This window comes from Lucilia cuprina, chromosome 6, assembly GCF_022045245.1.
Source record: "Lucilia cuprina isolate Lc7/37 chromosome 6, ASM2204524v1, whole genome shotgun sequence".
NCBI lineage: Eukaryota > Metazoa > Arthropoda > Insecta > Diptera > Calliphoridae > Lucilia > Lucilia cuprina.
The window spans coordinates 19,535,811-19,679,989 of NC_060954.1; the positions used below are offsets into that span (position 1 = coordinate 19,535,811).

Genomic DNA, 144,179 nt, shown 5'->3' on the forward strand with positions numbered 1-144,179 from the left:
TTAAAACTTCACCTATTTAATATCAAACATTGTGATTTCACAAAGCTACATTACAATTAAGATAATCTTCGATTATGAATCTATTCGAAATTTTGAAGCTCAGAGTCTGACTTAACGTTTAATAAACAATTAGGAGCTTTTGACTTAAAATTATTACGAGCTACATCAGTAACAACTAAATTTCAAAACGATGTATAACGCTAAACAACACTGACTACGTAATTGCTATGTATTTCTAACCGCTGTTCTCAAAAATTGTTATGAAAATTTTCGATTAGCTATAGCTTTTGAGATATTTTGATTTTTGTAAAAAACGTTATTTATGACATTTTTAGTTAATTTCTCAAAACCGCATCAAAATTTATAGAGTTATTAACCAACATGATAATCTACATAAAATTATCTATCATTAGATTATAATCATGCTGACAGTTATTACAGGATACCTTGGATGTCCTGTAGCGAAGTTAAAAATTGTACTTTTTTCTTTTATCCTTATATCATTAATTTAAGGTAAACGAGTTGGATTTCTTTTTACAAAATAGTACCAACACATATCAATAACAGCAATTTCAATTGACAATTGGAAATTAGTTAAAAAATAGTGAAATATTTTGAAAAAAATCATAATTTTTGGTTAATGTGTTTTTTTTTAATTTCAACAATATTTGTTCTTCATATATCATAAATAAAAATATGAAACTTTGGAAGCAATAAGATCCTCACAAACATCATGACAAGCCCTAACAAACATCATATTTTATAAAAGAAAGGATATCGTATCATATGTCATAAATATTTCGCAGACAAAGAATTTTGATACAAAACCAAAAAATTGTGAAAACTTATGACATACAACGTTACCGCATCGATTGTGAATTGCGTAATATTTTGAATCCATGAGTACCTATGTAAAAATACCAAACAAATGAATTCAATTAGAAATATTTCACTTAGTTTTTAAAGAATTTACAATTTTAACCGAAAAATGGTATTACTTGTTAGAGTTGGTTGTACTTTCTGAAAAAACTCAAATGAATTTATCCGAAAGTAGTGTTATATTGCTAATTATACTGCAATAACTGTCATCATGATTATATTCTTTGAAAAGATAATTTTGTATAGATTTCCATGTTATTAAAAAAAAACTTTGCAATTTAGTTCCAGTTCTGCAAAATTAAGTAAAAGCTATAAAAAGTTACGTAAACAATATCTGTACAAAAATCGCAATATCTCAAAAACTAGAGCTAAATTTAAACACGATATTTGAACTCAGCGCATAAAAATACATAGGAATTATAAACTTTTATTTAAATATAGTCTTATTTTCCTATCTATCCAACTACGACTTCAAACTTCGCCCTTAAGAATTAAGGGCTAAGTTTGAAGTCGTATATCCAGCATTGATAGCTCTTAAATCGGCTTAAATTGACTGTCAGTATGTATTTCAATATGTAGCCCGTTTTATATCCTATAACTCTGTCTGCAGAATAATGAAGTGCAAATTTTGGATAATCAATCTCAGAGGCCGCCTCCTGACATGTTTCCTTTATGCTAAATCCAATCTTGGTGTATTGCAATCCAGGCGTAAAGAGGTGCTACCAATACCTCTATAAAGAAGAAGAGACGGATATGTGGTGCATGGTCGTAACTGCCCTATCTTTAATTTATCAGCGATTATACTACATGACAGTGCGTTTACTCTAGAACATGGTTCATTGGTATGATCCGTGTTTCGAACTACCAATCACATCACTCTATGTGCTGTTGCCGAAACCACAGAGCCATCTCAGTTGTGTGGTTGATCGACTTTATTAACGGGGTTAGATTGAGTTTGCTCGTGACACCTGTTCATCCCCAACGGGCCTACTATGGCAAGATAGTTCGAGTACTTCAGCAAAGTGCTTGTACATGGACCAGTTCATCTATATACAAAAATTACAACCTTCGTGTGCGTGAGATACACAAAGGGGCAGTGGTGAGTTGTTATTTTTTCTCACCTAGTGGATGAAAAAGACCACCGTGAAAAAGGCGTCAAGGCAGGTGTTCACGTAAAGCACTTCGACTTCAATCTATTACACAGGTTTAGTTCTGTCTCAGTTTAGGAGGGTGCCCCAAAAAAATTCGACATCGATTTCTTAAAATCACCACAATGTGAATATTACAACACTTTCATGCATTGTACAACTTTAAAAAATCATTGAAGTTTGACAACCCTATTTGGTTTCCTATTTAGTTTTGACAAAATACAGTGTCGGGTGATAGTCTTTACTAAGCATAGACACTTCTTACTAACAGCATGTTTCAACAAAAACTTTAAACTCAAAACACAAAAACATACACATAAAGAAATTTTCGATTATAAATATACATAGTTTATTTAAAACATTTAAAAACAATTTAATAAAAAGACTTGACAAAATTAAAAACAATATAAACAGAAAGTTTAATTACATTTAAATTAAGCAAACATAAACAATTATTGAGAGTTTTGACAAGATTTTAAAATTATGTATTTGTAAATTTTACAAAATTAATTTTTCTTTGTATTAACTTTACGAATTGCTTAAAATTTTCTATGAAAATTTTGTTGTTCTTTTTTTGGAGATGCATTTTTTTTATTAAGAATTTAATTTAATTTTTTTTTTTTTTGGTAAACCAATTTGTTTTATTATTTTTCATTAAATAACATTCATTTAAATAATTAAATACATAAAAAAACATAAATAATTTTACTATTGACTAGGGTTTTGTTTTTCGTTATATATTTTCATGTGATTACTTATTGTTTTTTTTTTTTTTTATTTTAATAAATTGTGAAATTGTATTAATTATTGGTTTCATTATATTCACTAGAAGATTTGTATAAAATGTTTAACATGCAAAATTTGTATAAATTAATTTTCTAACCAGAAAGAAATTTTATATTTGTTAGACAAATAATTTCTTAAGACTGCACACTGGTTTCTTTTTCTTTTTTTCTTCACTTCGTTAAATGGTTGGTGAAAATTGCATAAATATTAATTAATTTAGTTAATTTAAGAAGCGAAGTTTAGTTTCTGGCTAATTTGTTAGAATAATATATATTTTTTTAATTAACTAATTGTTTTTCGCTATTTTCTTCAGTATTTCAATATCATAATTTTTGTTTAAATTTAATTTATAAACATAGAAAAAAAACTTTAACTAAAAATACTCGCATTTGTTGTTTAAAGGATCAAACAACAAAACGAGTTTGAAATGAGGACACAATGAATGTTTTTTAATTTAATTTAAAGGAGCCGTTTTGTAAGCATTCGAGATTCGTTTGGTTTGAAAAAATTTATTCTAGACTAAAAGGTTTGTAACTTGGCTTAAACTTTGAGTTTGTGCAACAACCACATGCAAGGTGATTTAAATTATTAGAATAAATAATAGATGGGCCATCTATTGGCAAGATTAGGAATTGTGGTTTGATTTGATTTGTTTAATAAATAAAATAAAATTCTTTTTTTAATAGAAATCTCAATTATTTTTGTTGTAGTTGTTTGTGATTATAAAGTAGCACTTCTTTTTTGTTTTTGTATTAGAAATAGTTAAAGCTTGTAATGCTTTTAGTATTTTCTATGATGTATACAATTCCACACAGTGATTTGTGACTATAGCAGTTGTACCATTCATAGCAGCAGTGGATGTATTTGAAGATGAAGTAGAGGTGGTGGCATCTGTAGCTGCTACAACCGCCTTAGCAGTTACAGCCGGCGGCACTGCTGCAGCTATCGAGGATGAATTTTTCAGTTTCGCATTAGTTTTTAAAGCATTACGTTCTACTGTATGACTGGTATCGATGGCAAGCAATGGCTGTTCAATTGGAGACGTTTTTAAGACGCCAACTGGTGGTGTATTTACAATTGCTGTTGCTGGATTAGGCGGTGCCGCCAAAACTACGGCAGTTTGCATAGGCGGTGGCGAACTATAGTGATGATAGATGTTTGTGTGAGTATGTCGTGTTGGTGGTGGATGTGGTGGCGGTAAAGCCATTTTACTGTGATAGGTGGGTGTGATGGGTGTTATAGTTGGTGATTGTGTTGGTGGTCCAGCTCCAACTGCTGGATATTGCTTAGGATTTGGCACTATGGCCATAGTTGGTGTCTTATTTGGTGAGAGTATTAGGCCACTAGTATTTGTGGGAATTCCCACTGTAGGAGGACTTAGTGGTGATGTTGGATTAGCGTAATTTGTTGGTTGTACAGCGGGTATATAATCGAGAGAATACTGAAAAATATATTGAAAAGAATACAAATCAATTAGTTACAAATATTATATAGAGATAAGGCAGTATATACAGTCATTACTAGTGGTAATAACTTCATCTATAGTTTAGTCCGTTATTTGGTCTAGTCTATAACCTATTGTTTGGTCTATACTATAGTTAAGTCAATAGTTTATCCTATAGTTTTGACCAAAGTGTGGACTACAGTAATGTCAGTAATTGTGTACAGTAATTGTTTGGACTCAAGTCTATAGTCTGATATATAGTGTGAACTATAGTCTGGTCTATAGTATGCACTTTAGTCTATAGTATGCACTTTAGTCTATAGTATGTACTATAGTCTATAGTATGAACTTTATCGACTATAGTCTATAGTTTGGACTAAGTGTATATACCGTAGTATGCTAATGTCTATAATCTGATCTAGTATACAGTCTGTACTATGGTTTGGTGTATATTAACACTACGGACTAGTCTATTAATGAAATAGTCATTTGATTAATCTATTGATCAATCCCTGGACTAGTCTTTTAACTACTCTATTGGGTAGACTTTTATATAGTACATTGGTAAGTCTGTTCACTACCCTATGGACTAGTCTTTTGACTACTCTACGGATAGTCTATATGTATTTTGGACTATGATCATGTCTAAATCTAGTCTATACTCTGGATTATAGTGTAGTCTATAGTAGAACAGTAACTATAGTGAGCTTTATGTCTTTGCAGCATTGTCTGATGAGGTAGTGAAATTATAATAATGTTCTTATTGAAGAAGTCTTATTCACATACTTAAGTAATTTTGAAATTGGAATACAAAGCAATATTTACCTACCATAGGTGGTCCATGACTACCAGGCACATGAGTAGGCGAATGTGTAGGCTGATTAAAGTAAGTAGTTGGCGATACTGGAGGACTTGGATATGGCCAATAAACTAAAGGATGTGGATAAAATGCCGCTGGATGTGGCGGTGGATGTGTAGGACCATGCGGATGATGAGGAGCACGATGAGGTGAAGCCAAAATAGGGCCTGGCGGAGGAAATGGACCAAAATGACCAAAAGGTGGACCAAGCACAGAGGCACCTAAATAAGAAATGTAAAATTCTTTAATAAAAATCACTCTTAAAATAAAACACAAAATCACTAATTATTAATTTAATTTTCATAATAATTTTTAATATAAAAGTAACAATAATAGGGGTATTCAATTAAACTCGTTTACTATTGATTATTTTGTAATGCATAATTGAGAAATTTGTAAGCTTAGCAAACAGTAGACGAGTGTAAATTAAAATTTACAATAAAAATCCAAAATTATTAAAAAAAAAAACTTAAATGTTGTAAGAACAAAATTCAAAACAAACTCAAAATTATTTATTAATTAAGTTATTATAAGTTAAAAAAGAGAACAACACAAGTGATAGAATTAATACAGTGTTTTTTGTTTGAAAAAAAAAGATTTTTTTTGTTAAAAAGTGTTAAAAGGAATTAGAAAAGGAAAAGGTGTGAATAATATTAAATTAAAATTAAAAGCACTCACCGTAGCAAAATTTATTAAATTAAAACATTTATTTAAAAAAATTAATAATTACCAGTGACCCATCATGAATAAGAAGACTGTTTTTTGCAATTCAGTATTTTTTTTTTTTTGTTTTTTTTTTAATTTTTATGCCACCAGCACCACCAATAAGAGTAGAATACAACTGACACTCTGGACCAAAAAAGTACGTACGATGATGAATATTATAGTTTTTTTTTTTTTTTGTGTAAAAATAGTAAATGTATAAAAATTAAACGAAACACACATATTTTAATGTAACTATATGTAAAATAAACAATCACTTTTAATTAAAGGAAATTATGTATAAAAATAAACTAAAACTAAAATATATATTTTTTTAAAAAAAGAAGCTCCAGTGCTAAAAAGTAAAATGTCGTTACAATAAATTAATCGAAAGAATTATACCATAACGTTATATACGACTAAAAGGGAGTATGAAAATCCAAATGCTAAACAAATGTCAAATGTATGGCTGCATATTAGGCTGCCCCCGAATGAAAACATTAAACGTTAAACATGGCGAAGTTAGAAAGAGATTTAGATATATATTTGTCGGAACAAGAATTAGAAAATTGCATTAGTCTGAACCAAGCATGGAAATGTGTAAATATTTACCGGAAGTGTATTATTTAGGGTCAAAAGTACTACCAAAAGTATTCTAATAGTCTTCTGAATATACAATGTGTATTGAAAATTTTATCGGGTATTTTAGTCCCTAGATTTCTCTATTTACTACTCTACGGACTAGTGTATTAATCCACCCAAGAGCAAGTCTATTTACTAAGCTGTTGAGAAGTCTATAGACTAATCTAGAGAATAGTCTTTAGACTCTCTGGATTAGACTATTAACTAGACTCTACATTCTATAGACAAACCTATAGAATAGTCTATGGACTCTCTGGACTACGCTATTCAATTCCATAGACTCTACTACTATATTAACTAAGGACTAGTTTAGTATCTAGTGTATGAACGAGTCTATGAACTAGTATATTGACTAGTCTATGGACGAGTCTGATGATGAGCGAATGGAATACTCTATTAAAAAGAGTATAATCAGATCTATTTGCTAACTAGTCTAATGTCTAGTCTATTTACTAGTCTCTTTACTATTCTTTTAACTACTCTATTGGCTAGTCAATAATATAGTACATTGGCAAGTTCGTCCACTACCCAATGGTCTATTAACTAGTATTTTAACTACTCAACTGATTAGTCTATGGCACGTCGACTATCCCATGAATTCGTCCGTTGACTATCATATGGCTACAGTGCTACATTTTGTATACCCTTTCGTCTATGACTGTTCAATAGCTTTAAATATCTAGTACACTTCGTAGTAGTTCAGACTATATAGTCTGTTGTTGTTGTTGAAGCAGCGACACGTGTAAAGTCGGTATGGTTGGGTTGACAATCCTTGGTCGTTGTTCGTTGAACTCCGAGTCGATCCGGTGCGAAGAACCGATTGTCGTGGGAACGATATAGTCTGTATAGTCTAGTGTCTCATCGAAGTTTCCCTCCCTAATTCGATTGACTACTTGGTTCTTGTAATGAAACCTATCACGTTTATTAGTGACGTCCAGATGATGGAAAAGAGCTCCACCAAGAAGCATTAAAAACTACTAAGAAAGTCAGATACGTTTCTAAGATAACAGACATCGACAGAGAGCATTTTAAAAATGCATATGTATGAACTTACAAATGTCTGAAATCACGAGGACCGTTAACATGATCTTTGAAGTTTTAAAAATAACACAGACCAAAAAATTTTTAGCCCAGAGACAATGTACTCTAAAGAATTGTGCTGCGCTGAATCTAAATCTGCCCTCAAGATTTCTACATCACTTCAGAGATTCGAGACTTAGATTTTGAAAACAAAAAACTTCAGTTTCAGGCCTTTTTGAGACGTTCTAACAGCACCAAGACAAATTTATTCTTTCTTCGAGATATCAGCACCCTAAAAAGGGCTTTTTTCAAACGATATCTAAAATCCCAGATATGATGGAGAAAATCTGTCAAATTCAGATTCAGCGCGGATTATTTCTTTTAAAAAGTACAACTTGGTCTCAAGTGTTCGACTTGTTTCAATATTTGTCGGCCTGTGTAACAGAAAAATTTAAAAATTGTTTTAATCTAAAAAATGTAAAATGTTAGAAGATGTTCCATGTAACGTTTAATGTTATAGACATTTTCTACGATATACTAAACGATATTATAAAAATTACTTACAGCTTCAAAATAAACGCAGTTATACTTTATGTATTTGTTAACACCATCCACAAAAACACATACAAATAGTTATAGATAAATTAAAATAAAATTAATAAATAAAAAAATAAGAAAATAAGTTGTATGCGCAGTTTTGCACGGCAGCACCTTGAACCCAAGATTATAAATCCAAAGAATCTGTTTTTAATTGAAGAAATATGGGGCGGACATTACAAGACACACACGTAGTTACATATGTATGTTGGTATGTAGTAGAGATTTTTTTTTAATTTTTAATTAAATACAATTAAAAACTAAACTATAAACTAAAATAAATATAAATATTAAAGCCACCTTTAAGACCACTTTGTTTGTTTTTATGATTGATTCATTTAATTAACAATTGGTTTTATTTTGTTGCAGGAAACCACCAAAAAATTTTGTTAATTTTTAAGAAACCAAATTAAATGGAAAAAATTGTACACACTTTTCTAAAGTAAAATGAATGCAAAATTCAACCATTAAAATAAATCCAGAGTAATAGAGAAAAAAAATTATTAAAAATAGGAAAAATACACACACATACATATATATATAAAAATGCTAAATAAATGAATGACACCCTACAAGGAGAAATTAAATAAATTATGCAAGTTAAAAACACTAGAGAAATTTACACACACACACACACATACAAAAACTAAATTTTGAAGAAATGTTTTAAATTTGTTTTCGTTTGTTTTTAATTAAATGAATATATTATATATTTGTTGTTGTAATTGTATATAAACATTATATTAAGTAGATAATATGTTTTTTTTTAATTTTTTAAATATTTATTTAAGTAAATAATTCAAAATTAAGAAAATGGAAATATATTTTAAATTGTTTTTATGTTAAGTAAAAAATAATTAATTAATTAATTAAAATTATTTAATATCAAAACAAAATTAAAATATCTTTTTTTAGTTAAATTAATTTATGTTTTTTTTTTCTTTTTCTTCTAATTCTATAACATTTCAATATTTTTAATTTAACATAAAAAAGCATTTTGTTTTGATTCCATGTAAAATCCCAGGTTAGATTTAATAAGGCACTTTATTTCAAAACCCAAAACACTTCTTTATGCTAAATATTGAAATGTTTTTTTTTTTTTTTTTTGTTTTCAGAAATTAATCATGCATTTTTTTCTTTTAAACTTAAAAATATAAATGTATTTTTTAATAGTTTACTCTATTGAAAGCAATTCCTTTTTGAGCAACAATTTGTTAAAGTCGATTATTAAATTGTTTTTGCTACATTTTTGCTGTACTTAAAGTACAAAGTTTATAAAAAAAATATTGTAAATTTAAACTAATTTTCTTTTATATAAAAAAATTTTATAGTGCCAAAGGATTTACTCGAAATATTTGCTGTGAGTTACAAAATCATTATCTGTAAATTTATGCATGTTTTTGGAAAACTACAAAAAAGGTCCTTCGAAAAAATGGCTTATCATGTACACTGTGCCAAAAATCTTATGAAATTTAAATATTCAAAACAATTGTCAAAATCTGCCCAAGCTAGTCCATAAACGAGTAATCATACTTTAAGCTAATGGAAAAAAACTGGTCTTTTGATAGAATAGACCAGCTTCGAGTAAGAAGAACTTACTCGGTGGAGACAATAGACCAAAATTTTTAAGTCTCGTTGTTGTATCGTATCTAGTCTAATCTAAAGAAACCAGTCAATAGACTACTTTTGGGACTACTCATTTGACTAGTCAATAGACTTTTATGAAAAAATCAGTACTATTTCAGTCTTTGTATCAAAATAAAGGCAAGTTTACTCTCTATCTCTTTCTCTATTACAAACTCAAACATTCGGCAAGAATCGTATAATATTCTGTCTCTCTGTGTAGACTACAGACGATCTGGGATAATAACAGAAACCAGGCTTGGGGATAATGATTACATAAAGTAATTCGATGTTCGTGAGCTAGACTATTATAAAAACTATTATGGAAAAATTAAGACAAGTTTGCTCTCAATCTCTCTCTCCCTCTTTCTATCGCTCCCTCTCTCTTTTAAAAACTTAAACATTCGGGATGAAAAAATTAACAATCTCAAACATATACCGACAAATTTACTCTCTGACGTGTTATAATATTCGCTCTAGAATACTTGGATAGAACGTGGAAAGTATTTTAATCCGGGCTTTGGAATAATGATTACATAAAGTTTTTCATGCCATGACCATAGTAATTGGTTATTTTTCTTTTATTTAATTGAAGTTTTATCAATTACAATCTACACAGTGATTGAGCAATAATTAATTACAATTACTTGTAATTGAAGATTTTTCAGTTACATTTATTAGTAATTGTATTGAAGTTTACCGTATATCAATCAGTTAAGCGTTATTAAATATTAAGTGTTTATATGTTATTATAAGGAATAAAATTCACAGTTAAAAGTAATTGTAATTGGAACATTTTCAATTACATTAACAAGTAGTTCCTATTGACAAAACTTCAATTACGATTACAATTACAAGTATTTTTAATAGGTTATTGCTATTACACATTACAAATAGGTAAAACTTGAATTGTAATTGAAGCTGTAATCAGTTTCAGAATACAATCTATATTGTATTTCTTGTTACACAACATAACAAAATATACGAAGTCCGCAGACGTTTCTAGAAAATAGAGTTGTACTCGAATCTGTTATCAGAAATTTAGGTTTAAAATATTTTGAAAAAGTAAGCAGATATAACGAAAAGATGTCTTAGCGCTACTACAACATCTCAGCTATGAGCGGGTTTCAATGTACAAAATTCGAATCTGTCATAAAAACTTCTCCATATCATCAGGTGTCCTAATAAAATTCTTGAAATTTAATTCTTATTTATTAAGTTTTACGTTAAAATATTTTGAAAAAGTAAACATATATAAAAAGGTTCAAGGTTTATTGTTAAGACGATAGAATAAGTTTTCTGATCAAAAAAAGTCTCAGTTATGGGGTTTTTTCATTAAAACCTGATGTGATTGCGAAATTCTGTGATTAATATTAGGAGCAGCTTTATCCTTTAGTGTTGGTTTATACTTGTCTATTCCAAATTTTGTACTTTTGGAAATTCCAACTTTTAATGGGGTTTAAAATCTTTCAAAAAGTCAGCAGAAAAAGATACCAAATCCAGGAAAATAAGTGCTATTCAAACTTATCGAAATTTAAAAAAATCTAAAAAATGTTGTTGATTAAGTCCTTCTACTACATATAGTAAGTTATTGGGAATTTGGGTACTGAATGTATATTTGTCCTTTATACTGGATCAAATTAGTGTAGTCAATAATTATGCCTTCTAAAACTAGTTGCTGTTATACAATTTTTCCTGGACATTTACTGTTTGTAACTTAATGGTCTTTTGTATTTCAGACTATTCTTATTTATAGAGGCTCTCATTGCTGAACACGAATCTCATTTCCTGAGTACTCACTCTTATACATCTATTTTTTTAATAAAAGAAAATGAAATTTCAATTATTAATTACAACTAAAAGTTCACTTTCTAATTTTAGAAAATTAAAACAAGAAAAAACATGAATGCATGAAATACACAACCCAACAAAGTAAATTTTATGAATTTCATATACGAGTACTATGAAAAGATATTAAACCCAGCAAACATATTAAAGATAGAGCGCAAAAAGTTTTGACATAAAAGCAAAAAAAAATTAAGAGATAGAATACAAACAAAAATTATATTGAAACTGTTGTCTAGTGTACATGGATTAGTGATGACAATAACAAAACATACATTTAAATTTAAGAAGAAAAAAAATTACAGAAATAAATAAATACGAGTAATTAAATAAAAATCTATACAACATAATGATTTTGTAACTAACACCAACAAATTTCTTAGTTTACCCTTTTTTTTAAACTCACGCACAATAATTAATATATATTTTCTTTTAATATATAATTATATGTATAAATAATGTTTTAATGTAAAAAAATATGTTATTAAATTATATTAATAATTAATATTATTTTTTTAAATTTAAAAAAAAGTGAAAATTGATAAAATGTAAGTAAATAATTTAAGTACGAATTAAAAAGAAATTAGAAAAAAGAAAAGTTTTTTTTAAGAAAATTAATATAGACAATTTTCAGATTGAAAGCAAAGTATAAAAGGTTATTGTTTAAAAGCCTTATTCATGACAATATATCATGGGTTTATAAGACAAATTTTCATACAAAATTTGTTCCACAAACCTTTGGTAAATTGCATGGCAATTAATATACAAATTTAAAACTTTTGGTTTCGATAAAAAGTGCTTTTTTGGATTTGATCATAACAATTACAACTGTGCAGCGGCACGACTGGAGTCTTACACGATCAAAGTTCGTCCCTATACAACAACAGCTATATTTCTAAAAAAAAATATATCTTTAGAGAAAAACTCCCCTTAATGATCAGTATTAATCGACTGAAGTTTTTCAAGTTAATATGTATATATATGGACCCCTATGATATCATGGGATTGTTAGTAGTTTTATATACATTGAAATCTCTTTTAAAATTTGAACCTCAAGTAGAGATAATAATCGATTTTAATAAGTTTAAAATACCACAGTAATAGCCAAAGAAATATTGAAATCCCCTTTGCAATTCAAACCAAAAACAGAGAAGAACTCATGATAATGATTTGTTTTGAATCTTTTCCAAGTCTCATGTTTTTATCTGATATTTGAGGATTCACAAGACATCGTGACGTTGAGAGTATATTCAGTTTTTATTTGGCTAAAGATATATTGAAATATCTTTTAAAAATCAAAACAATAGCAGAAAAACTTACGTTAATGATCGTTTTTAATCAATTTAAAGTTTTCATGTGTATAGCTGATATATATGGGTCCATAGGACATCGTGGTACTCTAAGTAAATCCATGTTTGATTTAGCTATTGATATATTGAAATATCTTTTAAAATCCAAAACAAAATCAAAGAACAACCTGACTTCTTGATCGTTTTTAAACGATCTTAAGTTATCAAGTTTATATCTGATATACATATATGGATGGGTGGATATTTTAGGGATGTGAGTATCGCCAGTTTGATTTAGCTGTAGATATAGTGAAATATCTTTAAGAACCTAAACAAAATGCCGAAGTCAAGTTAATTATAGGTTTGAATATATTTAAATTTTTTAAGTTTATATCTGATATATAGTATGGGATCATAGGACAGCATGGGATCTGATATATATGGGTCTATAGGATATCCTAGGGTTTTCGGTTTGATTTAGCTGCAGATATATGAAAATATACTTTAAAATCCAAAACAAAGGCAGTAAAGAAATCATGTCAATTATCGCTTTATTCAATAAAAAAGTTGTCAGGTTTATATCTGATATATATAGATCTATAGGTCATCGTGGGGTTCTGAGTATATCCAGTTTGATTTAGCTGTATGTATATTAAAATATCTTTTAAAATCCAAAACAAAAATAGAAAAGAAATTACAATAATGATAGTTTTTTATCTATTAAAAGATCTCATATTGATCTCAAGGATATTTTAGGCTTGTACGTATCCATTGTGGTAGAAGTATATGAAGCTCTCTAAAAATCGAAACCAAAAGTATGAAATTAGTTGCAATGACCCAATTTAAATTTCTGAAATTGTCTATTAATTAAAACTTTGAAAATATTTAGGAAAAGTTTTCAATAACGAGTAATAACTTATTTCAAATGATTATTTCAAAATTATGTTTTAAAAAATTTTGAAATTTACTTAAAGATGACAAAAAGACCAAAAAAAAAAACAAAATGTCACAAATGAGCCAACCAGAAACTAAAGTGATAAATTTTGATTTGATTTTGTTTGCGAATAAAAATAGTTTTTACAATAAACTTAAAGCCTGAAAAACACAGTTATTTAAATTAATTTATAATTATATTTAATAAAAAAACAAACTGCAAATGCCCAAATATGTAATAAATAAATGTCAGACCATTTAATATAAAAAAATATATATAGAATATATTTTTTTTTTTTTTGATTTTATGACAATTTTTTTATGTTTTCATAATCCAAATTGTATGCAAAAGCCAACACCAGACATTAATCAAACACGGTTGAACTTAATTATTTAAATAATTATATTAAATACTTAAAATGTTAAGATAAAATAAAATTTTATTTTTTAAAAATAAATTGCACTTAGTAAAAGAAGTTGGTTTTTAAAGAAATAGTTTTTTTTTAAGTTTTTTTTTTTAATTCCGTTAAACAGTGTTTGATTAATGTTAGCCTCTTAATGTCTTTTTTTAATTGATTTTTTTTTTAACCAAATCTCAAAGCCCAATTAATGATTTAAGAGATAGTTTTTTAAGTTTAAAGCTGCCAAATATTGTTTGTTTGTTTTTTAGATTTTTTTTAAAGGAAATAATTTTGTTTAACTTTAAATCCTTTTTTGTTTAATTAAAATTAAATTAAAGTTTTTATGTTTTAAGTATAAATTATAAATTTGTGCAAATGCTTCAGTTTTTTCTAAAAGAAAAGTTTTAGACTTAAAGCTATATTTTTGTTTTTTCAAAATATTAAACTTAATTTTAAACGAAAAAAATTCCAAAATTAAACTTAATTTTAAGTTAAAAGTAAAAAAATATTAAACAAATAAAATTAAAAAAATTGTAAATTGTTAAACCCATGATAAATTGTAAATTTCAAAGAATTCAATCAATTATTGTATGAATGTAAAATGATGAAAATTAGAAAATAGATTTTTCTTTTTTTTAAATGATAATTAAATTAAATTATTATTTTGTTTAAAAAGTTTTATTTTTTAAATATTGCAATCGTACCGCCCTTGTTTTGTGCAAGTTAGCAGTTTGTTTTCAGCTGGGGAAGGCCTTAATGGAAGCACTTAATAAATTTTATAAAACTATTTATAAATTGGAATGTCTTGAGCAAAGTAATGGAGTTTATTTTGTTGCAAAATCGTTTTAAACAAATATATATGTTTATTATAACTACTGCTTTGCAGTCATTTTCATATTCGATTTATAAATCTCATTAAAACAAAGATCTCTTTCATTTAAATGCCGGGATTGTAAAATTGATAGAAATTTCCCGGTGGACGGGTCAAAACACGTTTGGCTGCACTAGCAGCGGCATTGGCTTCCTGTTGGAAGGCGTTCTCATATGAACGTTTCATGGAATGTGGCAAAGAAGCAGCGGCTGCCACATTAGCAGCATTAACAGCAGCTGCTGCAGCGGCAGCATGCATGCCGCTTGTTGCAGTGGCAGCAGGTGGTTGATGCATAACCCCCGCAAACTGATAGCTCTGCTGAGCGGGCATGTAGCCTAAGGGAAAAGGTTGGAAATAGGGGCGTGGCATAAAGACAAATTGAGGCTGACCAGCAGCTGAGGCACTGGCCTGTCCCATAGCTGCAGCAGCGGCAGCAGCATTTTGCTGTTGCATAAACAAATGATTAACATTTGTATACATTTGTTGCTGCTCAGCTACAGAAGCGGCAGCAGCTGCCTGTTGGCGTGCCAACAAATTGTGTTGAGCAATAAATTGAGCCTGTTGTTGGGCTATCAAAGCCGAATTAGCGGCAGCTGTGGCCGCTGTAGGGGGAGGGGGTAATGAAAGATTAAAGGGAAATGTCATGGCTGCCTGAGGACTAACCGCTGATGCTGAGGCAGTATGCACAGGCAATTGATTTGAGTGATTGGTTAGAGAACCTGCCACAGCTGCTGCTGCATTTTGAGCAGCCGCTGCTGCAGTTTGAGCCAAGGACGGATGTGGTACAGCGGCCGGTGGAGCGGTAGCTGCCATATAGGGCGATAGACCACCGGCAGCTACCGAGACCGTTTGAGCTGTGGCCGGCACAGCTAATTGGGGTGGCTGTGAGAGTGCCGCAACGGCTGCCGCAACAGAGGGCGGTGATTGCAAAGCATGAGCATGGGCATGAGTGTGAGCATGCGTATGAGGACTAATAGTTTGTGCGTTGGCCGGCGGCTGTTGTGCTAACATACCCGGTGATAAAAGTGATGGTTGTTTGCCAGCCCCCAAATGGGGGTGTGCATGAGCAGCTGGTACTGGTGATTGTAAGCCTCCGTTCAAGACCATATTCATGTCGTCGCCTGAACATTGGAAAACTTCAATATAACGATACTTCTTGCCAAACACCATGAATTGATGGTGTTTGCGTTGGGCACACAAGCGAGCTGATTCCTCGGAATCCATCTGTATAAAGGCCTCACCGCTGGGTTGACCCTGCAAATAATGAATTAAAACAAATTTAGAACATTTAATTTGGGAAACGCTTTTTTAAAATTGTATTTTTGAAGGGTTATATTTAAAAAATGAAGAGAATTAAAACTTCTCAGAGATAGAAGCCTTTCTCTAGTGCTTATTATCTTCATTACAAATGACATGATTTATATGTTAAAATACAGAAACTTTTACTGCTCATCTTTAAAGTTTGTTTGAGAGGGAGGAAAATGTTCTATTTTCTCTCCCATAAACTTTTGAGCGAAACTTTTGCTTCATTTTAGTAACATAAAGATTTGTACGCATTTCACTTATACTATATAGACAACTATTCATTACCTGTGCATTGATGACCATATGTACACCTTGGAATATAATATGTTTTGCAAAATCATCTAGGAAATGCAAAATGTGTTCGACGAGAGCTTCATAAGGCAAACCTCTTAAGCGTATACAATTTTTAGTAGTACCCGATGTTATAAGATGCTACAAAAGAAGAAATTTTAAAAAAATAAAATTTAAGTATAAAAATCATTCCACTAAAATATAGAAAAACTAATTTTACTTGTGGCAACAAAGACAATTGCATTGTAGGCAATTGAGCTATCAAAGGTGGCTGATGATTTGGTTCATAGGTCTTGGGATCCAAAGAACGATTCAAAACCTGTTGCACTTCGGCTGTGGTTGATCTAAACAACTCAATATAACGTTGACCAATCGATTCTCGATGACGAGCCAAAGCCTTGGGAGCATCACTTTCATTGGCAAATAAAACAAAAGCATCACCAGTAGCCCGACCATCGGGTTTCTTAACGAAGAGAACACCTTCAGTGTTATCCAGCACATTGCAAGGGTTTTCGCCATTTGTGAAAAAGTCCAACTATTAGATTATTAGAAAATAAAGATAAATGTTATTTTACAAATGATCAAATAGATTTCCAAGTGATTCACATTACACTCACCACTTGTTTAGCTGTGCAATCATAGGGCAAGCCACGCATACGTATTATAACTTGGGCACCTTTAGAGAGAAATGCCTGAGCTTCATTGGAAGCTCCACCAGCTACGGATAGGAAATCATCACCGGTGGCACGATAAACTTCTATATAACGATTACCAATATGATGTTTGTGTCGTTTTAAAGCCATGTCGCGATGTTCCTGGGAAATAAAACGTATTAGGGCTTCACCGTTACGACGACCCAAAGGTGAAAGACACAATGCTACGCCGCCTCTGCAAAAATAGAAATATTAAACTCAATTAGACTTTAAAATATATATATTTTTTTGAAATCGGTTTACAATTTGTTTTAATCATTTAATATTTCCACCAATATTATTCTCAGTAAACTATTATTAAAACTATATATTACGTATTTAATATAGAAGAATTTTAATTACAAAAAAAAATTAATTAAAATTCACACAAAAGATTATAAGAGATTAAACTCTAACAATAATTATATGAATTAAAATAATTGGAAAATATTTATAAAGTATTTAGTAATAAATATATTGGATTTTGATATTTTTAAATAAATTAATATCAAAACAGATAAAAATGCATTTTAGTAGTTCCAAGAACAAACACCATTATTAGCAGAAAAATTATTAAAATCAGGCAATTTTCCTGATTTCAATTATATGTACATATATACCTCTTTATAAAATTATGATCAAAGTTCTAAATAATGAAAATATGCATTAATTCAAATTACATTTATCATTTAAAAAGTCTTAAAGTAAATTTACTTGTAAACCTTAAAAGATCTGTTATCAGTGCGTGTTTGACCTACAGTATACAATACTGCTCAAATCATAATACAGATCAGTGGAAAGAGTACAAAACTGAGAGAGATGAGTGATTCAGCATCAAATATTTTATATTATATAGTAATAAATTGTTTATCAGTTCAATATTTATGTATAAATATATTTACTAAAACGTAACTGAATATAGACAAGATTTCATAAAATTACAAATGAATAAGTTTCAATTCTTTTTAAAAAAATATAAATTAAATTCATTGACAAGTTATTATTTTCCATTTTCTAATGTTAGAATGTCAAGGACTTGAATTGACAAAGATTTTTTTAATGAATGGGGAGTTTAGACGTGAACTTCTTTTGCTTTAAGAATGAACTCGTTTGCTATAAGCGAGTTGATCCTCGCTAAAATGTTCACATCGGTGGGACTGTATTCTGGAATTTGAAATAATTGATTTAAACAAGCTATTTGATCTAGGACTCCTAAAATATATGTAATTTTGCTTTATCTGAAATCATGAAATCGGAATCTCTGCGAACATATGATTAGGCTGTGCAGTAGTCAATATAAGATACATATCTTTAAACACGAATAGATCCAAAATCGAGGAAAGAATAGAATGAGGAGTTTAAATCATAAAAATTTTAGATTCAGGAAAGCGACAAACTTGTTATTGTATTATAGAATTTAAATAAGAATATTTAAATATTAACCGACAGCCAAGCTATAATCGAACTACCAACAGGTATTTATACTACAACGATATCAGTCAAGGAATCAAACTATGATTCCGAAGAAATCCTGAAAATTGGTGTTAACTTCAGGCTAATATTTACGCTATAGCAGCGATAAACATTTCGAGACTATAAATATCTACGTAGATATCTTTTGGATCATACCTCGAACGACACATGTTTGACGGAATATAAACCAATCTCTACAACACTCAAATCACAAAGGCATTTGAAGAATAAAGAATGTAGAATTAACGGAAGGTAGTTCATATTTGCCTTACTCTTATACAGAATACTATCGATAAATAGGCGTCTAAAAAATTCGGAACTCAAGTCATCCACTGCTACTGTTTGCACAGCATTTAAAATGCTCTAAAACTCTCTTCCAAGGGAATATTATCTAGGCCCTTGATGGAAATTTGTTATATGTTTTTCGTGATTAGGGTTGTCTTAAATTCTTCAGAAATACCTCATAGTTCTCTCTGCTCTCCAAAGTTAGGGAGGCTACAAAAGGTGCTAACATATATTATGACAATTGTAAGGCAATTAGGTCGATATCAGCTGATAAAGTTAAATCCAAAAACGTATTGGATTATATAAAAGCTTTAATAAAAATTTGATATAAAGAGGGCAGAATTAAAAATAGGGTTGGTAGATTCCATTAAAGTGTCTTAGAATAATAAAATGGTGAAAATGGTAGAAATGGTAGAGCCACAAAGATCCTATGAAGCGTTCCTAACGAGAGCAGGATGAGAAACCAACTCAAAACGAGCAGGTTTAGGGTGTATGGTACGTATACTCAGTAGACGCACAGAAAATTGCACGCTTGGATTTAGACGAATGTCAAATATGTAGAGAGGGAACTATGTAGCACTATCTTTGCCATTATCAGGCTTTTGTCGAGATTAGATCCATATATTTTGGGATATCTGATTGGGAAATTCTTAAGGAATTACTTCCAGGAAAGTGAGTTCAAATACTCATGGGACGAAAGGTATACTTGTTAGACTCAGCAAAAGTACTTTTCATTTGCAATATAGAATTCATTAACTTTCAAGTCTCTCCTCCTCTATAGTAATTTCCATTTAGGCCTCGTTTTTACTTATTCATAAGTTTTTATTAAACGTTTATAAATAACATATTGATACAAAATTTGTTCTATAAACCTTTAATAAATGTTTATGAATAAGACAGTTTTAACTTAAGTTTAATGATAATGAATTTAAGAAAATATGGTTGCGTCAACTAGAATACAGTGATCATTATATTCTTGAATATTTTATAATAGTGTCAGTTTCATTGCGTTTACAGACAGCCATATTTTTCCAATGTTTCAGGTATGGTTGCCATGATCATTTAGTCCTCCTAACAGAAATATTCGAACCTGATTGTATTTATTTATTCATATAAATAATTCAAAATCTCCAAACAATTAATTCAATTTTTATTTCTAATACTTTAAATAGTCTGTATAATCTAGTTTTTTTTAGAATACAGACATTAGACAGAAATACGCAAACATTAAAACTAGATAACTATATGCAAAGACATAGAGCAGATATCGATATTTTTAAATTTCCAGAACCAAAATTGTAAAGAAACCGCTTTAAAATTTCAAATAACAATTGAAAAGGAAATCATTTATACATCATACCTAAAAGATTTACATACAGATATGTAAATAATGAAATATTTGCATATTATTTTACTTACTTGGCGACGTTGAGACCACGAAAGAATTTAGCTATATCCTGATCACTACTTTGCCAAGGTAGACCACGAGCTCTTACAATACAATTTCCATCAATTTCATCATCAATTGAACTGAAAAGATATCAAAGAGAAATAAATTAAATTTAAATAAAGTAGAATAGTGAAACAAAAAACACACAAATACGAAAAATAGATTTTAACTTTATACAGTGTAGTGAGTAATTTATTATTTAATATAATTTTGAATTGGTTCTAAAAAAATATTACATATTCATATGTATACATAATAAGTTAATAAATGATTACTTTGTTTTAATATTTATTTTTTTATTTATTACAAATTTTATTTGCCAGCTATTTTTTGCTTAAAAATCACGTTTTCTGTAAAATCAATTTTGCACTACACAGTCAGCCAAATAACTCGGAATTGGAAAAAATAAAACTGCTGACTTTAGCTGAAAATTTACCAAACACTTTGCTTGCTAACTTAATCTACATATAGAACTTTAATAAAATATTTTAGTATTTTTTTTTTATTCTTTTTTTATATTTTGTATTATTTTGTTAGCATTTCTGATTGTATAATTACTAATTGCAATCAATCACTCACTTTATCACTCGCTTTTCAAAGAAAATTTCCTTTTGACTTTAGTTATGTTTTCTATGTGGAATTTTTTGTCATAAAATTTAGGATTTATGTTCCTTTTTCAGTTCCAACACTTGGTAATTATTTAAATTAAATATATAACATTTGCTAGATAATTTTGTTTATTATTTTTTTCTTTTTCTTTAAACTAAGAGTAAACGTTACGATAACAATCGTATATTTGATTATTTTCTTTTGTTTTTTTTTAACTTAAAATCAATGCGTTTTAATCCGTAAGATTTAAATTAATATTTCAAATCTTCTGGTTGTTGAATCCCGTCAGTTGTATTTAGAGTGTAAATAGCTACTGTTGATTTCATGATCTTTTTACACTTTTAAGCCAGAGAGCACGTTTCAAATAGATTTGACGGAAAGTAAAGTGTCATTCTTTAAAATGAACAACAAAAACACAAGTTCGATTTTCGAAATTTATTCCAATAAGTATGCAAGAGTATTTTGAACTATAAAAAAAAACACACATAAACAAAAGAATAGAGTAAAAATTAAGGTACATTTGCTCAAACATAAGAGAACAGTGATGGTACGGGGATAGCAAAAGTACTTGGGTACTTTTTCTTTGAAAAATTGTGTATTCAAGAAAATTTTTCTACTGAAAAATCGCTGAACTAATGTTTGGACAAGTTATTCGACTAGTTTATAGACTAATCTATGGCGTAGTTCATACGCTAGCTAATAAACTCGTCTACGGAATAGTCAATGGACTACACAATCGGCTAGAATATAGACTAGTTTATAGTCTAATTTATGGAATAATCTTTGGACTAAACTATGGATTGGTTAATGGATAAATCTGTTAACCAATTATAGGCCTTTGGACTAGAATATGTACTAGGCTATGGACTAAACATTTCGACTAGTCTATGAAGTTCATGAACTATGATCTATGGACTGACCCATGGTCTAGTCTATGAAATAAACTATTGTTTAGTTTATGGACTAATCTATAATCTAATATATGGACTAGCCTCTAGTCTATGGTCTAGTGACTACATATTGGACTAGTCCGTAATCTATGGGCAAGACTAGTCCATAAACTAGCAATTGCAATACTGTATTCACTAGACTTTGAAATAGTTTATGGACTAGTCGGTGATTTATTGAAAGGGTCATAAAAATAGACTAAGACTTTGGACAAGTCCAAAGCCTAAGCTTGAACTTCTATGTACTAGCCTATAGTCTAGTCTTTGCACTATACTATGAACTAGTTTGTGCACTAATCTATAGAATGATATAAAATCTAGTACATGGACTAGTTTGACTAGTCTGTGATATATGAACAAATCTATGCACTAGTCCATATTGACTAAACTTAGGAATAGTATATGTACATCATTAACTAGTCTATGGACTAGTATACAGAATAATCAATGATCCAGTTCATACACTATGGACTAGTCTACGATCTAGTCTATTGTCTGGATTTTTTCCCAATCTTTGAGAAAAAGTACAAATTTTTTCAATAACAATTCTCATCACTGATATCTACACTGACTATGGATTTTAAAAACTCCAAACCAAAACACTTTATTCTTTCTCTCTCTCTCTCTCTCTTTCTACCAAAACCTACAAATAATACTTTTTAAGGAGAATATCACTTAACAATTTTTTATGGACTAGTCTGTGATCTATTAAAAGGACTAGATTCTGGTCTATGAACTTTTCTATTAAAAGGTCTCTGATCAAGTGATATAAACCACCCCCATTCAACAAAGTATTCAACGTATTAATTTAAAGAAATTCGGTAGATAACCCAATTTCATCTTTATATAACAGTGGGAAAACTAAGATCATTGAAGATCCAATGGCACCACATTTTAAACATTAAATGCCATCTATATTTTTCCCAATACTTGAGAAAAGGTACTAAATTTTTCAATAACAACACCCATCACTGATATCTGCACAGAATATGAATTTTAAAACATCAAGACAAAACACCTAACTCTCTCTCTCTTTATCTCTCTCTCTCTCTCTCTGTCTACCAAAACCTACAATTATTACTCTTTAAAGAGAATATCACTCAACAATTGTTTATGTTTTAAAGAAACAAAAACTAAGTAATCTTCGATGCGATATGACTGCAAGTGTCATATTCTAGTCCGTTCCACATACATGTGTGAGTTTATATTTTGTATATATAAGATCTTAACATGCTCTACTGATAATTATCAAGTGGTTGTTTGTTGTTGTTTATTTGAATTATATTTGAAAATGTTTATTATTGAGTTGAAATTTCTAATGCATATCCTAAGAGAAAAACTCTTTAACGAAGTCATAAATACATAAACTGTATCGATTATTAAAAAAGATTATCTTTTGGGAAAATTCATAAATAATTCTTATCTTAAGAAACTGAATTTGACACTTTTTTCTTCATAAAAACTGTTATGTATGTATGTACTATTACTTAGTCAATTGTTGTACAAACACAAATTTAAGAATAGTTGTAAATTTTTCTAGTACAAGGGAATATTTGGTAGGGGAGTGAAGTATGATTTCCAATTAGAATTGTTAAGTACATTTTCAATAATATTTAGTTTAAGATATTAGCATGATAATGACAGTAGTTTCTTTTAAAAGTAACTTTCTATTTAATACATTTTATATTAAATTCTGCCATTAAGTACCTACGTGTGTAACTCATTGAACTATTTTTATCTATTTGATCGATTAAAATGAATATTAGGTCCTTAAAAGGATATAAATATCAAGTTCAATCTAGGAACATAATATGTTTATGACTCTCTCTTTTGTGCGAAGAAAAAGTCAATATAATAAAATTTTCCTAAAAAATCTCTTTTTGTCAGTATTGTTTATCAAAAAATGTCCTTAATGGGACATGATTCTACATTTTTAATTAGAATTTGTACTCGGATGCAAACCCACTTCGTTTTCTAGAAACGCCTATAACTTCTTTTTAATATATTTGCTAGTCCGAAATACTGAACCAATAGATCAGAATCCATCTGTATGTAGAGATAATGTGACTAAAGCTGGCTTTACACGATCACACAAGTAATATGATCTGTCAAAATTTTGTGTAGAATAGAACGGATGGGATCGTCTAAACGCAATATGTAATGAAGCTATCACACATTGAGAGAGAATACAGATGGAAAATTTTAAAGGGAGCTTAAGGATGTAGGATTTTCCAAAGTCAAACGAACCCAATAATAGCGCCGATAAGTTGTGTAGTGGGCATCAATCGTTAGTCGCGTAGCATTTTATAATATACATTCTGTTAGAATGGCAATATCAAATTTCCATCAATTCCATTCACAGATTATAAAAAACGATATGTGGAATGACAGGCAACTTTCAAATATCGCCCCATCCAATAATGGCGCCCTACGACACAAAGAGTAAGGTTCAGAAATCCAGCATATGTTACTCTGACACATCCACCATCTGTTTAAATGGCTACAGCACCGGAGAGAAAATCCAGCCAACCATATATGGCATTTGAATATATCATTCCTTAAACCAACATTCTTTCTCTGTGAATTTAAGTATTAACCACAGCCACTAGTTGGATTCCGAAGAAACCACAACCAACTGTACAGATAGGACAAAATTTTGTAGGCAACTGGCCAGCCGTAGAACCAGATTATCTGGGACTTGGGTTTGACCACCTATCAAATCATTCTAAGGAATGGGCGTGAATATATTTAATCATTACCAGTTTATAGTCCTGGCAGTCAAGAGATAAGGGATTCTGAGCCGATTTGTCTAATATAAGGTGGGTGGGACGCATAATATCTTGGGATCAAGTGGTTAGGGATAACAACGGAGGGAGAAGAACTAAGAGACGGACATAGCTTAATCGACTTAGAAAGGCATTCTGAGCCAATTTGTTTACCTTAAGTTGGGTTGAACGCATATTATTTCAAAGCAAGAGGTTAGAATTAACCTTAAATGGTAGGTTATATACATCTGAAGGTTGTTTGGAACTGAAGAAATATTTTTTCGTGCAAGGGATTGTGTACATATCCTGTGCTTAAATATCGACATGGTTTTACGGTTTTAAAAAAGTGGGTTATTATCAAGATAGTATGAAAGTGTGGCATGTTCTTCAGTCCACATTTTATTCTTAAATACATATTTATTATAATATTAAAATTAAATCATAAAAACACTTACCAAATTCCTGGTTCTAACACTAAACTAACAGTTTCATTTGCGGTAAATTTATGACCTGCAATAACAAATATAAAGTTTATTTTTATTTCTTAATAAATAAATAGCTACATAAATATTAAATAAGCAAATAATAAAACCCATAAGGCAAACATAAATAAAATACAATTTCAATATTGATTATTACCTGCTTTAAGTAAATGTTGTATTGCCGAGACCATATCACGAGATTCGCGAATATAAAATTCATTATCGTCCACACTAGTGATGTTCAGTTCTAAATAAAACAATATTTATTTAAATGTAATTAAAATTTATTTAAATAAAATATTTAAGATTTCAATTTATTTACCTTTCATTATTTCCCCGATACTTTGTGGTACCGTTGTAGCGGGCATTTGTAATATTCTTTTAATATCTTTAACTGGCACCAGGGCTCTGGACAAATCACCGGATTTGTATATGGAAAATTCTTTACGTAAATCCGAAAATCTATTATAGTATGAAGGCAGTGTGATTTCTTTGACACAGGCCTCGCGATGTAAACACTGACGCAGGGGCAATTGACCATCGGTTATGATTTTGAAATCAGTATCGTACAACGATAATGAACGTAAATAATCATCGAACTATGAAAAGAAAAAAAATAATTAAAATTTTTTTTAAATTTTTTTAATCATTTATTTATTTAAATGTTTAAAGTTATTATTTAGTTAACTGGTCTCGGGGTTATTAATAAATTTTAAAATGAAAAATATTTATGGGCTTATAAATTACATACGCAAATAAACGTTTAATTGTATATATATACAAATTAGATTTTTAATTATTACTTTTTATTTATATGTAAAATTCTAAAAATATTGAATTCCAAGATTTTTGAAATTAAATGAATATGCAATGCTGAAGAAACATAGTCACTACATTGAGTTAATCAAAAATGTATTATTTTATAGATCTGTCAATTAAGAACTTGATCCGGACCTTGTGTAAGGTCTTTCTCCACAAGAGAGAGAGAGAGAGAGACTGAGCAAGAAAGGACATTAAACTGTAATTAGATTCACTTCGATATTGATGTAATATATCAAAATTATACTATTTTACCCATAATCAATACAATTTCAAAACTTAAGAGACAGTCCCCATGATAACATATTTCTAATAAAAAAAAAATATATCTAAAAATAACGGTGAATTTCACTTTCATTTTGTTCCTCCTTTAAAATCACATTAAATAATTAACAATTATTTTCAAATGACAATTTGAGTTTACATGAAAATACGTTTATTTTTGCGTAATTATTTTTCAACAATAAAATAAAATTTAAGAATATTAACAAGAAAAAAAAAACAAAAACAATGACTATAAAAAATAATACAATATATTGCACATCCATAGAAAAAAACGTTAGCTACACGTAGCCATTAATGCATTCTCAAGATTTTAGCAGCGTCATTTAACAATTTCAACGCACGCACACAAAAACTTATTTGTTTGAACAACACAAGTGCTTACGTAGTAATGGACGTTTGCATGCATGTATGTGAAAATGTACTTGTAAGATAATCAACTGTCAAACTCAAATTAAAAAAAAAATCAAAACAAAGAAACTCTATCGCTAGAAACTTCGAAACATCAATCGTTCTTGCAAAATTTGCGAAAACATATTACACCGTAAAAAATCCGATTTTAATGCTATATAATATTGTGAAAAAAAGTTTTTTTAAAAATGTAACATTTAATTACTTTTTTGTAATCAGTTTCAAATAGGATTTTTCAATTTCGAATAACCTGTTTTGAAGTGAAGCATATCTCAGAGGCAGAGAGGGGGCAACTACGTTTTCATGTCTGACCACATATTTTGGTTTTATTCAGCAAATGCTCTCTTCAAACGAATCTGTTGCATTCGGTACTGCTACCGGACAATGGCCCGGCTAGATTTAAGCAGCTCATAATAAATAGGACACTTAAGAAACTACGAAATACTGAGCATTATCTTCGTGCTATATATCCATACTTCTCATACTATTTCTAATGCTTTGTGTTATCTCCACAGATCTATTTGTCATCGCAAGTTCTAGTTCAGTTCTATAATTCGTATGTTATTTATTTTCACAACTTTTGGATAAATGCCCGCCAGCTATGAAGAAGTAATGCTAACACAAAGTAATTCATTACATGGTTAATTACAATTATATGTAATGTCTAACTGAGCAATACCCAATTACAATTTTATTTGTAATTGTCATAATTGAAGTTTTGCCCATTATAATAACTTGTAACGTGTAATTGAGCACAATTGAAGTTTTGTCCATTGAAATAACTTGTAATTGAAGTTTACAAATTACAATTACGTGTAATTGTAATTAAGGTATTACTACTTACAACCTTTATGTAATTATAAGGAACAAAATTCACTCTTACAAGGAAACAGTATTTGACAAAACTTCAATTACATGTTATTGTAATTGGCATAACATCAATTACAATTGCAAATTATTGTAATTGGTTAAACATCCAATTGCATTTGAAGTAAATGTAATCATTACCCTCCAAGCCCGATGCCCGCTAACTATGGGCTAATGAGTACAATTTCTGCTAAATCAGCTCTACAATTTTAACAAACGGACTGAAGCATGATCGTATTGGTCACTGCACTACCCTACAAAAGGTTGGCAGTACAATCATTAGGGCAGAAATCAAACTACATAGTAGCTTCACGGAATTTTAAAAGCTTATTTTAGACCAGAATGCCGAAAATGGACGACTCCACCGCGAACACTGTCCCAAGGGTTGACATCATCTCAATCTACACTGATGGTTCGCAGACAAAAAGAATCACGGTTTTGGGAATTTTCTTCAAAAATTTTGATATTCTATTGTCTCAGACAGAGATATATGACATCGATACAGTCGCGAAAAGAATCCGGGAACTGAATTTCGAAAATTCGACTATACATATCTACTTGAACAGCTTTGCAATTATCAAGTCTCTTAACACCATGGTTATTAAGTCGATATACCAACTCATTTCCAACAGAGTCAATCCTCTGTTCGGAATCTGCACCGAACCTACCCCGAAGTATAGTGTTCATCAGTCTTTTAATCACAATCCACTTTTTCCGCAAATTTAGGTTTAATCTACAGTCACTAGGTGGATCCCGAACGAACCTAAATCAACTGCATCTCGAAAGATATAATAATAACTCAATTAGGCTTCTCATGGGTATAATTACTATGATTGGACATATGTCGGAACGAATAGGCTACTGTAGAAGTTGTTTAAATGAGAATGAACAGATATCGTTTCTACAGAGAATGAACAGATATCGTTTCTACTGTTACTTGGTAGAGGTTTTTCCATGATCTGGACTGTCGAGCATGTGAGTCGCATTAGTGGTAACACTAGTGTATGTGTGTGGCTAGAAATTCTAATCGCATGATCGAATTACTTACATACCCAGTAAAAACTTTAATTGCCATGTAAGGGGTTAAAATGCGGTGATGTCATTGGAGGCAAGTCTTACCACAAACGATTACAAGTAATTAGAAAAAGTTGTCATTGTAAATCGCATGAAAAAAGTGTACATCTTATATATCTTTACTGACAAGATTACTAATGAATTAGAAAGTATTTATATAATACATTATTAGTAAGACCTTATCAGACTACATCTATGTAATCCAGGCGATATCTTGTAGTCATTGCAAGGTATGCTGTTACGTAAGTAATTACAATTGAAAGTCATTACCCAGTTTTCGCTGGGTACGTATTTATACAATTTAAACTGACATGAAAATTCCCCAAATAACTATTTAATTTTGAAATTTACACTATTTGCCACTTTTTTCCATGTCGTCACTATTAGTTTTTCAACACACGAGTAATATTTGTATTTGGTATTTATTTTTTTCTTTTCTATACATTTTTTTTTGCTAAATGTACAAATATTTATACAGACCATATTGTTATTAAATTTAAATAAAACAAAATATATTTACGTAGATTTTCTAATATTTGTTTGTTAAATCAATTAGAAAATCACTACAAAATAACGTGTTAAATAATAAAACAAAAATGTTGCCCGAGATGGATGGTTGTGGTTGGTTGTGTCAACGTTAATGATGATAATGCACTTGCAACGTTAGACGGCAAATGTGCAACAATTTTGTTTTTACAAATTAGATACTTAAGGATAAATATAGAGTTTCTTAGATTGTTTAATGAAAACTTGAACTGTTTTGTTTTATTAAGACAAATAGCAACAAATTAAAATTTTGTTTTTCAGACTTATTTTTATTATTATTTTTACTAAATATTTGTTTATTTATCTAAGTTTTAAAATAGCTGTTAGTAACTTATTTAAATGCACTTTATAGGTGATGAATTTGTGTCAGCAACACTTCAATTTGATGTATTTGCATATAAAATTCATAATATTTGAAATATTCATACTCGTGTATGTATTTAGTCAATTTGACGTTCTCTTTGTATGTCTGTCTGTCTGTCTATTTAAATGGTTGTTGTAATGTTTGTTATTTAATTATTATGTCAAGGTTTTTTTGTTTTAACTTTCAGAGAATCTATTCTCTTTTGAAAGTTATTAACATGTCATCTTTTGTTTTAATATCATCATCATTATTATTTACAAAAAAAGCATTTTTTCAAAAAATAAACACATAAAAATCTATAAAACCGTATGTGTACATACATATTTCAAAGATACACGAAAAAAAACATTAATAAAAAAATATTTAATCGGATAATAATCAGCATTAAGAAATCTGCAACATTCATTGCCAATTTGTATTACTTCAACAACATGTACGAGTAAATATGTTTTTTACTTGTTTCTTAAAATTTTTATTAAAAATGTTTACATGACACCTGTTACTCATACATAAAGTAAAACTCACTCCCCTTTTAATCTGATAACTACTGTGATATAATGAAGGACTTATAATAGGAAGTTAAAATGAAACAAATTGTTAAAAATTGTTCAGATTTATCAATTTTGTATTAAACATGTTCAGCTTTTGCCTAAAACCTTTTAATATTTTAGATATTTCTGTAAGAAATCAAAGAAATTATGAAATAGTACCGGCAATTAGCCAATTTCATTATTCGTAATTTTTGCTAAGGGCACTCAATTAATACTACTTCAAGCTGTCAAAGAGTTGAAAAAAAACATATGAATATACCAAAAATAATGAGTTTTTAAGCTTCTGAAAGAAGAAAGAAGACATGTCAGATGTTAAGCCTTATTTTATAGCTAATAGGATAGACTTTCTCAAATTTCATGATAACTAAACTCCCAGATATGATGGAGAAATTCTAATCTCAGATATGGATTTAATGGGAGTCAGTTCTTTATAAAAGTATAACTTGGTCTCTTTGTCGGTCTGTGTTATCTTAAGAAAATAACTTTAATGTTAACAACACAGACCTTCATAAGATCATAATTTGAACAGAAGGCAAAACAGAGGGACTAATTATAATTTATGTTGAATCTGTTTCGTAATTCTGTGTTTTTAACCCAACAACCGATATTATAAAGGAATGACAAATATCTGTTGCATTAATGAAGAAGAAAATCCGTCTTCAAATTCAGCACTGCTTAAGTCTTTAGAAACGTCTAACTTGGTCTCATGCTTTCGACTTTTTTAAATTTTGTCAGCATTTGTAATCAAGGGACAAAATGAAAACATGCAGATTCAGTATCAGGGTATCATTTAGATACTATATCTCGAAGACTTAAAGAATCATTCGTGATGTATAAATCCGAGCAAAACTGAACTTGTACTTTCCTCTAGAAAGCCGATATTTTTACAATCTCGCATTTTGGATAGTGGGAAATGCTCGTTTTATGAAGAGGATAAAAATGTACGCTTACAAATGTCTATTTCTATGGAGACATTGTATGGCGGAATGCTCTTGACCGGAACTCAAACAAACATACTTCTGGACAAAGCTTTTAGTAGAATATCAATCACTTATATGATCACATAGAACAACATCACAAAATTTCTATTCCACTTTTTTAAACTGGACTTAATTGAATTGGAAAATAGAAATAACCACTGCTTTAAGATTTACTGTAAACAAAACCTTAGGGACACTCGAGTATATATATGTATGTAGTCTCCAAGGTAATATCGCTTTTTGAATTCCTAAAATTATATTTTAGAAGATATTTAATTTAAATATCTCAATCTTTTATTTTAATAAAGTGAGCTTTGCTATTTTTATCAGAAAAACGTGAATGTCCAACATAGTTAAACAGCTTAGACTGGAATTCAACTGGCAAATGTGTAGAGAAAATTTGTTTCGGATAAATAAAATGTTATAGAGCTTTCTCAAACAAAGTGAAATAATTAACAAACATGACAAATATGACCAATGCTTTATTTAAAAGATCTCCTAAAATTATATTGCCTCCAATGTTGTTATCCTCACAACGACTTCAGTGTTTGACATGATGAGGGAAGGAGGAGTCTAAAGACTAGACTATAGACTAGTGTACATACTAATATCTATCCTAAAGTGATATTTGTGTCAAGTGTAGAATTTTAAACCAATAAGTATTTCAATAAGGAAATAAATTTAATATTGTAAAAAAAGGGTCATTGGTGTTCTTTGAGGTGCTACTTTTGAGGATCGAATTGCAAAAAGAAAAGTAAACTGTAGCAATTACAAATAATGTGTTATTGTTCAAAAACATATTACAAATAATTGTAATTGGAAAAAACTATTACAAAACTTCAATTACAATTAAAAGTAATTGTAATTGGACTGTATTTTAGACAATATATAGGACATATGGTGCTTGAATTAATAGTTATATTTTCAACTATAAAAATTACTACTACTAAATAGGTACATATATTTTTATTGCCCTTAATCAAATCAAAGTAACAGCAATTTAATGTCCGTTTGAAGTATATAGGGTTAGGTTAGGTTGATAGGAGGATGTATACTACATCAAATCGAAAGAAATACACCTAGGCCACAATCGGGCCTGTTGTGCGGTCCTTATCATGAAAAAAAGGGAACTGAATAAATTATTTTCAGTGTTCAGAAACTCCGTTTCCTAAACGTAATTCCTAAAAATCTTCCAATCAGTGTTAGTCAGGAATGTTATTTCCGGAACAACATCACTTCCAAGATACTTGGACATAATTTCGACGAATGCCTGGCAGTGGCAAAAAAGTGCTCCAAAGTTTCACTGTACACTCCACATGCTCTACATACGTCTAAATCCGCACGTCCAATTTTGCATAGATGTGTTCGTAATCCTGTGTGTTTACTCAAAATACATACTATCATACTAACGTCAGACTTGCTCATTTTGAGGAGTTTTTCCGTCTTACTCTCATCAGGGTCACCTCATAAGATCTTCGTGGTTCTACCCACTGTTTCATTATTCCAAGGGACCTTATGGGATTCTCTTACCTATATTTTTAGTTCAGCTTTTGTGGCGTCGATGGGTTCAGCGTTTGCCTCGAGCACCCTCCCCTTTAAAGCTATTACATTCGCTCTTTCGTTTTTTCGTTGAAATATATAAGAATTGTTAAAAATAAATATGTACGTAAGTTAGTAGAGTAGAAGGGGGATCATTCGCCATAGGGGCACATCTGTCAATGAGAATAACTTGAAAGTTATAAATAATGCGATTTTATCGCATTATTAAATTTTGTTTTAGTTTATCGATTATCTATCATCCCTGAAAATTTGAAACATTAACATTACATATGATGGGAGGCTGCCATGATTAATTGTTTTTCAAAGGGCTGTGAAAATATTTCACTGTGTGAACTTTTTGTGTTAACTTTTTTAGTTTTTGTGATAGAAAAAATATATTGGACAGTATTAGAATGTCAATAATAGTGAACAATAAGACATAATAAAATTTTCGATAATATAATTTGAAGCCCGAAAAAAATTGAAACTAAACCCCAGAACTGTCCGTGGGGCACATGCGCCAAATATATGTTATGCTTGTGATGTAGAAGAAAATTTGGTTAAAATATAGAAAAAATCAGTAATAATTTGTTTTATTTTTTTTTATTTTTTTTTTTATTTTTTTTTTTTTTTTGTTAAGTTTTGTGAAATAAACAATAAATATCTGATTTATTATACTTTGTTTAATCAATTAAGGTATAAAACAGCGAAATAAGTTTTTATTTTTGTATTTTTTCTTTTATTTTACTAATGACAAATCTGCCCCATCCCCTTGGCGTATTTACCCCATGGATGGGGTGGTATCGCCGTTTTTGGTCAGTGCGGAAAAGTTAAAAAAATATGTACATGAGGATAACTTAAGAAAAATTAAAAGAAATAAAACTAAAGCCAACATATCTAAGTATCCGAACCAAGAAAAAAATTAAGAATATGTACTGTGGTTTTAATTTGAGGCCGCCTCAAAAAAAGTGGCGTATGGTCCCCTTTCTACTCTATTTGTTTTTATTTGATGAAAATTTAAAAATCACAATGTGCTTGCACTTTTTCTTACTAGAATTGATCGATAATTTTATATACAAATTTGAAGTTGTTAAAAATAAATACTTTGATATTTACAAAACTGTGGTATAAATACTACATACGCAATCCCTATGAATGAGCTAATTTTAACAATAAATAATAACATATCAAGTTTTCAACCAACCTATTAAAAACTAAACAAATAGGATCTTGTTTTTTATATAAATTTTTTACAATTCTCTTTAGTTGTTGCAAGTAATTTTCTTACAACTATTTTCCTATAAATCACATTCGCTTAATTATAATTTACATTAAAGATTTTTAATTAAAATTAGTTTTATAGCTACTTTTAGCAACATCTTTCATCATTTCCAAAGTCCAATGTTTAAAGTTCAGCAATAAGTGATACAATAAGTTAAGAAATGAACAAAATATATTAATATAACGATATTTAAACAAATACTCTATACTCGTAATCGCACAATAAAATAAAATTAAAAAAAAAAAAAAACAAAAAAAAAAGTAAAAACTTGTTAATTGTGTATTTGCACTCGTTATGAATGTTTGAAAGAATTAAACAAAAAAAAAATTAAGTGTAAAAAACAAACATCATCATCCAGTGGGGCTTTTTTAATCTAATCTTAATGATAAGAATTCAGTTTATATAGACGACGAATTTGCTTATTAACATTAACAAATAATAATTTATTTTTAAGTGATTAAACTTTAAAGAAGTTGCATTTAGAAAAATGTTATTAATAGAACTAAAAGTAGGTTTGTGTGATGGAGAAGGATTTTTAATAATTAGAATAAAATAGTTCTAAGAAAAACTTGTAATCATGTAAGATGAAAATACAACTGAAACATGATAAATGACACGTTTTTGAGCCGCTTTAGAAGGGTCTATAGTATCATTAACGCATCGACAAGTTCATAATTAAAACCAGCTCCCTAATAAGATCCCATTCAAAAACAAATTAACTTTTAAAAAGAGTTCAATCTATAATTACCCTAGGACCCCAAAGAGGATTTCTTTCAATATTGGAGCTGATCCAAATAGTTCCATTTTATGACTGCTATTGTTATGAAACTTATATCTCGAGAGAAATTCATAAATCGGCAGACCTAGAGTCCGTTTTAAACAAATCCTCGTAAAATTTAATATAATATATATAAACTTTTATTCATAAACTCATATATTTCAAATTTCTATTGAAAACGCGATAGGATCCGAAAAATTATAAGATTCGTTCCCAACAATACAGTTAAAACTGTCATAAATCTGTTCTTCATATATCAATGGCTATAAAATTTTTCCAAGCTAATGTTGTAGAGTAAGTCCAGAATAAGCCAAATTGGACATAAACCCTCAAAAATAACTTTAACGAACATCATCATAGGTCATGCTGTAGAGTCTCTATCGGAGGGTAAAAAAGAAGTTTTCTTACTGGTTTTTACCGTTTTTTATACATGCTTCTGAAATTAGGAATCCAAAAAAGCTCTTTGCCGTAGATTATGGCCGATATGGGCCATATTGGACCCAAGCTCTCATAAAATAACTTTAATAATCATCATTTTCTTAAAGTTTTATAAAAGCTCTAAAATCTCTTTAGCTCTATCTTTCATAAGGTTACATAGTTAACGCTATCCTTCATAAAACCCTTTTAAGAATCAGTTTATCATTTATAAATCATTCAAAAATTATAGTTATTATATAAACGGAACTGATTAAAGTGACAATTACAGTGGTAGTCCGGAAAGTTCTTTAAATGTACGAGATACTATTATACCTATTATGCAAACTCAACTTACGGACTAGAGGAAAAGGAGCAGCAAAATTTATAGACATTGACTATATTGGAATATAAATAAGAAAAGGGGTCCGTAAAGCAAAGAACGATGGTAATATCTGCTGCAGGATGCGGGCCATTATTCTAAATGAAAAAAGGTATGAATTAAAAACAAGTCCAAAATCAGCTTTTGATTCTCGGCACCTGCTTTGATGTTGAGTATTTAAGAAATAAATCTTATATAAGTAGTATGAGTAGATCGTTAAAGTTCCGAGAGTAATTTCCTAATTACACTATTCAAGGAAGAATTATCTTAATCTGAAATTTCTTTTATAAAAAATTCTCCATGGCTCTTAATTCTAACTAGACAAGATGCTTATGTATCTATTCAAAAATAAAGTTTTATAAAAACTCACCTCCTCGATAGCTTCCTGTAGTGGCTTTCCAGCAGCCTGAGCAACAGCAATTGGAAGTTCGATAATATCGACGGATGCCAACGATGTTGGTCCATTTGTGATAATATTATTATTATTAACAATTGTATTGTTATTATTGATGGTTGTAGCCGATGTCGGTGTTGATGGAATGCTGGTATTAGAGGCGTTAATGTTATTATTGTTGTTGCTGTTGTTAATGGTCGTGGGTGAAGTTGGCGTTGAACTATTATTTGTGATGTTTAAGGAATTTATACTGTTATTTGTTGAATTTAAATTATTACTACTGCTACAACTGCTATTATTAACAGAATCGACATATGTGATGGCCAGTGGTGGTGATGAGGCGGTATTTGAGGCATCCGATGATGTAGATGTTGTACGATCCTTAACAAAGGTACCCTCGGGGCGTACTAAAATTTGTTTGGTACCAATTATCTGGAAAAGAAATAAATTGTTAATAAAACATTTTATTAATTTTTATAATACGAATAACATTAAAGTTGAATAAAATCCGTTATAATATATTGTTTATCTATAAAATAAGCATAAGTAGCTTGACCTAATTATCTTTTCAAAGTAACTAGTTGTTTTTTTTAGTATGTGGGCTTCAGTTATTGTTTAAGTATTATGGGTTTTTTAGAGTCATAATTCTAATAGTTAATAGTTTAAGATAATTTTTTTTTTGTTTGCGAATTTTATAAATATATTAATGAATATTTTATAAACAGTATTAATTTGTTTAAAATTCATTTATTTAAATTTAAGCTTATTTGATCATTTTTAATGTTTACGATAATAGTTTTCGTTTAAGCTTCTGTTTGGGAATATTAGAGATTTTTTGTTTGAAGTTTAATTATAATAGGGAAGAAGGGGGATCATGCGCCATAGGGGCACATCTGTCAATGCGAATAACTTGAAAATTGAGTAATCGATTTTATCGCATTATTAAATTTTGTTTTCGTTTATCGATTATCTATCATCCCTGAAAATTTGAAACAATAACTTTACATATGATGGGAGGCACCCATGATTAATTGTTTTTCAAAGGGCAGTGAAAATATTTCACTGTGTGAACTTTTTGTGCTAACTTTTTTAGTTTTTGTGATAGAAAAAATATATTGGTCAGTATCAGAATGTCAATAATAGTGAACAATAAGACATAATAAAATTTTCGATAATATAATTTGAAGCCCAAACAAATTGAAACTAAACCCCAGAACTGTCCGTGGGGCACATGCCCCAAATATATGTAATGCTTGTGATGTAGAACAAAATTTGGTTAAAATATAGAAAAAATCAGTAATAATTTGTTTTAATTTTTTTGTTAAGTTTTGTGAAATAAACAATAAATATCTGATTTATTATACTTTGTTTAATGAATTAAAGTATAAAACAGCAAAATAAGTTTTTATTTTTGTAATTTTTTCTTTTATTTTACTAATGACAAATCTGCCCAATCCCCTTGGCGCATTTACCCCATGGATGGGACGGTATCGCCGTTTTTAGTCAGTGCGGAAAAGTTAAAAAATATGTACATGAGGATGACTTAAGAAAAATTAAAAGGAATAAAACTAAAGCCTACATATCTAAGTATCCAAACCAAGAAAAAAATTAAGAATATGTATTGTGGTTTTAATTTGAGGCCGTCTCAAAAAAAAAAAAAAAAAACAAGTGGCTTATGGTCCCCCTTCTACCCTAATTGTGATAAAATGTAAATTTGCAAAATTGTTATAAGTTAAGTTAAGACTATTAACTAAAATATAATAATAAATAACTCGTGTCCCACTTTCATGCTGTTATTCCTTTGTCCAGAATGCAATTTACGGGTCTGCTCAGATCAGATGCCTTTAATGGCCTACTACTCGACATCAAGAATTACCTGATCCCTCTGATATGAATGAAGGCCTCAAGAATTGATGGGGGCATTACACTGTACTATAATGATAAACGCTAAAAGACTAAATCTTTGGACAAGATCGATCTATAATAAATTAAGACCATAGAACCAACAACTGAAATTGATTTTAAATTTACGACTCGGCATGGATGAATATAACACTTTTACTTGTATAAATCATTACATATATAGAAATGTAATGTTATAATTTCCATTTCCGTTAATACCCAGCAAACACACAGGTTTCAAAACTACGGTACAACTTTACATAATTAAATAACAATTGCAAAAAGAGAAAAAAATTGAAAGTTAATTTAACTGAATTTTTCTATTAAAGAAAAATTTAAATTTTCCTAAATATTTAAGTTTGCTTGGTAAGTCCATGAATAAAATTGTTTAGCAAGTATCAAGTGTTTTATTTAAAATTATATATATTTTGATTGTACATATGTATGTGTATTTTAAAACTTATTACATACACACAAATAAAATAAATTACGTTGAATTGTATTCAAAAAAAAAAACGACAAGACAATTTAAATTCAATTTGGTATGAAATTTATACAGAAACCAACTGGACTTGTTTGATCCAAGGGGACGACATGCAAATAGCTGAGGTGTTTTCTTTTTTTTTTTTTCTTCTTCGTTTCTTTTCTTTTTATACCGTATAATAATTTTGTACAGGTTTAACCCCAAAATCGAAACGACAATAAGCGTCTAAAATAGAATTCTTTTTTACATTCAGAACAAATTGAAACTTTTTTAGTTTTTTTTTATTTAATTGAAAATCACACTTAAAAAAAACAACCATCGCAAAAGTCATAAATATTTCATTATTTAATGCAAACATTACATTTGAAAAATATTCTTATATATAGATATATATTTCAGAATATATGTATAAAGGTATTATAACAGCTCTTTCGATTTCAATTTGGAATTTAAATAGAAATATTTGCTGTACATTGACGTTGACAAAAATATTCCTTAACGAAATGTAAAGTGACGTAAAAGAAATATACATATACTTATACAAAAACAATTCATTTTTTATATAATAATTTTAAATTTAAACAATAGAAACTTGTGTATCCTGATATGAAACCGCAATTATTTATTTTTAAACTTTGTATAAATTAATATAAACATTTTGTCTGTTTTAAGTCATTTATAATTTAATATAAATAAAATATCTTATTAGTCCTGGTTAACTAATGGTTAGATCATGAATGGCTCTATGGATTATTTGACATTAACATAGGCAAATATACTTGCCATACAATTTTTAGTATATGTATCTGTTTAAGTGACAATTAGGGCAAATCTGTCAACTGATCTTGAAAACACAAAGGGATCTATTTCCTCTTCACTTAATTTTAAGAGGTTAAGAAAGGGACTGATTTATCACTGAAGTTTTTTGATTTAATATGATTTTCTACAAATCTTCTTCAACTTTTTCCTCTGTGCCCAGATAACTCGACCTTGCTGTTGCTGATCTTATCGACAGCTCTTTCCCTATATAAACACAAAATTATATTCTGTAACATTCTCTTTTATTTCCAGCTCTGTCCCTCAAATTACCGATATTTTGGTGGTCGGTAACAGTTGCCTATTTTTTGCCCATTCTCCTTACTTTTGCTTTGTTAAAATTATGTTTTAAGGCTGACGTGACTTGAAACAACCCTCGAGTACATTATTCACCAATACTATGTAAGACTTATATATACAAAAGTTGTATTCGGAAGGGGGCCTTCGATATTTTCTTGAATCAGTTATTATTTTTATAATGCTTATTTTAATAAAAACTACTTAATCTATGAACGAGTAAATTTGTTATTCTATAAACTAGTCTATTCTATAGCTGAGCTATAATCGAATCCATTGACTAGCCTACGGACTAGCACATGGACAAGTCACTGAATAAGTTTATGATCTAGTATATGGACTAGTCTATTGATAGTTTTATGGACTATTCTCAGATTTGGTGTCAAACCACATTCCTAGAGAATATTATTACTTGGATACAGGGTTTCGACTTTTTTTTTGAAATTTTGACGACCTTTGTTATGGGCCTAGTCTAATAATGGCTTCTGATAATCTGTAGCTTATTTGCACATTCTTTTATCACGAAAGAAATCATGTAACCGATATCATTTTTTAATAATACACAAGATCTTTATAATTGCTAGGCCTATTATGGTAAGTGTTATGTTAATGGTGCAGCAGTATAAAAATCTAATTTTGACATCAAATATAATTCAGCTATCGCAGCAAATCTATTTTCGCATCTAGTTATTTTAATAGAAATCGATGCACAATCTCATACACAAACACTTTTACAATTCTAAATATAAAAAAATCATGTTTTAAATTTTTATTAACAAATTGACGTTAATTTTTCATGAGAATTTTGTTGTAAAACGGATAAGTCTTGAATAAAACATTAACAAGTTAATTTAACTATAAATGTATTAAGTGTTTTCTTTGTTATTAGTTTTTTTTTTTTAATAAAAAAAAATTGTACAAATTTTAACGTTTTCATTGTAATATTTTGAAAAAATAAATTGCATTTGAATATATATGTATTACATTTTCCAGAATGTATGCACTGCTTACTATCTAGAGATTAAGATAATGTCTTTCTTATCAGGCGTTAACATATTTTGGATTAGATAATAGTATAGTTTTTTAGTTTAATACTTCAATAAACTATTAAAAGTGTCAAATGAAGTATATTTTTTTCCAAAAAAAAATATATATATACTTAACACGTTGGGCGTTATTTAAGTGTTTCGGTAAATTTTCAAATCTTCGGTTATTTCAAATCCGATATACACAAAGAGTTTGGTTAACAACTCCACCAATTCCGCATGTGACGTATTAATAAAATTTGTGTAGAAAATTTTCGAAAGAGGGAAAAACATAGACCTATAATCAATAACAATGTCTCAAACAATATACACGGATCTAGTAACAATATTTCTTTGTATTGAATAAAATAAATACAATATTTTTTCTAAGTATTGGTTACTAAAACTAAAATCTCAATACAAATTGTATTTTTCTAAATGTTATAAACAAAAAAAAAATATTAATTATCTTTGAATGTTGTTAACTGCAGTAGCTAAAATTTTGTATCTTAAAAATATTTATCCAATATCTGTTGTATATATACATACGAGCGAGTGTTCAAAGTAGTTGCAATCAACCACACGCAATTTCTTAATATTATTTTTTTATTATTATTTCAGAGAGAGGGGTAATGATCTTACTTTTAATTTGTAAGTTTTAAAATATTTGTAGGTTTTAAAATGCAAGCGCAAAAAAATATATAAATGATTTTTATCATTCTAAACATTTTATTTTTTAAATTTTTTATTTAACAAAAAATGCAAATAAGTAATTTGCAAGTTTTATATTTTGTTGCTAAAAGTTTCTACACCCAACAGTTTTATTAGAAGTTAGAACACTCTTTTTTAGAGAGAATTCTTCTCAAATGTCTTCATATTACTTAAGGTATTTGTTTACCTTACATTACCCCAGTATTCAAGCGAGTAGTCAATCACTACTTTATTGACTCAAAGTAATATACAATGTAATCAAATCTATTTGAAGTAAAGCGTGATCGTTCACTTCAAATAGAGTTCAAATTGAGTTTAACTCATTCGTTTTGTCACCCTGCACTGCAGGATAATATTTAACGGCTTAAACGTCGATGATGCTTAACATTATGTATGAATGGAATTGTGTGATCTTTAAGTTATGAGTCTGACTAATTTAAATAATTTCAGTTTTTTTATTTTAACTTGTTGTTTTTATTATTTTAATATTAATTCTAAAGATAATCAACACTTTGTGATTTTTTATCATACATAATTGAAATGTACATATTTTTGCATTTTTATGATTATTTTGTTGGTTGAGTAGTCGTATAATGCAGAGACGCCTAAACGTCCCGACTTTTTAATTTTATATATAAAGTAGGCAAAGAGCCACGCCTACATACCAAGTATGTATAAAAAGTTTTTTTATTACAAAGTCCTAATATTTTGTATAAAAAAGTTTAGTATGCATAAGAACAATGGTGATATATTTTTCATAATAAAGCATTTATCTGGAATATTACCTTGATTCCGATTTATTTGAGCAATTTATTGACGAAAAACTAATTTTCTGAAAGAGGCTTTATATGGGGGATAGGAGCAAATCTGAACCAATCCCTGGATAAATTTATATTTATATAATAATTGTCTGTGATAAATTTCATTGCAATAACAGTGTTAATAAATGAATTGCGTATATTCAAGTCATTTTCCGAAAGGGGGCTTTGTATGGGAACTAGGGTCAAATGAAGTCCGATTATTTAGGAATTCGGCAATGTCATCAAGGCTTGTATAAAACTTAGTTGTGCAAACTTTTATTGAGATACATTCATATTATACAGAATTATGTGCTCAAAAGCCCTTTTCGGGGGGTTCAGTTGTATGGGGGCTAGGTGAAATAATGGACCGATTTTAACCATTTTCTTCCTTGGACCAAAATAATTTTATCAAATTTTATCAAATTATCTTGAAAATTGCGACTGTGATGTGCTTCTGAGTCGATCGGTATACTTAAAGGTGGGTGTAGTACTAATAGTTTAGTGCGTTACAAACATCAGTACAAACGCATAATACCCTTTCCTATATAGTGGTGTAGGGTATAAAAAGAGGCGTGGCAACTCCCATATAAATTAAATATAAAATTTCGAATATCTAGGATACTGTTAAAGGTAGAATTCTCAAATTATATAGAAACAACTTTGCATATATGTGAATATTAAAGGGAAAATTGGCTGAACTAACAAGGAGCGTCGTGGAACCTCCCATATGACACCCCATATCAGTTAAGAACAAAAATTCAATATCAAGTATCAAAAAATTCAATAGCAAATGGAGCGAAAAGAGAGGTAACTGCTTTTTCTTTTTCTTACGATTCCATTGCTTGTTGGAATACTAACTGAATGTGAAAACGTAATCGAAAATATTTTATCGAAATAATTTAGATTATTCTGAATAAAACTGAACTCCCTTACCGGCGGTCATCTCCGAAATAGCTAAATTTTATAATAAGGTTTTAACACTTTGTATAAAAGCTTTAATAGATATTATCTTAATATTTCATCATATATTGATAATTATAAATTGCATTTAGACAGAGAAAAATGTTAAGTCATTTTATTAAGAGTGCACACATAAACTAACATAACTTTTCAAACTTAACAAGTAAACTTTCTTATTTTTTTTTACAAATCAAAAAACTATGTTTTATTTACTTTACTCTCACTCCTGTTTTTGTTTAATTCTCAATAACATTTTATTATCATTATTTTTGCAATTATTTGAATTACTTATTTTTCACTTTATTACACCCTCTATTAAGTATACATATTCTAGATACTTATACATAGAAGAGACGATTAAGCAATGTCCGTCTGTCTGTCTGTTTGTTTGATCGTTTTTTTAAAACTTACATACTTAGTAAAGGGTCTATAAGATTCGGCACGTCCGAATATAGAACTCCGACTTGTTTAGTTTTATACTTATTTTTATTATAATCATTTTTTTAAAAAAACCTTTTTAAAACAAAGTTTATGGCGTCATTTAAAATTACTTAATGGCACAAATTTGCCACTAATTCCTATTGAACTTTAGCCTATTTTATATATTTATAATAGAATAAATTCCATTGGTTATGCAAATTATTGGTAATTTTTTTTTAACTAAATAATTTTCAAAGTGGACTTCGTAATTTAGCTACGTTGGCAAAGAGATTTTTATGGTAACGAAGAAAACGTGGTATGCAATTGTAAATTTTTTGTAACATTATAATGGATTTTTTGAGAAAGACATCATATAAGGAATTGGGTTTAATTATGGATCTATCCTATCCTAATTATATTGCGAGTTTAATAATTATATCACAATTATAAACTATGTGTTTAAGTTATTTCCTTAAGAGGCATATTATAGGGTCTATAGATAACTGTGAACCCCATTCCTCATAGTTAATGTAAATACTGCATCAGCGTTTTAAAACGATTACTGTATAAAAAACATATTTTTGAGAGTCTAAGCAACATTCGGAGGTGAAGGACTTTTGCTCGGGCTAAGGTGAAATTGAAATTAATACCAAACAAACGAAGCCTATTGAAAATGGTTTAAATTGATCTATCATTTTTGAAGAGAGCTCTTTTTAGCTCTCTTCAAAAATCTATTCACCTAAGCATATATTAAAGGTAACCCTGCACAAAGAAATATTCACCTTACACCAGTGATCTATCGTTTGTTAACATGGTCGGTTTTATTAGAAATACCGGCTGGTTTTCATTGAGAGAGAGAGTCAATTAAATTAAGAAGAAAACACATTCTCTCAACATAAGAAAATGGTGATTTAAGGGGAATAACGATGGGACACAAGGCCTCCAAGTGAACTCGCTAACTAGCGAGCAACCCGCGTAACCTAAGCCTAAGCGTTTATGACAATTATAAATTGTGCATTGATCAGCTATCATTTGACTCTAGCCCTTATACAAACTCATCTTTAAAAATGCCTTAAATATCCATAATTGACTTATAACATTTAGTAAAGTAACACCATGAAATTCAGTTGCGTATTACCATTATTAAATATACCTTATCAATAAGGATCCTATTGGAGTTTTTGTCTTAAAATCATACAGAATCTCGGAATATGTATATGTCTATATATCGTTATACCTCTTAATAAGACTATTACTTGAGTGTTTGTTATTTGAGTGAATAAGTACTTATTTAACTCCCTACTTGTAAGCGAGCATAATAAGTACTTGCATCCAATGACATCTCCTTGTTAAAAAAATGTGTTAAAATACCTATTAATAACTTGAGAAAATAATCAAGAAAAGCCATGATCTTAATCACCGGTTATCGTTCAATATATCGTTTCGATAAAAAATAACAAGACATTGAAAATATAGGGGTTATTCTAAAATCTATATTCTTACAAACAAAGAAAATAATTAAAAGTGTTTAACAAACATTTAGCAAAACCAATCAAATAAAAACATAAAGTGTTGCTAATTCAAATCTTTTTCAATACAATTTTCACACGTTAAGATTTTTTTTTGGTTGTCATAATTACAATATTCAAAAGAAGCAGTTTTTTGCTGGTTGTCCAAATAACAAAGCATATGACTGAATAAATATTCAGTAAAAATTTCAGGTAAAAAGTACAATAGGGAGGCTCGAATTATAAGCAATAGAAACAAAATAGCAAAGAATTTCTTTTAAAGTGAATTTTGAAATGTTAATAGCAAATTTTAATATTTTCTATAAACATTTGTTAAATTTTGGATCATACTAATGTATCCATGTACAATATGCATCCAAACATTTATAAAATAAATATACATATGTGTATATGTGTTACTGTTATTATAGTATTTGTGTCATTTTTCGAATTGATATGAAAATGGCCAATAATTGGTAGTTAATTATTATATAGTTATGACTTCAATCATGACAATTAAAAGTAATTATCATAAGTGTTGTTTGTTATACTTTTACACTAAAATAAACTAATACCAAAACATTTACATACATCTACAAATACATAGAAGTTTTATATTTATATATAAATATAATTTTAATATATTTCTTTATTTATTTACTTTTACGTTTGTTGTCTTTTGTTTTAAAAATAAAAATGTTTAACTGCATTTAATTTTTTTTTTGTTTCTTATTTTTAATTAATTTTTAAACAACATTGCAGTATTAATCATAAGTGATAAAAACAAATCATATCATATTATTTCGGTTAAGTAAACAAATACTCGGTTGCGTACGTGGGACTTTAAAAATCAAATTTAGTTAAATTTGTTCAATAGAAATGTTATAAATAATAAACAATTAATCAACTCTATTGTGAGTTTACAAACTTGTTTTATTAAATTTTTATATAGTTTTTACTATTTTTTTCATCTTAACTTATTCCTCTAATTTGACAAATAAATGTCAAATGCTATGGAATTTTATAAAGAGTGATGCACACACTAAAAAGCACTAATTTGCATAATTAATAGCAAACAATTATTGTAATGTGCTTTTTTGGTATGAAATAAAATACGAGTCAATACCCACGGATTGAAAGTTTAAGGAAAATTGTGTTAAAACTATTATAATTAACTGTGTTTTAATAATAATTATATTCGTATGTGATGTTGTGAAAACAGAATGTTTTTAAATAATTTCTTACTTTACAGTTTTTTTTAATATTATATTTAAAAAGTATTCTATAGTTGAATTTAATGGTATTTTACAAATTTTATATTGTTGGACAGTTTGGCACAAATTTCATAACGCATAAAATTTACTCTGCCGCCTAGTCTATAGTCTAGTCTATAGTCTAGTCTATAGTCTAGTCTATAGTCTAGTCTATAGTCTAGTCTATAGTCTAGTCTATAGTCTAGTCTATAGTCTAGTCTATAGTCTAGTCTATAGTCTAGTCTATAGTCTAGTCTATAGTCTAGTCTTTAGTCTAGTCTATTGTCTAGTCTATAGTCTAGTCTATAGTGTAGCCTATAGTCTAGTCTATAGTCTAGTCTTTAGTCTAGTCTATAGTCTAGTCTATAGTCTAGCCTATAGTCTAGTCTATAGTCTAGTCTATAGTCTAGTCTATAGTCTAGTCTATAGTCTAGTCTTTAGTCTAGTCTATAGTCTAGTCTTTAGTCTAGTCTATAGTCTAGTCTATAGTCTAGTCTATAGTCTAGTCTATAGTCTAGTCTATAGTCTAGTCTATAGTCTAGTCTATAGTCTAGTCTATAGTCTAGTCTATAGTCTAGTCTATAGTCTAGTCTATAGTCTAGTCTATAGTCTAGTCTTTAGTCTAGTCTATAGTCTAGTCTAGTCTATAGTGTAGCCTATAGTCTAGTCTATAGTCTAGTCTATAGTCTTTGGTCTATAGTCTTAGGCTATATCGTGTAGCCTATAGTGTAGTCCTTAGTCTAGTCTTAAATCTACACCAATTTCTTTAGCTTAGTTGTGAAGTAACAACACAGCATTTTCTTTTACACCACTGATTTTATAGTCACTACATGGGCCCTCTTCCGATGCCGATATAAATATCGATACAAATTTTCTGTATAATTCAAACAAGTTAATAGCAGTAATAAATGCCGAAAATATCGATCCATAAATTTACGGTACATGCTTCAATTGTTTTTAGAAAAAAAAACATTGAAATCTGAAGTTAGCTTTATTTGAAACTAATGAATTAAAACCGCTTTATTTATATCATTGAGTGTAAAATGTATTAAACAGTTGATAAAGAAATATTTTTTTTTCCTAAAATCAACAATAAAAATATTACATGTTAAGTATAATTTAAAGACATTTAAAAACATAACAAGTTTTTTTTTAAATATATGAAAATTCGTTTAAATTCTAACGACTTTTGAATTCTCAACAGTTTTCATATATATTTCTTACTTTTCTGTAATAAATGTGTAGCAAATATTTCATATTGGATCAAATGCATTTAATGAATAAATAGTCAATAAGTATTTTGTTGGTATTTATAGTACGAATACTAATAATGATTAATATCTCTATTGTTATTATTATTTTTTTGTTTTAAACTTTAACTAAACTAGTTTAAAATAAACTGATTTTTTTAAAACAATTTTTTTCTCTTAAATTGTTTTTAATTGTTGTGGCACAATTATGTATTATAAAACAATAAACTAAAAACAACAACAACAACTTAAAACCTAATGGCAGTGATCTTTTGATTACAAACAACATTTTTTTATTTTTTTTAATGAAAAAAAAATGTTGTAAGTTTTAAAACAATACAAAAAAAGTGAAACCTATTTTCCTGTCCAATGCAGTTATAATTATAAAATAATAATAAATATAAAGATGATATTTAATGTTGGAAACAAAACAAAAATTATACAAAAAATATTTTGGTAAAAACCAAAAAATTTAATGAACTTAAAATAACAACAAATATTTGAAAACAAACGGTATGTGAATATTAAGCAAAAGCCATTATTAACTCATTTAATGAAGCGATTTAAGATAAAAAATTATTAAAAAAAAAGGGTTTTAAAAAAGTTATAATTACATAGACAAAAATTGTATTTAAATATATTTTGTACAATAAATAAATTTATATAGACAACAGAAGATTGCAATTGAAACTAAATAATTATTTTATTTTTTTAAAGAAATTACAAAATAAAATTGGATGGCATTGAAAATAAAAGTCTGTATTGAGAGGTGAAATAAAAAAATAAATGAGACTGTGAGAATTTCAAATGTATGTCATTATAAAAAATAATGTATTTTGCCAAAAAGCCACTGAAATCCATAAATTTCTTGAAATATTTAAATTTTTAAACAGGTTTAATAAAAATGTGTCTGATGATAGCAGACTTTATGTGAAATTTATAAACAAAATGTCAGTAAACATTTCTTAAGTATTATGTCCTGACACCGAATTCCTTAAAACACCCAGTTTACCTTCCCCTTCCTCCATGTCAAATCCCTTTTCGTATAAAATGTATGAACTATGTAGAACTGAACCCTTGAAACACCCAAAAATCGATCAATACAAACATAATAAAACTTTCCCAACTCTCTCCCTCTCTCTCTCTCTCTCTCTTTTGATTTGTTTGAATGTGAGTTTTTTTATTAATTATTTAAATTTGTGCAAAAATTAATTAACGAAAAATTAACCAAAATTTTGAAAGTAGCAAATGTAGATATAATTTGAAGGAAAAGACAGTTATTAATTACAAATCTTATTTAAATATATGATCATAAATTAGTTTCTTAACAAAAATCATCAAATTTTATTTTCTCTTCCTTTTTTAACTAAAGTATTAGGTGGGTTTATAGTTTTCATCAAAATCTACTTTTTAATAAATTCTTTTTGAAAAAATTAATTTGAAAATGATGTTCGTCACATGGCTACCGCAGCTTTTCTTGACAAAGTTTCTTCTGGATTTTAAACCTTTGAAGTATTGCTGACCGTATGTCACGAAAAATACGTTTAATATTTCTATAGACAAGACTATAGACTAGAATATTCACTTGACTATAGATTAGACTATAGACTACACTATAGACTAGATTATATACTAGACTATAGACTAGACTATATACTAGACTATAGACTAGACTATAGACTAGACTATAGACTAGACTATAGACTAGACTATAGACTAGACTATAGACTAGTCTACAGACTAGACTATAGACTAGACTATAGACTAGACTATAGACTAGACTATAGACTAGACTATAGACTAGACTAGACTATAGACAAGACTATATACTAGACTATAGACTAGACTATCATCTAGACTAAAGACAAGACTACAGATTAGAATGTGGACTAGACTAGACTATAGACTAGACTATACACTAGACTATACACTAGACTATAGACTAGACTATAGACTAGACTATAGACTAGACTATAGACTAGACTATAGACTAAACTATAGACTAGACTATAGACTAGACTATAGACTAGACTATAGGATAGACTATAGACTAGACTATAGACTAGACTATAAACTAGACTATAGACTAGACTATAGACTAGACTATAGACTAGACTATAGGCTGGACTATTGACTAGACTATAGGCTAGACTATAGACTAGCTACAGTCTAGACTATAATCTAGACTACAGATTAAACTTTAGACTAGACTTTAGACTGGCCTATAGATTAGACTATAGAGCGAATTCAGAAATTTGCTTTAAATTACTACGATGTTCTCATGTATTTGCAAAGATCTACCATTCCATTCACCCTAATATTCATACGTAACCAAAAAATAAGAGTTTGAAGATGAAATCAAATAATGACTTTTCAAACAAAACGAAGTTTGAAACAAACAAATAAAAAAATTGGAAAAAACAAGAAATAAAATGTAATAAATTATTTAAAAAAAGTTTATGCAGATTTAATAATTAAAAAAAATAATCTGTAGGGGATTCACATTTCCGTGTAGGGAATATGGGACATTCCACGATGTTTAAAAAAAATAAAAAGTAGAAACTGACAATTTTAGATTCATTAGTTTTAAACAAAATTCTGTTCAATGAATCATATTTTAAAGAGAAAATTTTCCATTCCCAAAGGATCTTCTGACAAAAAGTTTTTTTTTATGAAACATTTTAATAGTAAACATTTAAGTTTCATTTGAAAATTTGCACTTCACAATGGAATAGCCTATATGTCAAACAAAATAGAAACATACATTATAAATCGAAAGACTTATTGAAAGCAAAGTTTTATCGGTGATTTGTTTGTTAATTTGAAATTTAGTTTTGTTCATAAATACATATTTTTAAGTCGTTGACCTTTGGGTCACATTTCACAATCCCCCTCTAGATGAAGTGAAGAAAACCAGCATAAAGATAAAATAAAATAGAAAGAAAGATAGACAGACAGACAATAATGGTTAATTTTGTAGTTTTTGTTATTTTATAAAGATGCCGAGCAACGTTTTATAAATATGCGGAATTTGTGGAAAATTTCACAAAAATCTAATCATTATAATTTTTTATCATGTGTGTGGCGGCGACGATTTCTTCGCAAAAATGTATGCAAAATCTATATATTTTGCAGTAATAAAACCAAAAAAAAGAAACAGAAACAAAATGTTTCAACAAATTTGTGTTTATGTATTTATTATAAAATTCATTTAAATAATATTTTATAGATTTGTATTGATGTTAGCATTTTATTGTTATTGTTTCAAGCTAAAAAATACAATATCAGTTATTAAACTACTGCATATTTTTATAATTTGTTTAAATCTTTTTTTATTAATAGATACAAAGTCTATTTTTGTCAGTAGTTTAAGATTAAATATGAATCTAAGAATTAAAATTGTGTTATATAAATTTGGGTGTTAATGTGTCTGACTGCCAAAAATGGTATTATCCATCATCTCAACACGTGTTGAAAACATATTAATCTTCGGCCATATATCATTCATCCACTCTCAAGGTCAGTTTTTGCACAAAATTTTTTTTATATAACAAATCCTATATGGAAACATAAATTATCTCTGTGAATGGGTCTTTGGCGTTAGGAACCGGATCTAGATCTAACACATTTTATAAATATTACAACATGTCACTTTGACATACCTTTTGGTCTTCCAGCTATGTAAACACGGTTGTCACATCTTACAACCTTGTCAAATCTGACAATGTTATGATAATGTTTTGACAATAAAAAGTTAGCAACAGGTAAGTTGTCAGTTCAGATGGCTGTAGGTTCAGTTGTTTTTTCTTTGCAGACAAAACATTTATCTGCCAACAAAATAAAACGATTGTTAGATGCCTGACAAACTTTTTGACAAAGTTGCAAGACAAAAATTTTAAGTTCACACGGTTGTTAGACATTTTCCGAACTTTTTTGCCAACGTTGTAAGATCTAACAACCATTTATAATTGCTTCAGTGATATGATTCGTCTGTCACTTTGGCATAATAATGTCAATCTTTTTTATGACAATTCTTGTAATTTCACAATGTTGTTAGACATTTTAAGAACATTTTTTCTACCAACGATGTAAGATCTGACAACCATGTATATATTGCTTCAATATGATTCGTGTTGTCATAATATTGTTCGTCTTCATATTACACATTATATGAAGATTTTGACATAACAATGTCAAGATCCTCTGTATCCTCAGCAATATGATAACATTCGTCATAATATTGGCATAAAATTAAAAGTGTTTTCTACTACTACTTGGGAGCAGTTATCAAAAAACATCTATAAATATGTATATAAAAGCACAGGTCCAATCAATGTCATTAAGAAAAAATAGTAAAAAAAGCAAATGGCTAATAGATAATTTTATTTAACCTATTTTTTGTGTTTTTTAAAACACGTTTTTAAAATTTGCAGATTTTTATAATATTGCAAAAAAAAAAAAAAAACAAAAACTATGAATACAAAAATGTATGTAAAGACATATCTATATATGATTTTGTTTGTTAAATATGTATTAATATTATTTATGTCTTATTAAATTTATGACTTATGTTGAAAACAAATAAATTCAGATTTAATACCGGATTCTATAGATTTGCTAGTTGGAACTATAATTTCGGTAACTTAAAAATGTATGTGTAAACAAGGAAGTTGGTGAGATATAAAATATTTATTATCTGCTTAGATAAGATTCTCTAATTATAATCGAGTTAATTGCAGACTCGATTATAAATAATACCAATATTGTAAAACTTGTCATAATAAGTATGAAAATTGTAGCAGAATCGGTTAATTTGAACCAGATTAGCAAGGAGAATCATGAAAGCAGTCCCTAACTGGCCGATCACTCAGTTAAGGAGCTATTTCAACATGTGATTGTTCTAGGAGGAAGTCAATCGCCACGCTATAAATTACTAAGAGATAGTCAGAAAGCTAGTTCAAAAGAGTCAACACATGGCAATAAATCGAAGAATTTTGATATGTCCCGTTCACAGCGAAAGTCTGTAGTATCATTTAGACTTGTAAGAAACTATGTTGTGTCGAGCACATTAAACATAGGTATGAGCTTCAATGCCCTATTTGGGGAGAACGGTTGTGTGAAATTAAAGATCGATTTCAATCCTTTTTAAAAGACGTGGCCCTTTAAATATAAAGACCTTTAGTGTGTGCACAAGATTGTCAAAGATACACAGTCGAGCGGACAAACAGTCAGACATAATTCTCAAAAAGTTATTCTGAGCCAATTGGTTTACTTTAATGTGGATGTGGGTCTTAGAAACATCAGCTGAAACACATGGTAACCCCAACCCCCTATATTGGTGTTTGGGTATAATGATGTCGAAGCCAGGAATGAATATGATATTAAAATGTACTTATGGACCTATAACAACTTTAATAATACTGGTTTAAAATGCTATGGAAAAATATCCAGATAACTGAATTTCACTATATTCTAATTGTAATACAAATCCTCCTTGGAACCAAACCTAACATACAGCCCTATTAGTTTATTTCCTTGTTTGCCAAAACTATTCTAGAAAGTAGGTATTCCGAAGTAAAATTTCAAAATTGTTTATTTAAAAAAGCAGTCTATTTACTAATGATCTAGTTCAGCTTTATTTCGGGATGTTGCTCAGAGATCTAAATAGAACATATAAATAATAAGACTCTTACCTATCGCATCGTTTACTTAGGAGAAAGAGCAGCTCTGTTAAAGTTACTAGAACTGCAAATTAAGTATTGATCTGTAATGTCATGCTTTATTAGACTTCAATAGATACTAGTACGGATCTGACACTGAAGCCACAAACCAGGACCAAAATTCTAACTGGGCCATAGCCAAACACAATATAGGTATTACAGTTTATACCAATTCGTCAAGAAAAGTTTATGCCGTTAAAACTGTAAATGTTATAACCTCATAAATATGCCAATGTTTTTCTCCAGTATCTTAAAAACGAATTTTATTAATCCTCTACTCTTTATAATCAAAAGATCAGTAGCATTTCTTTTTAAACAATTTTGGTAGCAAAATGTTTATAATACCTCTGCATAGTTTTAACTAAGGAATATCTAATTTAAATTAACAAACAAAAATCATACACAATAAAATGTGAAATTTGCATTAATTTATTTCTTTTTCAAAAAATTAAAAAGTCTTTATGCAAAACATTTAAACTCATAAATATGTATAACAAAACGCTAAATGGAAAATTTGTCAAACAAGAGAAAAAAATTAAATGCATTTTGAATAAAGTCATTCAAATGAAATAGGTCTTTTATAATTTAAACTTTGGAAATCATAAAACGAATGGAAAAACAAAAGAAAAATGTATGTACATATGTGAAAGGGACGTCCTAGTAACTAATAGTTAAATATTTATAATTTTGTTGCTGCAAATAAATAATTAAAATTATAAAGAATAAAACAATGGCGTTAAATACAAAAGAAGGCGGACCTAAGCAAACTAAATTATAACAATAAAAACAACACTTTACAACAACTTAAAGCTATAATTAAGTTTATATAGAAAATTGTAATATAATTTAGTTGAGACAACTATAACTTACCTGTCCAGTTGCTGCCTCTAATATCACATAGACCAGCAATATGATTTCTTTTTCGTCTGAACCCAAACCGGGTCCATTTTGTCCACACGTTGCCACATAAAATGACACCACATGTTCGGGAACCTGCATTTTGTCGTTTTTATATTGGATTTCTTTTGTGGCAAAAACTTAATTTTGTTTAGTTTTTTTAATTTTTATTAATCAAGCTGCTAACTAAATCCTAAATTATATTTTCAAGTTGTAAATGTACAATTTGTCAGTAAGTTGTATGGAATTTTCTGGTCAGGCATAAATTTTACAATTTTAAATTTGTTGATCCATTTAAAGATTTGTTATTTATTTTATAAGTTTTCTTGATATAAATTTTGCGGTTAAAAATTTTCCGTTATTTTGTACTAAGCTGTACCAATTGAAAATTTGGTACGTGTAGTAATATTGGCATTATCTAAAAGAAACAAAAAGAAAAAATCTTTGATTAATGAATGAATAATATATAAATTTTGCAAAGAAATTAAGAAAGTACAGTTAGTCAAGACGGACTTATTACCCTACACCGATGTGAAATTAATATGTAAACAGTTATCTCCTGAAACATAGAGACACTGCTGTGAATTAGAAAACTGCGTCCAATTGTAAAACAAATCAATGCTCTTAAAGCTGTTGTCAGATCTTACAACGTTGTCAGAAAATGTCAAACAATCGTGTAAACTTACAATTTTTGTTTTCAAACTTTGTCAGAAAAATCAAAGACAAAAATTGTAAATTGACACGGTAGTTAGACATTTTTTTAACATTTTTCTGTCAACATTGTAAGATCTAACTAACAATAGTGTATACATAGCATTACAAATATCAATTTCCATAAACTGTTTAAGTACTTTTCCTTCAACTTTAACATAATTACTTAATATTAACCATATTATTTCTAAGATTTTTATAAACACCGATAAATATTTAAATTTATAAGCAAAAAAAACTATATTAAGTTATTTTCTAATTAAAAAAATAATATACACAAAAAATATCCACTGGAATAATATATACATTTCAATGACGTTCAACGATCAAGGGTCAAGCTCAAAAAGCGCATAGGTTAATCGGGCAAGTCAGACAACCGAATGGCTTAGTCTATCTATATGAAAATTATGAAATTATTTAGTTGTTGTAACTCTACAAATAAATAGTACGTAATTTAGACGACATGTTTAAATAAATGTATATTTTACAAAAAATTATTTATTGCATTTGTTTCTTTATATTGTTGTCGTGTTAGTGTCGATTACTTGTTTAATTATAACGTCAATACTTTAAATTAAAGTAGAATGAAGTATAAACTTACAACCAACTACCCAGCAGTTTTTGATCGAAAAATGTATATCTTTAGGTCAGTTTTGTTAGTCAACTATAATTTGAAAATATATAGTTTTGATGGATCTATTTACCTACTAGTGTCTAGACTAATATATGCCAATATATATTAACTACTCTTTGAACTAGTCTTTTAAATATACTATGTGTTAATCTCTGAACCAGTCAATTTAATGGTCTATGGACTAGTCTATTAGACTAATCTATTTCTGTGGACCAATCTATGAAATACTCTTTTGACAAGTCTATTAAAAAGACAAGACTATTGAATATCGACTAGACTATTGATTGATCTATGGACTATATTATAGACTGGTCCATGTACTGGACTATTAACTTGTCTAGTATTAGTCTATCGACTACTTAATTGTCTGATCTATTGACTACACCATGGACTAGTCTATTAAATAGTCTCTGAACTAGGGTATCAACTAGTCTTGAATCAGTCTATTGACTAGTCTATGGAATTAATATATAGATTGGTCTATGAACTAATCTACACATTGGTCTATTGACTATTCAGTAGACAGGTCTATTAACTAGTCAGTAAACTCGTCTATTGATAAGTCTATTCACTAGTCTTTATAGTGTTTTATGATTAGTCTAATGACTAGTATATAGACTGGTCTATTGATTACTGACTAGTCTTTTACTATTCTATTGATTAGTCTATCAACTGGTATATCGACTAGTCTATGGAATAGTCTATTGTCTAGTATATGGACTAGTCTAATAACTGGTCTTTTACTAATCTATTTATAAGTCTATAGATATATACGAATCCTGGTATATCGACTAGTCTTTGTCTAGTGTATAGGCTAGTCTATTAACTTGTCTATTAAGTAGTCTTAGAACAACTCTATTGAGTAGTCTATGGAATAATTGTCTATCGACTGGTCTATTAACAAGTCTATTGAGTAATCTACGATTTCGTTTATTAAATTGTCTATAAACTAGTATATTGATTAGCCTACGGACTGGTCTATTGAATAATTTATGAACTGTTCTATTGCCTAGTCTATGGATTAGTTTATTGGCTAGTATATTGACTAGTCTATTAACAGGTACATTGATTAGTTTAAGGAATACTCTATTGACTGATATATCGACTAATCTATCACCTAGTCTATGGACTAATCTATTGACTGGTATGTGGACTGTTGACTAATCTATGGTAGTATATCGAGTACTACATGGACTAATCTATTGACATGTCTATGGACTGGTCTGAAGAGTACTCTTTTGACCAATCTATGGAATTATGAAGTAGTTTATTAAATAGTTTACTTACTAGTCTATGGAGTACTCTTTTGACTATGGAGTAGTTTATTAACTAGTATACTGACTAGTCTATGTATTTAACTTTTGACTAATATGTTGATTAGTCAATATACTATAGACTAGTCCATTGTGCTGTTTTTTGATTCGTCTATGAGATAGTCTATTGAAAAGCCTATGAACTATTATACTAACTACTGTACTAACTTTCTATTATGGTCTAATGAATTAGTTCTAGCAGTATTTGTTTACTTTATTAACACAGGTAATCTAGCAGGAGGTTAGTTAACACTTTAGTGTCTATAAGTAATCTAAAAACCTTAAACATTTTTTACTTGGACCATAGAAAGTTCTTTAACTTTTTTGTACAATTGTAATGTAATCATAACTGGAACCATAAATTTACAAATATAAATATTAGAATAAAATCATCACTGCAATAGACTCCGCAAACTGCAGGGACGAGTTTAAAAAACACTGCAACAGGTACATTAAAACTCTTATACAAAGACTCTTCTATAATAAAAGAAAAAAGCCACAGACACCAAAAAATACCTGATTAATGTTCATTCCCAAAAAATACATAAAACTAAAAGAGTAAAGTAAATTAATGACATTTTTTCAAAAGTTTATAGCGGTAACGGAATGATTACTATGAACGTTAAAAAAAGAAAGAAAGAAATGCTTTTTTCCACTTCCATTTTATTTAGACCGAAATCTTTCATGCTTTTTGACTTTATGATTTCTATATTTTGTTCGTTTTTTTTCTGGGGGGATTTTTGCATGTTTAAGAAAATAAAAACAAACACTTCATTTTTTTTAGTTTCAGTTAATGATATAAAATACTAAAAACAAAAACAATTTCATTTTAACAATTAAATTACGAGTACTTGTGTGTGTGTGTAGTATGTTAAAATTTAAGTTAAAATTTTTATTATTTTCATTATTTTGTAATAATTTTATCATTAAGAAACAAACACATGTGTTTGTGTTTAAATTACGAAAATTTCATTTAAGAAAAGAAAACCGCCACTGCTACTGTCGTTTCAGTTAGTTAGTCCGGATGTTACCGTTCAATGGTCATAGGGTAAAAGTTAAGAAAACCATTAAAATTACCAAAAAAAAAAAACAAAATTTTTAAACTAAAAGAAAATCTTTATATGTGAATTACTTATTTTTATATTTTAAAGTGAATAAATGAATACTAAAAATAAAAATAAAAGTGCATTTGTTGGTTTTAACATTTTTGATCTTATTTAAACTCAAAAGACCCTAATTAAACCTTTTTGTACATTGACAAAATAATAATAAAGGTTTTGCTGCGAGATCTTATGTATTTTGGGATTTACAACAAACTAAATTGTTGAAAACATTTTGAGTATTTCCGGCAACATGGACATTATGTTGTTTAAGAACTTCCTAGTTTTTGAATTTATGTTAGTTTTAGGGAATTATTTTTAATTCCCATATGAAAAGTTAACGAGATACCAGTACAGTTTTTAAATCATCCCTGAATTATACCTTTTTATATAAACATTTCATTTTAATCAGAAAGTTAAGATTGAAATAATAAGGCTGTATCAGAATCTTAATACAGATGGTTTTACGATTTAAGTTTCGAACAAAAGTACCATCTCCCATATGAACCGACGGTGTAAAGTTTTCTCTAGAGGTTAAGAAGTCGTTTTTGAAATGCACCTCCGAGTTATACATTTTTATATAAAAATGTTCACTTAAGATATTTGTTCTAAGATTCCAAAGATAGGATTGAAAAACCGTAAATTTCAGAAGCCATTTTGCACAAAAATCCAAAACTTGGCATTTGGGTTGAAATTGAATGGTCTTTCTCTGAAAGCCCTTTCCAAATTATACCTTTTTGGAATAAAGATGTTCGTTAAAGGTATTTTTAAGATGGTATCGAAAAGTCGGAGGTTTCAGAAACATTATTGGGCAAACATCTAAAATTAAGTTCAATCGGAATAGTTTCTAAACCTCTAAAAGCCTTAAAATTTGGCATTTAAGTTAAATCAAAACTTTTTCTTATCCTCTGAGAGCCCAACCCAACCTTTTTTATATAAAAATGTTCACTTAAGTTATTTGTTTTAAGATTCTTAAGATAGGATTGAAAAGTCGGAAATTTCAGAAGCCATATTGCACAAAAATCCAAAACTTGGCATTTTGGTTAAATTAAAACGGTTTCTAAAGCTCTGAAAGCTCTATTCAAATTAGACCTTTAATGATTCTTAAGATAGGATTAAAAAATCGTAGATTTCGAAAACCTTGTTGGGTAAGAATCTAAAAATTGGCATTTAAGTTCAATTGAAACGGTTTCTAAACCTCTAAAAGCTTTAAAAATTTGCAATTAAATTGAATTAAAACACTTTCTTAATCTCTAAGAGCCCTTCCTTAAAACCTTTTTATATAAAAATGTTCACTTAAGATACTTGTTCTAAGATTTTTAAGATAGTATTAAAAAGTCGGAAATTTCAAATGCCTTATTGGGCAAAAATCTAAAACTTGACATTAAGGTTGAATTGGAACCTTTATATAAGGTTCAAAGAAACTTTATAACAGCACAAATTCGACCAAAATGTATAATGTAGTAAGAAGGCTGGTAGAACCTTGACTTTTTACTAAAAGTTTAACCTCTGTCATATCATATTAATTCTTTGACTGATGGGACCTTGACTTTTTTGAAAAAGTTTAAACTTTGTCGTATTATGTTAATTCTAGGAGATCTTTTAAAGATTTATTAGATTCTAGTAGACTTTTATAAAATTTATAACATATACAGAAGGCAGACTTTTTCAAAATGTATAATTAAAAGGCTGATAGGACCTTGACTTTAGTTTAACCTCTTTCATATCATGTTAATTCTTTGAGATCTCTTAAAGATTTTTGCATAATGCGTTTATATTGCTTAGATATATCTTCTATTTCCTGGGGTATCGTCTCTCCTAACATGAGACGAAAATTTTACCTCATTTGTGTTTTCTTCAAAACGTCAAAGTAAAGCGAAAATTCATCACTAAAATCACTTAAAATAATCTCCCATAGTAGAGACTGTTTACAAATTTTCCACAACACCTGTAAATCCTAAAGTCAGTCTGATGATTTTACAAGAAACATATTTTAAACACTTATTGCAATTTGCTCATAAGAATATAAATTTTTATCTTTGCAACAATTAATTTTTTACATCTAATTGTCTCACCAATAAAACAATGGACTTAAAAACAACAGCCTCGTTAGAATTTTTTTCTAGAGAAAAAATTGAGTAGATAATTTGAAGACCAGCGCATTCATAATGAATTAATTGTAATTATTTCATTAACTTTTTTTCAATAACTAAGATAAATTTAAAAATAATTAAAATACTTTGTCCTAAGTTCACTGTAAATAAGTATTTATTTTTAATAAAATAAAAAAAACAATAAATCTTTTAAAAAAATAACACTACACTCCGGGAATTAATTGAGTAAATTTTGCAATAAACGGGGAAAAAAATTTCTCAGAGAAAATTTAACAACTTATTAAATTTGTTTATTTTACTTTAAATATTAAGAATAAAGAAACAAGTTTGTCAAAATAAAACAGATAATCTGACAGCGAGGAAAGTGGACGGACTAATCAGAGTTGATATTTTTGGTATATAGTTTTTAAAACAGTGATGAGCATAATTATTAAGGATTTTTTAGGTTTAAATCTAATAATATATTATAAATATAACAAACATTTTTTTACTAATATTTTATTTATGAGTGTATGCTAAAGATTTAATTTTAGTTGGAATAGCAATTTATGTTATAATTTGATTCATTATTATTATGATTTACTAGTGAAGGGAATAAATTTAATATCTATAAGTAGTAATAATTGTTATTTATGAAATTACAGATTTAATAAGACTAAATATGAAATGATAATTTGATATAACATTAAAATAAATTTTATATAAAATCAAATTAAAATTGTGTAATAAAATGGATAATCTATTGAAAAACATATAAGTAATTATATGAAACTCTAGAGGGGTCTAGGTCCCATAAAACGATTCAGTATTTTTTTTAAGATTAATTTTATTATAAAACGTAAAAGTCGTTAGAGAAGAACCTTACATCTATTATAAATCTACAATTGTAATTCAGGTCTGAGTAAGGGAACCTCTCTGGCGTCTTCGTTTTTATTTCTTAAGGACAGTCAGACTTATGCTCCAGGACTTATTTAATGCATTACTCTTCATTAAACGCGTGCTTTCGTTTTACCTCAGATTGAGGTTATTTTTTTTACTGGTGGAGACCATTTAAAATCAAATATATACTGGTGGAGACCATTAAAACTCTAAAACTTATTTCTGGTGGAGACCAACAAAACTTTTGATGAAATTAAGTCTGGATGCTCCAACTTTCTATATGAAAGTAGGGGGTTTCTCTGGGCAAACGTGTGATAACCTGACAATATGAGTGCTCAACGCACCGCCATCCTAATTAAAACGCAAAAAAAATATAAATCTAAGACCAAGTTTACACGAAGAGTGGAATTACTTAATTCGGCTTCTGAATGACAATAGGCAATTAACACGTTTCCACGACACTTTCATTTGACAGTTCACCGCCATGATGTTTCTTTTTTCATTAATTTTTGGTTTTTTTTTTTTTTTGATACATATGTTTGCTTGATACAAAAATACATTTGTACCATTATTTCAACAAAATAATTTATAAACATATTTTCCATTCTTTATTTGTCTCCAACAAACAAAAAACAAACTGTCGATGATGACAAATAAACGATAAGAATTAGACATGACATTCATTCATTCGTAATTCGGAGCTGATATTTTATATGGCAAATCATGTAAATCAATTCGTAATTGGGGGTTGAATTAAGAATAAGAGAGTTAATGACGAAAAATATCATCGTGTGAACGAAGTATAACTCTTCAAATTTTCATAAGAATTGTTTCATTCCAATAAACTGCAGCAAATTATTTTAATGTTTCTAGTTTTTTTGTTTCAATTAAAAAAAATACCTGTTATACACCATATATCTGACATTAACAAAGGTGAAATACTATGTAAACCCTAATTAAAATAATTCTTATTAATCACTTAAACTAAAAACTGTAAAATCTTTAAACAAGTTTTTGTTTTAAACAATTTGAAAATATTACACAGATTTTAAAATAAAAATCCAAGGACAAGTGGAACCATAGGCAAAATATTTACTATATTTTAATGTTTACAGCAGGTAGTTTAACTATTTTATGATCTAATATGTATACTAATATATATTTAGTTTTAATATACCATTTCTTAGTAATACACAATAATATTTGTGTTCAGTTGTCAAAATTTTAAAACAATTATATATGAATTAGTAAAACTACAGAATATTAATAAACTGGTTTCATTTCGGCATAACCATATAAATTGGATTTTAGAAAAAAAGAAACGAAATACAGTTTTGACCATAAAAGTAAGTATAATGAGTTCTTGTGAGCAAGTATATGTTAAAAATATTTAAAAAAGTATGATCTTAGATTAGTCTTTCTCATAGGCAAATTTCTTTGTGTAATATTAGGAAAACAATAAATATCTGAAGTAAGTTGATCCAAAGGTTCTTAAGCTATGTATACACGGCGCTACTAAGTAAAAATTCACTCTAAACTTTCAGATGAAAACTTACGCCGTCTTTTTATGCTCTAGAGAATGCGTAATTTCTACAGGTCATGCTACCTTGATAATGCAAACTCGGCCTTTCATTTGAAGGATTTGAGCTGGGTTCGAAACTGATACCCCACAGATGATTTAGTATGAGTTGGTATCAAGTGTATGAATGAATGAATGAATATAGGTCTCTCTAGAGTAAAAGTGTCGAATGGTTTTTTTCTCAATAAATCTGTTGGATATCGGAAAAGTGTGCTAGGTTGAGTGATAATGTACGTAAGATATCTCATAAAAGGCAGTTCCTTGACAACGTATGTTCAGGGATTACTGTGTTCATCCCAGACTTTTCACAGAACTTGGTTTATATGGCGGGCTTGTATTTCGCTTGCGTCTCAAGGTGTAATCACCGAAAGATATCATCCTATCTGTGTGGTTGTAAACAGAAGTGATGTTTTTTAAGCTACGGGCAGCTATATCTAGAGATTATATTGCTTAAGCAATGTGCTTGTGGATACAACATGTACAAATATTGTCGTCTGCGTGCTCTTTGTGTGACACAAAGTAGAGGTGGTATGTCGTCTTACAATTCACCATGTGGTTGCAAAAGTACCACCGTCAAATAAAGCCGAAAAGTCAGGGTCTCACTTAAACATTGACTTACTCAGATGAACATAGTTAAATAGACTATTGTATCTATAAGAACTTGAAATAGCTGGGTCGGAAAAATGTATTTGAAAAATTTCAAACGAAAGGGCAAACTTATACATACATACATACATACATACATACATACATACATACATACATACATACATACATACATACATACATACATACATACATACATACATACATACATACATACATACATACATAAATACATACATACATACATACATACATACATACATACATACATACATACATACATACATACATACATACATACATACATACATACATACATACATACATACATACATACATACATACATACATAGTCCTTTAAAAAAGTTTAAGGGTAACAAAAAATAATTAAATATTTCGTTCATGTCCTCTTATTATTACCACCACTGTACATATACAATCAAATTAACTTATTTTCAAATTTGAAATAGAAAATCAAGTTGTTGTATTATTAATAGTATTAATCTATCTTTCTTCTATTTAAATGTGTCAATAGGAGTATTTCCGGTATCGAAATTTTTATTAACAACACAATTAATGTTGTTTATAAAAAAGCTTTTATTTAAAATCACAAATCAAAATAAATTAACTATTAGTTGGTATTCATCCTCTTAAATAATGCATTAATTAGATTATTCTCTTTTCTTAATGTTTGCAACATTTAAAAAAGGTAGTAAATCTAAAACAATTTTTTTATTAAAAAGGATTTCTTAAGGAATACAAACTAAAATTCTACCATTGGCAACACTGTTAAATATTAAAGTTGTTATTTTATTTACACATGCGTATGCTGTTGCATGCAACAGTTGTGTATTAACTTGTTTTTGATAATTTCCATACGATTATTTTTATTTAGTATTCATGTTGTTGTTGTTAGTATTATCATTATTATTTTATACCGTAAGCTCAACTTGAATCAATTGCATTATTATTTATTTACAAACAATAAAATTAACAAATAATAAAAATAATAACAACATATAATATTTAAATTGTTGTTGTATTTGTATTTAATATTATTAACATTTTATATGGAATCTTGTTGTTGCTATTGTGGTAGTTTTGTTTTTCTTTTTTTTTAAATTGGCCACAACAAAAAAACATACAAACACACACACACTCATGTTTATAGAAATATGTTCACAAGTTTGGCAGCAAACAGCAGTTTAACAAGTTTTTAACGTTTTTTTCTTTTTTCGTATTTTAGCAACAATAAAAACTAAAAGAAGAAGAAGAAACAAAAAAAGTAAATAATAATAAAACAACAACACGATTAAACGAAGAAGAAGACGAACAAGAAGTCAGTATTTGGAAGAAAACAAAAAATCCAATGATGATCATCATCACTGTTGCCAGACTGACTTTGCGGTGAAGGTTTATAAATTGAAATTGACCTATTGACTAGAAAAAAAGTCTTAATTAAGTAAAAGTTTGCTAAAAATTAACAATAATCTGCCAAAATTAATCACATAATTTATTTAATTTTCGATTCTTTTTAATCATATTCAGTGCGGCTAAAAGTATTGCTGGTGTGTGGATTTGATGGTAAAAAGTCTATGTGGCTTATTCCATCTTAAAAACACCAAAAGTCCGCAATGACTTATATTATTCTTTTAATTCAATTTTCAACTTCCCGAAACTTTCTATTTTTTTCTACGATGTCGGAAAGAACGTAAGTCAACAAATTTTATTAAATTTATTCAAAATAAAAAAAATAAAAAAAAGAGTTTTTCTCTAAAATTTTTTTGTAAGTTTTTGGAACAGACAGTTCAGGGTGTAATGAATATAAGGTGACATTACAAGCCCAGCTGATCATTGTTTACAGTACATAGACTTGTATACAAGCTTAAACCGCACGTTTGTCAAACTCCATATAAAAATTTACAATCGTGCAGTTGCTGAGAGTACTTGAAGTATGCCAAATTTTTATGTCGTCAGACGCCTTCAGACTAAGATATTAGATTTTCAATAAGGATGTATTGTTTTTAAATGACTCGTGGATCAGTATGGTTTATATATCAAAACATTGAAACTTGTGGGAAATTCAGACTTTATAAATTTTTTCGTTGCTTTGTTGTGCTATTTGATTTGACAAACATGTGAAATTATTACTCAAAGTCAACTTAAGGCAAAATTCAAGACTAAATTTACACTAGTCTCACGTCAATTGGTTCTTCGTTCCAGAACCATCCGAATCTTATTCGAAAAAGATTGTCAGCTAAGCGATACATGAATAAACCAAATGTTTTCCTCCTGAAAAAGTATGGGATTCAGTCAAAATTTAAAGTCTGCAATAGAATATTAAGCAGTTTATTCCTTCCTTGTTTTGCTAATAATTGGGTAAATGGCAGTGTGCTAGAGAATTTAATATTTACAGACTTGGCTTGAGCTCTAAAGTATTCGACTCATTCTTTAAAAGTGAAACCACTTCGATTTATTAATTGAGTATAATTTTTGTATGACAAAATATTTTGATCTAAGACTTTTTCTTGAAAATAAGTAAAATCGAAGAGAGTAGAAGATGTGAAGTTTTTGAAAAATTAAAGTCCATTTAAATTAACATGATCCAATTACCGCGACCATATTGAATCTAGACAGTTGAAGGCATTAAACTATGTGATATATGGTGAAATCAATACGAGTGACATAGATCACCAATATTCGCAAATGAATGAAGTAAATATCCAAAATAATTTGAAAGAGAGAACAAAACTCTGGAACACTGGATTTCCAAAGAAAATACAGTCACAACTGCAAATAACATCGTATCCCATCTGAATGATATTATAGATAGGTACGTCCAGTTCTAGAGAGAACAAAGCTCTGATAATTAAGACAACTCATGTTCTCTCCCTACGTTTATTACGGGGAAGAACTTAACACTCAGAATTCAGTTCCAACTGTAATCGAGATAAATTTTAATAACGTTGCACAGTACCAACAACGATTGAACATTGCTTTCCTCAATGCAATATTCTATAAATTCTGAGAACTATTACAATCAGGATCTGCGCCCGATTACAACAAATGACTGTTAAAAGCGTCTGGTTATAAATCCTTTAAGAAAATATCAAAAAGGATTTGAAAGAGGGTTCAAAACTCTGGAACACCAAAGTTCAAGATAAACTCATTGCAAGTAATCCCATCAATAGCTACTACTGTTATTGTAATTTTAGAAAATGCAATTCCAACTGTAAACGACATCGTGTAACATCTGAGAATCACCAGAAAGACGAATAAAGTTTTTCCTTTATTTATCGACCTCGAGCTCGAGGATTCTTTTTTAATTTGGAGAAATCAAAATGGTCGATGTAAGAACTATTAATCAGTTTTTTTTTTCCTTTTGGTTATTTCGGGAATCGAGATATATTTTGAAAACGGTGCATTGAACATTGCTTTTCTCATTGCGGTATGTGAGGATTGTCTATTGTTAAACAGTTTTTTACCCAGGTAGTGATTAAGATTGTATTCTATAACTTCTGAAAACAAAATTCCAACTAATAAACATATTGTTTTGAACAGACTAATGGATATAGCAGGATCGGATCGAATACCCAATATTCGATGTTTTGCAAAAATGTTTTTAGACTTGTATCAGATTTTAATTTGGGAATTTCTTTTCAACATTTTAACGACTTTCCATTTAGCAATCTGGCAAGTATGATAATTATTATTTCGAAGAAAACCCATTTAGAAAATCATCAACAAAAATGTTGATGACAAGAAAGAAAAGATCTAAGAAGAGCACAGCTAACTGAAATCTGAAAAATACTTTTTGTATCTGTGTGTATGAATGTGAGTGTATTTCTTGTTTTGTTCTCTGTGGTCGTCTTAACGTGTTTTTTATTGCCGTTTCTTTCGTTTTTAACTGTAAATTGTTTTCACTTCGTAGCACAAACGAAACTCTTTTTTTTTGTGAAATGATGATTTTGTTTTTGTAGATTTTTCTTTAACAACATTTTCTTTTAGATTTTTTTTCATTTATAAATTTAAGATTTTATATCTTAAAGTTGTTGTGGTCATATATAACAATTACTTGGTGGCACATTAAAACAATTTGGATTGATAATTTGCAATAAGCAACTATATTTGCTCAATTCCTTTTCGATATGTAAATATAATTGTAGGGGAGGGGAGACATTACAACAACAAATTGTACATATACGTTGCTCATGCTCTCTGACTCTCGCAAATTTACGCATGCATTCTTTACATTGCATTATTATTTTGCATAGTTTTTCTAGCTGTTGTTGTACACTTGTTGCATGCAACAGGTAAATGTGTTAAACAATGGCAGTCAATGGTATTTTTGTTTTGTCTAAAAGGGGGAACTGCATACATATTTATTTATAATTTATGGTAGAGGAGTGTATGTAGTAGTATTATTAAGGCTGTGCTCGGTCTGATTGTCTATCAGTTCAGCTGACACTTGTAATATCGTTTTTCTGTATTTTTGTTTTTGTGAATTTTATCATTTATTCGCTAAACACTAGTAGATACATATGTATGTAGGTATGTAAGTGGCATGTTTGATAATGTATCTGAAATTGGTTATTTCAACTTACGTGTAGTGTAAACAGCAGGTTTTTCTATATTTACTTTTCCAGATTTTCCACAAAGTCCAAGTTTGATGCCTCCCTAACAGGTTGTAAATAATTACACCACTTTGTAACACAAATAACAAATTACCATAACAGTAAGCAGTAGAAAACTTTCGTTTACTTTTTTTTTACGAAATTTATCTAAAAAATTTTCACTCTACAACAAAATGTCTGCGTTTCGTATCTTATTTTTTTATTATTTATTATTTTTTTTGTTTTTGTTTTAACAAATTTAAAATTATTTGTTTATTGCACTTTTTTATCTTTTTTGTAGTTTTATTAAATTAATAAAGTAGAAAATATATATATTAAAAAACACTGAAAAAGTTGTTGTTATTTTTAAAATAAATATTCAACAGTTTTTTTTTTTTTTTTTTGCTTTTCGTATATTTTATTTATTTTTCTTTTAGCTTTTTTTAAGCTTAAAACGTTAAACGTTTAAGACTTAAATATTGTATGTTTTTTTAACAATCAAATAAAATTTTAAACCAAGTTTTCTTAAATTTTTAAAGTTTTAAATTTTTATCCGTTTAGTCGCGCTCTCCGGTTGATGGTAAAACAGCAACTGATTAGTGGTTTCCCGTGTGTATGAAAACCTGAACAATCAGCCAAATATGATGATTATTGTATTATTTCTCCTTTATACCTATAATTTTATTATTTCGCTTTTTTGTGAGTTTCTTTTTTATTGTATTTTTTGAGTTGTATTCAGTTCTGTGTTGATTCGATTCCAAACAGAAATCGTGTTTCTTTTGTTGATTCTGTCATTCGTTCGTTCGTCCGTTCATTCATTCACTCAGACAACACACGTAGTAAATACCAACAACTTACCACAACTCATCTAACCAGGTGTTTGCTTTAGTATGGGTTTTCTGTGTTGCGAGTAGAGCAACAAATATCAGTTAAGTCCAGCCAGCACTGCGAGTTAAATGCTCCACTCATTAGTTTTTACCACTTGTTGATATCTAGTCTCACTCTCTTTTCATTTAATATTTATACGCTCTTTGTTGTCCAAATATTATTATTCTTATTACTAACTATTTATATCTTATACGCTATAGTCGAATATGACCGACCAGGTGATATCCTACATTTTGTGTTTTTAAAGTAATTATCGAAAGATAATGACTAACTCTATTTGCATATCAGTTTATATGTCAGTAATAAACTGATTGGCTTCAGAAGATCTCCTTATATCGAGTCCGATTTTCACCATTTTTAACAATATGCTTTTGGTTACTTAAAACTTACTCGTCTAATTCCGAAAGTGCATTTGTACTGTAGACTATTAACAAGACCTTTAATATTCTCTTCAGCAAATCCTTAACTATTTGATGCGTTATATAGAATTCTCGACTGTACTAAGTCTAGCGCGCTTAAAAGGACAACTTAATACATGTGCAGTCATAGAAGCGGGCATCCCAACCAACAAAATACATCGATATTGGGCTCTATTTTAGAGAGCCATAGGTTCGAAATGCTGTAGTAAATAAATTAATAAAAGATGTACCCGATCGAATACCAGAAATATAAACTGTCAAAAATTATGACACACAAATGGCTATAAGTTGCAAGATATAACGGGGACATGTGCACATTAAATTCAAATCAAATAGTTTTAGATACCAAGAACAATCGATATTTTGAACACCTCTTATGTACATTAGAAGCCCTGAAATATATGTACATTACAGTCTGAGAGACTTCACAACAGGCAAGGGTCTGTTATCTCAAAGAAATGTCAATTTAAATAAATTTGTTAAAAAATATCGGTCGCTTATCTCAAAAAGGAAATTGGATTCACAGGGTAATGAAACTAAAAGAAAGGAAACTCAATATCCCAACTAGTCCCCCAATGTAATAGTAAAATTGAATTCTTATCTAATATTCCAAAAATAATATCAGAAATAATTACACTAAAATTTAATCCGCTTTGGCAACACCAATTGATCAAACAAACAGTTAACTCACCTGAGTTAAAATTTATCTCTTCACCACAATTTGTATTTTACTCAATGACAGTTGTTGTACACGTATGTATTTACTATACATATATCTGAGTATATGTTCATGCGATTGTGTATGTTTGTACAATTTCGTACTTAAAGTGTAAAATGTTGTTTTGTTTTTTTGGATTTGTTGTAAAATATCTTCACGCACAATAGCATTTCAGACTACTTACTACCTAGTATTATGAATTTTTCATTTGTTTTGTTTTGCTCTTTTCACTTTTTTTCTTTTATTTTGTTAACAATTTTCTAAAGTACGAATGTAACGAACTAGACACATTAAAATACCGTAAAAGTGATATAAAATCAAAGATAACGGAGTGATTTCTTTTATTAAACATTTGTACATTTTATGAGTTAAGTAGAGAAAAGTCAGACATGAGAGAGGAAGAGAAAGGGGATTAGAGATACAGATAATGATTAGATGATGATGTTGTTGTGTTTTTGTAATATTTTTAATACTGCTGAATCATTGTTACATTCGTTAATAAAAGGATTAAGATTTGTAGTAGTGCAGGTGGGGTGGACAGACAGGTGAGTGAAATCGACTTAGGGCATTATTGCTCATAAAACATGTATAAACATTTTGTTATAATTGGATAATAGATTTAAGAACATTGGGCTATAATTCGGCAATATTTAATATGACATGCTAAACTCTTAAAAAATACAAAATCGTTTCATTGCAGATCATTAAATCTTCAACAATAAATTATCCGTTGACCAGATTTTACTATTACATATATTCGAATGCCCAAACCTGCTAAAATAATTGGAGTACATGATACATTTAGGTAATCCCCAAACTATTCTCCTGGGATCATTATTGCAGTAAATGATCAGTTTAGTAGTCTTATTTAATGTCCATTGTTCCATAAATGGATCAAGTTTTTTATATATTTCAATTGTTTTTAGACCAGTCCTAGTTACTTACGGGGTTCTCTTTACACGAGTATGCGGTGTAATTCTCAAATATGGATCAGCTGAATTAATTCGTATTCCTTATATTGTTGTTAATCACTATTGTAATTTTAGTACTTTTACGGTATAAATAACAACCAATAATTGTTTTCATGACTTGTCTGCTCATATGCCAGGTAAAGATACAAATCTTTACCCTTAAAAAAATCAGAAATGTAATGAGAATTAAAACTACAGCAAAATAATACTTAACAACAATATCGGTGATGGCAAAACGAGTAAATAATTTCAAAATTTCTCTTCGTGAAAAGAAATGATTTAAAATAGAAGTGGCTAAATGTACAAATTTCGGAACTGACTTGATCAGAAGAAAAATTTTCCGAATACCCTCGGGTCCAGGAACTCAAATCAACTCAACAGATTAATAAAAGGCAGTGAGTAGAATTGATATTACATTTTGTCCTTATCACGTTCGAGATAAGAGCCTTGACATCAACAATAACATACGTATATGTTATTGTTGATGAATGTTACTCGCGGTCATATCATTGGCATTAATTTTATTCTAGGCTTAAGGTAATGTAACGGAAACCAATCTCATCAAGAAAGTTCAATCTATTTGCGTAGGATGGGTGCCACGATCGATGAGATCCTATGTCATGACAGGTAAATATAAATACGCTCTCATTCTCCATTCAATCTCTACATAAAATTCAATTTTCAGTTTGAATTACGTACGAATTGCAAATGAATGAGTGTCATCTCTAATTTTTATCGGTATTTATCGTAATCAGTTGTTTGTTTTCTTTGATTTAAAACAAATAAAAAATAAAATCACAAAAAAGCAAATATCATACACACACTCTAAGACATGGCTCACACTGGGAAACTTTTGATGAGAAACTTTTGATTTTGTGTGTGAGAGAGGTGGTTGACATCTGTGTGAGGGAAACACAAAAATCAAAAGTTTCCCAAAAAAAGTTTCCTAGTGTAAACCAGGTCTAATATTCCAAAAAGAAAAACAACATGATCATAAACCGCCAAAAAGATTTACGAATGTGTCGTTGAAAGGGGTTAATTGGCTATCGTCATTCAGAGCCCGAATTAAGTTATTCAACTGATCGTGGAAACATGGTATTGGAGTCTGCTTTTCCGCATCAGCTGGAAATTTATTAATATGACTTTTGATCGCAATAAAGTTTAGTTAAAACAAGTATGAATGTATAGTCGGGCGTAGCCGACCATATGACACCCTACACCAGTCAGTATGTTAAAAATGGGGATTATTTAAAAAATAAAGCATTTGGTTTGTTTTTTAACTTTATTTCGGAATATTTTTACTTTTTTTGACAAAAAAAAGTGAGGGCTCAAAGGGGAGTAGGGCAAAATATCCTTATAAATGTTGCTATGGGGAGTTAAGTCTATTCAAAGTTATTTATGTATAATTTAAAAGTGTTATTAGTGTTTGTAAGTGAATTTTGATCTTTAAGTCATTTTTCTGAAGGGGAGTTTGTAAGTCAAATGAAGCCCGATCATTACAAAAATCGGTAGTGTCATTCAATGTTCTATAAAACTAACCAAGGCTTCATCCTTGGGCCAAAAGAAGCGTGTGTGCCAAATTTCATCCAATTATCTTGAAAATTGTGGCCTGTACCTTGCGCACAAGGTTTACATGGACAACAAGCCAGACGGACGGACATAGCTTAATCGACTCAGAAAATGATTCTAAGCCGATTGGTATACTTTAAGGTGGGTATAGGACAAACATCAGCACAAACCCAATATAGGGTATATACCCACTACCCACTAAAGTGGTGTAGGGTATAAAAATGGTATAATTATGAACTAATTCTCACAAACATTGAAAACATTTTTTTAATATTGGTTAGAAGGTGCATCTATGAATCGATACTGTTTTTTAACATTTTACTTATTGTAAATGTATACATTTTTTTAAATAAAGTCACGCGATGTAATGAAATTGAATACTCAATCACGCTTGAATCATGCGTCCATCTCTACTTTATACAACATTAACCAAAAGTAATTTTAATGTTACGCTCATTTCAAATGAGTTGGAAAAGAGCAAAGACGGGAACAATACGATGTAGTAAAGTGGTGGTGTCAATCGGTGTCTTATAGCAAACACGCACTCATAATAAACAATTCAAGAAAATGTACAATTTTACCTGAGTTTGCCTCATAGATACACATACGAACACATGCTCACAAAGTCAGAGGAATAAACAACAACCAAATGTAAAAAGATCTTAGATACGAGTGGAAGTGTAGAGAATGATAAACAACAATAAAAGAGAGGTGGATGGTTATATGGATGACAATAGACAATGTACTCGTAACTGCCAATAAACCCCGCGCAACACTTGCAACACCGTAATACAACCTGATGCTTTCGTTCTCATGCTCTTGGATATTACTCTCACGGATCAGTGGTGCTATAATAACTGACTTTTCTGTATTGACCATAAAAATACTAAAGACAATACAAAAACAATAACGACGATGTCGAGTATATTAACAAAATAACTGCCTACGTACGTACCTGTTCAGTTCAGCGTTCTGCCCCCGTTCCTCTGTGAAGATTCTTTGAAATTGTTATTTTCTCTCGTAACTTTTATTTTGTTTTTGTTGAATTGAAAACCATAAACCTGGTCTGCACTTGTAGATCCTCTTGTTAATTGTTACACAGGGGTTTTTTCCACATTCAGATACACACAATACCACCACTATTTGATTCCTTTAATTATTATTTTAAACTTGTTTTTAAACGAATATTTTTTATATTAAACCATAAAAATTGGTAATTTATTTTAATTTTTCTTCTCTTTTCCTCTAATTAAAAACAATTTTGAATATCATTTTGCTGATACTCATTAATTACTTATTTGTGTTTTATAGGTCTTTAGACCACGTTTTAATTTGTATATACGATTTGAATAATAAAATTAAATAAATTATTCTTTAACTATAACTGTGTGTATTTGTTAAAGATGACGTTTTTTGTTTTCGAATAATAATTTTAATAACTCTTTTTTAATTTTGGTTAATTTAATTTGCAATCAAGTATCTATCTGTTAAACATTTTCCGATATTCACACAGACACTGAGTTTAGTAAGTGAAAACAACTTCACGAATTCTCTTGATTAACTGAAAAACCTATTCGAGCAAACCAAAGTCTAAACTCATTAACTCACTGACTTGCTGCTACCTGTTCGCATACATGTTTACGATTTTACAGACCCGAGCTAGGCATAGATATGAGCAACACGTATAAAAGCTTACACAGATACTTTTGATTGCATTGGTAGTGGTATTTGAATTTATTATTTTGAGATAAGATTTACTTTTAAATATCTTACTTGTTCTCTTGCTCCCACACATTGTACATTTGTAAAAACTCAATTGAATTGAAGTGTTGAGTTTCATAAAAGTGTGGTGAATTCAAAATCATTCCAATTGCAGTTTATCGACTTACACCTGAACGTGCAAAGAACTAGTTAGTGCAGGAAAATCCGATTGTTTAAATGACTTTGCGATAAAATTTACCGGTTTTTACAAATTTGTAAATTTGGTAGTTCTTTTATAAAATGTAGTTTTAATCCATCAACGTTTTATTCGGCGCGAGAATTTAGGCAAGTCGACTCTTATTCTAATAGAGGAAATCTTTCAGGAAACAAAATTGGAATCCAGATAGCTATATGTTATCAGTTTTCGAAATAAAACTCACCGCATACGTCGATAAAACAGGCCAACAAATTTAAAAAACCAAAGTATACTTTTAAAGGATTGAACTTTTACGTACTGAATTGTATTAAAAAAGAATTCTTTAAAGCTTTTTATTTATAAAAATTATTATAAAATAAGCACATTAACGATATATCTGGATTAAAACTCAAAATTGTTTTACAACCCAAAAATACCAAAATTCAATGGGATCAAGAATACAAAAAACAAGTATGAATTTGTAGTCGGACATTGCCGACCATATGATACCCTACAACAGTCAGTATGTTAAAATTGTGGATTTTTTTATATAAAGCATATAATTTGTTTTATTGTGAAATTTTTTACTTATTGTTGACAAAAAAGAGATTTTCTACAAGAGGGCTCATAGGGGAGAAGGTGTAAATATGGGCCTATCCTTATAAATTTTGGTAAATGAATTTACGTCTACTTCAAAGTCATTTATGTAGATTTTGATCGTTTTATTAGTAATTATAAGTTAATTTTGACCTTCAAGTCATTTTCTGAAGGGGAGTTTGTATGGGGGCTTGGGTCAAATGAGGCCCGATTTCTATAAAAATTAGTATTGTCATTTATTGTTCTATAATTTTTTTTTTTTTTTGATTTTTGATGATATTATAAAACATTGTGAGCCTAAAGGTCCGATTCGGGGGGTACGGTTATATGGGGGCTAGGAGAAATAATGGACCGATTTCAACCATTTTCAATAGCGTCCTTGAACCAAAAGAAGATTATGTGCCAAATTTCATCAAATTACCTTGAAAATTGCGACCTGTAGCGTGCACACAAGGTTTACATGGACACACAGACAGACGGACGGACATAGCTAAATCGACTCAGAAAGTGATTCTGAGCCGATTGGTATACTTTAAGGTGGGTCTAGGACCAATATTTTTGGGTGTTACAAACTTCAGCACAAACGCATAATACTCTGCCCACTATAGTGGTGTAGGATAAATTTTCAATTTTTGTAAAAATGATCGAATTTCTTGTGTTCTGAGTTCTATTTATGTAAATTTGGAACACAAAAAGTTACGTTATCACCTACCTGAAGTCTCTGAGAATCCAATATAGTATCTTTATTACCTAACCGTAGTTTTCGAAACTCCTAAAATATTTCTTAAGAACTAGAAGGGTTATTTGAGCCGATTTGGAACAAGAACTTAGTTCCTATATGGAATATTTTAGAATCCGAGAAAGTAACGTAATAACCGCCTGGAGTCTCTCAGACTCCAAGAGAACTTCTATCCGCATTCAAGAGCTAATGAGAGGGTCTGTATTAGCGATAAACACAGACATCGCTATAGGTAGAGATTAGAAGCTAATGAAAGATGCGAAGAGAAAAGATGATTACAAGAAAAAACAAGTAAGAAATTATAGTAGGGCGAGGCCGACCATATAATACCCTACACTTATTACAAAAATTAAATGTGGTTTAGTTGACATACCAAATCATTTAAGTTGATTTGTACCTGAGGGTCATCAAGTCTAGTATAGAACTTGGTTTTTCATATATATAAAATCTCTAATAAGCGAAGAGTAGCCAGTTTCATTAACTTTAAGTTGACCATTTTGGTTAAGCCCAATTTACGTTCTTAAGGTGTTTCATTTAAAGTGTAAATGTAGAGGATCTATTCCTAAGATTCCACACATTGCCTCAGTGGCTGTGCTTCTACGAGCTTCTGATATATTCAGTTCCACTATATTTACTCTCTCAATAAATGCTGAATGACTACATGTGTTCATTATTGGCTACCAGACCATAGAACCATGAGCCAGAATTGGTCTAACTAGAGCTTCACAGCAAAAAAGAACTCCCAAAGAAGAAAAAATTAATAGAATTTACTCTATGTGAGGAAGTAATGATTTTAGCACAGGCATGTCATAGGAGGGACGTCCTTTTAATTTGATTCCAAATTCACTACTTCTTAGTCATTCTCAAGTTGTCATTTTCTTAAAAGTAATTTGAAAGCGAAATTGCACTTTTATATAATTTAACTATTTATAATTTGACTTAACTAATTTTAACACATAGACACATTTTTTCCAAAGCATAAAAGTAATAGCATTGCAGAAAATCGCTTCTTCGGAAGTCATTGAACATCACTTTTACAAAAGGAAAAAAATCACTTAGTGCTAATTTTGAAGTGGTTGTAAATGTCATTCTTTGAGAAGTACTTCGTTATTTATTTATGTTTGGTATTTGTCTATAATCAAATATAACTCCAATGAACTTGTCAGTTTAGAGTTATACCACAAATTTTTTGGCAGTTGAAAGTAGGTATTATTTTCCTTGTAAAGAGTACCAACTCTGTTTTCTGGGGATTTATGCCCAGTCCTTATTTATTTGTCCATTTCATCAGTGTTCTTAGAGCGCGTTTTTAACTATGACAGATCTGTTATAACGTTTATATGACAAAAAAAAGTTATCTTAAAAAAGGAAAAAAGTATACTTTGGGATTCGACTTTTTAAATTTTGTTGACCCCTGTAATAAAAGAATCAAGATACACTCCCACTCACCTAAATAGGTTCACTGTTTTGTTTACATTCAAATAATTTTTTTGCAAAAAATAATGCACTAATTGGTTATATTAAAATTTTAATTAATACCATGATGTCTAATATATCACTAGTTAGACAAACATTAGTGCAATACTTAATAACCGATTTTTAATAATTTTTTCTAAAATACTACGTTTTTGAACAATATTTTTTTGGCTCATATGAATAGGTTCGTCATCTTTATTTGATAACAAGTAGGAAAGTATAGTCGGGCATGGCCGACCACATAATACCCTACACCATGAGTATATTTTCAACATTTTTATTTTTTATAAAGAAACTTTTATGTTGAATATTACCATAAATCCAAAATATTTAAGCAATTTATTGATAAAAAAAAAACTAAAATTTCTAAATGAGGCTTTATATAGGTCAAATATGGGCCGATCCTCCGTAAATTTGGGAAAAGCATATATTTTTAAATAACAGTTATTTTTGTTGAGTTTCATTGCGATACAAATGGTTACAAGTAAATTTTAGACGTTTAAGACATTTTTTGAAGGGGAGTTTGTTTGGGGGCTAGTGTCAAATTAAGGCTGATCCTTACGAAAATCTGCAGTGTCATTTATAATTATATAAAACTTATTTGTGTCAATTTTTAGAGAGATAGTAGAATATTTGACGTAATTATGGCATAAAAAGTTCAAATCGGGATGTACGGTTGTATGGGGGCTAGGTGAAATAATGGACCGATTTCAACCATTTTCAATAGGCTTCGTCCCTGTGCCAAAAAACATGCTTGGTCCAAACTTCATCAAATTATCTTGAAAATTGCGGCCTGTACCTTGCGCACAAGGTTTACATGGACAGCCAGCCGGACAGACGGACGGACGGACATGTCTTAATCGACTCAAAAAATGATTCTGAATCGTTCGGTATACTAAAAGGTGGGTATTTTTGTATGTTACAAACATCAGCACAATCGTATAATACCCTCCCCACTATAGTAGTGTAGGGTATAAAAACAACAAGAAATTGCATATTTCATTAAACTTTTTTATTTTTATAAACATGTTTACAAGGTTTTAGAAAAGATTTACTAAGGAACATATCCGCCGTTACTGGATATAACTCCGAATATTCGAGGTGATAAAGAGTTATAAATATTCTTAAGTAATGTCAAGGAAATTTCGCTCCAAGCTTTTTTAGTTCCTTTAATTTTGGCTTCTTTTGTGTCATACTGTCTGCCCGACCTATACACATTACGAGAAAGAATATCCGAAACCTTTTCGATAATAAATAGATGAGAAGATTATTGAGGCCACTCCAAAACTTTTACATTCTGGCTTCGAATCCACCCTTTTACAACCCTGGCGGTATGGATAGGGGCATTATATTTTTTTAATGATATTCGAAAATGTGAAAAAGCTGTTTCCCGTATGGCATTCCAATTATTACAATTTTTACTATATGAAAGAAATTTAAGCTCACATGTTTCATAATACGAAATTGGTCCCCACTACATCCCACATCCTTAACAGCTATGCAAACGACTCAGGTAGAGATCTTCCTTTTAAAAATCATAAAAATTATGATTATATCGATCTGGACCTTCTAAATTAAAAATGTTTTTATCCGAAAAACACAAACTTTTTATATATACAAATATTTTTTTAGTTGCTTGACAGCATTCAACAAAGCAGGTTGATGTCGCTTTGTTAAAGAAATTGCAAACATAACTTGAAAAACAAAAACAACTTGCAAAAGCAAGAGCATAATTTACAAAAACAACGTACACTCTAAATAATTTTCTAGAATGCATAACAATTAAAGTAAATAAGTTAATCTTGTTTCATACTTTTTTTGTACATTTTAATTAGAAATGTTGTTTCTATGTGAAGAAATTATCATTCTTAAGTACATTGATTACACACTGTTTATAAATATTCGCATTTTACAGTAATGCAATTTAATCTTCAAAATTAAAAATAACCAAATATTTTTTCCAGTGCAATTTCAATGAAAAAATGCTAATTGCGTGTGTGTAGTGGTGATTTTTTTATCTGCTTCTCTATCCACCGGTATATATTTTATAACCATGTGTTCATGTGAAAACTGAAGAGGATTTCTCTTTACGAGTGGCAATTGGAGTGGCTTTAATTATTTTTTTGATATTTCTAAAGCCTTAGCCCTTCTTGCAATTCGTTTTACTGTAGCTAGCTGTAACACCACTTTTTCTCTAATATTTGCTACAGAATCACTTGTCTTGGAGTCAAAATTTATGAAATCTCTTCTGTTCGCTTTTGTTTTGACTCTATATGTAGTTCCATTTATGCTTTCTTAATATTCAGACTGTTTTCTTATACAATTACGAATAACACTCTGAATTTGCCCAATTTTTTTTGGCAAAATTCCAGTAATTTTGGACAGTTTCCAAAAACGCTTGAACTTTGTCATTTTATTCTTTACTTAATTTTTTGTTAAAAAAAATATTGTCTATAATCGCAGACACAAGAATATGAATGGATTTTATTCACTGCCAGCAGTAAATTGATTTTATTCTGATTGAACCTAATCAAGTGAGCCAAAAATATATGGCTAAAAAACGTAGTATGTTAGAAAAAGAATATATTAAAAATCTTCTATTAGATATTGAGCTAATGAAAGAATCTATATATGTTATTATACTAGTTTAATGGTGGTGTATCGTCTCATTAAAGTCCAATAACTGCACTAGCTAGAACACGTATAACATTCCACAAGTCTTACACAGAAGAATAGTGTATGGTCAACTTCAGGAAATTACCTAGAGGTTAAATTTGATTCTATATCAAGCTATATATATATTCTATATCAGAGGTTAGTCAGTAACAACAAATTGGGTGTATGTCCGCATTTTGATCGTATACATTATCACAGAATACATAAAAAATCAGTAAACAAGTCGTGAATGGTTAACATAGCTGCATCAAGAATTACAAAAAATTGGACATATGTACATATTTCATTTAGCTCTATTAATTTGGTAAATTCGGTATTTACCTCCCATGATTTAGATGTGTCAGCGATTTTCACTGTTATAAACGCCAATCTATTTACGGAAACTCGATCTATTTCATTTGCTGGTGTAAGCGATGCAGAGCTATTCACAAACATGTCTGCGACTCTTATATCTTCTTGAAGATACTCGATTAATAATCGCCTTTGTTAGAACTAAATAGTCTACTTTTTAATAAAACATTAAACTCCATTTTTTCGTAACCTATAGTCGATTTGTTAAAAAAAACTTCATATATAGTTATTATAAAAATTATTAAACTTTAATAAAACAAAATCTAAAAAAGCGCAAGTAAACATTTGTAAATACATAAACATAAATAAAGCAGTCGATTTATAAAATGATTTCGTTTTTAAAACTTCTGCTAAGTTCTTTGTGCGGCAAGACAATACTATTCAAAAGTATCTTCTCCGAAGGCACCTGTACAAAACAGCCTAAACGAGAAAGAAATATGCAATTCAAATTAGTAAATCAAAATCAACATAATAATATAGAAAACATATTTCTTGTAATATAGATTTAATCAATAGCACACTTATAGTGAGTAAATTTAGAAATCTTTTAATAACTTACCTAAAATAGTTATAGAAGGATTAAGTTTTCCCTCCTTATTGAATAGAGGTGGATTTTCCATTTTGGCAAAAGGTTTGTTTGGATCAGGATCACTGGGTGTACCCTCAACACGAGACCACTGACCAATAGTAGAACCACGACCAACTGTAATCAATAATATAAAATTGTTTAAATATCTATTGTTTACAAAATTTATATTCCTGTACCTATAGAATGCAATATTAAAGTGTGATCTTTGATAATAGCATTTTCCAATATTATCGACTCACGTATTCTAACACCGGGACCTATGGTAACGCCTGGACCAATTGATACATTTGGTCCCAACTGCAAATGGATTTGTTATTTTATAATAATAAATTTTATTTAATTTAGATTACTTACTACTGCCGTATAGTGAACTGTTGCGCTTGGATGTATATGCACATCGGACATTATAGTACATATAAGATTTCCCTCATCATCCTCTGCATGTTTAACACCAGCATTCGCTAAACGTTCTGGATGTGTTTTCTTATAAAGTTCTGTAATGAAAAAATTAGTTTTGTAAGTTGTTTTTTGATTTTTAAACAATATTTTTTAGTTTTTATTTTAAATGCATTTTTTTTTTTTTTATAATATCTAATCCCAGGAAAAATTGTATTAGTTCTACAACTAGTTCTGGAACACATGATTTTAGCCTGAACTTGTTCTAGTTTGGCGTTGAGACCAATGATTTTTGTTTGAAATTGTCACCTTCTGAACTGGTTCTGAGGAAGTGCTATGGAGTCAACATTCGTTCATTGGAACGCTTCTGGAACTAGTTCTTTAATCAATGATTTTTGTTTGAATTTTTCAAACTCGGAACTAGTTCCAGGAAAGCTGTAGAGAACGTATAAGCAAATATTTCTTTTTTAGCGTTTTTGTTTCAAATTATTAAGATTAAGAGCAATTTTTAGAAACTGTTGAGGAATTTTTACTATTGTACCAATGTTATTTACAAAACTTACATATACAATTTATTATAATCCTTCCGCACCTGTTATCTTTTAAAATATTTTCTGTAAGGATATACATACGTTATAAGCAACTAACTTTCGCTTCTCTCGGTACCATTGAATTAGTGGGCTCTTTAATATCTTGTAATTCAGTGGAATGCAAAAATATACAATTGAACGTGTTTTCTATTTCGATAAAAATAAGTTTATAAATTTTTAATTTTTTGACATTTTTTTCCAATTGATTCCGAGAAGTAGTTTCAGAAGTAGTATGCGTTCCATTGAACTATTGTAGTAGCAATGTATTACTAGTTTCAAAGAACTAGTTCCTTTAAAGCTTTTTATAAGTATTTAAGAACAACAACAATATTCTAAAGAACGGGTTCCAGAAGTAATGGCGGTAATACTAGTTCCAAGGCTGTTGTTTAAGAATCTGAAGTGGTTCTGTTTTCACTCGTTCTAGAACTAGTAGTTTTTAGAACAAGTTCTATAATTTTTCATGGGATAAGTTTTTTTATTGGTCTAACCTTATCTAATACTACAGGTTATTGATCTATTGTGTGGGCTGGTGACACATTTTGGTATAACAAATAATAATATCCTTTATTGCAATCAGGGACGATGGAGCATAGTTTTGTGTTCATAAACTAGATAAAACTACAAAACCGTGTGTGATTAAATTCACACAAAGAGCTACATACACATTTTAAGCACTGTGCTCTTGCCTACGTGAATATGTAACAATGTTTATAAGACTGAAAGTTTAAACTATACCAATCAGATAAGTTTCCTTATACATATATACATACATATGTTTAACAACATAATAATAACAAAATCATATTACGATACATGAACACCTCAATATTTCTGTATAACAAAAATTGAATATCAATAACAACAAATATATAAAATGTTCATTTCATGACTCACCCAAATAATGACGATTGGCATAAATCGCTGATCCGGCCGTCTTAAGTTGAGACCACCAATTTGGCACTGGCATAGCGTACAATTTATCTGTACCCGCCAAAGGTGTTAATACCTCCTGCTCCCATTGTATATGGCCTTGATCTTTGCCATTACCGTTTGAACCACCATTTGCATAATAATTAGTACCATTATACTCTTGGACCTTTGAATGAAAGATTTCCGATAGTTTGGCAAAAATATCCATGGAACAGACATAAACACCACAATTAATAAAAGTGGAAACATATGAACTAGGCTTTTCCACATAATGTGAAACTGCGCCAGTGTTACGGTCAAATACCAAACAGCCATAATGTACCGCCTGTTGCCTAGTGGCTTCGGTGCTCATAATTGTAACCAGAGCAGAAGCAGGTCGTTCGGTATGAAAATTGTAAAGGTCCTGTAGTGGGAAATCAGCACAAACATCACCATTAAGGACGAAAAATGCTTTTGGATTTCCAGCACGAATTTGATCACGAAAATGATACATGCCACCTGCCGTACCCAAAGAGGTGAACTCTTGCAAATAGCGTATATTAATGCTATACAAAGTCTGCATGTCTGTGACAAAGTTTTCCATTTGTGTTTGGGGGTAATAACCTATTATAAGGATTTCTTTGAGGTCAGGAAGCTTTACACAAGCCTCAATATGATGTTGAATAATAGGACGTCCAGCTACAGGAAAAAGTGGCTTTGGTGTATCCAAAGATAAGGGCCGAAAGCGAGTGCCTATGGATGAGAACAATTATAAAGTTTTGTGGCGTATTATTTTATACTTTGATTACCTTTCTGCGGTCCACCTACTAAAATGACAGCCTTCAACATGTTTAATAAGTTTTTTTTTTTTCTTAGAAAGGATAAGTTGTTTTTCTTTGTGCTACGTGTAAAAAGTTGCCGGTTGTTATCAATTTTTAGATGAATAATTTTCTTTATTTATTTTTTTTCGGCAACAATTTGTTTTTTCTTTTTAGGGCCGTCGGCAGGGCGAATTCATATAAGGTGGTCTTAATCAATCAGCTGATAATTTTTTTCTTAATTCGCCTGGTTTTCCTAGCTGTCAAAGTTTGTTATTGTTTACATTTTTATATATAAAAATGTCCATTAAACAGAGAAAAACTTCGTTAATATTTTGAATAATTTATGTAAGAAATCTGAAAATACCAAACATCTCGTAAACAAATATCATTTTATTTAAATAATGGCATAATAGGTATGTATGCAAATATGTTATTTAAGAGAAATATTTTTTCTATTAAATGTTAACATATTACAAAATATTGTTTTATATTTTATATAAAAATTGTGTAGATAACGTGATTAACTAAAAAAAATCTCTTCCGGAACACTTAATATTAAGAAACGCATATGAAGTATTTAAAAATTTTTCATCAAATGAATTCCCCGTACATATGGTTTTTGACATTTACGAAAACCAAAAGCAAAAACAAAAAACATGGGATATGTTGTTGCAGAACTGCCACCACCTTATCTGAATTCGCCTTGGCCGACGGCTTAAATAATGATGTTTAATGGCAACATTATAAATTTACGCTTCTGGCAACGTTATAAAATTTTAAGTCGAAAATAGTCGGAAAAAGTCAAAAAAGTCGAAAAGTAGAAAAAAGTCGGAAAAAGTCGAAAATTGTCGAAAAGTCGGAAAAATTCGAAAAGTCGAAAAATGTCGAAAAGTTAAAAAAAGTCGGAAAGTCGAAAAGTTGACTATTTATAAAATATTAAAAGTCGAAAAATCGATTTTTAATTAAATGAAAAAAGTCGAAAAGTCGACTTTTCATAAAATGCAGAAAGTCGAAAAATCTACTTTTCATAAAATGCAAAAAATCGAAACGTCGACTTTTCGTTTCAACTATAAAACCCTACTGAACATACTCCCTTTCCCAGCTGAGATCTTCTTGCTATTCTTCTCGACAAGTCATGCGACTCAGCCTAGCCGCTTGTGAACTTTAGAAACCTTCGTTGAACATAGTAGATATATATTGTCTCCTATATCTACAAGTATATTTCGAAAAAAGTCGAGTTTATGTTATGGACGCTGGTTATCTCAGCCTAAAAAATTTTTATTAAAAACATTTTGAAAACAACAATTTTTTCGTTTTTACAAAATCGAATAAAAGATTTAAAAGAACGATTGTTTGTACAGAAAACTTACTTTTGCCGCAAGAAATTATATTTCATAGCGTCGTTGAAATATTTATTGTCATTCGCCGTCGTCATTGCTGTCAAGTTTCGTCGGCGCAGGTCTCTGCCGACAAAACATCACGAATTCTGCAGAAAATTTTTTTGTTGCCAATTATTTCTTCATATTTTCACGAAAAATATTCGATTTTTTTCGTAACTAACACAATCAATATCCGGCAATAAGGATATATTTAATGTTTTCTACATGTAAGTATCGAAGAGCAGCTGAAAATCTGGGAAATAAGGTGGATTTCAGCAAGTATTTGCCACACCTTTGATGCAAATCATAACTTTGTGTTTCTTTTGTTGCAGTTATTTGACCATCCATAATGGATATGCAGCCATCATCACCTGAACTAATGGTGTGTCAAGCGCTGTGCGCAGCCACCGATAGCAATCACGAAGTGGTACGTAAAGCTGAACTACAGCTGGCCGAATGGGAAGGACAGCCGGGTTTTTTCACGACACTAACACGCATATGTCTGGCGGTTGTTGGTGGAATGGATCCATCTATTGCACCACATTTGGATGTGAATGTGCGCTGGATGGCGGTGGTGTATTTGAAGAATGGCATTAATAAGTTCTGGCGTAAAGGAACTCGCCAGGAATTATCGCAGGAGGAGAAGCAACAAATTAGGGATTTACTATTAGTACATTTTGCCAATGAACCCATACCTCAAATTTCCTTACAAATAGCTGTTTTAATGGCTCGTATAGCTCGCATAGATTGTCCACGTGATTGGCCTCAGTTGATACCGGAACTACTGAAGCGTCTACAGGAGTTTGCTGCCAATGTTGGTAGTTGTGATGTGTACGAATCCGGTGAACAGCAAAGAGTGCTTTTAACTCTCCATCATGTTATCAAGGCTTTGGCCTCGCGTCGCATGATGGCCGAAAAGAAGGTTTTCGAAGAGCTTACCAGCAATATTTATGAATTTATTTACCAACTATGGGATACACTTTGTCCACTGTTCTTCCACCAATTAAAAGAGGCACCATTCCTGGCCAAAACCACTTTGGAACGCTCTGTGTTATGTACTAGAATTTTGCGTAAATTAACTATATTTGGTTATTCAAAACCACAATCCTCCGAAATATGCCTGCGTTTCGTTGAGAAACTATTTGAGCGTCTTAAGCAGTGTTTGAATTGTCGTTTCGAGTTGCGACAACTTAATGCGGACGAACAAATTATAGCACTATTGGAGAAATTGATATTAAAACAGATGAAGACCCTATTGGAATTCCATGAAATGCATGCCGAGGCTTTTAAGAATTTCGCTCCCATGGCTTTGCAGTTCTCATTCGACCATGTCTTCCACATTAGTGCTTATCTTATATTCACCGATAATATAATAAATTTTCGCCAATTTGCTATTCACTGTATTAATCTAATGAAGGGTCTGATGTCTCCGTTCTATTGGCAAAAGGTCGACAATTCGTGGGACAGTGAAAATAATCGTGAATTGGAAATACGCACCTCGCTGGAGAAATTCTTCACCGAAGAACGTTTAAGTTACATTTGCGAAAAGATAATTACACACTATTTTATACTAACACAAATCGAACTCGACCTATGGCTAGAAGATCCCGAGGAGTTTGCTCAAGATGACAATGGTGGCGACACATGGAAGTATGCCTTGAGACCATGTGTGGAGACATTATTTGCTGCTTGTTTTGCTAGTTACCAAACACAAATGTCGGCAGAAGTTGTTAAATACATACAGAAAGCCCAACAAATTCAGCTGACAGCAAGTTCCGATCTTAAGGACATTCTGCTAAAAGACGCAATTTACAATGCCGCCGGGCAGGCGTCTCTACATTTATTCAATGAACTAGACTTTGATGCCTGGTTCAGTGGTCAGCTATTGAATGAGTTAAAAATTGACTCGGACAATTTTCGAATATTACGTAGACGCATAATTTGGCTGCTGGGAGAATGGGCCGGAGTGAAATTCTCACGAGACCTACGACCTCTGGCTTATGAGGCTTGTTTACATTTGTTGCGTCCCTCTGAAGATATGTCCATTCGTCTGGCTTCATCTAGGACGCTGTCGATTTTGGTGTCAGACTTTGATTTTGCACCCGAAGCATTTTTGCCCTATTTGGAACCATCGTTTAATGCTCTGTTTGTGCTGTTGCGTGAATCTAAGGAATGCGATACTAAAATGAAAGTTTTGACAATCATGTCATCGTTGGTGGAGAAAATGAGTGATAATATTGAACCACAAGCTGATAATTTGATATCCTATTTACCGTTACTGTGGAAAGAGAGTGAAGATTATAGTATGTTACGTTGTGCTATTATATGCACACTACAACAAGTTGTTAAGGCCATACGTGATATTCCGGAGAAAATGCGTCCATTCTTATACAGTGTTATTGCTTTGAGTACCGATATACAGGTAAGGTGTTTTTTATTTGCTAATATTGAATCAGATATTGTCTACCTTTTATAAGTATGATTTTTATAAAGTATCAAATAAACTTAATTTAACTTGCAGGAACCTTCTCACATCTATCTCATCGAAGAAGGCTTATCACTGTGGGTGGCTGTGGTAGAAAATTCGACTAGCATGTCAGAGCAGCTAATGAATTTGTGTCGAAACATAATGCCCATTATAGAAATGTCTTCGGAAAATCTACGCACCGTATTAGTGTTAATACAGGCATACATCCTGCTGGACGCACATGCCTTCTTAGAACGTTATGGACGTTCATTTATAGACTTTTGCAATCGTATGTTCGATGATATACGTCCCGAGGGCATAAGTTTAATGTTGAAAGTTCTAGAGATTTGTCTAAAGACAGATGCTAGCTATGGCTTAGAACTAGTAAGACCTCTTTTACCATACATATTCCGACAAGTATACAGTAACAAGGATTTTCCTATGCTTATGGGCATGTATCTAACAATGGTGGCCCGTGTGCTGTTAATAAGTCAACAGGTGTTTATGGAAGTTATACAAGAACTGCAGCAGCCAGATGCTTTGGAAAAGATATTGGATGTTTGGATCACAAAGATGCCTTTGGTGACAGAGTTGGAAAAACTTAAACTATTCTGTTTGGCCTTTCTGTCAATATTCTCTAATAATCCCATAGTTTTGGAACGATTTCCCGCCATCATGCAAAACATTAGAGATACACTGTTTGAGGTAATGCGCGAGGATGAAGATGACGAAGTGCCGGACGATGCCAATGATCCGAACAAAACTAGTGAAACTAAACAGGTCAAGTACTGTGATTCATTGGTTTTTGTCGATGAGTACGATTTAGATACGAGCAGTTATTGCACCATGGACGATTTTGATTATAAAACCTATCACTATGATCGCTGCAGGCAATTGTCTCTCAAAGATCCGGTTCACAAAATCTCCCTACCACAATACATCGAATGGCAATTGAATAACCTGCGCACTCAATTGGGCGATGAGGCCTATCAACAACTAATGCGTTCCGTTTATCCAGGTGTTTTGGAAAAATTTGGACAATTTGCTAATTTGCAAATAACATTTCCCATTAATTAGTGTCCCCTGAGGTGTGATATTATGATGACACTTTAAAGAAAAGCAGAAGATGAAAATAACTAGAATCTAAAATGTTTCTACTAAAGATGTAAGCGATATATTGCAAACGACTCAATTTGCAAAATAATGTCTGGCATCTGTTGCTTATTTCTAAGTTACTATTCTAATCATTTATAATTTTTTGATACCAATGTAAATTATTTGATGTAATTTTTTTTATTAATTTTAATTTGTACACGTTTTTTTTTCTAATTTTAGAACCCTACAACAACTAAACGCATCTCTTAAGGCTGCGATATTAATTTTATAAATTGTTTTGTTAAAATGAGAATAAAAGTAATAATTTCAAATTAGAATGTGGAGTGATTGTTGAAAAAATGTCTAAGGGAGGTGATTTTTTTTTCTAGGAAATAACTTTTAACATTTTAAAGAAGTGTTTGTGATCTGTTTGGTAATTTATACATCCCTTTAGGTTTATTTTTAAAACACTTTAGGTTCTCTAAGTAATCTAAAGTGTGGTCACTTTATACTGCTTCGGTATTGCCTCTTAGAAGTATGTTGTTATTTTATCAGATTAAGATGGTTCCATTTGAGATCGATGACATTTAATATTAATGAAGAGTTGATATATATTCAAGGTAGAATAAAGAATTATAATTCTTTGTTGAACTCTATAGCAATGATTTTCCAGAATCCAAGTCCTAAAATACGTATGTATTAAAATTTAATGAAATTCCTTAACGGGGCAAAAGTTTCCTTGTTTAATAGATTTTTGCAAAATTAGTCTAAATCAATATTGAAACTATAACAAGATTTTATTTAACCACATCAAACAACCCCTTGGAAAAAGAAAAAAAATTATTGCGCCAATACTTGTAAATAAACGTAATTAGTTTACCATGACAACGGGCAACCACATTGTGTACTGTTTACTGCCACAAAATGTTTCGATTAACAGAAATACACGGAGACATACTGTTCATAAAATTGAGGGTGGTAATAATTTCAACAATAATTTGTGTATCAGAAAAAAGGAAAAAAATAAAAATAAAGGAAAAATTAAATGATTTTTCATAAAAAATGACAACAACTACAAGAAGAAATGTTATTATAACCGATCTGGACCAATCGGATACACAAATAGGCACACACGAAGGTAGTCATCGTAAGGTTCATAAAAAACGCACAAAAGAGAAAACATTGCAAACGCTTTCGGGCAACTTCAATAGGCGTTCTCAGAGTGCAGAGGGCTCGAAAGAGGATAAATGTGGCAAAACTGCTAAACACACTAGTTACTTTAATGAATTGGTAATTAAACGATTTTATATCTTTTACGCTTAATTAAACTTTATTAACAAATCTTTCTTTAGCTTCAATCAAAAGATCAACAAATGGAAAAATTACTGCAACGTTTGGCCACCCTGCATAAATTTAATGAACAGTTTGCCGATGAAAATCAACGTCTTCTTAACGATGCCAAATGCCTAGAGCAGCGTATTGCCGTCTTGCAACGTCAAATAGCTGATTGCAACAACTGCCACAAGCTAGACCAGGAGTTGTCCCAAAGCATAGAGGATAACAAAGTGTTAACAGCCGATGTGGAGATGATGAAAACTCTAGTCTATCGTTTAAATGTACAAATAGAACGCTATCAGGATTGCTTTAGACAAGGAACCAAGCCAGAGGAAAAATCACATCAAAACTCAGATACTAAGTCTTCCATTTCACAGTGGCAACAGGGACGCTTACGTACTCATACTTTGTCGCCACTATTGCAGGCTTATGATGAAATGTTACGCGATAAAGAGGATTTAATACAACAATACAAACAGGAGTTTGGGCATTTTACGGGGGAATTGAAAACCGTAATAGAGGAAAACAATCGTTTGCAACAGGAAATAGAGAATCTAAAACGTGATGGAGGTAATTGGCGAGAAGAAAGAGCTAGACTTCAAGCTCAATTGGATATATGTCGACAAAAGGCAGATTCTCAAACTCGAAAAACCGATTTGGCCAAAGAAAAACTTGTTGAGGTGATGCATTGTTATGAGCAGAAGATTCAAACTTTAGTTTTAGACATGGAACACCTGCAAAGTGCCTATACACGCTGTAAAGCCGAATTAGCTTCACTGAAAAGTATGGCTGCTCTGCCACAAGACACCATTGCTACATCGCTGCAAGAATGCAAAGAACTATTGGAACAGCTACGACAACAGCACAGCAAAGAGAAACATTCATTGGAACGCACTATTGGTGAACTTTCCGAACGTAATACCAATGTAGATATAAAAATAGAAAAACTTAAACAAGAAAACTCAAAGCTTAAACAAGAACTCGAAGAGCACCTCACCCAAACAAACGACTTACGTAAACGTAATGTTTCTCTCCAACGTTCAGTGGAAAAAGTTAAACGCTCTCGTGATCGTCTAAAAGCTCGCCTACGTATTGCTTTGCAATGGGCCCAAAAACTCGAAGAGGGTCAAGCAAATTTACAAACTACCTGGGATGCTCTTAAACGTTTGGAAACTATTGTCAAGCACAAAGAGTCTCAAGTGCGGGGACTACATGCCAGACACCTGCAGGAAATAGACAAATTAGAAAAGAAATTGGCTCAAAAAGAGGAAACTATTAAGACCATATTAAGGGATCGTCTTAACGTAAATACAAATCGATAGCAAGAAAATTTTTATAAATTAGCAATATTTGCTACTTATATTTAGAAGGAGTTAGTTTTTTTTATTTAATAACTATCTATTAATTTGTTAAATTGTTTTGAACATTTACTTTAAAATTAAGTCCTAATAAATCTAGTCTATTAAAGCGTACTCGAGTCATTACTATAATTAATAATAAAGTTTAATTTATCCTAAATAAAACTGTAATACTAGGCGAAATAATGGACCGGTTTTAACCATTTTCAATATGTTTCGTCCTTGGACCAAAAAAACGTGTGTGCTAAATTTTTATCCAATTATATTGAAAATTGTGACCTGTACCTTGCGCTCAAGGTTTACATGGACAGCCAGACGGGCGGACATAGCTTAATCGCCAAAGCAAAATAATTCAGAACTGAACGATTGTAGGTCTTATTGGTAACAATGAACAGTCTGGTGTGATTTTCCGTATTTCAAGACGTTAACATAAAGGACAAGTGGAGAGATTGAGAATTCTTTATAATCACTTGAAAGTTTTATTAAGGAATCTTTCGATCACAGGAAATGTTGAAGACACAAATTTAGGAGCGGGGTTTTGAGTTGGCAATCAAATGTCAATTAATAATCAGATTAGTTAATTTAAAAATAAATTGTTTCTGATGTTATAAATTTTAAACAAAAAATATATTGTGATCGACCCTTATTTGACCTTAGCCCCCATACAAACCCCCCTTCCAAAGATGTCTTAAACGTCTAAAATCGACTTGTAACCATTTGTATCGCAATAAAACTCAACAAAACTAAATGTTATTTAAAACTATATCCTTTTCCCAAATTTACCGAGGATCGACCCATGTTTGACCTATACTCCTATATTTAGAATTTTTTTATTAATAAATTGCTTAAATGCTTTGGAAGTAAAATTCAACATAAAAGTTTCTTTATGAGAAATAAAATTTTTTTAAAATATACTTATGGTATAGGGTATTATATAGTCGGCCATGCCAGACTATACTTTCCTACTTGTTATACCCTACACCACTTTAGTGGAGAGGGTATATTGGGTTTGTGCTGATGTTTGTAACATACAAAAATATTCGTCCTATACCCACCTTAAAGTATACCAATCGCCTTAGAATCATTTTCTGAGTCGATTAAGCTATATCCGTCCGTCCGTCCGTCTGGCTGGCTGTCCATGTAAACCTTGTGCGCAAGGTACAGGCCGCAATTTTCAAGGTAATTGGATGAAATTTTGTCACACACGCTTCTCAGGACGAAACCTATTGAAAATGGTTAAAATCGGTACATTATTTCGACTAGCCCCCATACAACCGTATCCCCCAAATAGGGCCTTTTGGCTTATAATTAATTTAAATGATCTATTATGTTAACAAAAGTCGACAAAACTTAGTTTTATAGAACTTTAAATGACACTACCGATTTTTGTAATGATCGGGCTTCATTTGACCCTCTCCCCCTTACAAACTCCCCTTCAGAAAATGACTTAAAGGTCAAAATTCACTTACAAACACTAATAACACTTTTAAATTCTACATAAATAATATTGAAGAAGACTTAACTCCCCCTACCAACATTTTTAAGGATAGGGCCATATTTTGCCCTACTCCCCTTGAGCCCTCTTAAAAAAGTAAAAATATTTCGAAATATAGTTAAAAAACAATCCAAATGCTTTATTTTTTTAAATAATCCCCATTTTTAACATACGTACTGACTGGTGTAGAGTATCATATGGTCGGCTACGCCCGACTATACATTCATACTTGTTTTTTATTATTGTTTGGTTTGATTCATTTAATGTATTTACTCTTGACAAAAAGGAATTTTGATAGTTGGGATTCGAGGTAATCTAAAAAATGAGTTATTATTAGGTACATCTTATGGAATTGTGTGATTATAATGTCTGTAGAACAATAAGGATTTACGAATTGTACGCATAGCTTTAGCTTATGCGTATTATATATCAGTGACTGTTTCTTTTTAATATATCTAACTAAAAATACTCGTCATTCTGATAGTTGTAGAATATGTATATTGTTCTTATCTCATTGATCCTAAATAGCAAACTATAGGTACTTTACTTGCTGTCAGATTAAGAGAAGTTTTAAGAAACCCTGTATTTGTATCCGATAACATTAACTACTGTTATCGGATATAGGACGTGACTCTTACGTTTAACAATAACACGTTTGACACTTCCCTACAAGAACAGTGACAGTCAATTGACCGGTCATTTGACTGGCACTACTGATGGATGGTTTCTATCATAGCGTATAACAAAGTTTCTATCAGTTTCTTAAGGCAAATGGACAAAAGTGATGTAAACATTTGTGTACGTGTGATATTTCATCTCCCTCACACTTATGAATTCTCTCGACTTCAAAACATATATTTGCGCTGCTCACTCTTTTGTTGTTTACAAATCAATGATGATGGAAATGTTAGTCAGGGTTGACTAATCAGTCTTGATGGATATATCCATCACTGTTAACATATAATCATTGATGTATAAATCCGTCACTGTTGATCAATCATACTTGATGAATACATCAGTCACTGTTGACTAGTCATAATTGATGAATATATCCGTCAAATATGACCGGTATAACTTTTATAATAAAACTCATTTTTATATTATTTTTATTATAAAATATATTAGTTTTTATTATGTTTTAGGTTAATTTTTTTAAATATTTTTTTTGTTTTTGTCTATGGTGGCTCTTTTCTACGGCTTTTTTAATACTTTTTTCAAAGTCTAAGGACCCTTGCAGATTAAAAACTACTGAAATTTGTAGACGATATATATATTAATATATTTTTCTTGTTTTTTAAAAGTTTTCTTCTTGTTTTTAAGTTTTTTTATTGTTTTTTCAAGTCTATTTCTTGTTTTTTATTATTTTCAATTTAATTTTTCACTTTATTCGTTCAATTTAGTTTAATTTTTGTTAAGCTTTAAAATTTTCACTTTCGTCCATTCATTTTCGCAGAAATAATTATTTTGTAACGACAGAAAATACAACACTGTAAATCAAACTACAACAGTGACAGTCATTTTACCTGTCATATGACTGTCATTTGTGATGGAAATAACCATTTTAATAAAATATTAATCAAAATGTAGTTGTTTCACTCTTGCATATGCATTCCTTACCAGTTTATAAATTTTTTTTAACAATGGCAACAACAATAATTTTTACTGCAGAAAATGCAACCCTCTACCGCAACAGTGACGGTCATTTTACCAGTCATTTGACTGTCATTATTGATGAAAACATTCATAACATTTTTTTCAAACCATTCTATAAAGAAAAAAATGCAAATGTGTTAGTAATAATAATTTTTCATGTGTTAGTTTCAGTCATTCATTTCTTGTAGGGTTATGACCAGGTTCACACTGGGAATCTTTTGTTGAGAGACTTTGATTTTGTGTGTGTGTGTGTGTGTGTGTGTGAGAAAGTGATGGTTGATATTTCTTTCTCTTTTTCTCAAATCAAAAATTTCCCAAAAAAGTTTCCTGGTGTGAACCAGGTCTATATGGAATCTATATTATAGATAGTTTGGAATATACTAAGATAGTTTCTATATTCCTCATCTTAATACGCAAATATTGTAGAGGACTGCATAATCCTTCACTACATGTTCGTTATCGGAGTCAGTAGCTTTCTTTTTAAAAATTTTCTCTCAAATTGGTTTCGTTATAAGTCTAATAGCGGTTTATGTAATTAACCAAAACTTTATATAAGATATACTATAACACCCGTATTCATAAAGATATTAATAGCTTATTTTAGGTTTATTAAGCACATTTTGCATACAAAATTCTTACAATAAACCATCAATAACTTTATTAAGCATTTATGAATATGGTGGTTAGCCTTTTAGTTGATATTGTTCGTTTTGGTTATAATTCATATAAGACTTTCATATTCGATTGGTAATAAGACCGTTTGAATGTTTTTAATTTTAAAAAATCACTTTTAACGGTCATCATTTAAAATTTTTACATTTTATCTGAACAAGTAAAAGCTTTTGAACTTTGAGTGTTTTGTCTGCTGTATTCTCTATTATTATTATTTTTTTTTTGAAAAAAGCTTAAGAGATTTTCCAATAAGCTCTAAAGCATTCATTATCTAACAGCTGTTTCAATTGTACCGGAAACTTTTTTCTAACCATTGTGAACGGACCACAATAATACTACCCGTGGCTGCGTTTTTAACAATATACATACATACATTCATTTGTAAATATTTACTTTGGTAAATTATAATATTGATAATTGTTGCATATTTTTGTAAGTATATTATGTAAATATTACGTATAAGTACATACCTATTATGTGTGAAATTATTAGATAAATATGATTTTAATAATAGGAAATCTATGCAAACTTTAACATTTTTCGGTATAAAAATTTCATCATTTCATAAAGAATATTACTAAATCTTAATAGTTACCACATTATGCGGCAAGCAATACCCAGCAGTTCGACAAGAAGTCAATGCATATGAAAAATACAGTAATTTCCACTAATATTTACCTACCTGGATGATCGTAATTCGTATGTTTTTGGTAATTCGTCACGAATGTACCCTTTGTAATCGAGAATGAAGACAGTCGTCACTTTAGTGTCCTTTTTGTAAGCGGGAGCGGAGACAGTCGTCTCTTTACTGCCCTCAAGTAACCTAGAGATGGCTGACTCCAATTCGTATGTTTTTGGTATTTCGTCACAAATAAACTCTTTGTAATCGAGAATGAAGACAGTCGTCACTTTAGTGTCCCCTTTTTCCACTAATATTTACCCACCTTGATGATCGTAATTCGTATGGTTTTGGTAATTCGTCACGAATGTACCCTTTGTAATCGAGAATGAAGACAGTCGTCACCTTAGTGTCCTTTTTGTAAGCGGAAGCGGAGACAGTCGTCTCTTTACTGCCCTCAAGTAACCTAGAGATGGCTGACTTCAATTCGTATGTTTTTGGTATTTCGTCACAAATAAACTCTTTGTAATCGAGAATGAAGACAATCGTCACTTTAGTGTCCCCTTTTTCCACTAATATTTACCCACCTGGATGATCGTAATTCGTATGTTTTTGGTAATTCGTCACGAATGTACCCTTTGTAATCGAGAATGAAGACAGTCGTCACTTTAGTGTCCTTTTTGTAAGCGGGAGCGGAGACTGTCGTCTCTTTACTGTCCTCAAGTAACCTAGAGATGGCTGACTCCAATTCGTATGTTTTTGGTCTTTCGTCACAAATAAACTCTTTGTAATCGAAAATGAAGACAGTCGTCACTTTAGTGTCACCTTTGTAAGCGGAGGCATTCATCTCTTTACTGTCTCTTTGTAGGGTGTAGACTGACGATTGACTTCCTCGTAGGACAAGCCCATGTTAAAGTGGTCGGTCACCTAAGTAGTCAGGTGGCTAGGGGCCACCACAAGTGGTAGTTGAACTGCTGGGTACTGCTTGTGTTTCTATAACACAATAAATCAATGTATTCAACAAGCATGTTGTTATTAACTAGACTCCTACGGTTTCATCTTAACAATTAAATTAACAACGGACTGTGAAAAAAAACAAACATTCACTCAAGTAGGTTTAAATATAAATAAAATTCAACATGTCCATAGTTATTCATGAAATGAAATCATTTATGGAAACATAACATTCTTAAAAGCTACATAATGTGGCGTTTATTATGAGTTTGTCTTATTGTTTGTAAAAACCAAAGTTAGGTTCATATAGGAATATGAATAAAAAATAAACTGTAATGATTTAAAGAAATTCATTTAAAGAAAAATATCTGAAGTTTAAGCTGTCACATTGTTTAACGGATAGCTCTGGAAGATCTACATAAAATTCCCGGAAAGATACTATCTTCCAAACTAGATTGTGCAAACTGGATTGAATTGGCCGAGTTAACATATTATATATATGTTTCGCATATAAGCGATGCGGCGGAGTATTCTACGTAGTTTCAAAGGAAATCCTCCTATCAAACTATATCCGGAAACCTTTAAACACTTTAGTAAAATTTGAGCTTTAAAGGGTACTCCATCAGTAAAGTTGAGAAGTTGTAGACAACGTATAACTTTGAACAGTTATACGAAGTGATACACTACACAAAAAATGACATGAGAGTTGTTTCCAATTCAGACCTGAATTAAGACTGGAGGTTAACATATGTTTGCACATCAGCTATGATATTACGTATTTTAATATATCTCAACAACTTACTTTTTAATTACTGGCATATACTTAGAAGAAGTAATGTGTTATGATGTAAGTAATATAGTGATGAATATAATGACTTACATATATTTATGTAAGTGCTTACTTTATAGATTTGAAACATATATTTTGGTCACTGTTTAAGTACCTATCTCGCTCGCTAACAAATGCTGAGTTAAAGCAGTACTTGCAATTTCGCTTACACAGAAGTTGTTTTCACAAATGTAATTTAATTTAACTGTAGAACACTTAATAAATGAAACAAGCTGAAAATAAAAAACTTCTATATCAAATTAAATGAAAGTCATTACTAGAGTACTTCTAAGTAATACAGACGTAAGTTGATGTCATTGAAAAGTCTATTTTTGAGTAAGTACAAGTCATTATCGGGGTTTTGTTGGTTATATGAACTAAAAAGTTAGACAATATATAATTGGTATTGGTCTATTATGCGATCGCTAATGTTTAGGTGTAGGGAATCTTAATATGGTGTATGTCCAGATTATTTCTCCATATATTTTTTATTATTGTTCTTATTTCTATTATGCCGATTTTTTTCTTTCCTAAGAAATTGTTAGCAATAAGAAGTTTTTATTGTTATAAAATATACCAATTTTCTTTTAAATTTGAATTAATAGGTACCTATTGTTCTTATTTCATCTTTTATTACTAATAAAGAACTTTTTAGTATTAATTTAATGTTAATAAAATTTATTAGATACGGAACTTGTAATTTAATAAATGAATCTTAATTTTGTTTCAGATTGTATTTTTGTGTTTTATCATCTACAATATTAAATATTTCACAAAAGAATTGCTAACATTTTCGACAGATTGTTGTGCTGTCAGACATTTATTGAAATTGAACGAAATTAATTTTACCTTCTAACCAGTAAGTCAATAAGTTAAAACAACATCCCAGCAAAAACTGTACTTTTCAACGACTTCTACATATCATTTAGATTACATAAAAGTACTATAATAAGGTCTTACTAATAATGTGTACTAATTCCGTAGTTATCCTTTCTGTGCAGCTATATAAGCTGTATACATTTTTTCTAATTACTTGTAAGCGTTGTAGTAAGTACTTGCCTCCAAACCAAAATTCTATTTCATAAGTAAATTTTGGCATTTTAACCCATTACATGGTTATGAAAGTGTTTGCTGGGATGTTTATTTTTTATGAATTTATGTATTGATGTTTAGAAAAGTGTGTAATCCTTTAAAGAGTTAAACCCTATCTGTCATCATTTGGCTTTTGTACAAATTTTCATTTTTTAGCATATTTTTCTTTCTCAGCATCAAACATTATTTTGTCAATCATATTGTAACAACATCAAATTTTCGGTTTTTTTTGTTGATTTTTATTACGATGGGAAATTTGAATATAATAAAAGGGTTTTTTACACATATTTTTTCATCATTTTATTAGACGTCACTACATAAATCCTTTATGAAAATAAATTTTAAGATTTGTTGTGGAAAACGGACTGTAATCTGGCATGTGAAAAGATAACGATATAAACAGAAGTTAATATTTCTTTTGATTTAAGAATATGTACAAACATACTGTTTATGTAAGTAGGTATGTAATAAAAAGGACAAGGATAACAAATTGTTTTAAGAAATTAAATAACATTAAATCCTAGAAAAATACTTTGGAAAGAACTTTAAAATATTGTTGTAAATTGTAAGTAATAATTGAAAACCTCCCTACAGTGGATACTTATTAGGAAACATAACGAAACATAAACGTACTCACATAAAACAGGTTTAAAATAATCAGAAAAAACATTTCTAATGACTTATGTAGCTCCAATATACAAATATATACCACGAATAGGATGAAAAATGACCATATGCCCGTTGTAGTGAATCAGACCAGATTCCCTGGTGGCTTGGTTGGTTGGGAATCCAACCCACAACATCCAGGTTGACAGGACAGCACCATACAATCTGACCAACCGATGAACCGGTGAAAAATTAACTCAATAGAACTTTTACTCAATTTTTTATATAAATTCGCAAAAAGGAGTTATTGTCAATTTTAGGTTTTGAATTTGGATCTCATGGACCCATTGTGGATACAGGATCAGAGTCATTCCATATAACATACCAATTTATATTTTAGTGTTAAATCTTGTTAATTTTATCATAAATGGATAAGGAAAAAGTAATTCGGAAGTAGACCTTACATAAGTTTAGGTGGTTACACAATTTCTATTAATATTCAATTAATGGGTGCAAAATGTTGTGGTAATACTGATATTCTAGAGGAAATTAGTAACACATAAATAATTTTCCGAGAGTATGTAAATTTTATTGGTTAAGTTCGTTGCTGTTGCCGAAGGTTAAAAAACGTGACCCATTGTGAAACCTTTAGATTCTAAGGCTTAAAATTACCATTCTCTTATGTTGAGAGTTTGCACATAAAAGTAGTTCACTTTCTAATATCGTTTACTATGCGGTATAGTATATAGTGTGACCAGTAATTATACAAGTGAGTAACATAATCTTTCTTTGTCAGAGTGGGCCAGAGCAGACTCCATATTCTACAAATGATCTTTGACCACTTAAGATTCATTTCACTCAAAGCCCAGGTGGTCTTTTTCATCTACTGGGTAGACTTGTCTACCCTCTGATCTACTCTCACCCCTTTATCCAAGCACAATCACTTTGCTGAAGTACTCTCTGACTATTAAATGGCCTCTGTTGATTCAGCAACAGCACCTAGGGACGTAACCGGTGGACCGAGTACGAGGACATTGTTCTTACTCACAGGGACACACTGTGATAATTCTGATATTAACAGAGTATACTCTGAACATATCTGGACAAGGTAGGAAAATTCAATAGTATCATTTGTATATGATACCTTTCATCCATCATCATTTAACCCAGCACACATCTCATTCATACGACACATTCATTATAGGTAGACGGGTGGGGTGAGGCCACCGTACCTCACATTCATCCCGTACCATATACAATTAATACCAACTCATTTCCAAAGCTTAGTCCCACAGTCACTCCTCTGTGGGGCATTTGTTGTTTCGGCAACAGCACCGAACTTATCCCGAAATATTGACTTTACCTTATATCAATTAGTCTTTTAACAGCCAAATACTCTTCCCGCGAATTTGGGTTTAAACCACAGCCACCACGTGGATCCCGAACGAACTTCAACCAACTGACCAGCCAAGACATAGTCCTGCGGGCAACTGGCCACCCATAGTACCAGATTATGCGTTGCTCTGGTCTGACCTCTTTTCAATCTATGAAAGGACTAAGCTAGGCAGTAGACCAATTTTTAGTCCTGGCTAGACTACAGGTATTGTTCACCTCTTTATACCCCGGGATTGCAATAATACCAAGGAGAAGCCCAGAGAGAGTGAATATCCATTTACACAAGAATTTAAGTCTTGGACGACCATTTGGTTGCGCATTCATTTATTTCCCCTGATGGCGCCATGAGCTGGAACCCATATCAACTCAACGTGATGTTTTGTTAGATGTGACAATAATTAAATACAATTGAGAAGAAATTCCGATTTAATAACTTTGGAGTTAAGAGATTTGAAAGTTGCAAGGTCCTGACCCAACCGTATACATAGAGTAAAAGTGTCGGATGTTTTTCTTAATGAATGTGACAGATAAATGAGAAGTGTGCTGAGTTCAATGGTAATTGATATAAGATACCTTATATAATTTATACCATTGAATTTACCTCCCTTGTCAAGGTGAGTTTTCTCATCGGTCAACCTAGTATAACTTTAAGAGCTCTTGCCGAATCAACTCGTATGCGTTAAAAGATTAGATAGAACAAAGTGCTTGCAGCAAGTGCTTATATAGGGAGCGGCGGAACTAGTCGTCAAAAGCTCACTTAGTTTTTGTGAAAGTACAGATGTTCAACTAAAGAACTTTTTTATCACCAAAGTGATATCGTTATAATATCGTTTGGTTTATTGGCTTTAGGCTTTCAGAACATTAAAAGTTGAACTTTTAATATTTGTCTACCAACATAATACGTTGTAACATATTTTACTTAAAAACCCTCCAAATACTTCAACATAAAAAACCCAAATATTCAAAAGTTTGTTTGTTGACCTGGATGTTGAAGAGGTCATATGTAAAAGAAAAAACTTTCACATGTAAGTGTAAGTCCTTTTATCTTTCAATATTTAAAACAAAATGCCGACCATACGCACCCAAAATTCTAAATCCCTTTAAACAAATAAAATTAAGATTTCTGGGAATATGCTGCTTTATCCCATGACGTCAACATCGACATTTATGTCGTGATGTATGATGAGCATCCTACACAGTTTAATTATTTCAAATTGAAATTACACCACTTTACAGTTTAACTATGTCATTAACTTGAGTCATTACTTCTATTTAGAATCCTTACACTAATGTGTCATTAAAACCAACAGGATGACTATGGTTTATATTTTAAATTACAGAAGTTAATTATAATTAAGCGATAAAGAACATCTCTTACACAATTTACAAATTACAGGAAATGTTAAATGTTGTAAATGCAAAAATAAAACTCAAACATATACTTTTGCAAAAGCAACAAACATAATTTAAAGTTTTAGAAATTTAATTAAAATGTATTAGTTTTAAATTTAATTTCGGTAAGTGATTCATGACACAGATTGTTTGGAGAAATAAGAAATCTCTTCTCATTTATCAAAGAAAGTGACACCTTTGATTTTTGTGAAATAAGAAAAATAATAATAAGAAAAATAAATAAATTCATATTTTGGGTCACAGGTGGTGTTAATGTTTTTACATATTTTTCATATCCTACAATATTGTAAGTATGTAATTCAGAAATTGCCGTAAATGAATAGAATGCAAAATAATTTTAAAGGATAATACAGATCTTATTAAGCTCTTTAAAATGTGTGTGTCAAATCATATAATTTTGAAACGATTTAGTAAATTTCTTAACTAATCTTATAATTTTTACTTTATTATAGTCTTAAAACTATATGAAATTTAACAAAATATTGAGAATAGTTTTTATTGAAATTCCTAATTAAAAGATAGTAACATTTATGGTCTTGTTAAAAATAAACACATTATTATTTTGGTTATAAACGACCATTTTCATGTTTAGAGTGAATTTTTTTATATCATTCATCACTGGTCTTTTCAAAACATAATATCAGCACAATAAAGTTTCAGATACTTTATAAATACAATATAAATATAAAATAATATTTAATATATTTTAAACCCCGGCAAGTCTTGAAACAACCATAGACCTACAATAATATAGTTTACTTAGTTAGTTTGAAAGGAGGATGTGTATTTATACATCAAATTCGAAGAAATGAACCTAGGTCTCTATCGGGCCTGTTGTGCGCTCTTTAATCAGTGCCTCAGGTGGGAATTAAACCCGCCACCTCCGGTCTACCAGTCTAGAACACTAACCACTAACCTACCGGAGGCCACTACATTAATATAAAACTAACTTTATTTAATGTTTGAAATAAAATGGGTGCTTAGTCCGAATGTAGTTAAATGGATGTATACAGCTATTGTGTACTTCCAAAGAAAGTAGAAATTTGTTGTAGATCAGTTATACAAAGTTCAGAGATTAGCATGCATTGGGATGTCAGGTACTCTAGGAACTAGTCCTTCAGAAGCTCTGAACACTATATTGCACATCGAACTTATAAATGTGCATAATATGGCCATATCTGCACCGCGAAGCTTAACTGATCCGGAAGTTGAAGATTAGATACATATGGACACGCTAACATTTTGAACCAATTATTCGATTATATTATCCCACACACGGACTTTCATAGAATTTTCAAAATCAGAGTTCCTTCCAAGAGCAAATGGTGTAGGTGTTACCTACTAAACGAATATACCACAAGAATCTTTTCAGATGTTTCTAAAATTAACTGTGGTGTCGGTTCTGGTGTCTTATGTGAAGAAACTTTAGTAAGTATATATCATCTTTCCAACAACTGTAGTGTCTTTCAGGTGGAAATATTTGCGTTAATGTCAGTTTGTAGGGTACTACATTAACTCAATATAAGCGACAACATAGTTTTTCAATACTACACGCAGAGAAATAACATATGTATTTCGAAATGGTTACTATAACTAAACTATGTTCACTGTAACAACATTTTATAATTGTTATTTTAATTCTATTTATTATTTTCATGTTTATGGCAATTATAAATTTGAGTATGATTAACTAAAAAATATTTATTTTTTTAATAACTAAATAATGGTAACGTTGAAAGCATATTATGTTACTAACAACCATTTAAACATACAAATTACCATTATATGTTATGTTGCTGTATGTTATATAACCATTGTATGTTTTGTTCTTATAAATAAGCATCTTGTTCTATGTATGTTGGTACAAAAACAACAAAACAACTTTATTCACACATATTATTTTTTGTGTGTTGTTTTACGTGTCATATATTGTAGGTTTTTGCTTTTTTAGAAACGGCAATTTTACTGGTTCAGTAATCAAAATAAATTTGATTTCGATACATATTTTTTACTGTCATTTTGATCACATTAGATCATAATATAGTCTTGTTCAACAAACAATATTATTATAAATAAAAAATATTATGATAAAATATTTAAACTGTATTTAATCATAATATGATATTTTAAAACTGTTACAATAACCATAATATATTTAGACTACAATCATTGTTCCACAACAATGATTTTTCTCTGCGTGTAGAACTTCCCTATAAGTTAGACAATTCAAGAAGGATCTGTCTAAACTGGGTCGCCAATATGATAACCTAAGCTCATGTAAGGGGTCCATGATATTATTGCTCTTCTTCAATGAAAAACGCACAAGACAATTTATAAAGCAAAGCAGACGAGATATATCGAGATTGAAAGCAGTATAAATAGGACAATTGGTGCTACGCGGGCATGTAAGTCGGTTTGTGGTGCACTTCAATGAACAGCACTGGAAAGAGGAAGAAGCGGTCTTCCATTTTCTCTGCGAAACACCTGAGCTATCCGTTAAGTGAAACCGTTTTTTGCAGTTACTTCATATCTAACCTCGGGTCTACATTGGTCTAATCTTAATGATATCCTAAGATTTCTCATATCGTATATATGTATGTTTTGATAAATATACCCATGCTGCAAATATGCTGAACTCCCTATAATGGCTTAATATTATTTTTTTTGTTCATATTAGATTTTAAGACGATCTAGCCATGTCCACTCGTGATGCAAACAAAAATCAATGTATTAGGAAATTCTACAAAAAATATGTGTTATTCAAAATTAATCACACTCTCGAATTCTGAGGAGTTTGGTCCACAATAGACCCCAAACTTTCGTAAGATTCGTTCTGGAAATAGAAGTGTAGTTACAACAAATAGTTAGGTACAGTGATCTCGAACTGTAGGGTTTTCTTATAAACTGCTAAGACTAGAAAGTATACTTCTACATGCAAACAATTTTTATTTGAATGAACGGATGGATGGGTGCTTTTTGAGCTTTAAACATTTTTTTATTATGTTTTTCCTCGTTGTTTGTTAAAAGGTTTTTGCTTTTGATATTCTTTTTTTTTTAAATTTGTTTAGAATATAAAAGGGAAAAAGTCGAACATAATTTGGCATGGTAAAAATTCACATTTACTCGTACAAAAGAATTCTATGAAAAATATTCAACAAGTGTTTTATGGAAGCATCAAATACCAACTACCACCCTCACATCAACCTTTTGTTGTTGATACAGACACACTGACACCTTAAAAATCCTTGTACAATTTAATATACATAAATTTTACATAAAAATGAATTAACTAAATTGGTATAACAATAAAAACAACAAAAACAACACAGGTACGCAGTTGCCAAGGTGTGTTTGTACTCCAGAAAACAAAATCTTTTTTCTCCCTTATATATTTTAAAGTTAGATGGAAATAAATAATTAATTTAAACATAACTTAAGGATACATTTTATAATTATCCACTAAATAGCTAAATGCATTTTAATAGAGCTGGTAAATGCTAATAAATATTTAATTTTGTCTACATACCAGTAGGTGTGTTATGTAAATACGTACTTCGAAATTCAAAAAAGTGGATCAAATTAGATCCACCAACAAAACAAAATTTTATAAACATTCTTCTGTAAGCATAAATAATTTGAAATGTTTTAAAATTTTTGGAAATACCAATTATAGTAAACAAAAGGTTAATATAAATTCTTTTGTACTAAACAATAGGTTGAGATGAATGCATGTGTACTAAACAATAGGTTAAGATGAATTCTTTGTTATTTACTTATATGTATTAAATGTCTATTACACAGAGAAAATTAATAATAGTTTATTTTCAATTAACATGTTTTAATTTTCCTTATTTTATATTTAAACAATTTTTTTTCCTTTAACGTAGTGTGTAATCAATTAATAATTTGATTGTTTTAATCACCTCTTAATTGATTTTTTAAATAATTCTCAATCAAACAGTTTAATTTATTTGATTAATAAATTAATAAAAAATCAATTTTATATTTATTAAATATTTCATTTATACAATTAATGAAATAATCAATGTTAAATCTTGCCTCAATTATTGACATTAATTGTTCTGATTAATTCGTTATTTGGAAAAAAAAATATTTTTATTTTTTTACAAATTTGGTAATTGATATCATCATTTTGGATATAAGTGAGAAACTTTCTTGATATAATTTTTTTTGATAATTAAAACTCATTTTCAGTTTTGAAATTTTGGTCGCAGGCCTACATATATGAGTAGTCAATAGTATGTATACTAAACAGCAGTCTAGTCTCTACTCTAGTCTACAGTCGAGTCTATAGTCCAGTCTTTATTATACGTATATATTTTTTTGGTACTTTTTAGTTTTTCTTATCTTGAGGAAAATTATTTTATTATCTTAAAACCTAAAAAGTAATATTTATACCCTACACCACTTTAGTAGGGAGGGTATATTGGGTTTGTGTTGATGTCTGTAACGCACAATAATATTGGTCCTTAAAGTCTAACAATCGGCTCAGAATCATTTTCTGAGTCGATTTAGCTATGCCTATCCGTATGTCCGTCCATGTAAACCTTGTAATCAAACTACAGGCCGCGATTTTTAAGATAATTTAATGACATTTGGTACATGATTTTCTATTGTCCCAGGGACGAACCCTATAGAAAATGGTTAAGATCGGTCCATTATTTCACCTAGCCCCCATACAACTGTGCCCCCAAATAGGGCTTGTAAACATTGTAATCAAACTACAGGTCGCATATATTATACCGTAGACGAAGAATATTGAAAATAGTTAACATTGGTCCATTATTTCACCTAGGCCCCAATACACTGAACCTGCCAAATAGGGCTTTTAGGTTCATAATTATGTTTAATATACTCGTATCTCGACAAAAAGCTGCAAAACCAAGTTCTATACTAGTCTTGATAACCCTGATAAACTTTATAATTACAGGACCTCATTTGACCCTAGCCTCCATTTAAATATAAGTTTGTCATTCCGTTTGTAATTTCTATAATATAATTTTCCGACCCTATAAAGTATATATATTCTGGATCCTTATAGATGGCGGAGTCGATTAAGCCATGTCCGTCAGTCTGTCTTTCTGTCTGTCTGTCCGTCTGGTTTGTTGAAATCAGTTTTTAGAAGACCCCAGATATCGGCGAGGTCCGAATCTTCAATAATTCTGTTAGACATGCTTTCAAAATCTGTTCATAAATAACGGAGATATGAGCAAAAATCTGAGACAACCTCTGAAAATTTCATCAAAAACTGAAATTTTTATTCATTCTCAAACAGAAATTGCAAAAAACAAAAACAAAAACAAAATACATAATCATACGGTAAATTTTGTTATTGTACTCTGTTTATAAAAACAAAGCAGAGCGAGAGCAGCAGAGCAAGAGTAGCAGTGCGAGAACAGCACTAATGTATTGTTATTGGCTAGAAACATGAAATTAAGTATGTGAAGCCTGGCTTAAGTTAGAAGCCATAAAAGGGAACTTTTTGGTACTTTTTTGTTTTTTTAAAAGGTACTTTTTGAATTCTCTATAATATTCAACCAAGAAATATGAAATTAAGTATGTGGTGTCTGAATTAGGTGAGAACCCATAAAAAGGAATTTTTTGGTACTTTTTCGTTTTTCAAAAGGTACTTTTTGAATATTCTATAATATTGAACCTAGGAACACAAAATTAAGCATGTAGGTTCGGAATTAGGTGAGAACACATAAAATAGATTTTTTTGTACTTTTTCGTTTTTCAAAAGGTACTTTTTCAGTTTTTTATAATAATGAACCCAGAAACATAAAATTAAGTATGTAGAGTCGGAATTATGTGAGAACCGGAAAAAGTTAACTTTTTGGTACTTTTTAGTTTTTCAAAAGATACTTTTTGAGTTTTCCATAATAATGAACTTAGAAACATGGAATTAAGTATGTAGAGACCGGATTAGATGAAAACAAATCGATGGGAATTTCTAGGTGCTTTTTCGTTCTGCAAAAGGTACTTTTTGAATTTTATATAATATTGAACCTAGAAACATGAAATTAAGTATGTAGAGTCGGAAATAGGTGAGAACCGGAAAACGTGAACTTATTGGTATATTTTTTGTTTTTTTAAGTACTTTTTGAATTTACTATAATATTGAATCTAGAAAGATAAAATTAAGTATGTTCATCACGAAGTAAGTGATTTGAAAGAAGAGCTTTTGATACCGACTTTTTTTAACACACCATGGTGAAGGGTATATAAGATTCGGCACAGCCTAATATAGAACTCTTTCTTGTTATACCCTTCACCTTCGTGAGAAGGGTATATATAAGTTTGTCATTCCGTTTGTAATTTCTATAATATAATTTTCCGACCCTATAAAGTATATATATTCTGGATCCTTATAGGTAGCGGAGATGATTAAGCCATGTCCGTCTGTCTGTCTGTCTGTCTGTTTGTTGAAATCAGTTTTTAGAAGACCCCAGATATCTGCGAGATCCGAATCTTCCATAATTCTATCAGACATACGACCGGCAAGAACGCTATTTAAAATCAGCAAAATCGGTCCATAAATAACGGAGATATGAGCAAAAAACCGAGACAACCTCTGAAAATTTCATATAAAATTTAGATTTTTTATTCATGCTCAACAGAAACTGCAAAAAACAAAAACAAAATACATAACAATACGGTAAATATTGTTATTGTAATTTGTTTATAAAAGCAAAGCAGAGCAAGAGCAGCAGAGCAAGAGTAGCAGAGCGAGAGCAGCACTAATGTTTTGTTATTGGCTAGAAATATGAAATTAAGTATGTAGAGCCTGGATTAAGTGAGAGAACCTATAAAAGGGGACTTTCTGGTACTTTTTCGTTCTTCAAAAGGTATTTTTTGAAATTTCTATAATATTGAACCTAGAAACATGAAATTAAGTATGCATGGCCGGATTAAGTGAGGACCCAAACAGGGAGTTTTTGGTACTTTTTCGTTTTTCAAAAGGTACTTTTCGCAATTTCTACAATATTGAACCTAGAAACATGTAATTAAGTATGTATGGCCGGATTAAGTGAGGACCCATAAAAGGGGACTTTTTCGTTGTTCAAAAGTACTTTTTGCAATTTCTACATTATTGAACCTAGAAATATGAAATTAAGTATGTAGAGCCTGGATTAAGTGAGGACCATAAAAGGGGACTTTTTGGTACTTTTCGTTCTTCAAAGGTACGTTTTGCAATTTCTACAATATTGAACCTAGAAACATGTAATTAAGTATGTATGGCCGGATAAAGTGAGGACCCATACAAGGGGACTTTTTGGTACTTTTTCGTTTTTCAAAAGGTACTTTTTGCAATTTCTACAATATTGAACCTAGAAACATGTAATTAAGTATGTATGGCCCGATTAAGTGAGGACCATAAAAGGGACTTTTTGGTATTTTTTCGTTGTTCAAAAGGTACTTTTTTGCAATTTTCTACAATATTGAACCTAGAAACATGTAATTAAGTATGTATGGCCCGGATTAGTGAGGACCCATAAAAGGGGACTTTTTGGTACTTTTTCGTTTCTTCAAAAGGTACTTTTTGCAATTTCTACAATATTGAACCTAGAAACATGTAATTAAGTATGTATGGCCCGGATTAAGTGAGGACCCATACAAGGGGACTTATTGGTACTTTTTCGTTTTTCAAAAGGTACTTTTTGCAATTTCTACGATATTAAACCTAGAAACATGTAATTATGTATGTATGGCCCGGATTAAGTAAGGACCCATAAAAGGGGACTTTTTGGTACTTTTTCGTTTTTCAAAAGGTACTTTTTGCAATTTCTACGATATTAAACCTAGAAACATGTAATTAAGTATGTATGGCCAGGATTAAGTGAGGACCCATGAAAGGGTACTTTTTGGTACTTTTTCATTCTTCAAAAGGTACTTTTTGAAATTTCTATAATATTGAACCTAGAAACATGTTATTAAGTTCGTATATCCCGGATTAAGTGAGAACCAGTAAAAGGGGACTTCTTGGTACTTTTTCGTTCTTCAAAAGGTACTTTTTACAATTTCTACAATATTGAACCTAGGAACATGTAATTAAGTTTGTATGGCCCGGATTAACTGAGGACCTATAGATGGGGACTTTTTGGTACTTTTTCGTTCTTCAAAAGGTACAAAAGGCTTTAAACACATCATGGTGAAGGGTATATAAGATTCGGCACAGCCGAATATAGAACTCTTACTTGTTTTATTATAAGTTAGTTCTTTTTCTGAATTTAAATTTCCTATGTCTGGTAGAGGTAGTAAATATACCTATAATTTGGTCTATGATGGTATAAGATTTCACTCTCTGATATCCGATTTTACACAAAAGCATGCAACTTACGACAAGCATAAAAAATATTATTCTGAAAAAATATTTTAAAATTTAAATCAACTGATCCATCAAAAAAGAAAGAACATTGACATGAATGTATGTATATATAATTCTATTGTTGATATTACATGTACAATTAATTTTAATGTTAATATAATTTACTTCATAAATAATACTTTGTGAACCTATTACATAAGATATGTAATTATATACACTCATATATACTATATACATATATACATACGTAGGTTTGTAATATCAGTGCGAACTGTCAAAATGAATGTACCGTATTTAACTGTTATTATGAGAATTACAAACATTTCTTTGTTTATTCATTTCATTATGGTTTAATTCGCACATTTTACAAGGAATAAGACGTTAAATCTCTAATTTTGCGTGCCGAGAATGACGATGATAACAGACGAAAGTAACAAGGCGGCACTTATGAATTTTGTAGATTGCAAAGTTGTGATAAACATAATTTGTGTAAAATGAACACAAATTGTTCATTACATCATTTAACATACATAAATATGTACATATTTATCGCTATAGGTTTTTCACATGGAGGAAACAATTTTCAAACGATTTATTTGCATTATGTATTTTATACATCAAAATATGTTAAGACTTTGTAAGGTATGAGAATCAATATTTAAGATCAGATTTTGGTTCAAATTTGATTCCTGATGTGAAATAAGGTTAGACTTGACTAGGCTATAGACTAGACTACAGAATAGACTACAGGCTATACTATAGACTAGACTATAGAAGAGACTATAGACTAGACTACAGAATAGACTACAGGCTATACTATAGACTAGACTATAGAAGAGACTATAGACTAGACTATAGACTAGACTATAGACTAGACTATAGACTAGACTATAGACTAGACTATAGACTAGACTATAGACTAGACTATAGACTAGACTATAGACTAGACTATAGACTAGACTATAGACTAGACTATAGACTAGACTATAGACTAGACTATAGACTAGACTATAGACTAGACTATAGACTAGACTATAGACTAGACTATAGACTAGTCTAGTCTATAGACTATAGACTAGACTATAGACTAGACTATAGACTAGACTATAGACTAGAATATATACTAGACTTTACTTGACTAGACTAAGCTATAGACTAGACTATAGACTTACCAAATAAATTTGTACTTTTTTTAAGTGTCAAAAATTAATCCTCTGTATACCTTCTTTAAGGAACTGTCATAACATAAAGCATATCTTAATGAAGTTTAGATTTTTATATGGACGTGAGTAAAAATATTGATGTAATGGGATATATAAAAAATCACTAGCGAGTACTTCAATATAAATTTTATGAAATACAAGTTAATTACATAAGAGCTGTTACTTATACATATGTATATGTTTATATATACGTACATTTATTATAGTCTTTAACATAAAACAATGGAAAACGATGTTATATTTATTTAATAAACTTTGTAATTTGAAAATTCTGTAGACAGGTTTATCTTATGGGGAGAAAAAAACCTGAAAGCAAATAAAAACTTTCTTTGACACCTCATTATAAAGATCGTTCCAAGAAGCTTAAAGTTTCAAATAAACACTTTAATATGATTTGAAATTACTTACTTGGGGTCTCACTCCCCTCCACACAAATTTCATGAATGTCAAAATATATAATAAACATTTTATCCCCCAAAGTACTAATATTGTAATAAAGTATAAAAATATATAATATAAAAATGTATAGAAAGAAGAAGAAATACTTACCATAAAATGAATAAAAGATAAAGTTGAAGTTAAAGATACAAAATTATAAACAAGTACTATTTCTTTGTTTTCTTTTTAAGTTTATTTTAACGTTTCCTATATCCTCTTCCTGTTTTAGGACCTTAAGCCTTCAGTCGTTTGAATCTTAAAGAAAAACAACAAAACTTTGTGTCTTGTTCGCGATAATTTTGCTACGAATTGACTTTCTGTTTGTAGACAAATTTGTTACATTTTTTGCTCGAACAAAAAATTAAATACAACAAAAAAATCCTTGTTCTATACTATTTTTGTTATGAATTCCTGGTCGATCCTTGAAAGTTGAAAAGTAGAATGAATGACTGTTTAATAATTTCAACAAGTATGACTGAGAGTGTTTTTTTTTTGTTTTTATTTTTGTATTAACTACCATATTGCTTGAAGGTTATACCAACTATGTCATTACTTTTCTTATAAGAAAAAAGGCGCTAAATAGACACCAGGCTTTCTATGACAAAAAAAAAAAAACGCATTTGTAGTTTACTGTCACATCACCTAAAAATATATATGTAGTTGTCATAAAAGTGAATCAAATTTAACTTATATCCAGCAAAAAAATACTTTCGATCGAATTCAACATAGCTTCCTAATTACATAGAAGTAACACAATCGCTTACAAGTAATAAGTTTACTAATTACTTGTAAGCGATTGTGGTAAGTACTTGCCACTAATACCATCAACTGTATTAAAATAACAATTCAAAATGCTATTTTGTGTTTTAATTCAATGAAATTTTTTGATGAGTGAGTAGGATTATAAATAACTCAAATATTTTTGAAAAGGATTTTTGAAACTTTTATATCATTACAGAAATAAGCATATGGATCCATAATTTCATATCCCAGCATAAATAAAACGAAGTACTTTCAAACGAATAACATTTATTACTACTTCAAAAGTAGCACTTAGTAGATCTTTTACCTTCTGCGGAAGTGATGCTTATTGACATCCAAAGAAGCGGGAAGAATACAGTTTATTTATTAATGGTATATTTTTATACCCTGATTGTACTGATGTTTGTAACGCACAATAATATTGGACCTATACCCACCTTTAAGTATAGTAATCATTTTCTGAGTCGATTTAGCTATGTCCGTCCGTTTATGTAAACCTTGTAATTAAACTACAGGTCACAATTTTGAAGATATTTCAATGAAATTTGGCACATGATCTTCTAGGGTACCGTAGAGGAAGCGTATTATAACATTGGTCTATTGTTTCACCTAGCCCCCATACAACTGAACACGCCGAATAGGGCTTTTAAGTTCAAAATAATTTTGAATATATTCGTATGTCGACAATAAGCTGCAAACCCAAGTTCTATATTTGCCTTGATGACTCTCATGGACTCTATAATTATAGGACGTCATTTGATCCTAGCCCCTATAGAAAGCCCCCTTCAAAATATGTCCTAAATATCCACAGTTTTATTCAGCAATAAATGGTTTAAGTATATCTGAGGCAAGGTACAATTCAACTTAAATGTTTTGTTATGAAAACTTAATCACATTTTACTTTTTTTAACAGGTGTAGTGTATTATATGGTCATCCTCGCCCGACTATAATTTCTTACTTGTTTTGTACTGAAATTTTTTGAACATAAAAATTACTTCCTGAGAATGACATCAGATGTAGTGAATTTAGAATCAAATAAAAAGGACATCCTTTCTATGGCAAGCTTGTGTTAAAATCATAACTTCTTTAGGTGTTTTTCAGTACTTCCACATTATAAGATTCTGCAAAGCCGAATATAGAACTCATATGCACATTAGGCGTTTTTCTGAGTTAATTGATACGTCGACTAGTATAGAACTTGGTTTTGCAGCTTTTTGTCGAGATACGAGTATATTAAACATAATTATGAACCTAAAAGCCCTATTTGGCGGGTTCAGTTCTATGGGGCCTAGGTGAAATAATGGACCGATGTTAACCATTTTCAATAGGCTTCGTTTACAGTACCATAAAAGATCATGTGCCAAATTTCATTGAATTATCTCCAAAATTGCGACCTGTAGTTTGATTACAAGGTTTACAAGCTCTATTCGGGGTTCAGTTGTATGGGGACTTGGTGAAATAATGGACCGATCTTAACCATTTTAAATAGGGTTCGTCCCTAAGATAATAGAAGATCATGTACCAAATTTCATTCAATTATCTTCAAATTTGCGGTTTGTAGTTTGATTACAAACGGACGGACATAGCTAAATCGACTCAGAAAATGATTCTAAGCCGATTGGTATACTTTACGGTATAGGACCAATATTATTGTGCGTTACAAACATCAGCACAAACCTAATATACCCTCCCCACTAAAGTAGTGTAGGGTATAAAAAGTAACTGGTGTACACTTTGGACTGGTCAATACTACGTGGGTTGGTTCATTATCGTCACGGCCACTGTTATATGTCGATTAATAAACTTCTTTAGACTTGAATCGAAGAATATATCAACAATAATAATCTTACATATAGGTGATGTGAACTGGCCCCGTTTCTGCACTTTTCACATCGAGAAAAATTGTGGGAAAATTTATCATCTTGTATAAAACAGTATATTATTATTTCTTTTCTCGGTTCGAGGAAAATTCAAAAACGGAATTTTTAATGAATGCTTCTTCTTGCTCGTCTAACCGCTATCGGTGGAAATAGTTACATGTGTACATTTAGAGTACTGACCGTTCTGACAATATAAGTTTAATATAATTGTAATTCATATTTCTAAGAATATTATAAGGACTACGAGGTAATCTATTCATGATATCTCACTCTGGTTTGGTTTTTTTCAGTTTATTTATATTTTTTGTAAAAGCGTTAAGATTATGAAGTGATGTTGATGACGGCGATGTTGATGATGATGATGATGATAGCAAAAACGATGTTGCTGCTGGAAACATGAAACTGACTTGGTTGTTTTTGTTTTATTTATATATTTTTTTGTTTCTTGATTAGTTTGGAGGCAATCAACCAGGACTTTTCGGTAGACATTTATATTAAACTCACAGCTACACTCAACACAGAAATTGAATGTCATTGTATGGATGTGTAAATGATTATATATATGTATGAGTGAGTACATTTACACAGTGCTTGTGTAACCTTCCTTCCTTCCTTTCGTTTGTTTCCTTCATATTTTTTTTGCAATTTTCTCAAGGAAAATTACTTTAAAGGCCATAAATTGTTATTAAGAATTTATTTTCGACATTTGAGAAACATTTGTTATTTTAAATTTGTACAAATGAGAAAGTATAATTAATATATTTTTTCAGTAGACTTTTTTTTAAATTTTTTATACATACAGTGTGCAACAATTGAATTGGTTTTTAAAAATTGCAAAATCACCTAATAACAAAATTTAGCAGCAACTGTGTTGTGTTTTCAGAAATGAAATTGAACGTGAAAACATGACTCAGTTAACTGAATAAAATGATTTTTTTTAGCTCATTTGAGGCCTCTGTTGTGATGGAAACCGCTTGGGATTTATAATGCTTAAAGTATTTGTGGAGAACTCATGGAATTTAATGACTTAAGTTTAAAAATATCTAAGAATACATTTTTGTTAAAATATGTACATAAATACATATGTATATAGTATAAGAAAATGTCAGTAATGGATATGTTTAAACATAAATAAAATTTATTAAATAGAAGCTAAAATGTTGCCGAGTTTTATAAAAATCGAAAGAGAGAGAGAGGGAAGAGTGCTTAAAAAGTTAAACTTAATTAATAAATGTTTTTAAATATGTATAAATATTATACTCTAAAAACATTCAATTTGTACATTTTAACTGATATATCACAATAGATAACAATAAACAAAATTAGGTAAACATCTCACAATTTATCACTAGTTCCATTGACTAATATGTACACTGAAAAAAATTCATGCCTAATATATACGAAAAATGTCGTACATTGTACGAATCGTTCGTTGTTTCGCACCACGAAATTCTTTCGTTATATATACGAAATTGTACGAAATATTTTAGTATAATGCAAAATATTCTTGAAAAAAATAATTTACATAAATTGAACAGAAGGAATTTTAAATAAATATGGCAAAATTTACGAAATATTAATTTATTCAAACATTTTTGTTCGTTTTAAAATAAATTATCTAATTTTAGTTCAAAATTTTTCTCCACACGAATTTAAATTTTTTTATGAAAATAATTCGTGAATAATATTATACGTTTTCTTAAATTTTGTAAAACTGTTGTAGTTTTTTTTAATAATAATAAAATTAATTTAAGAAAAAATATTACGAAAGGTTTTCGTACTTTCGTAAAAATAGAAAAGGGTTTTATTAAATAATATTTCGTATTATACACGAAATTTTTGTAAATATTACGAAAATATTAGTTACGAAATTTTTTTTCGTAAAGTTGAGCATTGATTATTTTCAGTGTAGTTTTGATTGAAAGTTTTTAGATTTGGATTCCATATAAAATTAATTATTTATTAAACTCTTGTCGCTCTCTATACAAAGCAGTAGCGTTCGGTATGTCAAACTGAAATTCACTTTGACAAATTCATTTGAATTGGAAACGAATTGAAATTATTTTTAACAAATTCATTTCAATTAGAAATGAATAACAAATCATTTTTATCAAATTTTTTTAAATATAAATTTAATTTCATTTAATTTATTATACAAATTTATTTGATTTGGAAACGAATTGGAAATCATTTTTACCAAATACTATTTAATTGAAATTTGATTTCATAACATTTGTAACATTTTATACACTTGTACATGCTGCTTGAGTATAAGTGGTGGTTTTTGTGAGCTTCTGTAATGACTAACTGCCGCTACATTGTGCTTTTTGCACCCAGGTGGCTATTTACGAAAATGGAATTTTTGGTCTAGTACACGTCCACTTTCTTAAACATTTTGAACTATATAATCTCTGATAATTGCAGTCCCATTGCTTAACTTCCGGTATGGCCTCTGTTGATTGGGCAACAGCATAAAAGAACAACATACGACATAATCTTACACATGTAACACCAACTCATTTTCAACGCTTTGTCCCACAACTACTCCTGTGTGGAGGAGTGGTCTTTCAGCAACAGCACCGAACTTATTCCGAAAGGAAATAGTTCCAAGGAAATTCCGAAGAGTAATCATCAGTTTGCTAGACTGGAAATTCAAATACTTCAAGATGAGTGTATTTCAACAAGGAAACGTTTTGAAACGTTGATCTAAGATAGCATGTCTCAGTTAAGTGAAACACTACAGCAAATAACCGTAAGAATTCGCTGCTGAGTGGATGGTTTTAAATTGGAGGCAAAACAGACCTGGGTTTCTATATAAGGATCCTGAAACAGAAATATACGTACCACCGTTTACATAATCACACTATCTTCTAGGCAGAAGTCCGTGCAATAATAAAATGCAATGGATAGTGAACTGTGGAAGGAAGCTTGAAGTAGTTAACCTACCAATTGCAAAACCATTCGACTCAACGTGGGAAAAATTAAAAATAAGGTTGAGAGAAAACCAAAACTTTTTCGGAATAGTGAAAAGGTTGCTAAAATTAATATGGTGAGAATGTTGACACACATGATTACGGTCACAACTATACACAATTTGACGCGTAGATTCAGACGAATATAGAGTATGTAGCGTGGACAGTGAAACTCTGGATCACTTTCTTTAATATTCCGGACATAACATCCCTTACGAACAATGATTGGAAATTTTTTTTTAGGAAACTAAGTATCTGATCATCGGTTGATCATCAGTGAATACTATGTTAGGTTTACGTTTATAACCATAAACAAGTACCATGAAAAGAAGCGTACAACAGACTCGAAGTACAGGCCTACAGATGGGAACCTAGGTCTATTATGGACCTAACTAATTGGCCTAGGTTCCCATCTTCATTGAAACACCTGAAGTTCATATTTATATCAATATTCATAAGTATCATAATACAATTATGCGTAAATATAACAAATGAGATAATCTTAATATTTTATAAGAATGAAGACTTAAGTCAATATATGGAGTCTCCAAAAGAATTTTACTCCAATTTAATGGCAAATGTTTAGATATTGGATATACATAGCCTATTATAACATTCTTATTAATATGTAAATTAAAATTTAACTTACCAATAATAAAGTCAATCTTATGTTCAATAGAAATCGGCCAATGCTTGTACTTTTTGGACTTACTGTAGTTACTTTTGATAGAGCTTAAATAAATGAAAATTCATTTTTTTCTGTTTTTCTTAACAGCAAACATAAACATTTTTATTATTATTTTTTTATAATATATATAGTATTTTTCTTTTTTTTTGTCTAACATTTATTACTTTTTAACTCTTAGCCTTTAGTGTGGGTGTGTGTGAATGAATGTTTATTTATGTTTATCTAAATGAATATGTATTTGTACGAGGATTTGTTTATTTTGGCCGGCCTCTAATGAAATGTCCATAGTATTTTTATGGAAGAAACATTTTTGAATATTCAGTAAAATTTTTGTTGAGAAAAAAAATTAAAATATAAGTTACAAATAAATATTTATTCTCTTGTTGTTTTATATATGCATATATACCTATACATACACACATACATATATATTAGTAAAATGAAATGTAAATAAAAATTGTGTATTTTTAAAATACATATACAAATAATAAAAGTTATGAAAGACAGTATTGTTGGAATAGGTTTATCTCCATTTTATCATGAAAGATTCTTGTTCAACTGAATCTTAAAATTTAAGGAATATTTTAGTTAATAGTTATACGATTGTTCTATTAAAATGAAAGATGCAATCATTAATTGGGACTGTTGGGGCATAAAGTGCGAATTTCCAAAGAATATTTTATAAAGTTCAAGGATGGTTCTATAAAGTTGTCGTACAAATTAAACGCTACTAGCTGTAATAAAAAAGCACTATTATCGAGGAATAAGCTTACTCCTCCACTAAATTTATTTCTTTATCTTCTTTAATTTTTCCCGTCTCATCCCCATCCCCCACTTTTAAGGTTAAGGTGGTTGGTAGCAGTGCCGAGAATCTGAATGGCTAATCAGTGGTTAAAGAAGATTAGTCGCTAACAAGTCCCCTCCGGTGCCACGACACGGGCCCGTTGTAACTCCTAGTTTAGCCCATGTACACCGTCACTGCATGGATTGTCTCTACCCTTACGTGCCTGCTCGTGGGACTAACATATGGAATTAAAAATAAACAAAAAACAAGAACAACGCGGAAAAAATGAGATTGGATCTTCATCCGAAGACGAAATTTTCGCCTCTAGTCAAGAGACGGTAATGAGTCTCTCAGGTAGTGGTTGCGAAAGACACAGCACTCTCCTACCCTCAAAAAGCTCGACAACTACTCCTCAATCCGACGCCAAGGCTGGAGACAAATCAAGGAAAAAAGGCCAAAAGGAAAAGGCATCCTCAAAGCCAGATATACCAAGGTTGTTTTTATTCCCGACAATATTGCAAAGAATGCTGCTAAGGGCACTCCTCATGAATACGATGAAGATGATCGCGTCAAATATTAAGCCGTGGTGGATGTGTACCGAAAGTCTTTGGAGAGCGCACACAGCATATTCAAAATGGCTGCTAAAGTAATAGATGGCAAAACCACTTTGGGATCATCCGACCCCAAAGATATTTATTTAGGAAATTGACTCGGCATATCTTTGGCTAGAAAGCCCTTGAGAGTGTATCTGTTTTAGTTCATCTTCTCCCACTTTTAGTTCTGGTTTTTCTGTCTTTGGATCGTCCACTTTTTTAAGGGAATCACAATGGACTACGAGCGGATATTCACTCGTTCAGTTCATCAACTCAAAATGCCCGTGGGTGAAGAAAAAGTGTACAACCTCATAATGAATTATATGCTATACATATTTAATTTTGCTTGGGCGCCACGCCTCTCATAACGCCCACTTATAATGACGATTTTCTCCTTATTAATCAGATTGTGATAGTGTTACAGTCATCATTGAAAGAAACAATTGCTTATACATTATATTAGATCTTGACAACCAATTACGCCTGTTTTTGCGTTCACATTTTCACAGTTCTAATGCTAAATTTATACTCAACGTAAAAATAAATTTCTTAAAAAACAAACTGATATTGTACATCATAATTGGTTGCCACTCCTCTTTTTCACGCCTACTTTTCGGTAAACAGTTACGCTGCAAAAAGAATCAAACAAATAAAAACTTCTGAACAGATTTAGATAAAATTTGCTACGATTCATGATAAACAGCCAATGAACACGAAATAAGGGATAAAGTATAGGTAAGAAAAAAGTAACTATTGACAATAGCGTAACATTGGCAATAGTTTTATTATCTGCAGGGTATAAACATTGATAAATTACTCGTACATGGAATCATGCATTTGTATAAGAATGTATGTATTTAGTATGTAAATGTGAGTGTGAAAGTTGTTTTATATGAATTTTAAAATATTTTTGTTTCTTATTTATTTAAGTAAAATTCAATCAAAACAAATATGCATTTGTTAAAACCAAATTGATTTGTTCATTTAAAATACATGAATTGATATTCAGTATATGTATGTAAATATATTAAGTTTTTTTTACATAAAAATTTAAGTTTTTAGAAAAATTATTAAGAATTTAAATAGTTTCTTTTCATATGAAAGTATTTTAGTTTATAAATATATATATAAATATTTATTTAAATATGCTTTAATCAGTTTTTTTTTAAATTCGGTGGGTATTTTGTTTAATTCTTTATAAAATTATTAATATTTTTATTTTAAATAGTTAATAAGCGTAATGAGATGTTTTAAATTTAAGATTTTTTAAGCATACAGTTTGTATACTTAGTTCTATTAATTATTAAATATTTTTAATAATATTTTTGTATTATAATTATTTCTTTAAAAAGTTGTAGAGATATGGAAAAATAAATACATTTGTAAGTATGTATATTATTGTTTTTTATACTTATGTTTATTTATTTTTATATATTTTGTTATTGGATATTGTTACTAAATTGTTAATTTTGTTTAAAAGTTTCATTTTTGTGTTAACTTAGTTTGATTTTATTTCTTTATTTCTTTTCTTTATCAAAAAAAATCTTGGAAAATTGAGGTTTATTTCTACAATTAGGTATGGTAATCTCAAATTCCCGGTATTTTTCGACATTGGAAATTTTAAAATCAATTAGTGGAAATTTCGATCCACATCTTGTAATACTAAAACATCTTGAAATTTCGAGATATAAGAATTTTTGAAATTTGTTAAAAAAGGGTGCTAAATATTTAGGAATTACAGTGGACTACACACTTATCACAAAGCTAAGAAAGCAACAAAGTTTTACTGAACCCCCATATTTATAAACAAATTTTTATTATACCCTTGACCTTCGTGAGAAGGGTATATATAAGTTTGTCATTCCGTTTGTAATTTTTATAATATAATTTTCCGACCCCAAAAAGTATATATATTCTGGATCCTTATAGATAGCGGAGTCGATTAAGCCAAGCCCGTCTGTCTGTATGTTTGTTGAAATCTGTTTTTAGAGCACCCCAGATATCGGCGAGATCCGAATCTTCAATAATTCTGTTAGACATGCTTTCGGGAAGATCTCTATTTAAAATCAGCAAAATCGGTCCATAAAGAACGGAGATATGAGCAAAAATCCGCGACAACCTCTGAAAATTTCATCAAAAATTGAGTTTTTTTATTCATGCTCAAACAGAAATTGCAAAAAACGGAAACAAAATACACAATCATAGGGTAAATCTTGTTATTGTACTCTTGTTTATAAAAACAAGGTAGAGCGTGAGCAGCAGAGCAAGAGTAGCAGATTGAGAGCAGCACTAGTGTGTTGTTATTGGCTAGAAACATGAATATAAGTATGTGGAGCCTGGCTTAAGTTAGAAACCATAAAAGGGAACTTTTTGGTACTTTTTTGTTTTTAAAAGGTACTTTTGGAATTTTTTCTAATATTGAACCTAGAAACGTGAAATTAAGTATGTAGAGTCTGGATTAAGTGTGAACCCATAAAAGGGGATTTTTTGGCACCTTACCGTTTTCCAATTGGAATTTTTTGATTTTTTGTAATAAAATTCGTACTGACTGTTTTTTAACACATCATGGTGAAAGGTATATTAGATTCGGCACAGAAGTAATTTTAATTGCTAACTTCAATAAGTTTTATGGGAAAAACTTTAATTACAAGTAATTGTAATTGGTTACTGGCCAATTACACATAAGGTAATTGAAATGGGAAAAACTTTAATTTAAATTACAAGTAATTGTATTTTGTTATTCCTCAATTACACATTACAAGAAATTGTAATACATCATGTAATGTATTATTTTGTGTAATCATTACTTCCATGTCTGTAACTAACTACAACTAAGTGTTAAAAACTAATCCGTTATATGATGGTTATCTCCGCCTGCACCACAGCGAGGATCAATGCTTCCGAATGCTGAAAATCCAAAACATATAAACTTAAAAGAAGTTCAACTTTTAAGTCCATAGTCTACTGTCCGACTGTATTATTCCACACTCGAACTTTAATAGAGTGTTCAGAGTTAGTGGATGTAATGGTTTCTAAATGATGTACAATGAAAGTTCTTGTGTTTTTTTCTGCAATGAGTTTGAGTTAGGAATCAAGTAAGAATCTCAATAACTGTATTATTTTTCAGTATGAGATATTTGCAATAATGACAACCTGTAGGACACTATGAGATCATAATATTCTGGACAAAATAGAAGAGAAAATATATTACAAATCCATTGGTCAGATACTGCAGGCTGATTTTTTAAGGCTGGAACTACAACAGAATGAAAAAAAAAATTAGTATAATCTAAAGACATATTAAAGTCGTTGCCAGTAATAACTGGATACTGGGCAGACATGAAAGTCATCTGAATATTGTGGTTATTGCAATGACTGGAACTAGGGGGAAAACAACCCAATGACCTGTCCTAGCTGTCAAGATAAGTATGAAGATTCCTTGTCAAATACCTTTATTATCTGAGCCTAGTGAACAATTGAGATATCTGCTATAGGGTGGATCTAGCAGCTAGTTCAAGAATGTCCTGCGAATTAATGGGATACTTCGCAACAAAAAATCTAAAAATCATTACGAATTTAGAATTCGTTCTGAATCACAAAAATCACAGAAAATAATTAATAAGAAAACTTGATAAAAAAAATGTTCAAATAAACTGTTTACATACATATCGAGTAGAATACTCCCACCAATAATTAACAATCTATATAGGTATTTAATTAAAAATAAATTAAAAAGTTTATCATCACAGATAACTTAATCAGCATTAATATTTGTTAACTTGCCAAAGCCAAGTCAATGACAAAATGAAAAAGTTTTAAAACAATACATACATACAAAACCACTAAAATGATTACATAGAGCAACAGAAAATATTGTTGACTGGGAATTGTTTGCAAATCACTGGAAATTGTTTGAAACTTAATAGATTTGTAAAATAAAAAAAAACTCATACCTTTAAACATTTGCAAGACATTTGTCAAAAATTAATCTAGACTAATTAAGATTAATACAATTATTTATAAACTTTATATTTGAATTTCTAGGTCAGCTCATTAGATATTGATATTTCGCTAATTGAATGTCTTATATTGTATTAGTTAAAGGAACTGTTAAGTTACTTAGATAACAAATATGATAAAAGTAGAAAGTTAAAAAAATACCATTGAACTATGTGTAAGTTAAAAGAAAAGTAAAGAGAAAGTTTATGACATTAATCAGTTTTGATTTTTCGAGGCCATTAGAAACTGTGTGTATTGAAATAGTAATTAGGAAATAACAGGTAATAAGTAATGTAAGACTGGAAAACATTGACTGAATTAGAAAATTAACTAAGAAAACTATTAGCTATATTCAGTGTGCTATAATTTAAATATGTATGTACCAATACAATGGGGTACGTTATTTGCCTTTAATACATATGCATTTGTAAAGTTTCTTTTATATAATTCAAAGACTTTAGCAGCTATAGTTTTACAGATATGTAAACTAATTAAATATGACTTTTTTGATAAAAACATTAAACTTGAATGAAAAACCGGTAGTTGTTTAATTATCCTAGACACAAGGTAGTGTTGTAGATTTGCTCGAAACGTCTCATTGGAAACATGGGAAAAATTAGCAAATAGCCATGCATTTTCGCTTTCGGTGTCGTTTTTGCAAAAAAAAGTGATAAATCTTTGGGATCTAAATCTTAAAAAAATTTTGTCAGGCATACCTTCGAGACGTTTAGAAAAAAATTTAAAAATTTTAAAATTTAACTTTTATTAAACACGCTATGGTGAAGAGTATAAGATTCGGCCAATGCGATTAAAAACTCTTACTTGTTTTATTTCAAGTGTAGGGTTTTAAATTGTGAAAATGACATCTGTACGTATACGTATTAATGATTTAATGAGTTTTCAAATATTAAGTATACGCCTTATTGGAAGCAATATAATTCAAATTTTTTAAAGTTTTGATCTTGTCGATGAAGTTTAAAGTTAAACAAGTATGAACGTATAGCCCGGCGTAGCCGACTAATGATACCCTACAACAGTCAGTATGTTAAAAAAGGGGATTATTTAAAAAATAAAGCATTTGATTTGTTTAACTTTATTTCGGAATATTTTTACTTTTTTTGGCAAAAAAAAAAAGATTTTTTTTACAAGAGGGCTCAAAGGGAAGTAGGGCAAAATATGACCCTATCTTTATAAATGTTGGTATGGGGAGTTAAGTCTACTTCAAAGTTATTTATGTAGAATTTAAAAGTGTTATTAGTGTTTGTAAGTGAATTTTGATCTTTTAGTCATTTTCTAAAGGGTAGTTTGTATGGGGGCTAAGCTCAAATGAAGCCCGATCATTACAAAAATCGGTAAAGTGGAGTAGGGTATAAAAACAGATACTTGTTGGGTGGCATGCACTGTGTCTTAATGCCAACATACGTTTTGTCACACCAAAAATAGTCATAGTGTCCGTAAACAAAACGTTCCTTTTCGAATGTTCATGGACTTTGTCATACTTTAAAGACACTTTTTTTAAAATGGTACTTTTATCCTGTATTCATTTAAAAGGTCTTTAAATAGCCGACCGGGCTTAGTTTTTTTTTAAACTCCGGACATTATACTACTAATAAAAGTTTCGTAACGCCAATGGGTACTATGACACTGTTTGGTGTGTCATAACGTCCATGGAATTTATGACACGCCACATTTTTGTTGTACTCGATAATACCTATCAGAGTATCACTTTCCAGGAATTTCTATTTTAGTTTATTTTCTCTTACTGTATTATAGACTGAGAGCATAATTAATTTTAAATGAAACTGGAATATGTAACCGTGCGATCCGACAATATAAAACTAAAATTTCAAGAACTGAGAGAAACTTTGAACGCCAACAACAAAAAACTTTTTCCTTGACTTAAATGTACTTTTAAAGACGATGACTAAAAACTTTTAGCTGGGGTTAAACGAACTGCTTAAGCCAACTACCACAAATTTCTTGGTAAGACTAAAATTGAAATTTGAGAAAATTCTAAAGTTAACAACGATAATATTCTTGCTGATGTTCAAGAAACTTTTTGCGGAGGCGAAGGCTGTGGTTCAACATTAGAGTTCTGGAAAAATAAATAAAGCAAAGTGAATGAAATTAAAACAAAGTGTTCATCTTAGAAATAAATCTGAATAATCCTTAAAAGAGATACAGGTTGTTTCAGAAATTTTCTGTAGATTCTGTTTTGATAATACCACACCATTAAGTGTGTTTAAATTGGATTCAATTGTCAATGTAGGCTTGCAAAAAAATTAAAAAGAGGCTTGAGATGAAGAAGCAGTCTTAAACGAAACATTGAAATAACCCTTGATGTCGGATAAGAATGTAGAGCCCCAGTAAGAAAACTAGTTGCACCGCCTTCATTAAGTAGATGCCAGTTCTCGTGAAGATTGTAAGGGGTTGGTATTGGGTATTTAAACATGTAGTTTGTGAAAAGTAGACGAGTTACAATGGTTTCCCCTATTTCTGTGGGAATAATTTATGTCCGACTATAAATAGGTCTATTCCAAATTGGGCGATTGAACTTCCACAGATGTAGGTAAACTAGTATGAGAAAGATAGCGCAAGCGAATTAGCTATGAAATAGAGACATAATGATTTCATTCGTAGACGATCTAAAGGATAAAGCCAGAATTTATTCAGCCGCAAATTTGAATGCACCCTTAGTAACCAAATATAACTGGCAATGTAATAAGATCTGCTCTACCACACCACATTACTGGGAAGTTTAAAAATTTAAGGATGTTATCTATAGTATACGGAAGAATGTGTTACGAAATTGTATATGCATTCTAACTTAAGACATATTGACGACCTATTCCGGAAATTTTCGAGTTACAATGGTTTTTTCTATTTCTGTGGTAAAGCTTGATGTATCCGTCTGTGAAGAGGTCGATTCCAAATTGGGCGATTGAACTTCCACAGATAGAGGTAAACTAGTATGAGAAAGATAGCGTAAGCGAATTGGCTAAGGAATAGAGACATAGTGATATAGTGCATAAGTTCTGCTCCACCACACATTACTGGCAAGTTCAAAAATTGAAGGATATGATCTATAGTATACGAAAGAATGTGTTACGAAATTGTATTTGCATTCAAACTTAATGCTCCTGTTCCGGAAATTTCTTAGCAACTAACATTTGGTTGTCAGCACTAAAGAGTTAAATCGATCATTGTAGAGATGTGTATCTCCACTAAATGTACCAGAAATATCGCTAGTATGTCCTATAATGAATAAGATATAAATAGCACCAACAATAACTCGAATACGTCAAATCTGTAATAAAACTTTATGTTGTAAATTTAATAAGGAAAAGTGTGCATTTAAATGTTGAAGATAAATATAACGCCTTACAGTTTACTGTATAAGTGCTTGTGTACAAAACTGTGTATATAAAAAGTTGTTATAATTTTAAACTATTTAACGCTTTTATTTGCAATAAAAATAATCCAGTTTATTTCAAAGTGAAATAAATAAACGTTTTTAAAGGTAAACGATAATAAAATGAAAGACTTTAGTATGACACATATTTTGGTTCAAAAACAGGAATTTGGATTATGCTATTCTTACAGTAAATGAACGATATGTATCGAGAAATAAATATATCAACGATAAATTGTAAAAAGCGTTCTTATAATTAAAGAATTTAGTTGCTGAAATAAATATTTATTTTAAGGATTTAAATAACACAAAAACAAATACAAGTTACATACTTTTTACATTAAACCAACGATATGTATCCAAGTAAATTATTGTATATATGCATGAGTATTAATACTTCAAAACTTTTTTATTTGTTTTCAACTTAAATTTAAAATTTTTTTTTTTTTTTTTTCTCTGACTTAAATTAAAAACATAAAAGTTTTTCTTTTTATATTTTACTTAAATATATTATCTACTGTAAACTTTTGAATATTTTATTTAAAATAAATTTTAGTATAAATTAAGAGTTTGGCATTGGAAGAGGAAGGAAATATGAGTAAAAAGTTTGTTTGTTTGTTTGTTTGTTTGTTTGTTTATATTTTCTTTACAAATATTTTAAGTGTTTTAATAATATTTTCAACAATTTGATTAGTACGAATGTTAACAGTTAAAACTTCAAGTATGAAAATAGTTTAATAAATTTTACTTAAATCTATGAGTAGTTGTGTTTTTGTTAGTTAGTTACGTAGTTAGAAGAAGTTGGTTGTAGTTTTAAATTTTATATTAAATTTTGATTATTTCTTTTAATTAATATAAATTTGGTTTTAACATTTTAATTATAAATATTTGTTATTTTAACACACATATAATTAGTATAATTAGTTTAGTTAATATAAGCGTAATCATTTATTTACTTATTGTTTAAAGACACGCAACACTTTTAATTGTTTAGAAACACAATGCTGACGTTTTGATGCATTCGTTTGACGATTTTGAACATTATGAAAAGTGATACATTTGATTTTTATGCTTTGTATACACGATTGTTAGATCTAACAACGTTGGCAGTAAAATGTGTAGAAAATATCTAATAACAGTGTAAACTTACAATTTTTGTCTTTCAATATTGTTAGTATTTCTACTCAAAGTCGCAAAAGAAAAGTTATAAGTTCAGACGATTGTTAGACATTTTACTGACAACGTTGTAAGATCTGACAAACGTGTGTCACGGCTTTTAGTATTATGTGATGATTTTAACGACAGAGTTTTATAATGAAGTGATAACGCCTGACGTCAGCATTGTGTTTATGAACATAGGTCGGAGTTATTCTTGTTTGAAAGATGGTTAATTAATCAGACTCCATTAGATTTGATTCTTCTTAATAATTAAAGTCATCTGACAAATTGGAGAGAATTAAATAAATTCTTTCTTTTAAAGTTTTGCTTTTAACTATTTTCAAATAATATTCTAAATTAAAAGATTTATTATGCAAATGTGATAAAGTCTAAAGGATTAACTAACCATCCTTTTTGTTGTAAATATTTTGCTGATAATTAAATATCAATAGATACATTAACTTAATTATAAAGTTATTTATTACAAAACATTCTTATTAAGTTAATATTATTAAATTTAATTAGTTTTATGTTTTCTTTTATATTTTTGACAAAAAAACAGAATAATTACTATTTTGTAAAATACAGTCAACATTTAACAGTCATTTCGATATGATTTATTTTGTATTTATTTGGAAGAGACTTTTTAAGAATTAATTAGTTTTACTCTATATAAATGAAAATATTTTTCTTGTTTGTTTCTATGAATTTTAATCCTTTTGTTAGAAGCAACAGCAGTTTTTGTATCAATTTCATATACAATTGATAAGTTCTAATAGAAAATTGACATTTATAAATATTTTATCTAAAAAAATATAATGCGTAAATTAAATATTTTAGTTTTTAAGTTTTTTTGTTCTTTGCTAATGTTTGTATTTTAGTTTGAATCTTCTTTTTTGTATATTTAGGTATTTATGTTTGTTTGTATATATTTTTAAATATCAGTGAAAAATCACAAACTAAATAAAATAATTTTATATAAAACTATAAAAATGGGTTTGTCACGTAATACTGATTGAGAAAGTTTCCATTAGGGTGGTATTATTTTGGCTTTAAATTTATGTATCAGGTTGATAGATTGTGACTTTAGATATGTTTCTAAAGTTCAAGTACTAAATTCAATCTATATTAATAACCTCTTGAGAACTCTGCCTGAGAATTATTTTCTACTTAAAGGAAAATAAACTAAATTATTTATGTAAAAGGTCAGCAAAGACTCTAAGCGAAGCTGTGTCCAACTAAAAGATATAAAGATATAAAGCGAGAGACCAAAGTACACTTTTTTAAAGAATTGGTCTGCACTAAATCTATATTTTTTTTCATCACATCTGAAAAAAACGCCATTTTTGCCCTTTTTTGAGAACTAAACAACTTTATTTATAAAATAAAAGTCGATTCTGTCATCTTCTAAATAAAGTCTTTATATCTGACATATTTTCTTTCTTCTTTCAGACATCTTCGTGTAAACTTTGAATGCTTATGGTTTACGATATATTCATGGTCTCAGGGTTTCGACATTTTCAAATTTTGTCGGCCTGCATAACACAAGTTTAATTTAAAGCTACAACAGGAAGTTTTGCTTATACTTAGCATGGGCATAAGTGGGACAAGTTGCACTGGCCTGGGTATGGGTCGGGCCAATAGCACTACTTACACCAAGGTTTTGAAAACTTTGGCGAAGAATTATGCCATTTGCAATATATAAGTTATGAGCCAGCACTTACAGCTCTTATATTAAGATGAATAGAGCAAAGGAGGTTACAGCGAGGAGGTTACGTTATCAATATATACTGGATATAATAAAATGTTATGTAAACAATAGGAAATGACCGAGCTTATAACAGTTACTGATCTCAAGTTGAATATCGAGATCAGGCGAAACAGTATACCAAATACAGTGAGATGTCCGCCGGACTAAACACATTTTCTTACTATTTATACCACTTAAATCTTCTTACTATTATTCGACCGAAAAATGGAATACAACTTTCATGTTTGGTACTTATATGTGACAGTAGGGTATCCAACTCTATTGATTCACTTGAGCACCGTCGCAACGTGGAATGTAATCCACTGTTCTATTGATAATATAATGGATCGTTTTCCTAAAAAAATAGGGAAGTTGTTTCTGATACCCGTATATTTTTACGCAACTCAAGACTCTCATCAAGAACACGCCAATTTGTGATCGATTGTCCAATGACCCCCAAAACAAAAGTCCAAAAAAACACTGCCTCTATCCTCCTCCCACAACTTATTTCCCTAGTTTCAGCCTAATGAACTACAAAAGGCCTCCCCTGAGAGTTTTTTCAACATAAAAAAAATACCAGTAGGAATCCATTTATACACGGATGTCACAAAACTGGGACAAAAACCCCTGAAACAAAGTATACCTACCTCTACCTAAACGCTTTCGAGTTTATATGGCGGCAATATGGATTAAGATATAGCTCTAAGTCACTATAAGGTGATAAGATTACATCAAACACCGTTGTGGACTGTAAGTAGGATTTAATCCATTACTGTTGTACAGTTAAACTTTGTATAACATAGATTTCTTGGCAATAATAAGCAAGGAACTAGCTTTAAAGGAAAGGTAACTCGATTTAAGTTGAAAACGCATGCCGATTCAACATAAAATTAAATTTAATTGCTTTGGTCTATGAAATGGATTGCCAATGATAAATATAAGAATTTTGCTTTTTAGCTGAAAAGGGGAAGAATAGGAATGCGGAGAATATGATTGTCTTAAATAAATCTATCAATTTAATTGATTCTTTAACAATCAGAAACATAGTTACCTATAATAAAAATATAATCATAAACTGTAAAATTTGTTTTCGGATTTTCCCATCTTCGATATGTTATAGTTTGATTTCGTAATGGAATTATTGAAATTATTTAAATATTTAACTTGTTTTTTATATCTGTTGCTTTTTTAAATTTTATCTTTTAACGTATTTTTTAAATAAATCACACCTGATTTTTGTACTCGCACCTCAAATATTTATAAATTTTTTTTTCTTTGACCTGATACATTTTTCTTGTGTTTCACTTGATTTTCTTAATATCTTTTTCTTATTAAAATATTTTGTTTTCTGTTTAAGAAATATTTAGTACAAAAAAAAAACTTACAAAACATGAAGATTTTCACAGCTCTTGGATTTAGAAATGTCACTAAGGCAAATTTTGTGAAGAATTTCTTTTGCCATTTGCAAAGATATATGGGTACGGGAAGTTTTCATTTTTGAAGAGGCCTTCTTTTCACGTGATTCTTTGAGACGCATCTGTAAGAGAAAATATATATTTAGTATTTTATTTAATTTATAAACAAATAATTTTCAATTTTTTCTATAGTTATTAAACGATCTATCATATACTTAGTTAAATTTGTTCGAATATTAAGAATAATGTATAAAATCTCGTAGAAGAACTTGAGTTGAAAATAGAATAAACGTTGATATAGGGATACATTTTCTAAACTGATTTGCTTGAGTTGATCCAGTATTTGCCTGAAAATCGGTGGTTTTTTACAATCATAGTATAAGCATCAATAAAACCTTGTAGAAGAACTTGAGACAATTAAAAACTAACCCAATTTCTTGTCTGTAATGGAATATATTAGACTAATATGATATTTATCTCATGTCTATAAAGATATTTATACTATGTGAAATTTTGAGCTTAAAGAAACGTTATCTAAAACTGACAAGGATAGTAATTTGTTTCTAAATTGATTTTTTCTTGTCCTTCAGAAGTTATTAAGTATGGATTACATCTGTGTAACGAATAAAGTACAGCGACACATTGGTCAATTTAGATTTATTTTTCTAGGACGTGACTGGTCATGACATTTTGCAATGTATTATGGTGGAAATTGAGCTCCCATTTGGGACTTGCAAAGATCTCGATAATACTATACACACCGACCATGGACTGCACTTTGCAAATTAAAGGAACGACACGAATATTTCAATACGACAGGGAACACAAAGTGATAGGTCAGGTATAAATTGTGTAAACCCCGATTTAATGTATTTACCTCTATAAATTGATATTATTAAATTAATCCATAAAACAAACTAATCATTAAAATACGACATCATCTACATCACCTTTCAATTTACATCCGACAAATATTCGTCATAAGTTCTTACATTAATTGACATCGCAATACACTTTCTTCTCCATATAGTCTCAATGTCACTCCATCTGTGGTGGTATCTGTTAAGTTTGCAACAGTAACTTATCCCGAAATAATAATTTTACCATGTCTATTAACCACTATTTAGCTCATAATTTGTGTCCTCTGGGGGCATGTTACCTTGATAAAAGACCCTCATCTTGGTGTTATTGAAATCCCGGGGGAAAGAAAAGCTAAATTCCTGGTCTGGCAAATCTTTAAACTGGCGATGATCAATGGTATCATTGGCCTTTCCTTGGTATGATTTGACATGTGTTCGAACCATAGAACCATATCTAGTACTACGCGAATCTGTAGCCCGCTGGGTAGTATTTCGGACTTTGTCTTGTCCCTGATATTAGAGACTTCTTCTGACTGGGGTTTAAATTCAAATACGAGGAATGAGAATGTTAGTTGAAAGACTGATACGCGATAAGTTAGGTGCTGTTGAGGCTTTAGAATGAATTAGTGTCACGTATATATGATGTATGTAGGGATATGCGGACCGTATAGCTAGAGTCAGTGTGTTGTATGATGTTCTACATGAGTGTATCAAATTAATGGTGTAGCTTGTACAAGTTCATACCCGATTTTCTAAATTTGGTCACTGTAAGTAAAAACAAGTCCTCGTTTTATATAATAGATTCGTGTTTCGGTCTGCCGAATACACGTGTAAGAAAATAAAATTCCTTTTTTAAAAACAACTTAAAGATCCATAATTGTATTACAACCATAATTGTGTTACAATCATAAGTATGCCAAAACATCCAGAGAAACCATTCAAAAATTGGTGCAAAGTCGTGGTTAAGGCCTGACTTATAATTATTTGAAAAGGAATGATATATGTACCTTGCTGTCACTGGCATATGAGTATATGTATAACATTGGAATTTTGACATGGCAAATCGACGTATGCTTAAAATAATTTGAACTCATTGGAAAAGATTCCACTAATAATAATTAATTCAATAAAACAAATTCGTTTCGATCAAATAAACCCCCTAATGTGTACATTTAAAAAAATTCGCTCCACAATAAATCAATGAAAAACAAATAATTTAAATCTTAAATAATTAGAATAAAAAATACGTGCCTGTTTCAAAGTGCCAACAAGTAATTCATCTACATTATGTTGAATGCCACTGGACGTTTCTATGAATTTAGCATCGCGTGAGGCCGCCAATGATTTTCCCTCTATAATTAAATTATAAACACACAAACAAATATTTTAACAAAAACACGAAATTAATAATGTAATAGAAGTAATATTTAATAGAGAAATTAATTTATTATAAGTAAACCAAATATAAATAACTTATTAAATAAGACTTATGGTAAGAAAATAACAAAAAACCAAAAGAAATGGTTATATATGTATATATAGTATACAAATAAACAAATTAGGATTTAAGGTTAAGAATATAATCATTTTGTTACAATATACACATACATATATATTTTTTAATTACCTTGGGACGTTATAACTCTGGAGCGAGCTAAATCAGCTTTGTTGCCGACTAGAATAACAGCTTTATCTTTAGTATAATTTTCCTGCCACAAATAATTTATTATTTCCTCTGCTACGCGAAATGAAGCCTTATCTACAATGGAGAAAACTATAACACATCCATGGGGTTCATATGTTGACAATGAATTCTCGACCTTTTAGTTTAATAAAGCGCAAAAAAAGGGGGTGAAATAGAAAGATGAAGAAATAAAAAGTATATTAAATTTCATATAAAAAGACATTATTACAACAATTTTCTTTCTACATCAATAGAACTTACACTCATTTCCACACTCGGATGATCAATGAACACCAATTCGGATTCTTCGTCGTCCAACAGTATGCTAACCGTCTTCTCCCCAAATTCATCATCTAAAACTCAAATTTGTATTATTAACTAAAAACACCAAGTTGTTTTTAAAGAATGAAAGCCAACAAGCTATAGTTAATTTTGATACACATACAATAGAATTACACATATTAGGAATTTAATTAATACGGATGGAACTGGGATTGGGCCAACAATGACGGTTAGTCAACAAAGGGGACCTTTAACTTACTGTGCTGTGCTTTAGTAAATGGTGGCTTTATACATATAAAAACTAAGTATCTAATAGCTTATGTGTGTTTAAAAAATAATGACTTAAATTATGACAAGATTTGGGAAAACTTACCTAGACTGGCATCGTATGTGTGCATATATTCCGATGTCATAAATTGATTAACTAGAGCCGTTTTTCCAACACCAGCATCGCCCAACATAACAACACGATATCGTGGTGGTGGCGGAGGTTCGTAATTTTCGGAGTCATCGTCTTCTTCTGGTGATACGGGTACCGAGTCAACATTAGCATAACCACCACCACAGCAAGAACCCTCAAAGGGAGATCTTTCACTAGCACTGTTGAAAAATATTATTAATATATAATTATATTAAGTAATAATATTAAATTAATAATATGTTGAATTGTATGTTCAATGGTATAGAGAACTCTATATCTTTTGTTCAGAAATCTGTAATCCGAAACGTGTTTAAATTAATTCATTGTGAAATGGGAGTTACGGGTGTTAGGGTCAATTATAATATGATCCTAAAGAAATTTGCTAAAGAGATTTTTACTGAAATTTTTAAACAAATTGTAAACGTTGAAGTCCTTAAATATGGACTAAGGTTACGTCCCAAACTTTGCAAATTTCTGGGAACAGAAAAGCTAAGCATTGAGAAAATTCTTCATGATTGCTACACAATCAACATATTTATGACTGCATTGTGGCAGGTCCCTTGTACAGGGACCAAGTAAACCGATATTGCCCATCAGTCCTTTTTAAGAGATAATTGCATAAAATATCGTCTTAGAATCTAATAAGAATTCAGAATATATATTTCACTAATTTGTGGTTCTAATATTTACGCCTCTTTAAAGGCGGGTATAAAAAAACGAACGACTTTTTAAACACTTAAGTCCAAAAGTGCTTAAATTTTCAGAGTTTAACTATTCGAAGCTAAATCCAACAATTTATTTTAAATTGTTATTTTTTATATTTACCGGCTATTCGTAGAGTTGACACTTGTATTACTGCGTGAACGTCTGGATATAATTGAATCACCACAATTGACCACATTTCCTTTGCTAATCGAAAAATGACGCAAACGATATAAATCATCACTGACCCGAGGATTATAAGGACGGTCTGGTAAGGAACAAACACGTGGTCGAAAGTGATCGGGTACTAAAAAGAGAACGTTATCAATATTAATAAATACCCTTTTAGAGTAAATAGCTGCTATACCCCACCTGGTAGTTCGAGAAAATTTGAAGTTCTACGTTGACGGCCACGATTCGATGCCTGAAATGCCAAAGGGCCAATGTCGTCATTCGACACCAACGAAGCATTTGAGCAAGCGCTTTTCATAGATTCACGAGAACTACGACGACTGGCTAAATAGGCTAAACCTCCCTTTGAGCTACCACGTCGACGTGGTTTATAGCCACCGGCTGTGGGCGTTGTAGCTTCGCCAACATGTTTGTGTTTGTTTCTATCGTTTTCAGAGTCTTGAGTTAAATCGCTGGTGGATTTTCTGTAACGCAAAGATACCACACTATCCGAACAAGTACGATCCAAAGTAGAGTGTGAGCTATGGAGAACCTATTTTAAATGTTAAAATAATTTGCTATAGATTTAAGTGGAGATGGGGGTATTTATACAGTGTTTATACCTGATAACCGGGATTTGAAGTGATATTTATGGCATGTCTACGTTTACGAGCGGCTGCACTGGGCTCCACTAGGGGACTTAAGTCTTGAGCCTGATCCGATGACGTTTGCCTTGTGGATGTATCAGAGTAACTAAAAGACGTGGTTGTAGTTGCTAAAGTACTCGTTTCTGACTCTACGGACAGTTGCGTACACTCAGTAACACACGAATCTCGTTTCATGTAATAATTGTTAACACCTAAGCCTTGATAATCAGTACCCGCATTTGAAGACACTGTCATTTCCCATTCATCACTGCGTTTGCAAGATTGATTTGTACTACTAAATCTGCTTAATTGATCCACAGGCGTTGAGCGCATCATTTTCTTGGAACTCTGTCTTCTATGTTCATACAATTTAGGCGATAAGGGTGGTGCTTGCGATTGTGTTTCGTAGCCATTCTCTGCATCATCACCCTCGTCGTCCGGTGAAACTGGTTCATAATATTCAAATTTTCTACTAGGAGAATCCATTACAGGACTAATGGCTTCAAAAACAAAACTACGAGCTGCATGCGGACTACGGCGTGGTGACACTGGAGTTTGACTGCCACTATACAGCAGACAAGATGGTGAATCCATAGAGTTTTCCTTCGAAAAAACTCCCTTAGGACTGCGGGCTCCAGAAGTAGGCGTATGATAATAGGAAACCGACGACTGGCCACCATCATCACTACAGTCATTGGCAAAAGTGGTCGTTATCTTCGGACTACGTGGTGGATTATCGCGACTACTTGAACGACTACTTCCCAGCGAAGATGACGAAGCAGCATCCGAATAACTACTTTGACAACTGTAATTACTACGCACTGATGGGCTGCGTTGTGGCAGCGATGATGTCTTTACACCTGACTCATATGGATTACCAGCGATTTGTACTTGAAAGTTTCTGAAAAATACATTTTCGGTTAAAATGAATATACTGGGATTGTGAAAATTTATGACCTATAAAAGAAGTGACATCTTACAATAAAGTATGAGTGAGAATATACAGGCGTTAAGTGTAAGAAATGTCTCTACTGTTAGTATAAAAACATGTTTAATGACACATATAAATTGAAATATGTGTTTGTAAATAGGGAAGGTATTCCAAGGGGTGTTTCTAGAGAAGTTTGTTAATATATGAATTTCTTTAATATATTCTATAAGATCCCTTCAGATTATCTTAGATATAAACGTTAAATATAGCTATCAAGTAGTAAATCGAAATATTTACTACTTGATAGCTTAATTTCCTTTTAAGACTGTTTGGTAAAAAAGTATAGTAGAGAGCCAATGATTGGCATTGTAATCGTAAACTAAAGTATATATAAAAGAGTATAAATTTAAAATGTCGCTACACTTTCCTTTGAATACCTTCTCCTTATGTGCACAAATAGTCATTTTGTTAAATTTATTACACTTATTTAAGATTTTCAGTCACGTTTAGACAATATCAAGTGTCCAGGGACATAGTCGATAATTACATACCTGGGTGGTTTGGGACATTTGTACGGTAGTGGCGATGATGATGCACGGATAGGAACCTTAACTGATGTTTGATTTTGACTAGGCAACGGTTTGCCGCCGTTGGTACCCTCGTCCCAGCTATAATGATGTTGCTCCATTTTAGGTATATAACGAGGACTCGATGGTGGGTGTCTCGGGCTGGACATGTTTGGCTTTAACAAATTACACTTTAATTTATTATTTTAACAAAGTCTACAGTTTCACTTCATGTTGTTAAATTTGTTGAATATTTTTTTTACGGTTGATTTTTACTCTTTAGTATATAGAACGCATGTCGTAGATTGCGGAGTTCTAAAACACAGTTGAAATATTGTAAATAAACATACACACATACATATAAATATATAAAACGCGCCAATGAACATAAGTATATTTTAATACACGATACGTGGGCTTCTAACCAAAATTTGTCTGTATGTACATTGTACAAGAAATGTGTGTATTTAAATAGTTAAAACGGAATGAAATGCTAAAGTTGTCAAAACAAAATTTATGTTGTTGCCTTGTTTCCACTTATGTGTTTGTTCGTATGTATTTTTTATATATTTTTTTGTTTCAAGTTGAAAAACCTTTAGCAAATACTAGGGTATAATAAAATTAGAGCCTGTCGTGTCCGCGGGCAAAAACTGTTGCTTTCGATCTTTTATTTATTTGCTCAGGTTACAATGAATTTGCACGTAAACAAACGAGCTTCTATATATGAATGTATGAATGTGTTTATTTTGGTAAAAGTGAATACTTTTGTATCTTAAAATTTCCCTGCAGGTCGTGTTGGCTATCTTTAACAATCATTGAACCAAATAGTAAGATATTTAGGGAATATACTTTCTAAAAGGGACACATTGACTCCATGTTTACATCATAATCATATATGTAGTATGTATACTCGATTTTGTGTCTGTTTACATGTAACGTGTGTGAATAAGAGGGTCGTTTTACAAATATTGCATTGTTTAGAAGGTGTACCCACGCTATTCACGTTAATGAGATTTATGGCAAATAATATTACGAAAACAACAAACATTGAAAACGCCGAAACCCAGAGACCACAGTTTAACGTTTTTAGAACACGTTTTATCGAAATTCTGAGTTTAGACTTGCAGCTATATCCTTTAAAAACCAAGCATTAAATATAAACTATTGCAAGAAATATACCACCTTTTACCAAATCAAAACACAAGCTTTCTGGCAGAAGAGCAATAACGGAATGCGTAATAACGAAATCCGTAAATTGAATATAATAATACATTTAACGACACCCAGACCGTATTGAATTATAAGAGAGCTTTAACTGAATACTCTCCCAGAGGTAAGGTTTACATCATATGGGACCAGCCCATTCGAAAGTAGTTGGCAACAAAAGGGCGAATGCAAGAACTTTGAAGGGAAGGGAACTCGAGGTAGTTAACCTGACAAACGCAAAACCATTCGACGCAACAAAAGCTGAACTAAAAACATGGGTGAGAGAATTCCATAAGGCCTCTTGGGAAAATGAAACAGCGGGTAGAGCCACGAAAATCATATGGGGTGACACTGATCAGTGCAAGATGGTACGTATTCTGAGTGAACACGCAGGATTTCGAGCACATCTATGTAAAATATGACGTTCGGATTCAGACGAATGTGGAGCATGTGGAGAGGACAGTGAAACTCTGGAATACTTTCTTGGAAGTGATGTTATTCCGGAAATAACATTCCTCGCTAACACTGAAAAATAATTTATTCAGTGAACATTTGTTTCATGATAAGAAGCGCACAACAGGCCCGATACCGGCCTAGGTGTATATCTTCGGATTTGCTGCAGTATACATCATCCTATCAACCTAACCTAATCTGACCTAAATATAAGAACGTATTAGTGGATCAACTAATTTTGTTTAATCGCTCTTTCCTTGATCATGATGGAAAATCTGTTTCGATTCAACAGATTATGTCCAAAAACAAAATACAATTTACTATGAATCTAAGAAAAGATGAATTCTGATAGAGAACGACTTTATTGGAGCAGTGACAAAATTGTGATGAAATTTCGAACTTATTAGGGCGCTTCCTAACTATCATCAATCAGAGCAGGTTTAAATTATATTTTTTAATAAGAAATAAAAACTCGTTCTAGGTGGTTTTATCGCGTTTTATGGTGAAGTGATATGACTTCTCCTTCGATAAGTCGCTTTTCTTGTTCTACCCATCTAATACGGTTCATTATTCATTGGTTAATTTTTAAGTGACTTAAAGCCTTAACTATAGAGTATATGTTAACATTCTTACATACGTACATATATATCAAAACAAGTGTGAATATATATAATCGGTCATGGCCCATATGACATATGACAACCTACACTAGTTTGTATATAAAAATTGGAATTATTGTTTATAATAAAGTATTTAAGTAGTTTTTTTCCTATTTGTAAGTAAATTAGTGATTTTCAATCTATTTTCTGAAGGGGTCTTTGTATAGGGGCTAGAGGCAAATGAAGATAACGAAAATCGGCACTATCATTTAGACTTATTTATATAAAATTATTTAATTATTGGATTTAAAGCCGTATTTGAAGCGTGTAGTTGTATAAGGGTTAGGTGAAATATTGAACCGAACCCGAGGTTTCGTGCTTGGGTCAAATTTTATTAAATTATCTTGAAAAATTTCAACCTGTAGTTTGATCACAAGGTTTACATTGACGGACAGATAAACATAGCTATATCGATTCAGTTAATAATTCTAAGCATTTCTTCTTATTCTTTATGGTGGGTGTAGCTCTAACACTTCTAAGTGTAACATACATCAGCACAAACCCGAAATACTACATATAGTGCATTAAAAAGAGTCTAAATGTAAATAATCTACTATCATTGAAAATTAGTAGAAATTGCCAATACTATTGCCTTCACATTTCCACAAACGACCTTTGTATCCAATTTTGAAACCCTGAAACATGTAAAAATGTGTGAATGTTTTGAGTAAATTGTACATAGTATCTTTTTTTCTTCTTTTTTATCAACATAAAAGTGTGCGTGTGATTCTGAATGCAAACTCCATTAAATTGAAGGTGGATCGAATAATTTTTTTGAAAGAAAAGACTGCAATGTACATATATAGATAGAATACATATATACAACGTACATACATATATATTATTACATAAGAAAGTCATGTTTGTGTATTCAAAAATCAATTTACTTGGTATAAAATTGGATAATTTAATCCTTGGATTTCTTAACTACAACTACATGACTTTAATATTAAAAAGAAAGGTGTTGAATATGTTTTATTAAAATTTAAATATTTAAATTAAATGATGTGGAATGTAGAGCATCCCAGCGAAAGCTTACATTACCAAGTAAGGGGTTAATATATATGTATATGTTTATATGTATCTTGAAAAGTATAGGTAATGGTGTATTTCGACATACAACGTAATCGGTTACGAAGACGAAATTCAATACATTTGCGAATAAAAAACTTACTATTATTCGGAGCAAATATATTGCATTTCTTTATCGGTATCGATTACGGTGTATGTGGAAATTAGCCGTAACTGGTTACATATGAAAGTCAGTACCAAGTTTTTTCTGAGAAAATATATATTCCAACATTTCGGAAATTCAATTGATATTTGTTAAGTATTTTTAATTTTTAAGTATTTCCTATGTGAATATGCATTAGGGTGTTCCGTGGATTAATTTTTAGTGGGAATACCTCTCAAAGAAGCTGTTCCTCAAAACACTATAATGTATACCCGCCTTCGAAACACATGGGGACATAACAAATATAACATCTAGATAATTACCATTTTTGACGCTCCCCTCATGGTTGGTCCGTCAATTTATTTCCCAAAATATTTCCTGCAAATTTTTAAGATTCTAACTGTAATAGTTTCCAAGATAAACAAATTTTTGTATTTAATTTACATGATATGTGCCACGCCCCCTAATGCTAATCCGCCCACTTTTTGCCCTAAATATTCATATTGACACTAAAGTGGATCCGAAATTGAAAACTCTAACTGTTATATATATTTCAGATATACTGATTAAGTATTTTCTTAAAATGGGCGTGGCAAGTCGCTCACTTGAAATTCTAACATAAGAAGACACTGTCAAAATTTCAGGAAAATCGCTCCAGTCTTTTAGCAGCCTATGAAGTCCAAACATACAAACACACTTTCATTTTTATATACATATATACATTATATACATATATAGATATACACAAACAGCAGTCATATGCACTATATTTTAGAAGGAATCAGTTTAGTTTTTCGGTTTTCCATCAAAAACTATTTAATGTAAATTTCAAAATCTATTAAATTATGAAAATCTTACAAGATATCCATTAAGAATTTGAAAATGTATTGTTAATTTTTTGGGCATACCCAATATAAATATATATATGTGTGTATATAGGCATGTGTATTTAGTTAATACTGTTGCCCTTAAATGTTATATACGATTATGAAAGTAAATAAAGATTTACGATTGCAATGTATATAAATATAAATGTTGTAATATTTGCACACACTTTTATGCCCAAAAGCAATTTGTGGAGTAAAGTAAATATGGCACAAAAGATCTTAAAATAAAATATATAAATAATTAAAAAAATACTTTAAAATAAATATTTTTAAATAATTTATTTTTACGAGAAAAATAATAAACAACAAATATTTAATTTATATTGTATTATAATCAAGTAGACTTACAGTGAGTTCTGCCACATTTAAAAATCATAAAATTACTCGCCTCTGATTTTGATGAAAAAGATAATTGTAATTTTACCGTCATCAACAGGATTTTTATTTGATTATGGGACGATCAGTTCAAGTCTGTCCGTCCGTATATATGTAGTTCTGTAAAAAAAATTACATTCCGTTTGTAACACATCGTAGACCCACTAAAGTAGATATATTCCACGTCTTTATTAAATTCTTAGGTGATCTAGCTATGTCTGTCTATTGAATGCACCTCTTTCTACCTCTTTCGTAGGAAAGAGGTAGAAAGAAATCGGTTAACATTTTAACAGGACCATAATTGATTGACCATATAATTATGATAATTCCTTTCAAGAAATTAATTATTATTGACATAAACAAATTTTATATCGATAAAATAAGTCACAAATAATTAAAATAATCGGTCAATAATTGACCCTACTCATCGTATAAGGTCCCCTTCAAAAAATTACATTAATTTACATTACTGTCCTAAAACTATGAATATATTGACAAAATTTGGCAGGTAAGTCTCTTACGTTCCAAAATCTCTATACCAAATTTTACGATTGTCGGTCCATAATTTACCCTACCCCTCAAATCAAGGTTGTCTTCAGAAAATTACTTTAATGTTCATTATTGTCTTAAAAAATAGCGATATTAGCGATAAAATTCTTCATAGATAAGTTTTATCGGTCCACAATTGACATTTTCAGCATATTAGGACCTCTTCAGAAAATGGCTTTAACGCTCATTACTCGCCTTAAGATGCGAGTATAGCGATTAAATGTTCCATAAACAATTTCTGTATAACGAAAAATCGCTCTACAAAATTGTAGGAAGATTGGTTTACCATTGAGGGGAGCATTCCTTTTACTGCATACGTTTAAATGGTGGGTATAAAAGATTCGGTATTGCCGAATATAATTCTCTTACTTGTTCAAAATAGTTTTATCAAAACGTGGAAATAAAACTATAAATAAAATTATTTTCTCCTGCGTGTCATGTGGCCAGTATTTCAATAATATCCCAGTGCGTCACTTAACGGTAAAATCATTTTGTATAATTTTATTAAGTGCGAATGTTGTCGCATACACAATTTGAGTACGTGAGTATTTGAATATTTACACGCAAAGTATTTTGTACATGAAATGATAAAATTATAATAAAAAAGAAAAAAAAAAAACAAAATGCAATAAATTTTTGTTGAGCGTATTATAACTTTGTGTTGGTGGTCTAATATTTTTATGTGTTACAACATTAAAAATATTGGACCACCAATCTTTTCAGAATTGATTTCTGAGTTGTTTTTAGCGATTTTCGTTTATTTAAACTTGGAAATCAAACTTTACCGACTACTTTATATTTTGATGGATATAAGATCTTAACTTGGAGAGTACTATAGATCTTAGCTAGATTACTATGAATGAATAGTTCTAAAAAATTAGGTAGTTTTTAGAAAATCGTATAATAGGATATTTATATATTAGGAAACTTGATTTCGTATAAGAAAAAATTAAATAAATTAGTGATCCCTTAAACAAATTTTCATGAAAATCAATCTATTCTTGACTCTTCGCTTATTTAGAAGTAACATCCAAGAGATATATTGATATTAAATTTTAATTAGTAAACGATTAAAAGTGTTCTTAGACTCAATTGATTTTCAAATAAAAATCTTTTATTGCAGACAAAAGCAAGAGAAAATGAACTAATGTGTACATACATATCTACGTACCCAGCAAAAACTTGGTAATAGCTTTCAATTGTAATTGCTTACCTAACAACATACTTTTCAATGACTACTACATATAGACTGGATTACATATAAGTAGTCTAATAAGGTCTTACTAATAATGTGTTATATAAATACTTTCTAATTTATTAGTCATTTTGCCAGCGAATTTACAGATGTTGTATACATTTATTAATGTTATACATAATGACTACTTTTTCTAATTACTTCTAATCATTTGTGGTAAGTATTTGCTTCTAATGACTAAACATTGTGTAAGGAAATTTTAGTATTTTAACTTCTTTTATGGTAATGAAAGTTTTTACTAGGTATGTATGTATGTATATATTTGAAAATTTTTGTCTTTTTTATTTAATATTTGAGTCCTGTTGTCATTACAATGACAACTGAAGTGTTTACTTGAGTTCTGTTGTTGTTCAT

General features: G+C 30.1%; 5 protein-coding genes across 9 annotated transcripts in view; 2 read left to right on the forward strand and 3 right to left on the reverse strand.

Annotated features, from left to right (window-relative positions):
• Positions 1-2,729: 2,729 nt before the first annotated feature.
• Positions 2,730-73,729, reverse strand: LOC111677490 (RNA-binding protein fusilli). 5 transcript variants are annotated; one of them, XM_046954899.1, is made up of 13 exons: positions 67,605-67,928; positions 54,038-54,482; positions 35,998-36,453; positions 25,661-25,937; positions 25,496-25,585; positions 25,312-25,366; positions 20,505-20,615; positions 17,253-17,523; positions 16,856-17,170; positions 16,630-16,776; positions 16,053-16,293; positions 5,087-5,337; positions 2,730-4,254 (listed from the first exon to the last, which is right to left on the reverse strand). In XM_046954899.1, the coding sequence occupies exons 2-13, from the start codon at positions 54,164-54,166 to the stop codon at positions 3,604-3,606; spliced, it is 2,994 nt and encodes a 997-aa protein (XP_046810855.1). In that variant the 5' UTR covers positions 54,167-54,482; positions 67,605-67,928; the 3' UTR covers positions 2,730-3,603. The 5 variants fall into 5 exon arrangements, with proteins under 5 accessions (XP_046810855.1, XP_046810856.1, XP_023294381.2 ...); XM_046954900.1 differs by having other exon boundaries at positions 4,069-4,254; positions 5,083-5,337; positions 67,605-67,930; XM_023438613.2 differs by lacking the exons at positions 2,730-4,254; positions 5,087-5,337; positions 67,605-67,928 and adding an exon at positions 73,134-73,729 and having other exon boundaries at positions 14,686-16,293.
• A 6,405-nt stretch (positions 73,730-80,134) lies between these two features.
• Positions 80,135-83,405, reverse strand: LOC111677485 (mannose-1-phosphate guanyltransferase alpha). The gene is made up of 6 exons (XM_023438606.2): positions 83,205-83,405; positions 82,381-83,148; positions 80,855-80,994; positions 80,677-80,797; positions 80,471-80,614; positions 80,135-80,331 (listed from the first exon to the last, which is right to left on the reverse strand). Exons 1-6 carry the CDS (start codon positions 83,242-83,244, stop codon positions 80,231-80,233), a joined length of 1,314 nt encoding a protein of 437 aa, XP_023294374.2. The 5' UTR covers positions 83,245-83,405; the 3' UTR covers positions 80,135-80,230.
• Positions 83,406-84,646: 1,241 nt separating this feature from the next.
• On the forward strand, positions 84,647-88,495 carry LOC111677473 (importin-11). Its single transcript, XM_023438594.2, has 3 exons — positions 84,647-84,822; positions 84,928-87,017; positions 87,117-88,495. The coding sequence occupies exons 2-3, from the start codon at positions 84,945-84,947 to the stop codon at positions 88,137-88,139; spliced, it is 3,096 nt and encodes a 1,031-aa protein (XP_023294362.2). The 5' UTR covers positions 84,647-84,822; positions 84,928-84,944; the 3' UTR covers positions 88,140-88,495.
• A 126-nt stretch (positions 88,496-88,621) lies between these two features.
• On the forward strand, positions 88,622-90,964 carry LOC111677474 (protein Cep89 homolog). The gene is made up of 2 exons (XM_023438595.2): positions 88,622-89,447; positions 89,510-90,964. Exons 1-2 carry the CDS (start codon positions 89,220-89,222, stop codon positions 90,812-90,814), a joined length of 1,533 nt encoding a protein of 510 aa, XP_023294363.2. The 5' UTR covers positions 88,622-89,219; the 3' UTR covers positions 90,815-90,964.
• Positions 90,965-128,445: 37,481 nt separating this feature from the next.
• The window catches only part of LOC111677487, a 27,335-nt gene continuing 11,601 nt past the window's right edge, over positions 128,446-144,179 (reverse strand). The window contains exons 2-11 of the mRNA XM_023438607.2: positions 137,253-137,582; positions 135,747-136,671; positions 135,325-135,676; positions 135,076-135,259; positions 134,203-134,429; positions 133,809-133,900; positions 133,491-133,683; positions 133,115-133,215; positions 130,974-131,125; positions 128,446-128,643 (exon numbers count right to left, since the gene is read on the reverse strand). Of these exons, the coding sequence (XP_023294375.2) occupies positions 128,640-128,643; positions 130,974-131,125; positions 133,115-133,215; positions 133,491-133,683; positions 133,809-133,900; positions 134,203-134,429; positions 135,076-135,259; positions 135,325-135,676; positions 135,747-136,671; positions 137,253-137,437 (2,415 nt within the window). The 5' untranslated portion in view covers positions 137,438-137,582 and the 3' untranslated portion in view covers positions 128,446-128,639. The remainder of the gene's footprint in view (positions 128,644-130,973; positions 131,126-133,114; positions 133,216-133,490; positions 133,684-133,808; positions 133,901-134,202; positions 134,430-135,075; positions 135,260-135,324; positions 135,677-135,746; positions 136,672-137,252; positions 137,583-144,179) is intronic.

Excerpts from the sequence above, each read along its gene's own strand:
- LOC111677490 (XM_023438613.2), bottom strand. The coding sequence starts at position 54,166 with ATGCAGGTTCCCGAACATGTGGTGTCATTTTATGTGGCAACGTGTGGA. Across the intron at positions 25,938-35,997 it reads TACAGGAAGCTATCGAGGAG|TTCGATGATTATTTACGTTC; the intron begins GTGAGTTTTTAT and ends TTCTTTTCATAG. Across the intron at positions 17,171-17,252 it reads ATTGCACAGCTAAACAAGTG|TTGGACTTTTTCACAAATGG; the intron begins GTGAGTGTAATG and ends ATAATCTAATAG.
- LOC111677473 (XM_023438594.2), top strand. The coding sequence starts at position 84,945 with ATGGATATGCAGCCATCATCACCTGAACTAATGGTGTGTCAAGCGCTG. Across the intron at positions 87,018-87,116 it reads CTTTGAGTACCGATATACAG|GAACCTTCTCACATCTATCT; the intron begins GTAAGGTGTTTT and ends TTTAACTTGCAG.
- LOC111677485 (XM_023438606.2), bottom strand. The coding sequence starts at position 83,244 with ATGTTGAAGGCTGTCATTTTAGTAGGTGGACCGCAGAAAG. Across the intron at positions 80,798-80,854 it reads CAGTTCACTATACGGCAGTA|TTGGGACCAAATGTATCAAT; the intron begins GTAAGTAATCTA and ends ATCCATTTGCAG. Across the intron at positions 80,332-80,470 it reads TCCTTCTATAACTATTTTAG|GCTGTTTTGTACAGGTGCCT; the intron begins GTAAGTTATTAA and ends TTTCTCGTTTAG.
- LOC111677474 (XM_023438595.2), top strand. The coding sequence starts at position 89,220 with ATGACAACAACTACAAGAAGAAATGTTATTATAACCGATCTGGACCAA. Across the intron at positions 89,448-89,509 it reads CTAGTTACTTTAATGAATTG|CTTCAATCAAAAGATCAACA; the intron begins GTAATTAAACGA and ends ATCTTTCTTTAG.